Raw genomic sequence first — 122,284 nt, 5'->3', positions numbered from 1 at the left:
CAACCTCTCCCTGTCCAAGTCTGTGGACAACATGTTTCAAGCAGACCACCATAGTCCCTGTGCCCAAGAACACAAAGCCAACCTGCCTAAATGCCTACCGACCCGTAGCACTCACATCTGTAGCCATGAAGTGCTTTGAAAGGCATGGCTCACATCAACACCATTATTCCAGGCACCCTAGGCCCACTCCAATTTGCATACCACCCCGACAGATCCACAGATGATACAGTCTCTATTGCACTCCACACGGCCCTTTCCCACCTGGACAAAAGGAGCACCTACGTGAGAATGCTATTCATTGACTACAGCTCAGCATTCAACACCATAGTGCCCTCAAAGCTCATCACTAAGCTAAGGACCCTGGGACTAAACACTTCCCTCTGCAACTGGATCCTGGATTTCCTGACTGGCCGTCCCCAGGTGGTGAGGGTAGGTAACAACACATCTGCCATGCTGATCCTCAATACGGGGGCCCCTCAGGGTGCGTGCTTGGTCCCCTCCTGTACTCCCTGTTCACTCATGACTGCATGGCCAGGCACAACTCCAACACCATCATTAAGTTTGCCATTGACACAACAGTTGTAGGCCTGATCACCGACAATGACGAGACAGCCTATAGGGAGGAGGTCACAGACCTGGCCGTGTGGTGCCAGGACAACAACCTTTCCCTCAACGTGATCAAGACAAAGGAGATGATTGTGGTCTACAGGAAAAGGAGGACCGAGCACGCCCCCATTCTCATCGACGGGCTGTAGTGCAGCAGGTTGAGAGCTTCAAGTTCCTAGGTGTCCACATCACCAACAAACTAACATGGTCCAAACACACCAAGACTGTCGTGAAGAGGGCACGACAAAACCTATTCCCCCTGTCATGGGAATTATGTTCTCAAGGTTCATAACCCAACTGAATTATACTACTCAGTCTGCAACCTAGAATTTGTAAGATACTGGTTGAATGAAACAGACTAAATAGCTAAAATAGTCCAAAAGGTTTATTCACGAGGGCGCTGGTCTGTTGTACAAAACCATTCATTTTATACTGGCTTCTTACGCACACACTTCCACACACAAACATTAGGTATCCTACGCACACACTGTCCTGCTACCCAGCCGACAAAGATTAGAGGAGTCCATGAGAATCACTCCCCTCAAGATAGGGAGACCCTGGGAAGTACTCTCAGTGGCCACCAGTGTCACGAGTGCCTGCCTGTTCGGGCGGCACTCGGCGGTCGTCGTCACCGGTCTACTAGATCCCCTTTTCTGTTTGTTTGGTCTTATTGGTTGCACCTGTCTCTTATTTTGGTTTTTGATTCATGTCTATTTAAGTATGTTAGGCCCGCCTATTTTTATGCGTGATTGTTTTTCTGTTAGTCAGGTTGTGCGTACTGTGTTCCTGTCAGGTTGTGCCCTGTATTCCTGTCAGGTTGTGCCCTGTGTTCCTGTCCGGTTGTGCCCTGTGTTCCTGTCCGGTTGTGCGTGCTGTGTCCCTGTCCGGTTGTGCGTGCTGTGTTCCTGTCCGGTTGTGCCCTGTGTTCCTGTCAGGTTGTGCGTGCTGTGTTCCTGTCCGGTTGTGCCCTCTGTTGGGTTGGACTATTTTCTGTCGATTTTCGCCCGTTGTTTTGGGTGTTGGTTTTGGGAATCCTAATAAAGTCGGTTTCCTCTGCTCTCTGCATCTGATTCTGCTCCCACCACTCCAGGCGTTTGTGACAGAATCCTCTGAACCCCTCAATGGAGTCAGCAGGAGCAGCTGCACCTTCTCTCCCATCCATGGAGGAGCGAGTCCTCCATCATATGGCCATTCTCCACCGTATCGGGTCGGCAATGGACCAGATGATGGAGAGGATGGACCGATGGGAGAGGAGTGGCCTCCCTACCTCACCCCCAGCTCCTCTTCCGCCAGCACCACCTACCCCTCCTACGGCGTCCGGATCCGGTGCTCTGCGTCTGGCGCTCCCCAGGGAGTACGATGGAACAGCGGCTGGGTGCCAGGGGTTCTTACTACCGCTGGAGCTGTACCTGGCTACCGTTCATCCAACTCCCTCGGGGGAGGAGAGCGTCCTCGTCTCCTGTCTGACGGGTCGAGCCCTGGAGTGGGCCAACGCAGTGTGGAATGGCCCAGACTCTGCAAGGGATCAATACCCCGAGATGAACGGCTGTTTCACCTGCGACAGGAGACGAGGAGCGCGCAGGACTTTGCGCTGGAGTTCCGGACCTTAGCCGCTGGGGCGGGGTGGAACAACAGGGCCATGATGGACCACTATCGCTGTAGCCTCCGGGAGTACGGACACTGGGGCGGGGTGGAACAACAGGGCCCTGATGGACCACTATCGCTGTAGCCTCCGGGAGTACGGACACTGGGGCGGGGTGGAACAACAGGGCCCTGATGGACCACTATCGCTGTAGCCTCCGGGAGTACGGACACTGGGGCGGGGTGGAACAACAGGGCCCTGATGGACCACTATCGCTGTAGCCTCCGGGAGTACGGACACTGGGGCGGGGTGGAACAACAGGGCCCTGATGGACCACTATCGCTGTAGCCTCCGGGAGTACGGACACTGGGGCGGGGTGGAACAACAGGGCCCTGATGGACCACTATCGCTGTAGCCTCCGGGAGTACGGACACTGGGGCGGGGTGGAACAACAGGGCCCTGATGGACCACTATCGCTGTAGCCTCCGGGAGTACGGACACTGGGGCGGGGTGGAACAACAGGGCCCTGATGGACCACTATCGCTGTAGCCTCCGGGAGTACGGACACTGGGGCGGGGTGGAACAACAGGGCCCTGATGGACCACTATCGCTGTAGCCTCCGGGAGTACGGACACTGGGGCGGGGTGGAACAACAGGGCCCTGATGGACCACTATCGCTGTAGCCTCCGGGAGTACGGCCGCTGGGGCGGGGTGGAACAACAGGGCCCTGATGGACCACTATCGCTGTAGCCTCCGGGAGTACGGCCGCTGGGGCGGGGTGGAACAACAGGGCCCTGATGGACCACTATCGCTGTAGCCTCCGGGAGTACGGACGCTGGGGCGGGGTGGAACAACAGGGCCCTGATGGACCACTATCGCTGTAGCCTCCGGGAGTACGGACGCTGGGGCGGGTGGAACAACAGGGCCCTGATGGACCACTATCGCTGTAGCCTCCGGGAGTACGGACGCTGGGGCGGGGTGGAACAACAGGGCCCTGATGGACCACTATCGCTGTAGCCTCCGGGAGTACGGACGCTGGGGCGGGGTGGAACAACAGGGCCCTGATGGACCACTATCGCTGTAGCCTCCGGGAGTACGGACGCTGGGGCGGGGTGGAACAACAGGGCCCTGATGGACCACTATCGCTGTAGCCTCCGGGAGTACGGACACTGGGGCGGGGTGGAACAACAGGGCCCTGATGGACCACTATCGCTGTAGCCTCCGGGAGTACGGCCGCTGGGGCGGGGTGGAACAACAGGGCCCTGATGGACCACTATCGCTGTAGCCTCCGGGAGTACGGCCGCTGGGGCGGGGTGGAACAACAGGGCCCTGATGGACCACTATCGCTGTAGCCTCCGGGAGTACGGACACTGGGGCGGGGTGGAACAACAGGGCCCTGATGGACCACTATCGCTGTAGCCTCCGGGAGTACGGACACTGGGGCGGGGTGGAACAACAGGGCCCTGATGGACCACTATCGCTGTAGCCTCCGGGAGTACGGACGCTGGGGCGGGGTGGAACAACAGGGCCCTGATGGACCACTATCGCTGTAGCCTCCGGGAGTACGGACGCTGGGGCGGGGTGGAACAACAGGGCCCTGATGGACCACTATCGCTGTAGCCTCCGGGAGTACGGACGCTGGGGCGGGGTGGAACAACAGGGCCCTGATGGACCACTATCGCTGTAGCCTCCGGGAGTACGGACGCTGTCAGGACGCCACCCTCTCCCTCGACGAACTCATTGACATGTCCATCTGACTAGACAACCTGCTGGCTGCCCGCGGGCGTCCAGAATGGGCCCTGTTGGTTCCACCTCAAGGCCCTCCCGCTCCAATCCCCAAGGAGTTAGGGGGAGATGCATCGAGGGGGACCGGGGGAGGAGGCTCCTCCTGCACCTGGTGTGGTCGGAGAGGACACACTGCCGATCGGTGCTGGAGGAGCTCGTCTGGGAGTCAGGATGGCAGGCAGAGCACTCCTCGTTCACCCCACCAGACTCACCCAGAGCTCCTTGTTGGTCATATGTTCTTACTAATTTCTTTCTCTGAGTTTTTCTCCCTCTCTACAGCATAAGGCGCTAGTCGATTCAGGCTCAGCTGGGAACTTTATGGATAGTGGACTCGCGTTAAGGTTTGGATTAGTTACCCACTACCCACTACCTCTCATCGCCACGGCGGTGGAATCATTTCACGGGGCGAGTTTTTTTCACAAAACTGGACCTTAGGAGTGCGTATAATTTGGTGCGTATCCGGGAGGGAGATGAGTGGAAGTACCACATCTGGCCATTATGAGTACCTCGTCTTGCCGTATGGGTTGAAAAGTGCTACAGACATTTTCCAATCTTTCGTAGACAAGATTCTCAGAGGCCTGCACGGGCAGGGTGTGGTAGTGTATATGGATGATATACTGATCTATTCTACCACACGCATGTGTCTCTGGTGCTTAAGGTACTTGGGCGACTGCTGGAGCATGACCTGTACATCAAGGCTGAGAAATGTGTGTTCTCCAAACCAGCCGTTTCCTTCCTGGGTTATCGCATTTCCACCTCTGGGTGGGTGATGGAGTGTGACCGCGTTACAGCCGTGCTTAATTGGCCGACTCCGACCACGGTAAAGGAGGTGCAGTGGGTTTTAGGGTTTGCCAATTACTACCGGAGGTTTATCCGGGGTTTTGGTCAGGTGGCGGCTTCCATTACCTCACTACTGAGGTGGCTGCTCCCTGTTGTACTTTAGAAGGCAGGCTAGAGGTGGCTGCTCCCTGTTGTACTTTAGAAGGCAGGGTAGAGGTGGCTGCTCCCTGTTGTACTTTAGAAGGCAGGGTAGAGGTGGCTGCTCCCTGTTGTACTTTAGAAGGCAGGGTAGAGGTGGCTGCTCCCTGTTGTACTTTAGAAGGCAGGGTAGAGGTGGCTGCTCCCTGTTGTACTTTAGAAGGCAGGGTAGAGGTGGCTGCTCCCTGTTGTACTTTTGAAGGCAGGGTAGAGGTGGCTGCTCCCTGTTGTACTTTAGAAGGCAGGCTAGAGGTGGCTGCTCCCTGTTGTACTTTAGAAGACAGACTAGAGGTGGCTGCTCCCTGTTGTACTTTAGAAGGCAGGGTAGAGGTGGCTGCTCCCTGTTGTACTTTAGAAGGCAGGGTAGAGGTGGCTGCTCCCTGTTGTACTTTAGAAGGCAGGGTAGAGGTGGCTGCTCCCTGTTGTACTTTAGAAGGCAGGGTAGAGGTGGCTGCTCCCTGTTGTACTTTAGAAGGTCTTGTTTTGTTCTGCAAATCATAAAGAGGATAGATGCATGATGATCAGATCACAGTAATTGTATAATCAATCCTATTGTTGTCTATTGGAAGCCAACGTATATGGTTAATCCAATCTGTGAGATGATGATGTACTGCGTGGTTTTGGTGGCTGTCAGTCTTGCAGGAGACCTGCTTTGCATTTGCCAGGGTGTGTGATTTTGACAGCTTCTTTTCCAGGAGCTGTATTCTCTTTAAAAAAAATGAAACATCTGTATGAGATTATCTTTGTGATATTTTTGTTTCAGTGGAATCAGTGTGTTATTATTATACTACAAACCTCCTTCTATTGGATGATGGACTCCTGAATGACACCTACGCTGCTTCCTTTGACACTTGTGCTTCCTGTATGCTCATGAGGACGCCTCCTCCTGTCACCTGTGAAGGAGCCTCCTATCCTGTCACCTCATGCTAGTTGTGTTAAACCCAGCTATAGTTTTGTTTCATTACTGGTAGCTAGCTTTTTGTGTCTTTCAGTGATCCTTGCTTTGGTGATTGATTCGATGGGTAGTCATGGATTTTTTGTATTTGTTTTATTTTACCTTTATTTAACCAGGCAAGTCAGTTAAGAACAAATTCTTATTTTCAATGAAGGCCTAGGAACAGTCTGTTCAGGGGCAGAACGACAGATTTGTACCTTGTCAGCTCGGGGATTTGAACTTGCAACCTTCCGGTTACTAGTCCAACGCTTTAACCACTAGGCTACCCTGCCGCCCCAACACACAGCACCCTTCTGATTAAACAGCCAATAACGTGTGTCTCACCATGCAATAATTACTCCAAATGCATCTTCTCATTATTTATTACATACCTTTCAACGTCTGTTGGAAACTGGAACAATGATTTTCCTCCTCTGGACAGTATTGCAGTAATCACAGTAGTTATCCGTGTCTTTGACAACAAACACATCGTCATGTGTTTGTTGTCAAAGACACGGATAACTACTGTGATAACTACAGCTCAACAATTTCATAATCAAGCGGGAAATTAATTAAGAATTGTTTTTTTATTGTTTATATTGCTTCCCCTCAGCCTAAACAAAATCACAGAGAACATTTTACATTTTACAGAAAAACAAGGTATTTATTGATGACATATGTTTCTTATCGTGAAAAAAAGTTGATTCACAGAAGGAGTAGTGGCAAAACTTACAAAGACATCGATTAATAGCTATTTAAGACAAGTACGCTTTTTCTGTGCGAGTTGTGAATTAGCTAGCTAGCTAGATATCTACTTGGGACCAGCTAGCCAGCTATAAATCTACTTGGGACCAGCTAGCCAGCTAGATATCTACTTGGGACCAGCTAGCCAGCTAGATATCTACATGGGACCAGCTAGCCAGCTAGATATCTACATGGGACCAGCTAGCCAGCTAGATATCTACATGGGACCAGCTAGCCAGCTAGATATCTACTTGGGACCAGCTAGAAATCTACTTGGGACCAGCTAGCCAGCTAGATATCTACTTGGGATCAGCTAGCCAGCTACCGCCAAGAAGAGGATGAAGACGATTTGTGCCTTACTGAATATGCATGAAGTTCATTAGGAAAACGCCCACTTTCCAGTGCACTCGTCCTAAACAAATGAATCTTTATAAACACTTAGGTAAGTCAAGTCTACCAAACGTAGTGCACTATGAAACAGAAGACTGTATGGAGATCAAATGTTTCATTGAGGAGAAAATGTGCATAATTTTAGCCAAAATCGGTGTAGCTTCATCTTCTCCCACTGCCGGCCACTGGGCTTCCTCTCTGCACCATATTTGGTAGTGAGAGGAAACGCCAACCGGATGCTTCACATGTATACATCGGTGAAATATCTGGCTCATTGCTCCATCTGTGGCCATATGCTGCATTTGCTATGGGCCTATTGTTTACCTTTTGGTTGGTGACACTTTGATATCTTGATAATATACAGCTGTTTTAAAGGGCAAATCCACAGATGAAACAATAACAAAATGGTCGCCTGACCTCTGTTTTGGTAAAAAGCTGAGGGATGGGCCTGGAGAAATGTAACCACTCTCAGATTAATAGACAGAGTTATGGATGCAAGGACTAACCATCCATGATATCAACATTATAGTTATAACCATGTTATGAAGCTATACAGGACTGACCATCCATGATATCAACATTATAGTTATAACCATGTAATGAGGCTATACAGGACTGACCATCCATGAAATCAACATTATAGTTATAACCATGTTATGAGGCTATACAGATCTGACCATCCATGATATCAACATTATAGTTATAACCATGTTATAACTAGGGCTGGGGCTGAGACTGAAGTTGGGACAGACTGGGGCTGAGACTGGAGTTGAGACTGAGACTGGAGTTGAGACTGGGGCTGAGACTTGGGTTGAGACTGGGGCTGAGACTGGGGCTGAGACTGGGGCTGAGACTGAGACTGGGGCTGAGACTGGGTTGAGTTGAGACTGAGACTGGGGCTGAGACTGGGGCTGAGCCTGGGGCTGAGACTGGGGCTGAGACTGGAACTGAGACTAGGGCTGGGACTGAGACTGGGGCTGAGACTGGGACTGAGACTGGGACTGAGACTGGGGATGAGCCTGAGACTGGGGCTGAGCCTGAGACTGGGACTGAGACTGGGGCTGAGACTGGGGCTGAGACTGGAACTGAGACTAGGGCTGGGACTGAGACTGGGGCTGAGACTGGGACTGAGACTGGGGATGAGCCTGAGACTGGGGCTGAGCCTGAGACTGGGGCTGAGACTGGGGCTGAGACTGGAGTTGAGACTGAGACTGGGGCTGAGACTGGGGCTGAGCCTGGGGCTGAGACTGGGGCTGAGACTGGAACTGAGACTAGGGCTGGGACTGAGACTGGGGCTGAGACTGGGGATGAGCCTGAGACTGGGGCTGAGCCTGAGACTGGGACTGAGACTGGGGCTGAGACTGGGGCTGAGACTGGAACTGAGACTAGGGCTGGGACTGAGACTGGAACTGAGACTAGGGCTGGGACTGAGACTGGGACTGAGACTGGGGATGAGCCTGAGACTGGGGCTGAGCCTGAGACTGGGGCTGAGACTGGAGTTGAGACTGGGGCTGAAACTGAGACTGAGACTGGGACTGAGACTGGGACTGAGACTGGGACTGAGACTGGGGATGAGCCTGAGACTGGGGCTGAGCCTGAGACTGGGGCTGGGGCTGAGGCTGGGACTGAGACTGGGGCTGAGCCTGAGGCTGAGACTGGGGCTGAGACTGGGGCTGAGGCTGAGACTGGGACTGTGGCTGAGACTGGGGCTGAGACTGGGGCTGAGACTGAGACTGGGGCTGAGACTGGGACTGAGACTGAAGCTGAGACTGGGACTGAGACTGAGACTAGGACTGAGACTGAGACTGGGACTGAGACTGGGGCTGAGACTTAGACTGGGACTGAGGCTGAGACTGGGGCTGAGACTGGGACTGAGACTGGGGCTGGGACTGGGACTGAGACTGAGACTGGGACTGAGACTGGGACTGAGACTGGGGCTGGGGCTGAGACTGAGACTGGGACTGAGTCTGAGACTGGGACTGAGACTGAGACTGGGACTGAGGCTGAGACTGGGACTGAGGCTGAGACTGGGGCTGAGACTGAGACTGGGGCTGAGACTGGGACTGGGACTGCACAGTGTACCTGGGTACCTGTCCCTGCTCTTGCTCTGTCCAATGCCCTCTCCCTTGGCTATTAATGATCATTCATTTGTGGAGCCTGGGAATATGCCTCTCTCTCAATTACATTCAAAGGGCTTTATTGGCATGGGAAACATGTGTTAACATTGACAAAGAAAGTGAAATAGATAATAAATTAAATGGAAATAAACAATAAAAAGGAACAGTAAACATCACACTCACAAAAGTTCCAAAAGAATAAAGACATTACAAATGTCAAATTATGTCTATATACAGTGTTGTAACGATGTGCAAATCATTAATGTATAAAAGGGAAAATAAATAAACGTTAACATGGGTGTATTTACTATGGTCTCTTTCTCTCTCCTTCCTTCTCTCCAGCTTGACGTGTCTGTTGCCCATGCCTCGTGGCAGAGCCAAGATGTTTGGTGGGAAAAGTTCCTTTTGTCCAGCCTTCTCAATAACAGAGATTAATCCCATGGATATGAGGTTATGAGCTAATGCTGAATTCTCAAGTAGTTTGATAGAGGAAAAAGAGACTAGGGGAGGAACTGGAAAATGGGCCCTGCAGCTGAGAAAGAGGCTGAGATCCTGAGATCTGGAATGTTCCATAGGGCTCTGGTCTAAAGTAGTGCACTATATAGGGCTCTGGTCTAAAGTAGTGCACTATATAGGGCTCTGGTCTAAAGTAGTGCACTATAAAGGGCTCTGGTCTAAAGTAGTGCACTACATAGGGCTCTGGTCTAAAGTAGTGCACTATATAGGGCTCTGGTCTAAAGTAGTGCACTACATAGGGCTCTGGTCTAAAGTAGTGCACTACATAGGGTTCTGGTCTAAAGTAGTGCACTATATAGGGCTCTGGTCTAAAGTAGTGCACTATATAGGGCTCTGGTCTAAAGTAGTGCACTACATAGGGCTCTGGTCTAAAGTAGTGCACGATACAGGGCTCTGGTCTAGTGTACTATATAGGGCTCTGGTATAAAGTAGTGCACTACATAGGGAACAGGGTACCATAGGGGAAGCAGCCCTGGTTGGTGTTTATGTTGGCAGGAGACATCGCCCTGTCTGACACGTTCACTGGGTGCTAGACACATACACACACATACGCACACGAACACATGCGCACGTGCACACACACAGGCGGGTCTGGGGAAAGTTTGAAGCTGTTGATCGCTCATTTGACGTGCCAACAGCTGAGGGTGTTATGTTGTTCCTACCCCAGCTAGCAAGTGGAAGGCTCTGTGATTCCACACTGGCAACCCTGCTGGTGCTTGCCTGCCTACAAACTACCCTTGATAGCCTATAGCGGCAGCACCAGGCCCAGACTGAGACAGACTTCTCCCCCATATAACCACGCTCAATCCCACCACTCTACTATTCCCAGACACTATGTTACCACTCTACCATTCCTGGCCCATACACTATGCTACCACTCTACTATTCCTGGCCCAGACACTATGCTACCACTCTACTATTCCTGGCCCAGTAATAGTGTAGTACTAGTGTAGTACCGGTAGTAATAGTATAGTAAGAGTGTAGTACCAGTAGTAAGAGTGTAGTACTAGTGTAATAACAGTTGTAATAGTGTAGTAGAAGTGCTACCAGTAGTACTAACATAGTACCAATAGTGTTAGTGTAGTACTGTTGTAGTACCAGTAGTAATAGTGTAGTACCAGTTTAGTACCCGTAGTAGAGTGTAGTACTAGTGTAATACCAGTAGTAATAGTGTAATGTAGTAGTTAGTGGTGGTGGGTAGTGGTAGTGGTAGGGGGTAGTGTGTGTGTGTGTGTGTGTGTGTGTATATATATATATGCATACATCTGGCAGGTCTAGCAGGATGCCACAGTCAATAGCTTCTTGTCTATTTGATTATCTTTTCATCTGGGAAAGATCATGTTGACTGTAATTACAGTATTAAGTTTCTTGGCAACAAGGTGTTTGGAGTTTCACACCTGAAGGGTTTAACATACCTTGGCTTCTCCCTCCCCATTTTCATCCATTAGAGGTTTAACGTTTTGATTAAAAAGGAGTTGAATAGAATTTGTTTTGCAAGCAAGTGTGTGCAAGTAGTACTAGTAGTACCAGTAGTTATAGTGTAGTACTAGTTGTACCAGTAGTTATAGTGTAGTACTAGTAGTTATAGTGTAGTACTAGTAGTTATAGTGTGGTACTAGTAGTACCAGTAGTTATAGGGTAGTACCAGTAGTTATAGTGTAGTACTAGTAGTACTAGTAGTTATAGTGTAATACTAGTAGTACCAGTAGTTATAGTGTAGTACCAGTAGTTACAGTGTAGTAATAGTGTAGTACCAGTAGCTGTAGTGTAGTACTAGTGTAGTACCTATAGTTATAGTGTAGTACCAGTAGTCATAGTGTAGTACTAGTGTAGTACCAGTAGTTATAGTGTAGTACTAGTAATACCAGTAGTTATTGTGTAGTACCAGTGTAGGTCTAGTAGTACTGGTAGTACCAGTAGTTAAAGTGTAGTACCAGTGTAGTTCTAGTAGTACCAGTAGTTATAGTGTAGTGCCAGTGTAGTACTAATAGTACCAGTAGTTATTGTGTAGTACCAGTGTAGGTCTAGTAGTACTGGTAGTACCAGTAGTTAAAGTGTAGTACCAGTAGTTACAGTGTAGTACTAGTAGTACCAGTAGTTATTGTGTAGTACTAGTGTAGGTCTAGTAGTACTGGTAGTACCAGTAGTTAAAGTGTAGTACCAGTGTAGTTCTAGTAGTACCAGTAGTTGTAGTGTAGCGCCAGTGTAGGTCTAATAGTACCAGTAGTTATATTGTAGTACTAGTAGTACCAGTAGTTATAGTGTAGTGCCAGTGTAGTACTAATAGTACCAGTAGTTATAGTGTAGTACCAGTGTAGTTATAGTAGTACCAGTAGTACAAGTGTAGTACTAGTAGTACCAGTAGTTATAGTGTAGGTCTAGTAGTACCAGTAGTTATAGTGCAGTACTAGTGTAGTACCAGTAGTACACGTGTAATACTAGTGTAGTACCAGTAGTTATAGTGTAGTACTAGTAGAACCAGTAGCTATAGTGTAGTACTGGTAGTACCAGTAATTATAGTGTAGTACTAGTAGTACCAGTAGTTATAGTGTAGTACTAGTAGTACCAGTAGTACTAGTGTAGTACCAGTAGTACTAGTGTAGTACCATTAGTACTAGTGTAGGAACAGTATAAAGTGTAGAACTATCATAGTACCAGCGTAGTACCAATAGTACGAGTGTAGTGCCAGTTTAGCACCAGTAGTACTAGTGTAGTACAAGTAGTAGGAGTGTAGTACTAGTGTAGTACCAGTAGTAATAGTGTAGTACCAGTAGTAAGATTGTAGTTCTAGTGTAGTACCAGTAGTAATAGTGTTGTACTAGTGTAGTACCAGTAGTAATAGTGTAGTACCAGTAGTAAGAGTGTAGTACTAGTGTAGTACCGGTAGTAATAGTATAGTAAGAGTGTAGTACCAGTAGTAATAGTGTTGTACTAGTGTAGTACCAGTGGTAAGAGTGTCGTACTTGTGTAATACCAGTAGTAATAGTTTATTACCAGTAGTACGAGTGTAGTACTAGTGTAGTACCAGTTGTAATAGTGTAGTAGAAGTGCTACCAGTAGTACTAACATAGTACCAATAGTATTAGTGTAGTACTGTTGTAGTACCATTAGTAATAGTGTAGTACCAGTGTAGTACCAGTAGTAGAGTGTAGTACTAGTGTAATACCAGTAGTAATAGTTTATTACCAGTGGTAAGATTGTAGTGTAGTAGTTAGTGGTGGTGGGTAGTGGTAGTGGTAGGGGGTAGTTGTAGTGGTAGGGGGTAGAGGTAGGGGTAGTGGTGGTGGTAGGGGGTAGTGGTAGGGGGTAGTTGTAGTGGTAGGGGGTAGAGGTAGGGGTAGTAGTGGTGGTAGGGGTAGTTGTAGTGGTAGGGGGTAGAGGTAGGGGTAGTGGTGGTGGTAGGGGGTAGTGGTAGTGGTAGGGGGTAGTTGTAGTGGTAGGGGGTAGTGGTGGTGGTAGGGGGTAGTGGTAGGGGGTAGTTGTAGTGGTAGGGAGTAGAGGTAGGGGGTAGTGGTAGGGAGTAGAGGTAGGGGGTAGTGGTAGGGGGTAGTGGTAGGGGGTAGTGGTGGTGGTAGTGGTAGGGGGTAGTGGTGGTGGTAGGGGGTAGTGGTAGGGGGTAGTGGTAGGGGGTAGTGGTAGGGGGTAGTGGTAGGGGGTAGTGGTAGTGGTAGGGGGTAGTGGTAGGGGGTAGTGGTAGTGATAGGGGGTAGTGGTAGTGATAGGGGCTAGTGGTAGGGGGTAGTGGTGGTGGTAGGGGGTAGTGGTAGGTGGTAGGGGTAGTGGTAGTGATAGGGGCTAGTGGTAGTGGTGGTGGTAGGGGGTAGTGGTAGGGGGTAGTGGTAGTGGTAGGTGGTAGGGGGTAGTGGTAGTGGTAGGGGGTAGTGGTAGTGGTAGTGGTAGGGGGTAGTGGTAGGGGCTAGTGGTAGGGGCTAGTGGTAGGGGGTAGTGGTGGTGGTAGGGGCTAGTGGTAGGGGGTAGTGGTAGGGGCTAGTGGTAGGGGGTAGTGGTGGTTGTAGTGGTAGGGAGTAGTGGTAGTAGTAGGGGCTAGTGGTAGTTGTAGTGGTAGGGAGTAGTGGTAGTAGTAGGGGGTAGTGGTAGGGGCTAGTGGTGGTGGTAGTGGTAGTAGTAGGGGGTAATGGGGAAGGGCTAGTGGTATGGGGTAGTGGTAGTAGCAGGGGGTAGTGGTAGGGGGTAGTGGTAGGGGCTAGTGGTATGGGGTAGTGGTAGTAGCAGGGGGTAGTGGTAGGGGGTAGTGGTAGGGGCTAGTGGTAGGGGCTAGTGGTATAGGGTAGTGGTAGTAGAATGGGGTAGTGGTAGGGGATAGTGGTAGGGGCTAGTGGTAGGGGGTAGTGGTAGGGGCTAGTGGTAGGGGGTAGTGGTAGGGGCTAGTGGTATGGGGTAGTGGTAGGGGGTAGTGGTATGGGGCTAGTGATAAGGGCTAGTGGTAGGGGCTAGTAGTAGGGGGTAGTGGTAGGGGGTAGTGGAGGTGGTAGTGGTAGGGGCTAGTGGTATTGGGTAGTGGTAGTAGCAGGGGGTAGTGGTAGGGGGTAGTGGTAGGGGCTAGTGGTATGGGGTAGTGGTAGTAGCAGGGGGTAGTGGAGGTGGTAGTGGTATGGGGTAGTGGTAGGGGCTAGTGGTATGGGGTAGTGGTATGGGGTAGTGGTAGGAGCTAGTGGTATGGGGTAGTGGTAGGGGCTAGTGGTATGGGGTAGTGGTATGGGGTAGTGGTATGGGGTAGTGGTATGGGGCTAGTGATAGGGGCTAGTGGTAGGGGCTAGTGGTAGGGGGTAGTGGTAGGGGGTAGTGGAGGTGGTAGGGGCTAGTGGTAGGGGGTAGTGGTATGGGGTAGTGGTATGGGGTAGTGGAGGTGGTTGGGGTAGTGATAGGGGGTAGTGGAGGTGGTAGTGGTAGGGGCTAGTGATAGGGGGTAGTGGTATGGGGTAGTGGAGGTGGTTGGGGTAGGAGCTAGTGGTAGGGGCTAGTGGTATGGGGTAGTGGTAGGGGGTAGTGGAGGTGGTAGTGGTAGGGGCTAGTGATAGGGGGTAGTGGTAGGGGGTAGTGGAGGTGGTAGTGGTAGGGGCTAGTGATAGGGGGTAGTGGAGGTGGTAGTGGTAGGAGCTAGTGGTAGGGGGTAGTAGAGGTGGTAGTGGTAGGGGCTAGTGATAGGGGGTAGTGGAGGTGGTAGTGGTAGGGGCTAGTGGTATGGGGTAGTGGTAGGGGGTAGTGGAGGTGGTAGGGGGTAGTGGAGGTGGTAGTGGTAGGGGCTAGTGGTATGGGGTAGTGGAGGTGGTAGTGGTAGGGGGTAGTGGAGGTGGTAGTGGTAGGGGGTAGTGGAGGTGGTAGTGGTAGGGGGTAGTGGAGGTGGTAGTGGTAGGGGGTAGTGGAGGTGGTAGTGATAGGGGGTAGTGGAGGTGGTAGTGATAGGGGGTAGTGGTAGGGGGTAGTGGAGGTGGTAGTGGTAGGAGCTAGTGGTAGGGGGTAGTGGTAGGGGGTAGTGGAGGTGGTAGTGGTAGGGGGTAGTGGAGGTGGTAGTGGTAGGGGGTAGTGGAGGTGGTAGTGGTAGGGGGTAGTGGTAGGGGGTAGTGGTATGGGGTAGTGGAGGTGGTAGTGGTAGGGGGTAGTGGAGGTGGTAGTGGTATGGGGTAGTGGAGGTGGTAGTGGTAGGGGGTAGTGGAGGTGGTAGTGGTATGGGGTAGTGGAGGTGGTAGTGGTAGGGGCTAGTGGTATGGGGTAGTGGAGGTGGTAGTGGAGGTGGTAGTGGTAGGGGGTAGTGGAGGTGGTAGTGGTAGGGGCTAGTGGTATGGGGTAGTGGAGGTGGTAGTGGTAGGGGCTAGTGGTATGGGGTAGTGGAGGTGGTAGTGGTAGGGGCTAGTGGTATGGGGTAGTGGAGGTGGTAGGGGTATGGGGTAGTGGAGGTGGTAGTGGTAGGGGCTAGTGGTATGGGGTAGTGGAGGTGGTAGTGGTAGGGGCTAGTGGTATGGGGTAGTGGAGGTGGTAGTGGTAGGGGGTAGTGGTAGGGGGTAGTGGAGGTGGTAGTGGTAGGGGGTAGTGGTAGGGGCTAGTGGTAGGGGGTAGTGGAGGTGGTAGTGGTAGGGGCTAGTGGTAGGGGGTAGTGGAGGTGGTAGTGGTAGGGGCTAGTGGTAGGGGGTAGTGGAGGTGGTAGTGGTAGGGGCTAGTGGTAGGGGGTTATCTGAACTGACGTTACTATTCCTTTACTTGAGTGTTCATTTCTGGCGAAGAAACACTTGTTTATTTTGACAATAAAAATAAGCTTTTTTATAAATTTAAATTGGACTATCCTTGTGACATTGTTACCTACCAGGATATACCATGACATGTGAAGTACTTAATTTAATGTAGGTCGTTTTATAACCGCGCGTTGAGCACTCCTCCAGTCTGACGTCAGCATGATGTTTTACCCAATCAAATATACAACATTCAAATAGCAATTAAAGACGCTCAGCTAACAAAGTTTACCGATCATTGACACCGATCAATACAAAACCTTTCTGTAACTGAACCAGTTCTATCATGGTGAAAATCAGACTTCTCTTTGACTGTTGCTTTTAGCACAACAACTAAGAGAAAAGCAGCATGTCCTGTGTTTACCTCAACCATGTGCTTTATTCTGATTGGTCGAGAGAGTCAATTGTTGTAAAATAATGTCAAATGCCCACAGTCGCTACTTTTCCCATAAAATCCCAGACTGGTGTTGGGTACTGTATAAAACCCTACAACTTCCTGACAGGTATGTGTTGTGCATGGGGTGAACTGAGGGGTACATTCTGTAAACAAAGACAGTGCATCAACAATCTACAGCAGGTTTGAGTAAATCCCACCAATCAGGTCTGAGTGAATCTGACCAATCATGTATTTCTATATTAATAATTTCATCCAGTCACTTTACTCAAACCATGAATCCAGAACAGGGACTGTTTTATTATCTCTTTTCATACAAAATATTTAATAAATATTGACCTTTTTCAAAATAACAAAACCCTTTAAAAACATTGCAACATCATCCACACAAATACAATCTAAAATCCATAACAAGAGAGGAACCACTAAATTAATGTTTCCATGATGTCATAAAGTACTAACATCTGAGAAATAAAAAAAACATATCTTCTTTCAAAGAGCCTTTCTATAGTTTAAAATAACAAGTAAAAACAGAAACAAAACAACAGTCTCCCACAGCGCTGAGCAGAGAGAGAAGGAAATACGTGTTTACGTGATCCTGTAGTGTTCCCATTGACACCCGTTTCCCCCGTCCTGGAGACTCCAAGAGGTGCACCTTTTGGCTTTGTTCTACACAGCTGATTCTAATAATCAAAGATGAGTTTTGAATCAAATGTGTAGAGCTAAGAGCAAAAACCATAAACATGCACCTCTTGGGGTCGACAGCACTACGTTTGGGAAACGCTGCCATAGCTCGAGTCCCAGATCTGTTTGTGTAGTCTTCCCAACATCTTCCCAAGCAGTCATAGCAATGGACATGACAAGACAGCGCCAACAGATCTGGGACTCAGGCTAGACTATTGACCCCCCCTACTGTTCCAGTAGACATTGTTGTGTGATTTGCCATAGGGGAGAGTAGGGTAAGTTGAGCCACCCTTCTTTCTAGGAAACCATACAGAAAACGTATCAGTTGACCAAATATGTATAATTTCACGGACTCAGTGAAGGAAGAAACCACATGGAGAAGTGGATGAACAAATCAGGTCCAATAAACATATTTTCCGCCAAGTCAAATTAATTTCACGATGCTTGTATCTAAACCAAAGTATATTTAAAGATTGTTCTATATATCAGCTGGGGTCTCTTTCATCTTCAGTATGAGGTCCTGAACCTAGCATGAAAGTGCATCCTTGTAGCTGCATGGGCAAATATAGTAGAAATGTCTGCCTTGGGTTATTTTCTTCCCAGGATAAATTGTGCCAAGAGACCACTGTTTATTTTTAACAAGCCATCTTTTCAATGGCCTGTAATTTCTACATGAATTCTGATTATTTCCAGGGATACACAACATCCTGAAATATATGTAGATATCTTTGTTAGAAAGAATACTATATTTCCTTGACGGAGTGATGATGAATGTAACAACAACAACAAAAAGGCTTGATTTACCCAACTCTCCCCTAAGTTGTCAGATATTGTTTTGTGAGAATGTGATACACTCTTTTTTTGTGCTTTGATCATCTGTGGATTATGGGATTATGAGTTAGATGCTGCTAAAGGCGGTTTGTGTTTTCATGACAAACAATATGTCTGGCAGCATCGTTTAGAATTTATAACAAAGCAACCAGTCTTGTTTTTTATTACATCACCCCCCTAACCTGCAAAGTCTTGGCAAAATGGATATTTGAAAACATCTGAAATCATTATTTAAAAAAAAAACAACAACCAATAAACAGGGAATTACTTTTTCTTAGAAAAGGCCTTATTTTCTTCTTCCTCTGACGTTTCATAAAATAAAAATGTAAATCAAAATGAAATGGAAACTTACAAAGCTACCGAAACCTTCAACATCTAGAGACAGAACGTATAAATAAAAAGGGAAATATATATCTTTAGGCTCTTGATTATTCTTAAGTTAATAAATCAAATATACACAATGATTAATAAATGTACATAGCTACACGTTCTAGATTGACATGGACATTCTTCATAGTGCCAGTAATACTGGCCTCGCCCCGCCCACCACAAACAAATTATAATCCATGTAAATCAAGATGGATTTGTTTGGTTGATGTAGTAGGAAGCTAAAAATACATTTTCACAAAGACAGAGCTAGTTGTAAACCAACAGATGGAAAACTCACAAATACAAAATATACTGTGCTGTCGCTAACTTAAATGTTTAATTCTTTAGACTATTTTGCAATGACTTTGCAGAAAACCACAAGAGGAAAGGGAGGCCTTCCAACAACATCCACTAACTGAACAGTGACTTTGCAGAAAACCAAACCTCCCTATGGGAGGAGCCCTGTGGGAGGGAGCCCTGTGGGAGGAGCCCTGTGGGAGAGAGCCCTGTGGGAGGGAGCCCTGTGGGAGGGAGCCCTGTGGGAGGGAGCCCTGTGGGAGGGAGCCCTGTGGGAGGAGCACTACTTGAGGGAGCACTACGCGAGGGAGCACTACGCGAGGGAGCCCTACGCGAGGGAGCCCTACGCGAGGGAGCCCTACGCGAGGGAGCCCTATGGGAGGGAGCCCTATGGGCGCTGGTCAAAAGTAGTGCACTTATTATTAGGTCATAATATTAGGTAATAATATTAGGTAATAAGTGTTGAAATATGAAAACACAGCACCTGGTTCTCCAGCCAACCACGTCAACATTTTCTGCCAGTGTAGCCAGCTTGTCCAAACTTAAATTAACAGTCATGGGAAATGTCCCAAATGGCACTCTAATACCTACATTGTGCATCAAACCCATAGGGCCCTGGTCAAAAGTAGTGCACTACACAGGGAATAGGGTACCACATCTGATGCAGCCATGGATTAATTCATCCAAACAACAAACCTTGTAGTCACAGGATAATGACGCAGCAGTTTAGGAACTACAAATCCCAGAACACTCCCCCTGGTCCTCTTCACTAAGGTCAATGGTTGCACGAAAACAGTGTCAACACAGCGTATCAGAAGAACCACCTTGCCGGGATGACCATAACGTCCAGGAAGGGGGAATTCTTTACACAGGGTTTACATGCTACTTCCTGCCTCCTGCTATATAATTTCCTGCTATACGATGTAGTCCATCCTGTTGATGCTGTGTGCCGTCTCCAGGGCTCTGTTGTAGTCCATCCTGTTGATGCTGTGTGCCGTCTCCAGGGCTCTGTTGTAGTCCATCTGGTTGATGCTGTGTGCCGTCTCCAGGGCTCTGTTGTAGTCCATCTGGTTGATACTGTGTGGCGTCTCCAGGGCTCTGTTGTCCTGTTTATTAATCCAGTTAGGGTGTTTGGAGCGGTGCTGCACCGCGGTCCCGACGTCCCCGTCGCTGGGCTGCACCGCGGTCCTGACGTCCCCGTCGCTGGGCCCGTTGGCCCCCAGGCCTCCATTGAGGCCCTGATCCTCCCGCTCCACCAGTGTGTAGGCAGGCTGTTTGGCTGTAACCACAAAGCGTCCTTTATTCCCTAGCTGTCTCTCTTCATCGTCGTCCTCCTCCCCCTCAGGGCGGTGGTGTGTTCGTACCTTGGCGACGATCAAGTTTTTATCCTCGTAGTCTTTGATGACCACCGACGTCGTAAGATGGCCGCTGCTGGCGTGTTTCACGTTGATGGGATTCTTGATCTGGTTGAGCTGCTCGCGGACGTTGTTGGTGGTGTTGTCATCTGTCGCCGCGGACGACGAGGCTCCGTTGCCATGTTTCCGCCGGCGACGCATGCAGTACAGGAAGACGGAGACCAGCACCAGGATCCACAAGACGATGAAGACTGAAGAGAGGAGGGGGACCATGTAGTCTAAAGAGGGAAGATACAAGACAGAAAGGGTCAGTTTGGCTGTACACACAATCCATCAACATTATATTAGGCCAGCTGACAGTATTAATTAACCATTACAATTGTGATGAAAGTCTATGAATGAGTCTGTCCTAAAAAGTTAACTTCTTCGGGCTAGGGGGCAGTATTTGGAAGTTTGGTTGCACAAAGTAAACTGCCTGTTACTCAGGCCCAGAAGCTAGGGATATGCATATAATAAGTATTGGATAGTATTGGATAGAAAACACTGTAAAGTTTCCAAAACAGTTAAAATAATGTCTGTGAGTATAACAGAACTGATATTGCAGGCAAAAACCAGAGGACAATCCATCCAGATTTTTATTTTGTTCAGCTCACCCTTGATTACTATGGCTGTCAATGGGAATATAAAAGGAAGTCCTCCCAGATTGCAGTTCCTAGGGCTTCCACTAGATGTCAACAGTCTTTAGAAAGAGTTTCAGGCTTGTTTTTTGAAAAATCATCTAGAATTTGTAGTTTTAGTAAGTGGCTCCCATTTTGGCTGTAGTGAGTGCACGTACTTCGTTATTTTTCTCCGGTAAGGGTCTCTGGTATTCTCCGTCTTAAATTGTATTGTTTATTTACATAAAAGGCTACCTAAGGATTGATTAGGAACATTGTTTGATATGTTTGGAAGAAGTTTATTGGTAACTTACGGGATGCATTTGTATGCATTTTGAACTAAGGAAACCGGTGGATTACCGAGTCTAGCGCGCCAATGAAACTGACAAACGGACCATTTGTTATGTAGCTGGGACCCTTGTGATTGCAACCAGATGAAGATCTTCAAAGGTAAGTGATCTGATTTTTCGCCATTTCTGACTTTCGTGACGCTTCTGTTTGGTTGGAAAAAGTATGTAATGCTTTTCTGTGCAGGGTGCTGTCCTCAGATAATCGCATGGTGTGCTTTCTCCGTAAAGCCTTTTTGAAATCTGGCGTGGCTGGATTAAAGTGGCTGGATTAATAAGACGTTAAGCTTTTAAATGATGTAAGAAACTTGTATTTTCATGAATGTTTAATATTACGATTTCTGTCATTTGAATTTCACGCTCTGCAATTTCACTGAATGTTGTCAAGGTGAGACGCTAGCGTCCCAATGATCGGTAAGTAGTTAAGCAAGTTAATATTGATGTTAGCAACACTCGAAGGCCCTAAAAGCTGTAACTTCACATCACTGGGGAGTACCAACATCTCTGCATTAGCCAGTAAACCAGGAGGAACACTGGGGAGTACCAACATCTCTGCATTAGCCAGTAAACCAGGAGGAACACTGGGGAGTACCAACATCTCTGCATTAGCCAGTAAACCAGGAGGAACACCGGTGTATTTCTTCCCAAAATGTTTTTCCAATGAATGATGCTGAACAATGATTCATTACATTTATGCTACTGCTATGCTCTCGAGCTTCCCAACAGCATGGCCTGAAGTCCTGGCTGTGAGGGAGAGGAGGAGGAGGGGAGGAGGAGGAAGATGACCAGAGCAACTTGGCCTGTGACAGGGGGAGGAGGAGAGAAGCCGGAGAACAGGAGGAGAAACTCCCATCTGGCAGCAACAGAGAAGGGTTGTCTGTCCGTTACAATGATACATGACCTAAACACAGGAGTCCTAGCACTAAGTTTGTCTGTCCGCATCCTCCCTCCACTCTCTGTCTGGACAGCACCCAGCCTCTCATTACGCCCTCCCTCAACATCTCCACTCCGAGCCAGCCCTCCTGCCACAGACTGAGCCAAGACTTTTCCAGGGTGGACCTGGTTATAGAGGCTGTTCTAGTCCAGGGTGGACCTGGTCATAGAGGCTGTTCTAGTCCAGGGTGGACCTGGTCATAGAGGCTGTTCTAGTCCAGGGTGGACCTGGTCATAGAGGCTGTTCTAGTACAGGGTGGACCTGGTCATAGAGGCTGTTCTAGTCCAGGGTGGATGGTGGACCAGGAAAACATTTGGTTTTGAGGCACAGTCACGGAAAATACTTGCGTTTACCTGCTGTATGGTAGCGGGGGGGGGGGGGGATCTTCTCGTGGTAGCAGGGTGGAGATAACCACTTGTGCGTTGGGGAACGTAGAAGAAGCTTTTTCAAATCACTCCCTTTAGTGCTGTGGCCACCCTTTCCTGCTGTGTTCTCAGGTCGTTTGTGCCTGTGTGTATTATTATGTGGCTGGGTGACCCTAGTTGGTCCTCAGACAGAAGATCTAGGGCACGCTGGGTTTCTGGACTACAGAATTTAGACATCGTGTGTTTGGGTCCATAAGGAGTATAATCGGTGTCTTTTGTGTATGTCCTCAGGGGCGGGGGGGGGGCTATCAGACTAGCTGACAAGGTGGTGCTCAGATTGTGTGGGATTCCCTGGGCTTGGGGTTCACAGATGCAGTGTCTTAGACCGCTGCACCACTAGGGAGCCCTCTAGCACTGAGAGGAGGTGTCTTAGACCTCTGCACCACTAGGGAGCCCGCTAGCACTGAGATGAGGTGCCTTAAACCTCTGCACCACTCAGGAGCCCTCTAGCACTGAGAGGAGGTGCCTTAGACCGCTGCACCACTCAGGAGCCCTCTAGGAGGAGGAGACGGACCTACTGGTTGCCCTCTAGGTTACAGAGAGCTGGTAGTCCCATCCACCAAACTACCAGGTGTGAAACAGGGAAGGGACTCAGGGGGTATGCTAATTTGGTATAGAGCACACCTAACTCACTCTATTAAATTAATCAAAACAGAAACATTTTACATCTGGCTAGAAATTCAAAAGGAAATTATCTTAACAGAGAAAAATGTCCTCCTGTGTGCTATGCATATCCCCCCACTAGAATCCCCATACTTTAATGAAGACAGCTTCTCCATCCTGGAGGGGGAAATCAATCATTTCCAGGCCCAGGGACATGTACTAGTCTGTGGCGATATAAATGCCAGAACTGGACCAGAACCTGACACCTTCAGCACACAGGGGGACAAACACCTACCTGGAGGTGACAGCATTCCCTCCCCCATATGCCCCACTAGACACAACTACGACAACATAACCAACAAAAACGGGTCACAACTCCTGCAGCTCTGTCACACGCTGGGGCTGTACATAGCCAATGGTAGGCTTCGAGGGGACTCCTATGGTAGGTACACCTATAGCTCATCTCTTGGCAGTAGTACTGTAGACTACTTTATCACTGACCTCAACCCAGAGTCTTTCAGAGCGTTCACAGTCAACCCACTGACACCCCTATCAGATCACAGCAAAATCGCAGTCTACTTGAACAGAGCAATCCTCATTCATGAGGCATTAAAGCCAAAGGAACTGAATAATATTAAGAAATGCTATAGATGGAAGGAAAGTAGTGTGGAAACCTAACAAAAAACAATTAGGCAACAACATTCAATCCCTTTTAGACAACTTCCTGGACAAAACGTTCCAAACCTTCCATAACAAAGCCATCACCTACAGAGAGATGAACCTGGAGAAGAGGCCCTTGATTCCCAAACCTTCCATAAAACCTTGTCTGGCTTTAGATCAGGGTACAGCACCACAACTGCGGCAGTGGCAAACGACATCATTAATGCACTTGATAAAAAGCAACATTGTGCTGCTCTGTAGATTTATCAAAGGCCTTTGATTCAGTTGACCATGAATTGTTGCTAGCTAGACTCGGAAACATTGGTCTCAGTGAAGGGGCAGTAAATTGGTTTAGGAACAATCTTTCTGACAGAACACAATGTGTATATACTGACAATCACAAGTCTAGCTGTCTAGAGATTAATAAAGGTGTGCCCCAGGGTTCCATTTTAGCTCCCGTGTTGTTCACAATGATTTGGGAAACGGGATGCAACCAGCAAAGTTCCATCTATATGCAGATGATACAGTCATATATTCATGTGCTCCTTCTCTGGTTCAGGCTGTTGAAGAGCTCCAGACTGCGTTTCAGTCGACTGCAGGCCTCCCTTTATGGTCTCAAACTGGTCTTGAATGTACAGAAAAATATATTCATGACCTTTACCAGAGCTAGAACTCTGCCAGAGAAGGTTAGCATTGTCACATCTGGTGGCTTATCCATTGAAAAAGTGTCATCCTACAAATACCTAGGTATATGGTTGGATGACAAGTTGTCCTTTAAAGTTCATATAGATAATCTGACAAAAGCTTCAATTAAAATGGGTTTTTATTTTCGTAATAAGGCTTCCCGCTTATGGCTAGAAAGAAGGTTGTTTAGGCCACATTTCTCTCTGTTATTGATTACGGTGACTTGTTGTGTATGCATGCAGTCTCCTCTGTCTGACAGAGACTGGACTCTGTTTATCATCAGCCTCCTCTGTCTTACAGAGACTGGACTCTGTTTATCATGCAGCCTCCTCTGTCTTACAGAGACTGGACTCTGTTTATCATGCAGCCTCCTCTGTTTATCATGCAGCCTCCTCTGTCTGACAGAGACTGGACTCTGTTTATCATGCAGCCTCTTCTGTCTTACAGAGACTGGACTCTGTTTATCATGCAGCCTCCTCTGTCTGACAGAGACTGGACTCTGTTTATCATGCAGCCTCCTCTGTTTATCATGCAGCCTCCTCTGTCTGACAGAGACTGGACTCTGGCCTCCAACTGCTCTTAAACGCTAGTAAAACCAAATGCATGCTTTTCAACCGTTCGCTGCCTGCACCCGCACGCCCGACTAGCATCACCACCCTGGATGGTTCCGACCTTGAATATGTGGACACCTATAAGTACCTAGGAGTCTGGCTAGACTGTAAACTCTCCTTCCAGACTCATATCAAACATCTCCAATCTAAAATCAAATCTAGAGTTGGCTTTCTATTCCGCAACAAAGCCTCCTTCACTCACGCCGCCAAACTTACCCTAGTAAAACTGACTATCCTACCGATCCTTGACTTCGGAGATGTCATCTACAAAATAGCTTCCAATACTCTACTCAGCAAACTGGATGCAGTTTATCACAGTGCCATCAGTTTTGTCACCAAAGCCCCATACACTACCCACCACTGCAACCTGTATGCTCTAGTCGGCTGGTCCTCGCTACATATTCGTCCCCAGACCCACTGGCTCCAGGTCATCTACAAGTCTATGCTAGGTAAAGCTCCGCCTTATCTCAGTTCACTGGTCACGATGGCAACACCCACCCGTAGCACCCGCTCCAGCAGGTGTATCTCACTGATCATCCCCAAAGCCAACACCTCATTTGGCCACCTTTCCTTCCATTTCTCTGCTGCCTGCGACTGGAACGAATTGCAAAAATCGCTGAAGCTGGAGACTTTTATCTCCCTCACCAACTTTAAACATCTGCTATCTGAGCAGCTAACCGATCGCTGCAGCTGTACACAGTCTATCGGTGAATAGCCCACCCAATTTACCTACCTCATCCCCATACTGTTTATATTTATTTACTTTTCGGCTCTTTTGCACACCAATATCTCTACCTGTACATGACCATCTGATAATTTATCACTCCAGTGTTAATCTGCTAAATTGTAATTATTCACCTACCTTCTCATGCCTTTTGCACACAATGTATATAGACTCTCTTTTTTTTCTACTGTGTTATTGACTTGTTAATTGTTTACTCCATGTGTAACTCTGTGTTGTCTGTTCACACTGCTATGCTTTATCTTGGCCAGGTCGCAGTTGTAAATGAGAACTTGTTCTCAACTAGCCACCTGGTTAAATAAAGGTGAAATAATAAATAAATAAATAAAATACCCAGACTGCTAGGTGGTTGCTATGTTACCATACCCGTTCTGCTAGGTGGTTGCTATGTTACCATACCCGGTCTGCTAGGTGGTTGCTATGTTACCATACCCAGTCTGCTAGGTGGTTGCTATGTTACCATACCCGGTCTGCTAGGTGGTTGCTATGTTACCATACCCGGTCTGCTAGGTGGTTGCTATGTTACCATACCCGTTCTGCTAGGTGGTTGCTATGTTACCATACCCAGTCTGCTAGGTGGTTGCTATGTTACCATACCCGGTCTGCTAGGTGGTTGCTATGTTACCATACCCAGTCTGCTAGGTGGTTGCTATGTTACCATACCCGGTCTGCTAGGTGGTTGCTATGTTACCATACCCAGTCTGCTAGGTGGTTGCTATGTTACCATACCCGGTCTGCTAGGTGGTTGCTATGTTACCATACCCGGTCTGCTAGGTGGTTGATATGTTACCATACCCGGTCTGCTAGGTGGTTGCTATGTTACCATACCCAGTCTGCTAGGTGGTTGCTATGTTACCATACCCGGTCTGCTAGGTGGTTGCTATGTTACCATACCCGGTCTGCTAGGTGGTTGCTATGTTACCATACCCGGTCTGCTAGGTGGTTGCTATGTTACCATACCCGGTCTGCTAGGTGGTTGCTACTTAAAGTCCCCAGGACATTCACAGTATTAAGCAAGACTGCCTTCCCGCCTTGTGCACCAGACTCATGGAATAGTCTAGAATCCCTGCTTCATCTAGATATGTTAGTGTTACTGAATGGAATAGTCTAGAATCCCTGCTTCATCTAGATGTGTTAGTGCTACTGAATGGAATAGTCTAGAATCCCTGCTTCATCTAGATGTGTTAGTGCTACTGAAAGGAATAGTCTAGAATCCCTGCTTCATCTAGATGTTGTTAGTGCTACTGAATGGAATAGTCTACAATCCATGCTTCATCTAGATGTGTTAGTGCTACTGAATGGAATAGTCTAGAATCCCTGCTTCATCTAGATGTGTTAGTGCTACTGAATGGAATAGTCTAGAATCCCTGCTTCATCTAGATGTGTTAGTGCTACTGAATGGAATAGTCTACAATTCCTGCTTCATCTAGATATGTTAGTGACCCTGAATGAATTTAAGATATTGATGGGAGACTGTTACAGAGGATTGTAAAATGCTTTTTTTTGTCTGGATCATGATGTATTGATTGTTGTATCGTTTAATTCTGTATTGTATTGATTGTTGCTGCCTTCTTGGTCAGGTCTCCCTTGAAAAAGAGAGACTCTGGGTCTCAATGGGCTTTTCCTGGTTAAATAAAATAAACATTACCTACAGAGAAATGAACCTGGAGAAGAGTCCCCTAAGCAAGCTGGTCCTGGGACTATGTTCCCAAATACACCCACAGAGCCCCAGGACAGCAATACAATTAGACATGACTCTCAAGAGAAGACAGGCTATGTGCTCACTGCCCACAAAATGAGGTGGAAACTGAGATGCACTTCCTAACCTCCTGCCCAATGTATGACCATATTAGAGACACATATTTCCCTCAGATTACACAGATCCACAGAGAATTCAAAAACAATCTCCCATATCTACTGTGTGCCATCACAGCAGCAAGATTTGTGACCTGTTGACACAAGAAAAGGTCAACCAGTGAAGAACAAACACCATTCATGCTTATTTATTTTCCCTTGTGTACTTTAACTATTTGCACATCATTACAACACTGAATATAGACATATGACATTTGTAATGTCTTTATTATTTTTGAAACTTCTGTATGTGTAATGTTTACTATTCATTTCTGTTTATTTCACTTTTGTTTATTATCTACTTCACTTCGCTTCGCGGCAAAGTTAACATATGTTTCCCCTGTCAATATATTGAAATTGATAGAGAAAAAACAGAGAGTATGAAAACATTGAGAGAGAAAACACAGAGACTGTGTGTGTGTGGTGTGTACTGGTTTGGCTGTGTGTGTGTGTGGTGTGTACCGGTTTGGCTGTGTGTGTGTGTGTGTGTGTGTGTGTGTGTGTGTGTGTGTGGTGTGTACCGGTTTGGCTGTGTGTGTGTGTGTGTGTGGTGTGTACCGGTTTGGCTGTGTGTGTGTGGTGTGTACCGGTTTGGCTGTGTGTGTGTGTGTGTGTGTGGTGTGTACCGGTTTGGCTGTGTGTGTGTGGTGTGTACCGGTTTGGCTGTGTGTGTGTGTGTGGTGTGTACCGGTTTGGCTGTGTGTGTGCATGGTGTGTACCTGTTTCGCTGTGTGTGTGTGTGTGTGTGTGGTGTGTACCGGTTTGGCTGTGTGTGTGTGTGGGAGGGCGGGCGAGTGAGCATATGTGTTGCAGGGGGTTCATACCGGTGTGGCTAGTGCTCGGCGTCCGCTGCACTCTGACCTTGGCAATGGCTGTGATGATGCTGTTGTTGCCATGGCGTTTAGACACCAGATCGATTATCCTCTCTGTTATCTCCTTTATAGGTGATCTGTCCATCCACTGGTCCACTGTGTACTGAAGAGAGAGAGAGAGAGGAGCGAGGAGAGAGAGAGAGAGAGAGAGAGGAGAGAGCGAGGAGAGAGAGAGAGAGAGGGAGAGTAGGAGACAGAGTGAGGAGAGAGAGAGAGGAGAGAGAGAGCGAGGAGAGAGAGAGAGGAGAGAGAGAGCGAGGAGAGAGAGAGAGAGAAGAGAGAAGAGCGAAGAGAGAGAAGAGAGAGAGAGGAGAGAGAAGAGCGAAGAGAGAGAGAGCGAGGAGAGAGAGAGAAGAGAGCGAGAGCGAAGAGAGAGAGAGAAGAGAGCGAGAGCAAAGAGAGAGAGAGAAGAGAGCGAGAGCAAAGAGAGAGAGAGAAGAGCGAAGAGAGCGAGAGAGAGAAGAAAGCGAGAGTGAGGAGAGAGAGAGAAGAGAGCGAGGAGAGAGAAGAGAGAAGAGAGAGAGAGAAGAGAGCGAGAGCGAAGAGAGAGAGAGAAGAGCGAAGAGAGCGAGAGAGAGAAGAAAGCGAGAGTGAGGAGAGAGAGAGAAGAGAGAGGAGAGAGAGCGAGGAGAGAGAGAGGAGAGCGAGGAGAGAGAGAGAGAGAGAGAGAGGAGAGAGAAGAGCGAAGAGAGAGAGAAGAGCGAAGAGAGAGAGAAGAGCGAAGAGAGAGAGAAGAGAGCGAGAGCGAAGAGAGAGAGAAGAGCGAAGAGAGCGAGAGAGAGGAGAGAGAGAGAGAGAGGTGTAAGTGTTGTGTATCTCATCTCCTTTATACAGTAGGTGATCTGTCTAGCCGCTGTTCCTGGAAAGAAGAATCAAATATGTAACAAAATGTGTCTTCTGCTTCATCAAAGCCTCGTTAGTCCTCATGTCGAGTCAACGTGATGACAATTGGAAGGATGGCTACATGTGACTAGGTTTATCCCAACCCCTATGAAAAACCGAGCACAGTTGTTGGGAGAGATGGAGCTGAGAAAACACAAGAGGGGTTAGGTATTGTATGTTGAAAACGTCTTGATACATAATGCCTTCGTCAGATTACTAGAGTAGTTTTGATGCTTTTTCCGTCCTTGGCTGCAGTCTAACAGAGCAATTTCTGAAACAAAATTCCTTGGTTTCTCAGAAATCCAGGTTGAAGGAATTCTGGAATCATTACAACATTTTTCAGACAGGAATTCTAGGGGAGGGACGATAGAACTTGGGGAAAGTTGGCAGCATTTGTAACCCGAGTTGGAGAAGTCTTGATACACAACATCTTCATCAGATATAGAACTAGTTTAGTGTTATAGTTGTTTATCTTTTCAGCTTTGAACACAATACTCCACAACATCATGTAGCTCAATATAGCTGAACAGAGCTCCACACAGCTGAACAGAGCTCCACACAGCAGAACAGAGCTCCACACAGCAGTACAGAGCTCCACACAGCTGAACAGAGCTCCACATAGCTGAACAGAGCTCCACACAGCTGAACAGAGCTCCATATAGCTGAACAGAGCTCCACATAGCTGAACAGAGCTCCACACAGCTGAACAGAGCTCCACATAGCTGAACAGAGCTCCACATAGCTGAACAGAGCTCCACATAGCTGAACAGAGCTCCACATCACTCCACACAGCTGAACAGAGCTCCACACAGCTGAACAGAGCTCCACACAGCTGAACAGAGCTCCACATCACTCCACAGAGCTCCACACAGCTGAACAGAGGTCCACATCACTCCACATCACTCCACAGAGCTCCACACAGCTGAACAGAGCTCCACATAGTTGAACAGAGCTCCACATCACTCCACATTACTCCACAGAGCTGAACAGAGCTCCACATCACTCCACATAGCTGAACATAGCTCCACAGAGCTGAACAGAGCTCCACAGAGCTGGACAGAGCTACACATGACTGCCCTAGATCAGCACAAAAACATCCTGTGATGTTCTGCACTAGCTTTGAATAACCCACGCGATATGCAACTTTTCAGGGAACTTTTCAATATACTCAGTCAGTTAGGAAAGCTAAGGCTAGCTTTTTCAAACAGAAATGTTCATCCTGCAGCACAAATTCCAAAAAGTTCTGGGACACTGAAAAGTCCAAGAGAACCTCCTCCCAGCTGCCCACTGCACTGAGGCTAGGAAACACTATCACCAGCGATAAATCTACGATAATCGAGAATTTCAATAGACATTTCTCTACGGCTGGAAACACTTTCCACCTGGCTACTCCTACCTCGGCCAACATCTCAGCACACCCTGCAGCAACTTGCCCAAGCCCAACCCCCCCCTTCTCCTTCACCAAAACCCAAACAGCTGATGTCCTGAAAGAGCTGCAGAATCTGGACCCGTATAAATCAGCGTGGCTAGACAAACTGGACCCTCTCTTCCTAAAATTATCCGCTGCCATTGTTGCAACCCCTATTACCAGTCTGTTCAACCTCTCTTTTGTATCGTCTGAGATTCCTAAAGATTGGAAAGCTGCCACGGTCATCCCCCTCTTCAAAGGGGGAGACACTCTATACCCATACTGCTACAGACCTATATCTATTCTACCCTGCCTTTCCAAGGTCTTCGAAAGCCAAACAGATCACCGACCATTTCGAATCCCACCGTACCTTCTCTGCTATGCAATCTGGTTTCAGAGCTGGTCATGGTTGCAATTTGGCCACGCTCAAGGTCCTAAACAATATCATAACCGCCATCGATAAGAGACATTACTGTGCAGCTGTATTCATCGACCTGGCCAAGGCTTTCGACTCTGTCAATCACCAACTACTTCTCTGATAGAGTTCAGTGTGTCAGATCGGAGGGCCTGTTGTCCAGACCTCTGGCAGTCTATGGGGGTGCCACAGGGTTCAATTCTCGGACCGACTCTCTACCTGGTTAAATAAAGGTGAACTGGTCTACCTGGTTAAATAAAGGTGATCTGGCCTACCTGGTTAAATAAAGGTGATCTGGTCTACCTGGTTAAATAAAGGTGATCTGGTCTACCTGGTTAAATAAAGGTGATCTGGCCTACCTGGTTAAATAAAGGTGATCTGGCCTACCTGGTTAAATAAAGGTGATCTGGCCTACCTGGTTAAATAAAGGTGATCTGGCCTACCTGGTTAAATAAAGGTGATCTGGCCTACCTGGTTAAATAAAGGTGATCTGGCCTACCTGGTTAAATAAAGGTGATCTGGTCTACCTGGTTAAATAAAGGTGATCTGGCCTACCTGGTTAAATAAAGGTGATCTGGCCTACCTGGTTAAATAAAGGTGATCTGGCCTACCTGGTTAAATAAAGGTGATCTGACCTACCTGGTTAAATAAAGGTGATCTGGCCTACCTGGTTAAATAAAGGTGATCTGGTCTACCTGGTTAAATAAAGGTGATCTGGCCTACCTGGTTAAATAAAGGTGATCTGGCCTACCTGGTTAAATAAAGGTGATCTGGTCTACCTGGTTAAATAAAGGTGATCTGGTCTACCTGGTTAAATAAAGGTGAAATAAAAATAAACAACAGAGCACCACTCCTGACCAAAAGTAAGTTCACCAAAACAGCTAATGTGTAACTATTACCCTATTATACATACATATATATACACTATTACGCATGTGACACATGAAAAACACACCACCTTGCCCATGCCTCAGAGAGAATATACAGGGAGTATAGACTGGGTTTTAGAGTCAGGAGCTCAGTACTGTAGACTAGATGTATTGAGGATAAGGGAGGGTTAAGCATGCCAGCTTTGCATACATTATTTTCCATTTTCCTTACAGTCCACTTGAATCCAAACTCCTGACAAACGTACACACACGTGACAGGACGTGACTTACGATGCTGAGATGGATCTCGTTGCTGGCGGAGGTTGAAGGGTCACAGGTTATGGAAACAGAATACTCAGAGGACACATTCTTGACCACGTACAGTTGTCTCAGCTGCTTACACACTGCCTCAATACTCAGACCCTGGATAGAGAGACAGCGAGAGAGGGAGAGAGAGAGTGAGACAGAGAGAGTTAGAGAAAAAGAGAGAGTGAGAGAGAGAACGAGAAACAGAGAGAGCGAGAGAGAAACAGAGAGAGAGAGGGAAACAGAGAGGTTAGAGAGAGAGAGAGAGAGAGAGAGAGAGGGTTATAGAAACAGAGAGACAGAGAGGGTTAGAGAGAGACAGAGAGGGTTAGAGAAACAGAGAGAGTGAGAGAGAGAACGAGAAACAGAGAGAGCGAGAGAGAAACAGAGAGAGAGAGGGAAACAGAGAGGTTAGAGAGAGACAGAGAGGGTTATAGAAACAGAGAGACAGAGAGGGTTAGAGAGAGACAGAGGGTTAGAGAAACAGAGAGAGTGAGAGAGAGAACGAGAAACAGAGAGAGCGAGAGAGAAACAGAGAGCGAGAGGGAAACAGAGAGGTTAGAGAGAGAGAGAGGGTTATAGAAACAGAGAGACAGAGAGGGTTAGAGAGAGAGGGAGGGAGACGGAGTGAGACTAACATCAGCACTCTGCTAAAACATCAGAACTCAAATACTTGAATCAGTAATAGAACCCATTGCCCTTTATGGTTGTGAGGTCCGCTCACCAACCAAGAATTCACAAATTGGACAAACACCAAATTAAGATTCTGCAAGCAGAATTCTGAAAAAAGATCCTCTTTGTACAATGTAAAACACCAAATAATGCATAAAGAGCAGAATTAGGCCGATACCCGCTAATTAACAAAATCCACAAAAAAATATATTAAATTCTACAACCACCTAAAAGGAAACGATGCTCACACATTCCACCACTGAGCCATAACCTACAGAGAAAAGACCTGGAGAAGAGTCCCTTAAGCAAGCTGGTTCTGGGGCTCTGTTCACAAACACAAACACACCCTACAGAGCCCCAGGACAGCAGCACAATTAGACCCAACCAAATCATGAGAAAACAAAAAGATAATTACTTGAAACGTTGGAAAGAATCAACAAAAAAACTGAGCAAACTAGAATGCTATTTGGCCCTAAACAGAGAGTCCACAGTGGCAGAATACCTGACCACTGTTAGTGGCCCTAAACAGAGAGTACACAGTGGCAGAATACCTGACCACTGTGACTGACCCAAACGTAAGGAAAGCTTTGACTATGTACAGACTCAGTGAGCATAACCTTGCTATTGAGAAAGGCCGTCATAGGCAGACATGGCTCTCAAGAGAAGACAGGCTATGTGCACACTGTCCACAAAATGAGGTGGAAACTGAGCTGCACTTCCTAACCTCCTGCCTAATGTATGACCATATTAGAGACACATATTTCCCTCAGATTACACAGATACACAAAGAATACGAAAACAAATCCAATCTTGATAATCTCCCATATCTACAGGGAGAAAAAACACAGTGTGCCATCACAGCAGCAAGATTTGTGACCTGTTGCCACAAGAAAAGGTCAACCAGTGAAGAACTATTCAAACCACATTGTAAATATCACCAATATTAATATTTATTTAACTTTGGATTGGAGTCAACCTGTGTTAAATTCATGGACATGATTTGGTAAGGCTCACAACTGTCTATATAAGGTCCAAAAGTTGACAGTGCATGTCAGAGCAAAAACCAAGCCATGAGGTTGAAGGAAATGTCCGTAGAGCTCAGAGGCAGGATTGTGTCGAGGCACAGATCTGGGGAAGGGTACCAAAACATTTCTGCAGCATTAAAGGTCCCCAAGAACACAGTGAACTCCATCATTCTTAAATGGAAGAAGTTTGGAACCACCAAGTCTCTTCCTAGAGCTGGCCTCCCAGCCAAACTGACCAATCAGGGGAGAAGGGCCTTGGTCAGGGAGGTGACCAAGAACCCGATTGTCACTGACGGAGCTCTAAAGTTCCTCTGTGGAGATGGGAGAACCTTCCAGAAGGACAACCATCTCTGCAGCACTCCATCAATCAGGCCTTTATGGTAGAGTGGCCAGACGGAAGCCACTCCTCAGTAAAAGGCACATGACAGCCTGTTTGGAGTTTGCCAAAAGGCACCTAAAGGACTCAGACCATGAGAAACAAGATTCAGACCCTGGAGAGGAGGGGGAGAGAGGGGGACCAGAGAGGATGAGGAGAGAGGGGGACCAGCGGATGAGGAGCGAGGGGGACCAGAGGATGAGGAGAGAGGGGGACCAGAGGATGAAGAGAGAAGGGGACCAGAGGAGAGGGAGAGAGGGGGACCAGAGGATGAGGAGAGAGGGGGACCAGAGGATGAGGAGAGAGGGGGACCAGAGAATGAGGAGAGAGGGGGACCAGAGAATGAGGAGAGAGGGGGACCTAACGGCTAAACTGAGAGCCGAACGGCTGGGCTGAGAGCCGAACGGCTGGGCTGAGAGCAGAAAGGTGGAGGAGGAAAGGGAAAGTGACCCAATAGCCCTTAACCCAATCTCTGGCTTCCTAGGCAAGAGATTGTCTGAGCTGCTGAGTAGAAGGGTAGCAGGGAAGAAAAGAGGGAAATTAATCTCTCTACTCTGACTCACCCTGGGCATGGTCTCTTTGGTGAACGTAAGTGTTACGTTAGCACAGCTGTTGTCGTGGTAACCGGAGCTGGGGTGGCATTTGTTGGGCGGTGGAGAGGAGGGGTGGCACTCCCCCTGACCCAGACACGGTCGGATGAAACACTGCTCCTCCCTGATTGGTACACAGCTCTGACCAGACAGACACCCGACCCCACCTCCTCTGCTACCGTGGCCTTTAACCCCCCCGCTGACTCGGCAGGACCTAAGACCACACCACATCTGAAATCAATCAATTAAAGAATCAATCAATACATCACGTCTGTAAAACCAAAATATCTAAATGTGAGATACAGGAAAGACACATTCAAGACACCAGGGTTAAAAAATTACAGTGACTTTCCCAACATTGCCAGGTTTTCTAGGATTCCCAATCCCAGGTCCCTCCCTGATAATTCCCCTCTGAATCCAGGAATCCCAATCCCAGCTCCCTCCCTGATAATTCCCCCTGAATCCAGGAATCCCAATCCCAGCTCCCTCCCTGATAATTCCCCCCTGAATCCAGGATTCCCAATCCCAGCTCCCTCCCTGATAATTCCTCCTGAATCCAGGAATCCCAATCCCAGCTCCCTCCCTGATAATTCCCCCCTGAATCCAGGAATCCCAATCCCAGCTCCCTCCCTGATAATTCCTCCTGAATCCAGGAATCCCAATCCCAGCTCCCTCCCTGAATCCAGGAATCCAAATGCCAGCTCCCTCCCTGATAATTCCCCCCTGAATCCAGGAATCCTCCAACTGGGAACTCTAATGAGGACTTCTGGAAAACCTGGAATTTTTTGGGGAAAGGTAGCAGAGTTTTGCAGCCCTCTAAGATACATCTACAGTTGAAGTCGGAAGTTTACATAACACCTTAGGCAAATACATTTAACCTGAGTTTTTCACAATTCCTGACATTTAATCCTAATAAGAAATCCCTGTTTTAGGTCAGTTAGGATCACCACCTTATATTAAGAATGTGAAATGTCAGAAGAATAGTAGAGAGCATGATTTATTTCAGCTTTTATTTCTTTCATCACATTCCCAGTGGGTCAGAAATTTACATACACTCAATTAGTATTGGGTAGCATTGCCTTAAATTGTTTAACTTGGGTCAAACGTTTCGGGTAAGTTCCCCACAATAAGTTGGGTGAATTTTGGCTCATTCCTCCTGACAGAGCTGGTGTAACTGAGTCAGGTTTGTAGGCCTTCTTGCTCACACACACTTTTTCAGGTCTGCCCACACATTTGCTATAGGATTGAGGTTAGGGCTTTGTGATGGCCACTCCAATACCTTGACATTGTTGTCCTTAAGCCATTTTGCCACAACTTTGGAAATATGCTTGGGGTCATTGTCCATTTGGAAGACCCATTTGTGACCAAGCTTTAACTTCCTGACTGATGTCTTGAGATGTTGCTTTAATATATCCACATCATTTTCCTCCCTCATGATGCCATCTATTTTGTGAAGTGCACCAGTCCCTCCTGCAGCAAAGCACCCCCACAACATGATGCTGCCACCCCCGTTCTTCACGGTTGGGATGGTGTTCTTCGGCTTGCAACCCTCCCCGCCGCCCCCTTTTTCCTCCAACTATAACGATGGTCATTATGGCCAAACAGTTCTGATTTTGTTTCATCAGACCAGAGGACATTTCTCCAAAAAGTACGATCTTTGTCCCCATGTGCAGTTGCAAACCGTAGTCTGGCTTTTTTATGGCGGTTTTGGAGCAAGGACTTCTTCCTTGCTGAGTGGCCTTTCAGGTTATGTCGATATAGGACTTGTTTTACTGTGGATATAGATACTTTTGTACCTGTTTCCTCCAGCATCTTCACAAGGTCCTTTGTTGTTGTTCTGGGATTGATTTGCACTTTTCACACCAAAGTACGTTCATCTCTAGAAGACAGAACGCGTCTCTTTCCTGAGCGGTATGACAGCTGCGTGGTCTCATGGTGTTTATACTTGCGTACTATTGTTTGTACAGATGAACATGGTACCTTCAGGCATTTGGAAATTGCTCCCAAGTATGAACCAGACTTGTGGAGGTCTACAATTTTATTTTGAGGTCTTGGCTGATTTCTTTTGATTTTCCCATGATGTCAAGCAAAGAGCCACTGATTTTGAAGGTAGGCCTTGAAATACATCCACAGGTACACCTCCAATTGACTCAAGTTATGTCAATTAGCCTATCAGAAGCTTCTAAAGCCATGACATAATTTTCTGGAATTTTCCAAGCTGTTTAAAGGCACAGTCAACTTAGTGTATGTAAACTTCTTACCCATTGGAATTGTGATAGAGTGAATCATAAGTGAAATAATCTGTCTGTACACAATTGTTGGAAAAATTACTTGTGTCATGCACGAAATAGATGCCCTAATCGAATTGCCAAAACTATAGTTTGTTAACAAGACATTTGTGGAGTGGTTGAAAAACACATTTTAATGACTCCAACCTGAGTGTATGTAAACTTCAACTTTAGGTAAAGGTAAGAGTTTATAGTTTGTTAACAAGGTAAAGGTAAGAGTTTAGATACGTACTCGAGTACAGACAACCTTCCCATTAAAGCACTGGCAGGTGTTGCAGTCCTCATCCCACTTGGCTAAATCAGGGGTGACACGACTGTTCCCTGAGCACGGTCTCCCTGTCACTGGAACACACATACACAAGACTTACATGTCATCTCTACTGACTGTGTGTGTGTGTGTGTGTGTGTGTGTGTGTGTGTGTGTGTGTGTGTGTGTGTGTGTGTGTGTGTGTGTGTGTGAGAGACACACCAAGTGGGAGAGAGTGAGTGTGAGAGCATGAGAGAGTGACTGAAAGAGAGAGAGAGACAGACTGAAAGAGAGAGAGGCAGAGAGAGACTGAAAGAGAGAGACAGAGAGAGAGAGACAGAGACGGACAGAGAGAGAGAGGCAGAGAGAGAGACTGAAAGAGGCAAAGAGAGAGACTGAAAGAGAGAGAGAGAGAGACTGAAAGAGAGAGAGACAGAGAGAGAGACTGAAAGAGAGATAGACAGACTGAAAGAGAGAGAGACTGAAAGAGAGAGAGACAGACTGAAAGAGAGAGAGACAGAGAGACAGAGAGAGAGACAGAGAGACAGAGAGAGAGACAGAGACAGACTGAAAGAGAGAGGCAGAGAGAAACTGAAAGAGAGAGAGACAGAGAGACAGCGAGAGACTGAAAGAGAGAGAGACAGAGACAGACTGAAAGAGAGACAGAGAGAGAGACTGAAAGAGAGAGAGACTGAAAGAGAGAGAGAGAGACAGAGACAGACTGAAAGAGAGAGAGGCAGAGAGAGAGAGACTGAAAGAGAGAGACTGAAAGAGAGAGACAGTGAGAGACTGAAAGAGAGAGACAGAGAGAGACTGAAAGAGAGAGACAGAGAGAGACTGAAAGAGAGAGAGACAGAGAGAGAGACTGAAAGAGAGAGAGACAGAGAGAGACTGAAAGAGAGAGAGACAGAGAGAGAGACTGAAAGAGAGAGAGACAGAGAGAGAAACTGAAAGAGAGAGAGACAGAGAGAGAAACTGAAAGAGAGAGAGACAGAGAGAGAGACTGAAAGAGACAGAGAGAGACTGAAAGAGAGAGACAGAGAGAGACTGAAAGAGAGACTGAAAGAGAGAGACAGAGAGAGACTGAAAGAGAGACAGAGACAGACTGAAAGAGAGAGAGACAGAGACAGACTGAAAGAGAGAGAGACAGAGAGAGAGACTGAAAGAGAGAGAGAAACAGAGAGAGACTGAAAGAGAGAGACAGAGAGAGACTGAAAGAGAGAGACAGAGACAGACTGAAAGAGAGAGAGGCAGAGAGAGAGACAAAGAGAGAGAGACTGAAAGAGAGAAAGAGAGAGAGACTGAAAGAGTAGGGATGGGCATATTTAATTGAATATCGGAACGGACGTTAGCAGAGAAACACTTGTGAGACAATATTCATTATTTGAGAACTTTTGTTGGGTCAATTTTAACAATGAAAACGCTTCGTCTAAATTAAATTGTCCATGATGTTACATTGTAACAGACAAGGATATAACTGACGAAATAATGGAAACACTTCCAGAATCTATGCCAAGATGCATTGAAGCTGTTCTGGCTCATGGTGGCCCAAAGCCATATTAAGACACCTTATGTTTCCTTTACTTTGACAGTTACCTGTACCATGACATTTGAAACCCTTAATTGAATAAAACACCAAACGTCAGAATATAGCGTTTCTGTAGCCTATGGTGCGATGACCTCCTGCTGCTGTTGTTGACCTCCTGCTGCTAAAGAGGTAGTTGACCTCCTGCTGCTAGTTTAGTTGCAATATTCTGCCCCTTTAGTTGGAATATTCTGCCCCTTTAGTTGGAATATTCTGCCCTTTAGTTGGAATATTCTGCCCCTTTAGTTGGAATATTCTGCCCCTTTAGTTGGAATATTCTGCCCTTTAGTTGGAATATTCTGCCCCTTTAGTTGGAATATTCTGCCCCTTTAGTTGGAATATTCTACCCCTTTAGTTGGAATATTCTACCCCTTTAGTTGGAATATTCTACCCCTTTAGTTGGAATATTCTGTACCTTTAGTTGGAATATTCTACCCCTTTAGTTGGAATATTCTGTCCCTTTAGTTGGAATATTCTGTCCCTTTAGTTGGAATATTCTGTCCCTTTAGTTGGAATATTCTGTCCCTTTAGTTGGAATATTCTGTCCCTTTAGTTGTAATATTCTGCCCCTTTAGTTGGAATATTCTACCCCTTTAGTTGGAATATTCTACCCCTTTAGTTGGAATATTCTACCCCTTTAGTTGGAATATTCTGTACCTTTAGTTGGAATATTCTACCCCTTTAGTTGGAATATTCTGTCCCTTTAGTTGGAATATTCTGTCCCTTTAGTTGGAATATTCTGTCCCTTTAGTTGGAATATTCTGTCCCTTTAGTTGGAATATTCTGCCACTTTAGTTGGAATATTCTACCCCTTTAGTTGGAATATTCTACCCCTTTAGTTGGAATATTCTGTCCCTTTAGTTGGAATATTCTGCCACTTTAGTTGGAATATTCTACCCCTTTAGTTGGAATATTCTGTCCCTTTAGTTGGAATATTCTGCCCCTTTAGTTGGAATATTCTGCCCCTTTAGTTGGAATATTCTGTCCCTTTAGTTGGAATATTCTGCCACTTTAGTTGGAATATTCTACCCCTTTAGTTGGAATATTCTGTCCCTTTAGTTGGAATATTCTGCCCCTTTAGTTGGAATATTCTGCCCCTTTAGTTGGAATATTCTGCCCCTTTAGTTGGAATATTCTACCCCTTTAGTTGGAATATTCTACCCCTTTAGTTGGAATATTCTGCCCCTTTAGTTGGAATATTCTGCCCCTTTAGTTGGAATATTCTGCCCCTTTAGTTGGAATATTCTGCCCCTTTCGTTGGAATATTCTGTCCCTTTAGTTGGAATATTCTGTACCTTGAGTTGGAATATTCTACCCCTTTAGTTGGAATATTCTGCCCCTTTAGTTGGAATATTCTACCCCTTTAGTTGGAATATCATGCCCCTTTAGTTGGAATATTCTACCCCTTTAGTTGGAATATTCTGTCCCTTTAGTTGGAATATTCTGCCCCTTTAGTTGGAATATTCTGTCCCTTTAGTTGGAATATTCTACCCCTTTAGTTGGAATATTCTGCCCCTTTAGTTGGAATATTCTGCCACTTTAGTTGGAATATTCTACCCCTTTAGTTGGAATATTCTGTCCCTTTAGTTGGAATATTCTGCCCCTTTAGTTGGAATATTCTGCCCCTTTAGTTGGAATATTCTGCCCCTTTAGTTGGAATATTCTACCCCTTTAGTTGGAATATTCTACCCCTTTAGTTGGAATATTCTGCCCCTTTAGTTGGAATATTCTGCCCCTTTAGTTGGAATATTCTGCCCCTTTAGTTGGAATATTCTGCCCCTTTCGTTGGAATATTCTGTCCCTTTAGTTGGAATATTCTGTACCTTGAGTTGGAATATTCTACCCCTTTAGTTGGAATATTCTGCCCCTTTAGTTGGAATATTCTACCCCTTTAGTTGGAATATCATGCCCCTTTAGTTGGAATATTCTACCCCTTTAGTTGGAATATTCTGTCCCTTTAGTTGGAATATTCTGCCCCTTTAGTTGGAATATTCTGTCCCTTTAGTTGGAATATTCTACCCCTTTAGTTGGAATATTCTGCCCCTTTAGTTGGAATATTCTGTCCCTTTAGTTGGAATATTCTGTCCCTTTAGTTGGAATATTCTGCCCCTTTAGTTGGAATATTCTACCCCTTTAGTTGGAATATTCTGTCCCTTTAGTTGGAATATTCTACCCCTTTAGTTGGAATATTCTGTCCCTTTAGTTGGAATATTCTACCCCTTTAGTTGGAATATTCTGTCCCTTTAGTTGGAATATTCTGCCCCTTTATTTTGAATATTCTGTCCCTTTAGTTGGAATATTCTACCCCTTTAGTTGGAATATTCTGCCCCTTTAGTTGGAATATTCTACCCCTTTAGTTGGAATATTCTGCCCCTTTAGTTGGAATATTCTGCCCCTTTAGTTGGAATATTCTACCCCTTTAGTTGGAATATTCTACCCCTTTAGTTGGAATATCATGCCCCTTTAGTTGGAATATTCTACCCCTTTAGTTGGAATATTCTGTCCCTTTAGTTGGAATATTCTGCCCCTTTAGTTGGAATATTCTGTCCCTTTAGTTGGAATATTCTACCCCTTTAGTTGGAATATTCTGCCCCTTTAGTTGGAATATTCTGTCCCTTTAGTTGGAATATTCTGTCCCTTTAGTTGGAATATTCTGCCCCTTTAGTTGGAATATTCTACCCCTTTAGTTGGAATATTCTGTCCCTTTAGTTGGAATATTCTACCCCTTTAGTTGGAATATTCTACCCCTTTAGTTGGAATATTCTTGTTCTTTAGTTGGAATATTCTACCCCTTTAGTTGGAATATTCTACCCCTTTAGTTGGAATATCATGCCCCTTTAGTTTGTATCCTTATTCTGCCCCCCCCCCCCCCCCCCCCCGTCATGCCCAACCAATTTGTTGTGTATGCTTCGTTCATGCAACTCCCTATACGTACGTCATACACATTTTACCAGTTGAAAAATGTGTATTTTGATTGGTCTCCACAGTAGAAGGGCTTTACTTTCAAAGTTACGTACCATGGGAAAAAATACGTTTCACAGAGCAGCTAAATGGTAACAGTTAAGTAGGTAGCTGATACCATGATGGATATTAGTAAGTGGTTTACATTTCACAGAGCAGCTAAATGGTAACAGTTAAGTAGGTAGCTGATACCATGATGGATATTAGTAAGTGGTTTCGCCAAAACACAACGACAGCATCGGATCAACGCAGGGAGGAGGGGGAGAAGCCTGCCACAGAGGCCAATGCCGCTATCATCGAGGCCTAGGACGCTGACCCGACGCTATCATCGAGGCCAATGCCGCTGAGCCTACGCTATCATCGAGGCCTAGGACGCTGACCCGACGCTATCATCGAGGCCAATGCCGCTGAGCCTACGTTATCTTCGAGGCCTAGGACGCTGAGCCGACGCTATCATCGAGGCCAATGCCGCTGAGCCGATGCCATCATCGAGGCCTAGGACGCTGACCCAACGCTATCATCGAGGCCAATGCCGCTGAGCCTACGCTATCATCGAGGCCTAGGACGCTGAGCCGACGCTATCATCGAGGCCAATGCCGCTGAGCCGATGCCATCATCGAGGCCTAGGACGCTGACCCAACGCTATCATCGAGGCCAATGCCGCTGAGCCTACGCTATCATCGAGGCCTAGGACGCTGACCCGACGCTATCATCGAGGCCAATGCCGCTGAGTCTACGCTATCTTCGAGGCCTAGGACGCTGAGCCGACGCTATCATCGAGGCCAATGCCGCTGAGCCAACGCCATCATCGAGGCCTAGGACACTGAGCCTACGCTATCATCGAGGCCAATGCCGCTGAGCCGACGCCATCATCGAGGCCTAGGACGCTGAGCCGACGCTATCATCGAGGCCAATGCCGCTGAGCCGATGCCATCATCGAGGCCTAGGACGCTGAGCCGACGCTATCATCGAGGCCAATGCCGCTGAGCCTACGCTATCATCGAGGCCAATGCCGCTGAGCCGACGCCATCATCGAGGCCTAGGACGCTGAGCCGACGCTATCATCGAGGCCAATGCCGCTGAGCCGACGCCATCATCGAGGCCTAGGACGCTGGGCCGACGCTATCATCGAGGCCAATGCCGCTGAGCCGACGCTATCATCGAGGCCAATGCCGCTGAGCCGACGCTATCATCGAGGCCAAGGCTGCTGAGCCGACGCCATCTTCGAGGCCTAGGACGCTGAGCCGACGCTATCATCGAGGCCAATGCCGCTGAGCCGACGCTATCAGAGGCCAATGCCGCTGAGCCGACGCTATCATCGAGGCCAATGCCGCTGAGCCGACGCTATCATCGAGGCCAAAGCCACTGAGCCCAGCAGCAAAGGCAACTGCGAAACCATCTTGCAGCCTGGTGACATTGGAGGTATCCGAGTGCCCACAATTGCGTGGAAAAACTGTGAGCTGACAGTGAGTTTGATGAGTTACGGGAGAAATACAAGCACACGGACACCCCCTCTCCAAGCAAACGGCAAAGAGTAGTGAGTAGTAATCTGAAAGAATATGTGGTGGAAACAATGGGCAAGCAAGAAGAGGATAATGAGAGGGAAGAGACGGCTTTTCAGCACTCTGGAAGCTGTACTGGGAGACATTTCAGCACGGCCTGGCTATGGGTTGTGTACCTCCTGGCTATGGGTTGTGTACCTCCTGTCACCAGGCCTGGCTATGGGTTGTGTTACTCCTGCCACCTGGCTATGGGTTGTGTACCTCCTTCCTCCAGGCCTGGCTATGGGTTGTGTACCTCCTTCCTCCAGGCCTGGCTATGGGTTGTGTACCACCTGGCTATGGGTTGTGTACCTCCTGCCACCTGGCTTTGGGTTGTCTACCTCCTTCCTCCATGCCTGGCTATGGGTTGTGTACCTCCTGCCACCTGGCTATGGGTTGTGTACCTCCTTCCTCCAGGCCTGGCTATGGGTTGTGTTTTACATGAAAAGGCATTTTACTATCATAGTGCATTTATCCCTCCGCTGAGCCCTGACAACACTATTTTCCAAACTTCAAATAGCCATTATAAAACAGGCACCAATGGAGAACAAGACCAGACACAGATCAATGCAAAACCCACAGTTTGGAAACAGAATCAGTTCTACAGAATAATGATGGCAAACATCAGACTTCTCTTTCACTGTCTGCTGTTAGCCTAGACTACGGTTAGCCAAAAGGTACCAGAATAGCACCCTGAAAACAACTGTGCCTAGCCTACGGTTAGCCAAAAGGTACCAGAATAGCACCCTGAAAACAACGGTACACCGTCTGCTGTTAGCCTAGCCTACGGTTAGCCAAAAGGTACCGGAATAGCACCCTGAAAACAACGGTACACCGTCTGCTGTTAGCCTACGGTTAGCCAAAAGGTACCAGAATAGCACCCTGAAAACAACTGTGCCTAGCCTACGGTTAGCCAAAAGGTACCAGAATAGCACCCTGAAAACAACAGTACACCCACCGTCTGCTGTTAGCCTAGCCTACGGTTAGCCAAAAGGTACCAGAATAGCACCCTGAAAACAACGGTACACCATCTGCTGTTAGCCTACGGTTAGCCAAAAGGTACCAGAATAGCACCCTGAAAACAACAGCTGTTAGCCTATCCTACGGTTAGCCAGATATCAGTCTGCTGTTGTGGCATTTTGGAGCATTCTGATTGGTCAAGAGAGTAGAGCAAAAGTGATTTTCTTTGTTGTTGTAGAGAAATAAAAAAATATTATAACAGTAAAATAATATCCTATGACAGAGAGATCGTGTTTTCAGAGATCATATGACAGAGAGATCGTGTTCTCAGAGATCCTATGACAGAGAGAGATCGTGTTCTCAGAGATCCTATGACAGAGAGAGATCGTGCTTTCAGAGATCCTATGACAGAGAGATCGTGAGCCTGTGTTCTCAGAGATCCTATGACAGAGAGAGATCGTGTTTTCAGAGATCCTATGACAGAGAGATCGTGAGCCTGTGTTCTCAGAGATCCTATGACAGAGAGAGATCGTGAGCCTGTGTTCTCAGAGATCCTATGACAGAGAGAGATCGTGAGCCTGTGTTTTCAGAGATCCTATGACAGAGAGAGATCGTGAGCCTGTGTTCTCAGAGATCCTATGACAGAGAGAGATCGTGAGCCTGTGTTCTCAGAGATCCTATGACAGAGAGAGATCGTGAGCCTGTGTTCTCAGAGATCCTATGACAGAGAGAGATCATGTTTTCAGAGATCATATGACAGAGAGATCGTGAGCTCGTGTTTTCAGAGATCCTGTGACATAGAGATCGTGAGCTCGTGTTTTCAGAGATCCTTACCGTCCTGACAACGTGGTCCTGATCGGTCTTGGGGACACAGGCAGTGGAAGCCATTGATTTCATCAACACAGGTAGCACCAAACACACACGGCGAGGACTGGCATTCGTTGATATCTGACACACACACACACACACACACACACACTATAGCAGTCAGGAACGATCCAATTACGTTTGACATTAAGCCTTTAACGATACTCTTTTGAATTTAGATTTTTTGGACTGATCATCAAATTCTCAACAGTCTCTGCAACACGTTTTTTTAACCTTTATTTAGCTAGGCATGTCAGTTAAGAACAAATTCTTATTTCACAACGACGGCCTACCCCGGCTAAACCTGGAAGACGCTGTGCCAATTGTGCGTCGCCCTATGGGATTCCCATTCACGGCAGGATGTGATACAGGTTGGATTCGAACCAGGGACTGTAGTGACGCCTCAGGCCGGTGCTGCAGAGCCTCAGAGCGCCCCAGAGCCTCAGAGCGCCCCAGAGCCTCAGAGCGCCCCAGAGCGCCCCAGAGCCTCAGAGCACCCCAGAGCCCCCCCAGAGCCTCAGAGCGCCCCCAGAGCCTCAGAGTGCCCCCAGAGCCTCAGAGTGCCCCCAGAGCCTCAGAGCGCCCCAGAGCCTCAGAGCGCCCCAGAGCCTCAGAGCGCCCCAGAGCCTCAGAGCGCCCCAGAGCCTCAGAGCACCCCAGAGCACCTCAGAGCATCAGAGCGCCCCAGATCCTCAGAGCGCCCCAGAGCCTCAGAGCGCCCCAGATCCTCAGAGCACCCCAGAGCCTCAGAGCGCCTCAGAGCGCCCCAGAACCTCAGAGCGCCCCAGATCCTCAGAGCGCCCCAGAGCCTCAGAGCGCCCCAGATCCTCAGAGCACCCCAGAGCCTCAGAGCGCCTCAGAGCGCCCCAGAACCTCAGAGCGCCCCAGATCCTCAGAGCGCCCCAGAGACTCAGAGCGCCTCAGAGCGCCCCAGAGCGCCAGAGTTTAATCACCGGCAGAGGGAGACCTGGCCGTTTAATCACCGGCAGAGGGAGACCTGGCCGTTTAATCACCGGCAGAGGGAGACCTGGCCATTTAATCACCGGCAGAGGGAGACCTGGCCGTTTAATCACCGGCAGAGAGAGATCTGGCCGTTTAATCACCGGCAGAGAGAGACCCGGCAGAGGGAGACCTGGCCGTGTAATCACCGGCAGAGAGAGACCCGGCAGAGGGAGACCTGGCCGTGTAATCACCGGCAGAGAGAGATCTGGCCGTTTAATCACCAGCAGTGTGGCTGTTTGTGACCCAGCGCCCAAAAGAGTGACTGTCCCTTCTCCTCGGCCCCAGCCCAGACCCAGTCACTAACTTACGGCTCAGCCAGAGTGGGTGGGTGAGGAGGGAGAGTCCATGTTAATACGTACTGATCCTGCAGTCTGGCCCAGCGAACCCTGGAGTGCACTCACATCGATACCAGTTATCACCATCCACACAGGTCCCACTGTTATAACTGGAGAGGAGGAGAGGAAGAGGAGAGGAGGGAGGAGAGAAGGGAGAAGAGAAGGGGGAGAGGAGAGGAGGGGTGAGAGGGGAGGAGGGAGGAGAGGAGGGGTGAGAGGGGAGGAGGGAGGAGAGGAGAGAAGGGGTGAGAGGGGAGGAGGGAGGAGAGGAGAGGAGGGGTGAGAGGGGAGGAGGGGTGAGAGGGGAGAGGAGAGAAGGGAGGAGAGGAGAGAAGGGAGGAGAGGAGAGAAGGGAGGAGAGGAGAGGAGGGGTGAGAGGAAAGGAGGGAGGAGAGAAGGGGTGAGAGGGGAGGAGGGAGGAGAGGAGAGGAGGGGTGAGAGGGGAGGAGTGGTGAGAGGGGAGGAGGGGTGAGAAAAGAGAAGTGAGATAGGAGGGGGAGAGGAGAGGAGGGAGAGAGGAGGGGTGAGAGGAGAGGAAGGGTTAGAGGAGAGAAGGGGTGAGTGGGGAGGAGAGGGGAGAAGGGAGGAGAGGAGAGAAGGGGTGGGAGGGGAGGAGGGGTGAGAAAAGAGAAGTGCGATAGGAGGGGGAGAGGAGAGGAGTGGTGAGGAGAGGAGGGGTGAGAGGGGAGGAGGGGGAGAGGAGAGGAGGGGGAGAGGAGACGAGGGGTGAGAAAGGAGAAAGGAGAAGTGAGATAGGAGGGGTGAGAGGAGAGGAGGGAGAGAGACGGAGAGAGAGAAGTTCAGTCTCAGAACAACATCAAAACATCTTGGTCAAACTGAAGTCTCTCAGACTACGTCCCAAATGACACCCTTATCCTCTACATAGAGCCCTATGGGCCCTGGTCTAAAGAATTGTACTATGTAGGGAATAGGTTGCAATTTGGGACATAGATCAAACTAGGAAGGGCAGGGGGATATCTATATCCAACATGACTAGTACTACCATAACCAGTACTATCATAACAAGTACTACAATAACTAGTACTACCATAACCAGTACTACAATAACTAGTACTACCATAACTAGTAATACCATAACCAGTACTACCATAACCAGTACTACCATAACCAGTAATACCATAACCAGTACTACCATAGCCAGTACTACCATAACTAGTAATACCATAACCAGTAATACCATAATCAGTACTACCATAACCAGTACTACCATAACCAGTACTACCATAACCAGTAATACCATAACCAGTAATACCATAACCAGTAATACCATAACCAGTAATACCATAACCAGTACTACCATAGCCAGTACTACCATAACCAGTAATACCATAACCAGTACTACCATAGCCAGTACTACCATAACTAGTAATACCATAACCAGTACTACCATAACCAGTACTACCATAACCAGTAATACCATAACCAGTACTACCATAGCCAGTACTACCATAACTAGTAATACCATAACCAGTAATACCATAATCAGTACTACCATAACCAGTACTACCATAACCAGTACTACCATAACCAGTACTACCATAGCCAGTACTACCATAACCAGTACTACCATAACCAGTACTACCATAACTAGTAATACCATAGCCAGTACTACCATAACTAGTAATACCATAACCAGTAATACCATAACCAGTAATACCATAACCAGTACTACCATAACCAGTACTACCATAACCAGTACTACCATAGCCAGTACTACCATAGCCAGTACTACCATAACCAGTAATACCATAACCAGTAATACCATAACTAGTACTACCATAACCAGTAATACCATAACCAGTACTACCATAGCCAGTACTACCATAACTAGTAATACCATAACCAGTAATACCATAACCAGTACTACCGTAACTAGTAATACCATAGCCAGTACTACCATAACTAGTAATACCATAACCAGTAATACCATAACCAGTAATACCATAACCAGTACTACCATAACCAGTACTACCATAACCAGTACTACCATAGCCAGTACTACCATAACCAGTACTACCATAACCAGTACTACCATAACCAGTACTACCATAGCCAGTACTACCATAGCCAGTACTACCATAATCAGTACTACCATAACCAGTACTACCATAACTAGTAATACAGTAACCAGTACTACCATAGCCAGTACTACCATAACTAGTAATACAGTAACCAGTACTACCATAGCCAGTACTACCATAACTAGTAATACCATAACCAGTACTACCATAACCAGTAATACCATAAACAGTAATACCATAACGAGTACTACCATAACCAGTAATACCATAACCAGTAATACCATAGCCAGTACTACCATAACCAGTACTACCATAGCCAGTACTACCATAGCCAGTACTACCATAACCAGTAATACCATAACCAGTACTACCATAACTAGTAATACCATAACCAGCACTACCATAACCAGTAATACCATAACCAGTAATACCATAACCAGTACTACCATAACCAGTAATACCATAACCAGTACTACCATAACCAGTACTACCATAACCAGTATACCATAACTAGTAATACCATAACCAGTACTACCATAACCAGTAATACCATAACAAGTACTACAATAACTAGTACTACCATAACCAGTACTACCATAACTAGTACTACAATAACTAGTACTACAATAACTAGTACTACAATAACTAGTACTACCATAACCAGTAATACCATAACCAGTACGACAATAACGAGTACTACCATAACTAGTACTAGAATAACCAGTACTACCATAACCAGTAATACCATAACCAGTACTACCATAGCCAGTACTACCATAACCAGTAATACCATAACCAGTACTACCATAGCCAGTACTACCATAACTAGTAATACCATAACCAGTACTACCATAACCAGTACTACCATAACCAGTAATACCATAACCAGTACTACCATAGCCAGTACTACCATAACTAGTAATACCATAACCAGTAATACCATAATCAGTACTACCATAACCAGTACTACCATAACCAGTACTACCATAACCAGTAATACCATAACCAGTAATACCATAACCAGTAATACCATAAAGAGTACTACCATAACCAGTAATACCATAACCAGTAATACCATAGCCAGTAGTACCATAACTAGTACTACCATAACCAGTAATACCATAACCAGTACTACCATAGCCAGTACTACCATAACTAGTAATACCATAACCAGTAATACCATAACCAGTACTACCATAACTAGTAATACCATAGCCAGTACTACCATAACTAGTAATACCATAACCAGTAATACCATAACCAGTACTACCATAACCAGTACTACCATAACCAGTACTACCATAACCAGTACTACCATAGCCAGTACTACCATAACTAGTAATACCATAACCAGTACTACCATAACCAGTACTACCATAACCAGTACTACCATAGCCAGTACTACCATAGCCAGTACTACCATAGCCAGTACTACCATAATCAGTACTACCATAACCAGTACTACCATAACTAGTAATACAGTAACCAGTACTACCATAGCCAGTACTACCATAACTAGTAATACCATAACCAGTACTACCATAACCAGTACTACCATAACCAGTACTACCATAACCAGTACTACCATAACCAGTAATACCATAACCAGTAATACCATAGCCAGTACTACCATAACTAGTACTACCATAACCAGTAATACCATAACCAGTACTACCATAGCCAGTACTACCATAACTAGTAATACCATAACCAGTACTACCATAACTAGTAATACCATAGCCAGTACTACCATAACTAGTAATACCATAACCAGCACTACCATAACCAGTAATACCATAACCAGTAATACCATAACCAGTACTACCATAACCAGTAATACCATAACCAGTACTACCATAACCAGTAATACCATAACCAGTACTACCATAACCAGTACTACCATAACCAGTACTACCATAACCAGTACTACCATAACCAGTACTACCATAACTAGTAATACAATTTTTGACATGATGAATCATTTCGTGGAAATCCCCTTCCATCAAACAACATACAATAACCATTATAGTCTGTGTCCTTCCTAACCATTATAGTCTGTGTCCTTCCTAACCATTATAGTCTGTGTCCTTCCTAACCATTATAGTATGTGTCCTCCTTCCTAACCATTATAGTCTGTGTCCTTCCTAACCATTATAGTCTGTGTCCTCCTTCCTAACCATTATAGTATGTGTCCTCCTTCCTAACCATTATAGTCTGTGTCCTTCCTAACGAGGATTGTCTGTGTCCTTCCTAACCACTAGTCTGTGTCCACCTTCCTAACCCCTATAGTCTGTGTCCTCCTTCCTAACCACTATAGTCTGTGTCCTCCTTCCTAACCACTATAGTCTGTGTCCTTCCTAACCACTATAGTCTGTGTCCTCCTTCCTAACCACTATAGTCTGTGTCCTCCTTCCTAACCATTATAGTCTGTGTCCTTCCTAACCATTATAGTCTGTGTCCTTCCTAACCACTATAGTATGTGTCCTTCCTAACCATTGTAGTCTGTGTCCTTCCTAACCACTATAGTCTGTGTCCTTCCTAACCATTATAGTCTGTGTCCTCCCTCCTAACCACTATAGTCTGTGTCCTTCCTAACCCTTATAGTCTGTGTCCTTCATAACCATCATAGTCTGTGTCCTTCCTAACCATTATAGTCTGTGTCCTCCTTCCTAACCACTATAGTCTGTGTCCTTCCTAACCACTATAGTCTGTGTCCTCCTTCCTAACCATTATAGTCTGTGTCCTTCCTAACCATTAGAGTCTGTGTCCTTCCTAACCATTTTAGTCTGTGTCCTCCTTCCTAAACATTATAGTCTGTGTCCTTCCTAACGAGGATTGTCTGTGTCCTTCCTAACCACTATAGTCTGTGTCCTCCTTCCTAACCATTATAGTCTGTGTCCTCCTTCCTAACCATTATAGTCTGTCCTCCTTCCTAACCATTATAGTCTCTCCTCCCTAACCATTATAGTCTGTGTCCTCCTTCCTAACCATTATAGTCCGTGTCCTCCTTCCTAACCATTATAGTCTGTGTCCTTCCTAACCATTATAGTCTGTCCTTCCTAACCATTATAGTCTGTGTCCTCCTTCCTAACCATTATAGTCTGTCCTTCCTAACCATTATAGTCTGTGTCCTCCTTCCTAACTATTATAGTCTGTGTCCTTCCTAACCATTATAGTATGTGTCCTCCTTCCTAACCATTATAGTCTGTGTCCTTCCTAACCATTATAGTCTGTCCTTCCTAACCATTATAGTCTGCGTCCTTCCTAACCATTATAGTCCGTGTCCTCCTTCCTAACCATTATAGTCTGTGTCCTTCCTAACCATTATAGTCTGTCCTTCCTAACCATTATAGTCTGCATCCTTCCTAACCATTATAGTCTGTGTCCTCCTTCCTAACCATTATAGTCTGTGTCCTTCCTAACCATTATAGTATGTGTCCTCCTTCCTAACCATTATAGTATGTGTCCTCCTTCCTAACCATTATAGTATGTGTCCTCCTTCCTAACCATTATAGTCTGTGTCCTCCTTCCTAACCATTATAGTCTGTGTTCTCCTTCCTAACCATTATAGTATGTGTCCTTCCTAACCATTATAGTCTGTGTCCTCCTTCCTAACCATTATAGTCTGTGTCCTTCCTAACCATTATAGTCTGTGTCCTCCTTCCTAACCATTATAGTCTGTGTCCTCCTTCCTAACCAATATAGTCTGCGTCCTTCCTAACCATTATAGCCTGTGTCCTTCCTAACCATTATAGTCTGTGTCCTTCCTAACCATTATAGTCTGTTCTCCTTCCTAACCATTATAGTCTGTGTCCTCCTTCCTAACCATTATAGTCTGTGTCCTCCTTCCTAACCATTATAGTCGGTGTCCTCCTTCCTAACCATTAGAGTCTGTGTCCTCCTTTCTAACCATTATAGTCTGTATCCTTCCTAACCATTATAGTCTGTGTCCTCCGTCCTAACCATTATAGTCTGTGTCCTCCTTCCTAACCATTATAGTCTGTGTCCTCCTTCCTAACCATTATAGTCTGTGTCCTCCTTCCTAACCATTATAGTCTGTGTCCTCCTTCCTAACCATTATAGTCTGTGTCCTCCTTCCTAACCATTATAGTCTGTGTCCTCCTTCCTAACCATTATAGTCTGTGTCCTCCTTCCTAACCATTATAGTCTGTGTCCTCCTTCCTAACCATTATAGTCTGTGTCCTCCTTCCTAACCATTATAGTCTGTGTCCTCCTTCCTAACCATTAGTCTGTGTCCTCCTTCCTAACCATTATAGTCTGTGTCCTCCATCCTAACCATTATAGTCTGTGTCCTCCTTCCTAACCATTATAGTCTGTGTCCTCCTTCCTAACCATTATAGTCTGTGTCCTCCATCCTAACCATTATAGTCTGTGTCCTCCTTCCTAACCATTATAGTCTGTGTCCTCCTTCCTAACCATTATAGTCTGTGTCCTCCTTCCTAACCATTATAGTCTGTGTCCTCCTTCCTAACCATTATAGTCTGTGTCCTCCTTCCTAACCATTATAGTCTGTGTCCTCCTTCCTAACCATTATAGTCTGTGTCCTCCTTCCTAACCATTATAGTCTGTGTCCTCCTTCCTAACCATTATAGTCTGTGTCCTCCTTCCTAACCATTATAGTCTGTGTCCTCCTTCCTAACCATTATAGTCTGTGTCCTCCTTCCTAACCATTATAGTCGGTGTCCTCCTTCCTAACCATTATAGTCTGTGTCCTCCTTCCTAACCACTAGTCTGTGTCCTCCTTCCTAACCATTATAGTCTGTGTCCTCCTTCCTAACCATTCTAGTCTGTAAAGGGAATAGGGTGCCATCTTGGATGCAGAACTCAAATGTTCTGGTCAGACAGAGAGAGAGACAGACGCAGAGAGAGAGACAGACAGAGAGAGAACCTGCATGTGAGAAACTTCAGTACAGAATGCAGAATAAACCTGGGTTCAAATACTATTCGGCATCATTTGAAATAATATATCTGGGCCAGAACCCACCCATCTGGCAGGTTATAGAAAATGTTTAAATATTTGGTACGGTGCAAAGTAGAGGAACACCTTGTTCTGATCTGTCTTGTCTGACTCAATAGGAAATGTGTTCCACTTACCATGGGTGGGGATTACAGTCGTTGGTATCTGGAAAAAAGAGAGAGGAGTTATTTTCACACGCATGTGGAGAGGGGGAGAGAGAGAGAGAGAGACAGAGAGACAGAGAGAGAGAGAGAGGGAGACAGACAGACAGAGAGAGACATGAGTGTCCAGAGGTTGTGTTAGCGTGCTGTCTTGTCGTGTTTAGCGCCACACGGCCTGGGTTATTAACTCTACCGTGTAAACACCGTGGCCTCTTGCCCTGCTAACAAGGAGCAGGGCCCACACCCCCCGCTTATACCCCCACACCCCTGCTCACACCCCATACACCCACGCCCCTATCCACCCCTACCCCCATACACCCCCGCCCCTACCCCCATACACCCCCGCCCCAATCCCCATACACCCCCCCCCATCCCCATACACCCACGCCCCTATCCCCATACACCCACGCCCCTATCCCCATACACCTACGCCCCTATCCCCATACACCCCTGCCCCCTACCCCCATACACCCCCGCCACTACCCCCATACACCCACGCCCCTATCCTCCCCTATCCAGAACCCTACTCCTCCCCCTACTCCTCCCCCATCCAGAACCCTGCTCCTCCCCCATCCAGAACCCTGCCCCTCCCCCATCCAGAACCCTGCTCCTCCCCCATCCAGAACCCTGCCCCTCCCCATCCAGAACCCTGCTCCTCCCCCATCCAGAACCCTGCTCCTCCCCCATCCAGAACCCTGCTCCTCCCCCATCCAGAACCCTGCTCCTCCCCCATCCAGAACCCTGCTCCTCCCCCATCCAGAACCCTGCTCCTCCCCCATCCAGAATCCTGCCTCCCCCATTCAGAACCCTGCTCCTCCCCCATCCAGGACCCTGCTCTTCCCCCATCCAGAACCCTGCTCCTCCCCCATCCAGAACCCTGCTCCTCCCCCATCCAGAACCTTGCTCCTCCCCCATCCAGAACCCTGCTCCTCCCCCATCCAGAACCCTGCTCCTATATGGTGGTTGGCAACCAACTTTAAGGTGCATTACAACCACCAACTGGACTGGAGTGTGGACAGTTCATCTTTCAATCACCCATGTGGGTATATGCTCCTAAAAACCAATGAGGAGATGAGAGAGACGGGACTTGCAGCGCGATCAAGTGTAATAAATAGAACCAAGTTGTATTTGAGCGACGTGGCCACGCAGACGACGATTACGCCCGTTGATGACCAACAGTTTGGATTAAATTATAGAATAACGTGTACATTTATTTCAAAATGCGAGAGTTAAGGCCCCCCCTCCCTCATCCACAACAATAAGGCCCCCCACCCTCATCCACAACAATAAGGCCCCCCCTCCCTCATCCACAACAATAAGGCCCCCCCCCCCTCATCCACAACAATAAGGCCCCCCACCCTCCCCCATCCACAACCATAAGGCCCCCCCTCCCTCATCCACAACAATAAGGCCCCCCCTCCCTCATCCACAACAATAAGGCCCCCCCTCCCTCATCCACAACAATAAGGCCCCCCACCCTCCCCCATCCACAACCATAAGGCGCCCCCCCCCCCCCCCCCCCCATAAGGCCCCGTCCTCCCCCCTCCCCAACCATAAGGCCCCCCACCCTCCCCCATCCACAACCATCCGTCCTCCCCCATCCCCAACCATAAGCACCACCCCTCCCCCATTCTCAAGGCCATCTTCCTCTAAGCAGGGAACACAGGGAGTGATAGAACAGGTAGGACAGAAGACCTGTGTTGTATACCCACTCTGTTCACAGGTGTCTCCCTCCCAGCCCTCCTTGCAGACGCAGGTGAAGGAGTCCCCGCTGGTCACACAGGTTCCCCCGTACTGACAGGGGTTAGGAAGACAGCTGCTGTTCTTAGCTAGAGGAGGATGAGAGGTGGGTCAGTAGCATTAGTTCATCTGGGTCAAATTCAGCTAAACATTTAAAAACATTGTGCAACAAAGAAGCGAAAGCAAGTGTGTCCTATTAGATGAGTTGAAATAAAATCTAACAGCCTGGTTAGTGCCTATTGGTCTAGAGCCAGGGGAGGGAGGAGGGGACAGCTATATTACAGGTAGCCCCTCCCTCCCAGACTAACTCACCTATATTACATGTAGCCACCTCCCTCCCACCCAGACTAACTCACCTATAATACAGGTAGCCCCTCCCACCCAGACTAACTCACCTATATTACAGGAAGCCCCTCCCTCCCTCCCACCCAGACTAACTCACCTATATTACAGGTAGCCCCCTCCCTCCCACCCAGACTAACTCACCTATATTACAGGTAGCCCCCTCCCTCCCACCCAGACTAACTCACCTATATTACAGGTAGCCCCTCCCACCCAGACTAACTCACCTATATTACAGGTAGCCCCCTCCCTCCCATCCAGACTAACTCACCTATAATACTGGTAGCTCCTCCCACCCAGACTAACTCACCTATATTACAGGAAGCCCCTCCCTCCCTCCCACCCAGACTAACTCACCTATATTACAGGTAGCCCCCTCCCACCCAGACTAACTCACATATATTACAGGTAGCCCCCTCCCTCCCACCCAGACTAACTCACCTATATTACAGGTAGCCCCCTCCCTCCCATCCAGACTAACTCACCTATATTACAGGTAGCCCCCTCCCTCCCACCCATACTAACTCACCTATATTACAGGTAGCCCCCTCCCTCCCATCCAGACTAACTCACCTATATTACAGGTAGCCCCCTCCCTCCCACCCAGACTAACTCACCTATATTACAGGTAGCCCCTCCCATCCAGACTAACTCACCTATATTACAGGTAGCCCCCTCCCATCCAGGGGAACACTTGCACTGGAAGGTGTCTCCCTCATCATGACATGTCCCTCCATTGTTACAGGTAACCTCGTCACACTGGCTCTCACCTGGAGACACACATGATTAAAACCAAGCTTTCATAACACACACACACACCTGGGTGAATACCTCCACCCATCAGCACGTTTTGTGTTTCTGCTCTTCTGCACCCCAGTATCTCTACTTACACATCATCATCTATCACTCCCGTGTTAATTTGCTATATTGTAATTACTTCACAACTATTGGCCTATTTAATGCCTTACCTCCTTACTCCATTTGCACACACTGTATATTGATTTTTTCTATTGTGTTATTGACTGTACGTTTGTTTATGTGTAACTCTGTGTTGTTGTGTTATTGTGTTATTGACTGTACGTTTGTTTATGTGTAACTCTGTGTTGTTGTGTTATTGACTGTATGTTTGTTTATGTGTAACTCTGTGTTGTTGTGTTATTGACTGTATGTTTGTTTGTGTAACTCTGTGTTGTTGTGTTGTTGTGTTATTGACTGTATGTTTGGTTATGTGTAACTCTGTTTTTGTGTTATTGACTGTATGTTTGGTTATGTGTAACTCTGTGTTGTTGTGTTATTGTGTTATTGACTGTATGTTTGGTTATGTGTAACTCTGTGTTTTTGTTTGTGTCTCACTGCTATGCTTTATCTTGGCCAAGTCACAGTTGTAAATGAGAACTTGTTCTCAACTGGCCTCCCTGGTTAAATAAAGGTGAAATAAAAAATAGACATGGGTGATTGTAGAACAGAAAGAATGGGAGGAGAGAGACTGTGTTCTTACGGGAGTGGCAGGTCTTCCCCTTCCAGCCGTTCATACACTCACAGAAGAAATCAGTCACCAGGTCTTGACATGTTCCTCCGTTATGACATGGACTAGTGCTGCAGTCATCTATATCTGGAGGAGAGGAGGAGAGGAGGGGGAGAGGGGGGAGGAGGAGAGGGAGAGGAGGGGGGAGGAGAGGGAGAGGAGGGGGGAGGAGGGGGAGAGGAGGAGAGGAGGGGGAGAGGGAGAGGAGGAGGAGGGAGAGGGGGGAGGAGGAGAGGGGGAGGAGGAGAGGGAGAGGAGGGGGGAGGAGAGGGGGAGGAGGAGAGGGAGAGGAGGGGGGAGGAGGAGGGGGGAGGAGGAGAGGGAGAGGAGGGGGGAGGAGGGGGGAGGAGGAGAGGGAGAGAAGGGAGGGGGAGGAGGGAGAGGGGGAGGAGGAGGAGAGGGAGAAGAGGGGGAGGAGGAGAGGGAGAGGAGGGTGGAGGATGAGATGGAAAGGAGGAGAGGGGGAGATGAGGGAAGAGGAGAAGGAGAGGAGGGAGGAGGAGACGGAGAGGAGGAGATGGAGAGGGGGGAGGAGGAGAGGGAGAGGGAGAGGGAGAGAAGGAGATGGAGAGGGGGAGGAGGAGAGGGAGAGGATGGGGGAGGAGGAGAGGGAGAGGATGGGGAGGAGGAGAGGGAGAGGATGGGGGGGAGGAGACGGAGAGGGAGAAGAGGGGGGAGGAGGATAGGGAGAGGAGAGGGAGAGGAGGGGGGAGGAGAGGGAGAGGGGGGAGGGGGGAGGAGAGGGAAAAGAGGAGAAGGAGAGAGGGGAGGGAGGAGGAGAGGGAAAGGAGGAGAAGGAGAAGGAGAGGGAGAGGGGGAGGAAGAGAGGGGCAGGAGGAGAGAGGAGGGGGGGAGAGGGGCAGGAGGGGGGAGGAGGAGAGCGAGAGAGAGGACAGGCAGAGTCAAACCAGCTCCACATCAGGGATCATTAACTAGATTCAGCCACAGGCCAATATTATCTGGAGCTGATGGGGGAGGAGGGAGCCAGAACATCATTTTAAATAAATACTAGACTGCAAATTGACTGCAAGAATCCCAAACAGATATAATATTTGACTAAAACATAACATTTCAAACCTGGCTTAAATGTGTATACGATCTCTCTATTATGGCGGGAACAGATTAACAATGTATCACTTGCAGCTAATTTACTGCTGTTTTAACCTTTTGCGTGTAGGGGACAGTATTTTCGTATTTGGCTAAAAAACGTACCCATTTGAAACTGCCTATTTCTCAGCCCCAGAAACTAGAATATGCATATAATCAGATTAGGATAGAAAACACTCTAAAGTTTCCAAAACTGTAAAAATATTGTCTGTGAGTATAACAGAACTGATATTACAGGCAAAAGCCTGAGGAAAATCCAATCAGGTATTGCCTCTTATTTTGAAACCTCTCTGTTCCTATGCATGCCTATCTTCCATTTAAAGGGATATCAACCAAATTCCTTTTTCTATGGCTTCCCTAAGGTGTCAACAGTCTTTAGACATAGTTTTAGGCTTTTATTTTGAAAAATGAGCGTGAAAGATCACATTGTGTAAGTGGATAGGTGGGGGCGCTCAGGGTGAGTTTTGCGCTATAGAGTAAAGCGGCCATTGTTCCTCCCGGTACTATTGAAAAAGCTACACACTCGGTTGATATATTATCGAATATATATTTTAAAAACTACCTGAGGAATGATTATAAAAAACGTTTGACATATTTCTGTGGACATTAAGGATATTATTTGGAATATACGTCTGCGTTGTCATGACCGCTCTTTCCTGTGGATTTCTGAACATAACGCGACAAACAAACGGAGGTATTTTGGGTATAAAATAATCTTTATGGAACAAAAGGAACATTTGTTGTGTCAGTCTCGTGAGTGAAAACATGCGAAGATCATCAAAGGTAAACGATTAATTTGATTGCTTTTCTGATTTTCGTGACCTAGCTACTTAATGCTTAGTGTACATAATGTTATGCTGTGCTATCGATAAACTTACACAAATGCTTGGATTGCTTTCGCTGTAAAGCATAATTTCAAAATCTGAGACGACAGGTGGATTAACAAAAGGCTAAGCTGTGTTTTGCAATATTGCACTTGTGATTTCATGAATATGAATATTTTGTAGTAATATTATTTGACCGCTATGCTATTTAGCGATTGCTGACGAAAATGATCCCATTTACGGGAAGGGTAGCGTCAAGAAGTTAACGTCTTTCATGTCCAACAACAGAAGGAAAATCACCCGGCCGCCAGCTGGGAAACCCTGTTCTACGTATGCACAGTGGGCCTCCAGCTGGGAAACCCTGCTCTACGTATGCACCGTGGGCCTCCAGTTGGGAAACCCTGCTCTACGTATGCACCGTGGGCCTCCAGTTGTGAAACCCTGCTCTACGTATGCACCGTGGGCCTCCAGTTGTGAAACCCTGCTCTACGTATGCACCGTGGGCCTCCAGTTGGGAAACCCTGCTCTATGTATGCACCGTGGGCCTCCAGCTGGGAAACCCTGCTCTACGTATGCACCGTGGGCCTCCAGTTGGGAAACCCTGCTCTACGTATGCACCGTGGGCCTCCAGCTGGGAAACCCTGCTCTACGTATGCACCGTGGGCCTCCAGTTGGGAAACCCTGCTCTACGTATGCACCGTGGGCCTCCAGCTGCGAAACCCTGCTCTATGTATGCACCGTGGGCCTTCAGTTTGGAAACCCTGCTCTACGTATGCACCGTGGGCCTCCAGTTGGGAAACCCTGCTCTATGTATGCACCGTGGGCCTCCAGCTGGGAAACCCTGCTCTACGTATGCACCGTGGGCCTCCAGTTGGGAAACCCTGCTCTACGTATGCACCGTGGGCCTCCAGTTGTGAAACCCTGCTCTACGTATGCACCGTGGGCCTCCAGTTGGGAAACCCTGCTCTACGTATGCACCGTGGGCCTCCAGCTGCGAAACCCTGCTCTATGTATGCACCGTGGGCCTTCAGTTTGGAAACCCTGCTCTACGTATGCACCGTGGGCCTCCAGTTGTGAAACCCTGCTCTACGTATGCACCGTGGGCCTCCAGTTGGGAAACCCTGCTCTACGTATGCACCGTGGGCCTCCAGCTGCGAAACCCTGCTCTATGTATGCACCGTGGGCCTTCAGTTTGGAAACCCTGCTCTACGTATGCACCGTGGGCCTCCAGTTGTCGAACCCTGCTCTACGAATGAGGCTCAGTAGTGTGTGTGGCCTCCACATGCCTGATTGACCTCCCTACAATGCCTGGGCATGCTCCTGATGAGGTGGCGGATGGTCTCCTGAGGGATCTCCTCCCAGACCTGGACTAAAGCATCCGCCAACTCCTGGACAGTCTGTGGTGCAACGTGGCGTTGGTGGATGATGTCCCAGATGTGCTCAATTGGATTCAGGTCTGGGGAACGGGCGGGCCAGTCCATAGCATCAATGCCTTCCTCTTGCAGGAACTGCTGACACACTCCAGCCACATGAGGTCTAGCATTGTCTTGCATTAGGAGGAACCCAGGGCCAACCACACCAGCATATGGTCTCACAAGGGGTCTGAGGATCTCATCTCGGTACCTAATGGCAGTCAGGCTACCTCTGGCGAGCACATGGAGGGCTGTGCGGGCCCCCAAAGAAATGCCAACCCACACCATGACTGACCCACCGCCAAACCAGTCATGCTGGAGGATGTTGCAGGCAGCAGAACGTTCTCCACGGCGTCTCCAGACTGGCACGTCTGTCTCAGTGTGAACCTACTTTCATCTGTGAAGAGCACAGGGCGCCAGTGGCGAATTTGCCAATCTTGGTGTTCTCTAGCAAATGCCAAACGTCCTGCACGGTGTTGGGCTGTAAAGCACAACCCCCACCTGTGGACGTCGGGCCCTCATACCACTCTCATGGAGTCTGTTTCTGACCGTTTGAGCAGACACATGCACATTTGTGGCCTGCTGGAGGTAATTTTGCAGGGCTCTGGCAGTGCTCCTCCTGCTCCACCTTGCACAAAGGCGGAGGTAGCGGTCCTGCTGCTGGGTTGTTGCCCTCCTACGGCCTCCTCCACGTCTCCTGATGTACTGGCCTGTCTCCTGGTAGCGCCTCCAAGCTCTGGACACTACGCTGACAGACACAGCAAACCTTCTGTGCTGCCTGTCAGGGGGCTGGTCTAGTGGTAGTGCTGCCTGCCAGGGGGCTGGTCTAGTGGTAGTGCTGCCTGCCTGCCAGGGGGCTGGTCTAGTGGTAGTGCTGCCTGCCTGTCAGGGCGCTGGTCTAGTGGTAGTGCTGCTTGCCAGGGGGCTGGTCTAGTGGTAGGGCTGCCTGCCAGGGGGATGATCTAGTGGTAGTGATGCCTGCCAGGGGGCTGGTCTAGTGGTAGTGCTGCCTGCCTGCCAGGGGGCTGGTCTAGTGGTAGTGCTGCCTGCCTGCCAGGGGGCTGGTCTAGTGGTAGTGCTGCCTGCCAGGGGGCTGGTCTAGTGGTAGTGCTGCCTGCCTGCCAAGGGGCTGGTCTAGTGGTAGTGCTGCCTGCCAGGGGCTGGTCTAGTGGTAGTGTTGCCTGCCAGGGGCTGGTCTAGTGGTAATGCTGCCTGCCAGGAGGTTGGTCTAGTGGTAGTGTTGCCTGCCAGGGGCTGGTCTAGTGATAGTGCTGCCTGCCAGGGGGCTGGTCTAGTGGTAATGCTGCCTGCCAGGAGGTTGGTCTAGTGGTAGTGCTGCCTGCCTGCCAGGGGGCTGGTCTAGTGGTAGTGCTGCCTGCCTGCCAGGGGGCTGGTCTTGTGGTAATGCTGCCTGCCAGGGGGCTGGTCTAGTGGTAATGCTGCCTGCCTGCCAGGGGGCTGGTCTAGTGGTAGTGCTGCCTGCCTGCCAGGGGGCTGGTCTAGTGGTAGTGCTGCCTGCCTGCCAGGGGGCTGGTCTAGTGGTAGTGCTGCCTGCCAGGGGGCTGGTCTAGTGGTAGTGCTGCCTGCCTGCCAGGAGGTTGGTCTAGTGGTAGTGCTGCCTGCCTGCCAGGGGGCTGGTCTAGTGGTAGTGCTGCCTGCCTGCCAGGGGGCTGGTCTAGTGGTAGTGCTGCCTGCCTGCCATGGGGCTGGTCTAGTGGTAGTGCTGCCTGCCTGCCAGGGGGCTGGTCTAGTGGTAGTGCTGCCTGCCTGCCAGGGGGCTGGTCTAGTGGTAGTGCTGCCTGCCTGCCAAGGGGCTGGTCTAGTGGTAGTGCTGCCTGCCTGCCAGGGGGCTGGTCTAGTGGTAGTGCTGCCTGCCTGCCAGGGGGCTGGTCTAGTGGTAGTGCTGCCTGCCTGCCAGGGGGCTGGTCTAGTGGTAGTGCTGCCTGCCTGCCAAGGGGCTGGTCTAGTGGTAGTGCTGCCTGCCTGCCAGGGGGCTGGTCTAGTGGTAGTGCTGCCTGCCTGCCAGGGGGCTGGTCTAGTGGTAGTGCTGCCTGCCTGCCAGGGGGCTGGTCTAGTGGTAGTGCTGCCTGCCTGCCAGGTGGCTGGTCTACATTTTTCTAAACATAAAAAACAGTGCACTTACTGATCTCACAGTGGTCCCCCTCCCAGCCGTCTCCACAGATACACTGGTACACACTGACTTTATCTATACAGGTTCCTCCAGTACCACACGGGCTGCTCTCACAATCATTAATATCTGAGGGGAAAGGGAGAGAGGGGGAAAGAGGGAGAAAGGTGGAGAGAGGGGGAAAGGGAGAGAAGAGGGAGAGAGAGAGAGGGAGAGAGGGGGAGAGAGGGGGGGAGAGAAGGAGAGCGGGGGGGAGAGAGGGGGGAGAGGGGGAGAGGGAGTGAGGGGGGAGAGAGGGAGGGAGAGGGGGAGAGAGGGAGGGAGAGGGGGGGAGAGGGAGGGAGAGATAGGTGGAGAGAGGGGGAAAGGGAGAGAGAGGGGGAGAAAGGAAGAGAGGGGGGAGGGGGGGAAAGGGTGAGAGAGGTGGAGAGAGGGGGAAAGGGAGAGAAGAGGGAGAGAGGGAGAGGGAGAGAGGGGGAGAGAGGGGGGGAGAGAAGGAGAGAGGGGGGAGAGAGGGAGAGAGGGGGGAGAGAGGGAGAGAGGGGGAGAGAAGGAGAGGGGGGGGGGGGAGAGGGGGGAGAGGGAGAGAGGGGGAGAGAGGGGAAAGGGATAGGAAGAGTGTGTTGTGACAAGGTAGAGGTGGTATACAGAACATTGCCCTATTTGGTAAAAGACCAAGTCCATATTATGGAACGAACAGCTCAAATTAGAAAAGAGAAACGACAGTCCATCATTACTTTAAGACATGAAGGTTAGTCAATACAGAAAATGTCAAGCACATTATGTAGGTCAATGTAATGTCTATGCAGGTCAATGTAATGTCTATGTAGGTCTATGCAGGTCTATGTAGGCCTATGAACCCTCTATGAATGCTCTTTGTCATGTCTTACTCTCGTGACAGTATGTGCCTCTGAAGCCCTCCTGACAGTCACAGCTGAACTGTCCTCCAGCCTGGCTCCGACAGCGTCCGTGAGGCCCACACACGTTGGAGGAGATGTACCGCTCCCCTCCAGGGGTACTGTTGGATCCCACGGCAACCGTGCAGCTGTCAATCACTGTGGGGGGGGGGGGGGGGGGGGGGGGGGGAGGGGGATGAAACAACCTCTGATTTGGTAAAAACCTGAGGGACGGGCCTGAACAGAGCTATGAATGCTGAGGGACGGGCCTGAACAGAGCTATGAATGCTGAGGGACGGGCCTGAACAGAGCTATGAATGCTGAGGGACGGGCCTGAACAGAGCTATGAATGCTGAGAGACGGGAATGAATGCAAGGACTGACCATCCATGATATCAACAATATAGTTATAACCATGTTATGAAGCTATACAGGACTGACCATCCATGATATCAACATTATAGTTATAACCATGTTATGAGGCTATACAGGACTGACCATCCATGATATCAACATTATGGTTATAACCATGTTATGAGGCTATACAGGACTGACCATCCATGATATCAACATTATAGTTATAACCATGTTATGAAGCTATACAGGACTGACCATCCATGATATCAACATTATAGTTATAACCATGTTATGAGGTTATACAGGACTGACCATCCATGATATCAACATTATAGTTATAACCATGTTATGAGGCTATACAGGACTGACCATCCATGATATCAACATTATAGTTATAACCATGTTATGAAGCTATACAGGACTGACCATCCATGATATCAACATTATAGTTATAACCATGTTATGAGGTTATACAGGACTGACCATTCATGATATCAACATTATAGTTATAACCATGTTATGAGGCTATACAGGACTGACCATCCATGATATCAACATTATAGTTATAACCATGTTATGAAGCTATACAGGACTGACCATCCATGATATCAACATTATAGTTATAACCATGTTATGAAGCTATACAGGACTGACCATCCATGATATCAACATTATAGTTATAACCATGTTATGAGGCTATACAGATCTGACCATCCATGATATCAACATTATAGTTATAACCATGTTATGAGGCTATACAGGACTGACCATCCATGATATCAATATTATAGTTATAACCATGTTATAACCAATGTTTACAAAACACACACACATACACACACACAGTCAGTAGAGATGACATGTAAGTCTTGTGTATGTGTGTTCCAGTGACAGGGAGAACGTGCTCAGGGAAGAGTCGTGTCACCCCTGATTTAGCCAAGTGGGATGAGGACTGCAACACCTGCCAGTGCTTTAATGGGAAGGTTGTCTGTACTCGAGTACGTATCTAAACTCTTACCTTTACCTAAAGTTGAAGTTTACATACACTCAGGTTGGAGTCATTAAAATGTGTTTTTCAACCACTCCACAAATTTCTTGTTAACAAACTATAGCTTTGGCTAGTCAGTTAGGACATCTACTTTGTGTATGACACAAGTCATTTTTTCACCAATAGTTTACAGACAGATTATTTCACTTATAATTCACTGTACCACAATTCCAGTGGGTCAGAAGTTTACATACACTAAGTTGACTGTGCCTTTAAACACCTTGGAAAATTCCAGAAAATGATGTCATGGCTTTAGAAGCTTCTGATAGGCTAATTGACATAACTTGAGTCAATTGGAGGTGTACCTGTGGATGTATTTCAAGGCCTACCTTCAAACTCAGTGCCTATTTGCTTGACATCATGGGAAAATCAAAAGAAATCAGCCAAGACCTCAGAATAAAATTGTAGACCTCCACAAGTCTGGTTCATCCTTGGGAGCAAACGCCAGAAGGTACCATGTTCATCTGTACAAACAATAGTACGCAAGTATAAACACCATGAGACCACGCAGCCGTCATACCGCTCAGGAAGGAGACGCGTTCTGTCTCCTAGAGATGAACGTACTTTGGTGTGAAAAGTGCAAATCAATCCCAGAACAACAGCAAAGGACCTTGTGAAGATGCTGGAGGAAACAGGTACAAAAGTATCTATATCCACAGTAAAACGAGTCCTATATCGACATTACCTGAAAGGCCGCTCAGCAAGGAAGAAGTCCCTGCTCCAAAACTGCCATAAAAAAGCCAGACTACGGTTTGCAACTGCACATGGGGACAAAGATCGTACTTTTTGGAGAAATGTCCTCTGGTCTGATGAAACAAAAATAGAACTGTTTGGCCATAATGACCATTGTTATGTTTGGAGGAAAAAGGTGGAGTCTTGCAAGCCGAAGAACACCATCCCAACCGTGAAGAACGGGGGTGGCAGCATCATGTTGTGGGGGTGCTTTGCTGCAGGAGGGACTGGTGCATTTCACAAAATAGATGTCATCATGAGGGAGGGAAAATTATGTGGATATATTGAAGCAACATCTCAAGACATCAGTCAGGAAGTTAAAGCTTGGTCGCAAAATGGGTCTTCCAAATGGACAATGACCCCAAGCATGCTTCCAAAGTTGTGGCAAAATGGCTTAAGGACAACAAAGTCAAGGTATTGGAGTGGCCATCACAAAGCCCTGACCTCAATCCCATAGATCATTTGTGGGCAGAACTGAAAAAGTGTGTGTGAGCAAGGAGGCCTACAAACCTGACTCATTTACACCAGCTCTGTCAGGAGGAATGGGACAAAATTCACCCAACTTATTGTGGGAAGCTTGTGGAAGGCCACCCGAAAAGTTTGACCCAAGTTAAACAATATAAAGGCAATGCTACCAAATACTAATTGAGTGTCTGTAAACGTCTGACCCACTGGGAATGTGATGAAAGAAATAAAAGCTGAAATAAATCATTCTCTCTACTATTATTCTGACATTTCACATTCTTCAAATAAAATGGTGATCATAACTGACCTAAGACAGGGATTTTTTACTAGGATTAAATGTCAGGAATTGTGAAAAACTGAGTTTAAATGTATTTGGCTAAGGTGTATGTAAACTTCCGACTTCAACTGTATCTGCACTCTGGCCTGTGGTGAGACAACTTCAACAGGAGATGGAGCAGGAGAGGAACAGAGCACTAGAAGAGAGGATCAGACTGCTGAAGGAGAGGTTGAGGGGGGTGGCGTGTGACAGAGAACAACCCCACTAGAGAGGTGGCCACCCCCGCAGAGAAGCCAGCATTACAGCCCACCTCAGCTCCCGACAAAAGTCTATATCTATATATATCTATATATCTACCTATCTATCTATATATCTACCTACCTATCTATCTATATATCTATCTATATCTATCTCTATCTCTATCAATTCAATTCAAGGGGCTTTATTGGCATGGGAAACATGTGTTAACATTGCCAAAGCAAGTGAGATAGATAATATACAAAAGTGAAATAAACAATAACAATTTACAGTAAACATTACACTCACAGAAGTTACAAAACAATAAAGACATTACAAATGTCATATTACGTATATATACAGTTTTGCAACGATGTACAAATGGTTAAGGGTACACAAGGGAAAATAAATAAGCATAAATATATCTATATATCTATATATATCTATCCATCTATCTGGTCAGAAGTAGTGTACTACAAAACATCAGGCACACCTTCCTAATATTGAGTTGCAATTCCTTGGGGTATTGACCCGACCAACCAGTGCTCCAGCACATTGGCTAACCGGGCTATCTGCATTGTGTCCCACCACCCGCCAACCCCTCTTTTTACACTACTGCTACTCTCTGTTCATCATATATGCATAGTCACTTTAACCATACCTACATGTACATACTACCTCAATCAGCCTGACTAACCGGTGTCTGTATGTAGCCTCGCTAATTTTATAGCCTCGTATATTTTTTTTTAATTACCTAACTATTGTTCACCTAATACATTTTTTGCACTATTGCCTGTCAGTAAGCGCATGAATAAACTTTGATTTGAAAGCCTTCACTATATCATCCTGGAATATCCAAGGCCTGAGGTCATCTGCCTTTGGGCCAAAGAGCAGGAACCTGGACTTCATCAAAGAAATTAGAAATGAGAAATACAGACATTGTCATCCAAGAAGAAACATGGTATAAGGTAGACAGACCCACTGGTTGTCCTCTAGGTTACAGAGAGCTGGTAGTCCCATCCACCAAACTACCAGGTGGGTGGTATAGAGGAGACAGACCCACTGGTTGTCCTCTAGGTTACAGAGAGCTGGTAGTCCCATCCACCACACTACCAGGTGGGTGGTATAGAGGAGACAGACCCACTGGTTGTCCTCTAGGTTACAGAGAGCTGGTAGTCCCATCCACCAAACTACCAGGTATGAAACAGGGAAGGGACTCAGGGGGTATACTAATTTGGTATAGAGCACATCTAACTCACTCTATTAAATTAATCAAAACAGGAACCTTTTACATCTGGCTAGAAATTCAAAAGGAAATGATCTCAACAGAGAAAACAGAGACAGAGGAGGGAGAGAAGAGGAAGAGGAGGAAGAGGTAGAGAAGTGGGAAGAGGGAGACAAGGGAAGGGAGAGGGAGAAGAGGGGAAGAGAAGGGAGAGGGAGAAGGGGGAGGGAAGGGAAGGGAGAGGGAGAAGAGGGGAGGGAAGGGAGAGGGAGAAGGGGGGAGGGAAGGGAGAGGGAGGAGGGAAGGGAGAGAGAGAAGAGAGGAAGAGAAGGGAGAGAGAGAAGAGGGGAGGGAAGGGAGAGGGACAAGAGGGGAAGAGAAGGGAGAGGGAGAAGGGGGAGGGAAGGGAGAGGGAGAGGGAGAGGGGGGAGGGAAGGGAGAGGGGGGAGGGAAGGGAGAGGGGGGAGGGAAGGGAGAGGGAGAAGAGGGGAAGAGAAGGGAGAGGGAGAAGAGGGGAAGAGAAGGGAGAGGGAGAAGAGGGGAGGGAAGGGAGAGGGAGAAGGGGGGAAAGGAGAGGGAAAAGAGGGGAAGAGAAGGGAGAGGGAGAAGGGGGGAGGGAAGGGAGAGGGAGAAGGAGGGAAGAGAAGGGAGAGGGAAAAGAGGGGACGAGAAGGGAGAGGGAGAAGGGAAGGGAGAGGGAGAAGAGGGGAAGAGAAGGGAGAAGAGGGGAAGAGAAGGGAGAGGGAGAAGAGGGGAAGAGAAGGGAGAGGGAGAAGAGGGGAAGAGAAGGGAGAGGGAGAAGAGCGGAAGAGAAGGGAGAGGGAGAAGAGGGGAAGAGAAGGGAGAGGGAGAAGGGGGGAGGGAGAGGGAGAAGGGGGGAGGGAAGGGAGAGGGAGAAGAGAAGAGAGAGGGAGAAGGGGGGAGGGAAGGGAGAGGGAGAAGAGAAGGGAGAGGGAGAAGGGGGAGGGAAGGGAGAGGGAGAAGGGGGGAAGAGAAGGGAGAGGGAGAAGAGGGGAAGAGAAGGGAGAGGGAGAAGAGAGGAAGAGAAGGGAGAGGGAGAAGAGAGGAAGAGAAGGGAGAGGGAGAAGAGGGGAAGAGAAGGGAGAGGGAGAAGAGGGGAAGAGAAGGGAGAGGGAGAAGGTGGAGGGAAGGGAGAGGGAGAAGGGGGAGGGAGAGGGAGAAGGGGGAGGGAAGGGAGAGGGAGAAGAGAAGAGAGAGGGAGAAGGGGGGAGGGAAGGGAGAGGGAGAAGAGAAGGGAGAGGGAGAAGGGGGAGGGAAGGGAGAGGGAGAAGAGAAGGGAGAGGGAGAAGGGGGGAGGGAAGGGAGAGGGAGAAGGTGGAGGGAAGGGAGAGGGAGAAGAGGGGAAGAGAAGGGAGAGGGAAGGGAGAGGGAGAAGTGGGAAGGGGAGGGAGAGAAGAGGAAGAGGAGGAGGAGGAAGAGGTAGAGAAGGGGGAAGAGGGAGACAAGAGGAAGTGGGAGAGAAGGGGGTACCTTTGCACGTGGTGGTGTGACAGTGGTCTTTGAGGTGAGAGCAGTTTTTTCCCTCGTAGTCTTCTGAACAGCCACAGTAGTAGTCTTTAGCCACGTTGAAGCATAGAGCCCCGTTCTGACAAGGGTTGGCGAAGCAGTAGTCTATATCCAACTTGATACAGAGAGAGACAGAGAGAGAGAGACAGAGAGAGACAGAGACAGAGAGAGATGGAGAGAGAGACCGAGAGAGAGAGACAGAGAGAGAGAGACCGAGAGAGAGACAGAGAGAGAGATATAGAGACAGAGAGACAGAGACAGAGAGACAGTAGAGAGAGACAGTAGAGAGAGAGAGAGAGAGAGAGAGAGAGAGAGAGAGAGAGAGAGAGAGAGAGAGAGAGACAGAGACAGAGACAGAGACAGAGACAGAGACAGAGACAGAGAGACAGTAGAGAGAGAGAGACAGAGAGACAGAGAGACAGTAGGAGAGAGAGAGAGAGAGAGAGAGACAGAGACAGAGACAGAGAGACAGTAGAGAGAGACAGAGACAGAGAGACAGTAGAGAGAGAGAGAGAGAGAGAGAGAGAGAGAGAGAGAGAGAGAGAGAGAGAGAGAGAGAGAGAGACAAAGAGACAGAGAGAGTGAGACCTAATATCTAACATATCATCCCAGCCAACAGCATCCTCCGATAGGAGCCAGCCAATAACCACCCACACAGAGAGAGAAGGAAGGAGGGGAAAGAAGTCGGAGACATAATTGACTTTGAAACTTTGAGGAATGTCTCCAACACAGAGAAGCAGCCTGGAGATCAGCTTTACAAAGCCTTGACATAAAACATCAGTGAACAACAGTCATGGTGGTTGGAGGGCAGAAGGGGGAGACCGGCCAATCAAACCAGAACTAAAGCAATCTAGAGTTGTGTTCATCAGGGCATGCAATAGAAAAGGTTTTAAAACATTTTGCAACGGAAAATTTTTTCAAGTGTTTCTTTTTGGAAAATTCCAGGTAGTCCCTCCCTATTTTAGTACGTGTTCTTCTGTTTGATGCCTTAGTTAGTAAGCAGTATGTAGGAATGGGAATGGGGAAGGGTTTGAGCGTTGCACAATGCTCACTTGGCAGAAATGTCCAGAGAACCCGGCCAGACAGAGGCAGGTGAATCCGTTGACCTGGTCTTGGCATCGCCCGCCGTTCAGACAGGGAGCGCCGGCACACTCATCCACATCTCTCTCACAGTGGTCTCCAGAGTAACCCGCAGGACACACACAGCGGTACCCGTTCACCAAGTCCTGTTAGACAACCATAAAGGGTTCATTAGAGAACCATAAAGGGTTCATTAGAGAACCATAAAGGGTTGGTTAGACACAACCATAAAGGGTTTATTAGAGAACCATAAAGGGCTATTTAGAGAACCATAAAGGGTTCATTAGAGAACCATAAAGGGTTTATTAGAGAACCATAAAGGGTTTATTAGAGAACCATACAGGATTCATTAGAGAGAACCATAAAGGGTTCATTAGACAACCATAAAGGGTTCATTAGAGAACCATAAAGGGTTCATTGGAGACAACCATAAAGGGTTCATTAGAGAACCATTTGGGTTCAACTAAAGCAGTATAGGATGAACAATTCCTTTAAACTTGAGGTTTAGGGGGACCCCTTTAGGCTCAATAACCGCCCCAGAGGATCCTATAGGTCATGTTACATAAGGACTTCATTAAGAGAGACAAGAGAATGGATGGTAACTACTACTCACACAGGGTGGGTCCAGCATGACTACTGTTAGACACAGGAGATACCCATAAGACAATAGAGAAGACGGGACAATAACAAGACAATAGAGAAGACGGGACAATAACAAGACAATAGAGAAGACGGGACAATAACAAGACAATAGAGAAGACGGGACAATAACAAGACAATAGAGAAGACGGGACAATAACAAGACAATAGAGAAGACGGGACAATAACAAGACAATAGAGAAGACGGGACAATAACAAGACAATAGAGAAGACGGGACAATAACAAGACAATAGAGAAGACGGGACAATAACAAGACAATAGAGAAGACGGGACAATAACAAGACAATAGAGAAGACGGGACAATAACAAGACAATAGAGAAGACGGGACAATAACAAGACAATAGAGAAGACGGGACAATAACAAGAGAATAGAGAAGACGGGACTCCCTCGATGTCTATACCCTTCTACCTCTTATTCCCTCTCCCCTTTCCTTAGTTACCAAGCCCACTGAACCCAATGACTCCCTCTCCCTCTCTTCGCCCTGCGTGCCTCTCCCTCCCTCCCCTCTCCAACCCTCTTCCTCCCTCCCCTCTCCAACCCTCTCCCTCCCTCCCCTCTCCCTCCCTCCCCTCTCCAACCCTCTCCCTCTCCAACCCTCTCCCTCCCTCCCCTCTCCAACCCTCTCCCTCCATTCCTCCACTCCGTTTCATTTTATTGAGGAATTCCAGACCAACTTTACAACCCAACAGGGTGTTCAGCTTCCTCTCCATCCCTCCCCTCTCCAACCCTCTCCCTCCCTCCCTCCCCTCCCCCTCCCTCCCCTCTCCAACCCTCTCCCTCCCTCCCTCCCCTCTCCAACCCTCTCCCTCCCTCCCTCCCCTCTCCAACCCTCCCTCCCTCCCCTCTCCAACCCTCTCCCTCCCTCCCCTCTCCAACCCTCTCCCTCCCTCCCCTCTCCAACCCTCTCCCTCCCTCCCCTCTCCAACCCTCTCCCTCCCTCCCTCCCCTCTCCAACCCTCCCCTACCTCCCTCCCCTCTCCAACCCTCCCCTCCCTCTCCCTCCCTCCCCTCTCCAACCCTCGCCATCAACTACAGAGAGATGAACCTGGAGAAGAGTCCCCTAAGCAAGCTGGTTCTGGGGCTCTGTTCACAAACACATACACACCCACAGAGCCCCAGGACAGCAGCACAATTAGACCCAACCAAATCATGAGAAAACAAAAAGATAATTACTTGACACATTGGAAAGAATTAACAAAAAAACTGAGCAAACTAGAATGCTATTGGGCCTAAACAGAGAGGACACAGCGGCAGAATACCTGACCACTGTGACTGACCCAAACTTAAGGAAAGCTGTGACTATATACAGACTCAGTGAGCATAGCCTTGCTATTGAGAAAGGCCGCCGTAGGCAGACATGGCTCTCAAGAGAAGACAGGCTATGCGCTCACTGCCCACAAAATGAGGTGGAAACTGAGCTGCACTTCCTAACCTCCTGCCAAATGTATGACCATATTAGAGACACATATTTCCCTCAGATTACACAGACCCACAAAGAATACGAAAACAAACCCAGTTTTGATAAACTCCCATATCTACTGGGTGAAATACCAGTGTGCCATCACAGCAGCAAGATTTGTGACCTGTTGCCACGAGAAAAGGTCAACCAGTGAAGAACAAACACCATTGTAAATACAACCCATATTTACGTTGATTTATTTTGTAATGTTTAATGTTCATTTTTATTGTTTATTTCACTTTTGTATACTATCTACTTCACTTGCTTTGGCAATGTTAACATATGTTTCCCATGACAATAAAGCCGCTTGAATTGAAATGAATTGTAGAGAGAGCTAGAGATGCAGAGAGGGAGAGACAACGTACCATGCAGGTTCCTCCGTGGTGGCACTGGTCTTTACAGTCGTTGAGATCTACACAGGAAAACAAAGATGATGTATCAGCTGTTATCTACTAGCACGTATTAAACAAGATAATCAAGACACACAGGAAACCAAAGATGACGTATCAGCTGTTATCGACTAGCACGTATTAAACAAGATAATCAAGACACACAGGAAACCAAAGATGACGTATCAGCTGTTATCTACTACCACGTATTAAACAAGATAATCAAGATACACAGGAAACCAAAGATGATGTATCAGCTGTTATCTACGAGCACGTATTAAACAAGATAATCAACTTTGTCTGTGATAATGTAGTAATGAATTGTTCACCCTCCGTGAAATTAAGTGCCTCCCCCCTTAAAGGAATCATCCCATTCCTTATGTAGTGTCCTACCACCCTGTGAATCCTAGTCCTTATGTATTGTCCTACCACCCTGTGAATCATAGTCCTTATGTAGTGTCCTACTACCCTGTGAATCCTAGTCCTTATGTAGAGTCCTACCACCCTGTGAATCCTAGTCCTTATGTAGTGTCCTACTACCCTGTGAATCCTAGTACTTATGTAGTACCCTACTACCCTATGAATCCTAGTCCTTATGTAGTGCCCTACTACCCTGTGAATCCTAGTCCTTATGTAGTGCCCAACCACCCTGTGAATGCTAGTCCTTATGTAGTGTCCTACTACCCTGTGAATCCTAGTCCTTATGTAGTGCCCTACTACCCTGTGAATCCTAGTCTTTATGTAGTGCCCTACCACCCTGTGAATCCTAGTCCTTATGTAGTGCCCTACTACCCTGTGAATCCTAGTCCTTATGTAGTGCCCTACCACCCTGTGAATCCTAGGCCTTATGTAGTGTCCTACCACCCTGTGAATCCTAGTCCTTATGTAGTGCCCTACTACCCTGTGAATCCTAGTCCTCGTGTAGTGCCCTACTACCCTGTGAATCCTAGTCCTTATGTAGTGCCCTACCACCCTGTGAATGCTAGTCCTTATGTAGTGCCCTACCACCCTGTGAATCCTAGTCCTTATGTAGTGTCCTACCACCCTGTGAATCCTAGTCCTTATGTAGTGCCCTACCACCCTGTGAATCCTAGTCCTTATGTAGTGCCCTACCACCCTGTGAATCCTAGTCCTCGTGTAGTGCCCTACTACCCTGTGAATCCTAGTCCTTATGTAGTGCCCTACCACCCTGTGGATCCTAGTCCTTATGTAGTGCCCTACCACCCTGTGAATCCTAGTCCTTATGTAGTGTCCTATCACCCTGTGAATCCTAGTCCTTATGTAGTGTCCTACCACCCTGTGAATCCTAATGTAGTGCCCTACTACCCTGTGAATCCTAGTCCTTATGTAGCGCCCTACTACCCTGTGAATCCTAGTCCTTCTGTAGTGCCCTACTACCCTGTGAATGCTAGTCCTTATGTAGTGCCCTACTACAGGTGTTATAGAGCCCCAGAGACAGGTGTTCTAGAGCTACAAAGACAGGTGTTCTAGAGCTACAGAGACAGGTGTCCTTGAGCCCCAGAGACAGGTGTTCTAGAGCTACAGAGACAGGTGTCCTTGAGCTACAGAGGCAGGTGTTCTAGAGCTACAGAGGCAGGTGTTCTGGAGATACAGAGACAGGTGTTCTAGACCTACAGAGACAGTTGTTCTAGAGCTACAGAGACAGCTGTTCTAGAGATACAGAGACAGCTGTTCTAGAGCTACAGAGACATGTGTTCTAGAGCTACAGCGACAGGTGTTCTAGAGCTACAGAGACAGGTGTTCTAGAGCTACAGAGACAGGTGTTCTAGAGCTACAGAGACAGGTGTTCTAGAGCTACAGCGACAGGTGTTCTAGAGCTACAGAGACAGGTGTTCTAGAGCTACAGAGACAGGTGTTCTACAGCTACAGAGACAGGTGTTCTAGAGCTACAGAGACAGGTGTTCTAGAGCTACAGAGCTGCAGCTAAACAGAACAGTCTCAGTTCTACTCACTGATGTCACAGTTCAGCCCTGTCCAACCAGCGTCACACTCGCAGAAGTATCCACCAATCAGGTTGCGGCAGGAGTTGGCGTTGACACAGGGCTTGCTGTCGCATTCGTTGGCATCTGGAGAGGAGGCGGATTAATAACACAGCATGGTTAGAGTGAAGACAGATAATCATTATGAGTCCACTTCCTACACTCAATGTTCATAAAGTACTATGTTAAAGTCAAAGACACAGTGAATGAAGGCAATAGAGATATCCAACTGAGAAAACGAGGTTGTAGAGGAGTAGAAAGAAGAGAAGAGAGAGAGGAGAGAGAGACAGAGGGAGACAGAGGGAGAGAGGCAGAGGGAGAGAGAGAGAGGGAGACAGAGAGAGACAGAGGGAGAGAGAGACAGAGGGAGAGAGAGAGAGGGAGACAGAGAGAGACAGAGGGAGAGAGAGACAGAGGGAGAGAGAGACAGAGGGAGAGAGAGAGAGAGAGAGAGAGAGAGACAGAGGGAGACAGAAGGAGAGAGAGACAGAGGAAGACAGATGGAGAGAGAGACAGAGGGAGAGAGAGAGAGAGAGGGAGAGAGAGGGAGACAGAAGGAGAGAGAGAGGGAGACAGAGGGAGAGAGAGACAGAGGGAGAGAGAGAGAGAGAGAGAGAGAGAGAGGGGGGGGAGAGGGAGAGAGAGGGAGACAGAGGGAGAGGGAGAGAGAGACAGAAGGAGAGAGAGAGAGAGAGAGAGAGAGAGAGAGAGAGAGAGAGAGAGAGAGAGAGAGAGAGAGAGAGAGACAGAGAATGTGTGTATCTCACCTATGCGACAGGTCTTGCCGGTCCACTGAGGAGGACAGTGACACTTATAACCATGAACCAGATCCTGACAGGTCCCACCGTGGTTACAGGGGTTAGGAGAGCACTCATCAACATCTAGCAGACAGGGAAGATACATTAATGGACTGCCGTGTGTGTGTGTGTGTGTCTGTGTGTGTGTGTGTATATATACAGACTTACTGATACTACAGGAGGGTCCGCTCCAACCCGCTCCACATTCACACCCATAACCCTGACTGGTCTCGACACAGCTCCCTCCATTAGAGCAGGGGTTGGACAGACACGCATGCTCTGCTGTGGAGGGAAGACACACAGGGTTAAAGACACATGCTGGGAGAGACTGACTGGCCAATGAGAGCAGAGAAAACCTGGGAGAGGAGAGGACCTGGGAGCAGAGAGGACCTGGGAGCAGAGAGGACCTGGGAGCAGAGAGGACCTGGGAGCAGAGCTGACCTGGGAGAGGAGAGGACCTGGGAGCAGAGAGGACCTGGAAGCGGAGAGGACCTGGGAACAGAGAGGACCTGGGAACAGAGAGGACCTGGGAACAGAGAGGACCTGGGAGCAGATAGGACCTAGGAGCAGAGAGGACCTGGGAGCATAGAGGACCTGGGAGAGGAGAGGACCTGGGAGGAGAGAGGACCTGGGAGAGGAGAGGACCTGGGAGCATAGAAGACCTGGGAGCAGAGAGGACCTGGGAACAGAGAGGACCTGGGAGCAGAGAGGACCTGGGAGCAGAGAGGACCTGGGAACAGAGAGGACCTGGGAGCAGAGAGGACCTGGGAGCAGAGAGGACCTGGGAGCAGAGAGGACCTGGGAGCAGAGAGGACCTGGGAGCAGAGAGGACCTGGGAGCAGAGAGGACCTGGGAACAGAGAGGACCTGGGAGCAGAGAGGACCTGGGAGCAGATAGGACCTAGGAGCAGAGAGGACCTGGGAGCAGAGAGGATCTGGGAGAGGAGAGGACCTGGGAGCAGAGAGGACCTGGGAGCAGAGAGGACCTGGGAGCAGAGAGGACCCTTGTATACCCCCCCACACCTACTGAATCCACTCAGCCAATAAATACACCCCCCTACGCCCCCAGAATCCACTCAGCCAATCAGTACACCCCCCCACGCGCCCTGAATCCATTCAGCCAACCAGTACACCCCCCCTACGCTCCCTGAATCCATTCAGCCAATCAGTACACCCCCCTACGCTCCCTGAATCCATTCAGCCAATCAGTACACCCCCCTACACCCCCTGAATCAATTCAGCCAATCAGTACACCCCCCTACGCCCCCAGAATCCAATCAGCCAATCAGTACACCCCCCTACGCTCCCTGAATCCATTCAGCCAATCAGTACACCCCCATACGCCCCCTGAATCCATTCAGCCAATCAGTACACCCCCATACGCCCCCTGAATCCATTCAGCCAATCAGTACTCCCCACTACCATTGTGTCATCATAATGCTTTAGCAAATGTACATTACACCAGGAGCATTGGTAGACAATGTAAGTAACTTAATGTATGGCCCTCTAACTGTCTCAACGCCTCTGCTGATACTACAGCTGTTGTACATAGCAATCATGTGTCTATGAACCATATTTATACTGTTAGCACTGAGGTGGTGTGTCCTATAGGAAGACCACTGTTAACACTGAGGTGGTGTGTCCTATAGGAAGACCACTGTTAACACTGAGGTGGTGTGTCCTAGTAGGAAGACCACTGTTAACACTGAGGTGGTGTGTCCTAGTAGGAAGACCACTGTTAACACTAAGGAGGTGTGTCCTATAGGAAGACCACTGTTAACACTGAGGTGGTGTGTCCTAGTAGGAAGACCACTGTTAACACTAAGGAGGTGTGTCCTATAGGAAGACCACTGTTAACACTGAGGTGGTGTGTCCTATAGGAAGACCACTGTTAACACTGAGGTGGTGTGTCCTAGTAGGAAGACCACTGTTAACACTGAGGTGGTGTGTCCTAGTAGGAAGACCACTGTTAACACTGAGGTGGTGTGTCCTATAGGAAGACCACTGTTAACACTGAGGTGGTGTGTCCTATTGGAAGACCACTGTTAACACTGAGGTGGTGTGTCCTATAGGAAGACCACTGTTAACACTGAGGTGGTGTGTCCTAGTAGGAAGACCACTGTTAACACTGAGGAGGTGTGTCCTATAGGAAGACCACTGTTAGCACTGAGGTGGTGTGTCCTAGTAGTAAGACCACTGTTAGCACTGAGGTGGTGTGTCCTAGTAGGAAGACCACTGTTAACACTGAGGAGGTGTGTCCTATAGGAAGACCAATGTTAACACTGAGGTGGTGTGTCCTAGTAGGAAGACCACTGTTAACACTGAGGAGGGGTGTCCTATAGGAAGACCACTGTTAGCACTGAGGTTGTGTGTCCTATAGGAAGACCACTGTTAACACTGAGGTGGTGTGGTGTGCTTTAGTAGGAAGACCACTGTTAACACTGAGGAGGTGTGTCCTATAGGAAGACCACTGTTAACACTGAGGTGGTGTGTCCTATAGGAAGACCACTGTTAACACTGAGGTGGTGTGTCCTAGTAGGAAGACCACTGTTAGCACTGAGGTTGTGTGTCCTATAGGAAGACCACTGTTAGCACTGAGGTTGTGTGTCCTATAGGAAGACCACTGTTAACACTGAGGTGGTGTGTCCTATAGGAAGACCACTGTTAACACTGAGGTGGTGTGTCCTAGTAGGAAGACCACTGTTAGCACTGAGGTGGTGTGTCCTATAGGAAGACCACTGTTAACACTGAGGTGGTGTGTCCTAGTAGGAAGGCCACTGTTAACACTGAGGTGGTGTGTCCTATAGGAATACCACTGTTAACACTGAGGAGGTGTGTCCTAGTAGGAAGACCACTGTTAACACTGAGGTGGTGTGTCCCAGTAGGGAGACCACTGTTAACACTGAGGTGGTGTGTCCTAGTAGAAAGACCACTGTTAGCACTGAGGTGGTGTGTCCTATAGGAAGACCACTGTTAACACTGAGGTGGTGTGTCCTATAGGAAGACCACTGTTAACACTGAGGTGGTGTGTCCTATAGGAAGACCACTGTTAACACTGAGGAGGTGTGTCCTATAGGAAGACCACTGTTAACACTGAGGAGGTGTGTCCTATAGGAAGACCACTGTTAGCACTGAGGTGGTGTGTCCTATAGGAAGACCACTGTTAGCACTGAGGTTGTGTGTCCTATAGGAAGACCACTGTTAACACTGAGGTGGTGTGTCCTAGTAGGAAGACCACTGTTAGCACTGAGGTGGTGTGTCCTATAGGAAGACCACTGTTAACACTGAGGAGGTGTGTCCTAGAAGGAAGACCACTGTTAACACTGAGGAGGTGTGTCCTATAGGAAGACCACTGTTAGCACTGAGGTGGTGTGTCCTATAGGAAGACCACTGTTAGCACTGAGGTTGTGTGTCCTATAGGAAGACCACTGTTAACACTGAGGTGGTGTGTCCTAGTAGGAAGACCACTGTTAGCACTGAGGTGGTGTGTCCTATAGGAAGACCACTGTTAACACTGAGGTGGTGTGTCCTATAGGAAGACCACTGTTAACACTGAGGAGGTGTGTCCTATAGGAAGACCACTGTTAGCACTGAGGTTGTGTGTCCTATAGGAAGACCACTGTTAACACTGAGGTGGTGTGTCCCAGTAGGAAGACCACTGAGGTGGTGTGTCCTATAGGAAGACCACTGTTAACACTGAGGTTGTGTGTCCTATAGGAAGACCACTGTTAACACTGAGGTGGTGTGTCCTAGTAGGAAGACCACTGTTAACACTGAGGAGGTGTGTCCTATAGGAAGACCACTGTTAGCACTGAGGTGGTGTGTCCTAGCAGGAAGACCACTGTTAACACTGAGGAGGTGTGTCCTATAGGAAGACCACGGTTAGCACTGAGGAGGTGTGTCCTAGCAGGAAGACCACTGTTAACACTGAGGAGGTGTGTCCCAGTAGGAAGACCACTGTTAGCACTGAGGTGGTGTGTCCTAGCAGGAAGACCACTGTTAACACTGAGGAGGTGTGTCCCAGTAGGAAGACCACTGTTAACACTGAGGTGGTGTGTCCTATAGGAAGACCACTGTTAGCACTGAGGTTGTGTGTCCCAGTAGGAAGACCACTGTTAGCACTGAGGTGGTGTGTCCTAGTAGGAAGACCACTGTTAACACTGAGGTGGTGTGTCCTATAGGAAGACCACTGTTAACACTGAGGAGGTGTGTCCTAGTAGGAAGACCACTGTTGACACTGAGGTGGTGTGTCCTAGTAGGAAGACCACTGTTAACACTGAGGTGGTGTGTCCCAGTAGGAAGACCACTGTTAGCACTGAGGTGGTGTGTTCTAGTAGGAAGACCACTGTTAACACTGAGGTGGTGTGTCCTATAGGAAGACCACTGTTAACACTGAGGTGGTGTGTCCTAGTAGGAAGACCACTGTTAACACTGAGGTGGTGTGTCCTAGAAGGAAGACCACTGTTAACACTGAGGTGGTGTGTCCTAGAAGGAAGACCACTGTTAGCACTGAGGTGGTGTGTCCTAGTAGGAAGACCACTGTTAGCACTGAGGTTGTGTGTCCTATAGGAAGACCACTGTTAACACTGAGGAGGTGTGTCCTAGAAGGAAGACCACTGTTAGCACTGAGGTGGTGTGTCCTAGAAGGAAGACCACTGTTAGCACTGAGGTTGTGTGTCCTATAGGAAGACCACTGTTAACACTGAGGTGGTGTGTCCTAGTAGGAAGACCACTGTTAACACTAAGGAGGTGTGTCCTATAGGAAGACCACTGTTAACACTGAGGTGGTGTGTCCTAGTAGGAAGACCACTGTTAACACTAAGGAGGTGTGTCCTATAGGAAGACCACTGTTAACACTGAGGTGGTGTGTCCTATAGGAAGACCACTGTTAACACTGAGGTGGTGTGTCCTATAGGAAGACCACTGTTAGCACTGAGGTTGTGTGTCCCAGTAGGAAGACCACTGTTAGCACTGAGGTGGTGTGTCCTAGTAGGAAGACCACTGTTAACACTGAGGTGGTGTGTCCTATAGGAAGACCACTGTTAACACTGAGGAGGTGTGTCCTAGTAGGAAGACCACTGTTGACACTGAGGTGGTGTGTCCTAGTAGGAAGACCACTGTTAACACTGAGGTGGTGTGTCCCAGTAGGAAGACCACTGTTAGCACTGAGGTGGTGTGTTCTAGTAGGAAGACCACTGTTAACACTGAGGTGGTGTGTCCTATAGGAAGACCACTGTTAACACTGAGGTGGTGTGTCCTAGTAGGAAGACCACTGTTAACACTGAGGTGGTGTGTCCTAGAAGGAAGACCACTGTTAACACTGAGGTGGTGTGTCCTAGAAGGAAGACCACTGTTAGCACTGAGGTGGTGTGTCCTAGTAGGAAGACCACTGTTAGCACTGAGGTTGTGTGTCCTATAGGAAGACCACTGTTAACACTGAGGAGGTGTGTCCTAGAAGGAAGACCACTGTTAGCACTGAGGTGGTGTGTCCTAGAAGGAAGACCACTGTTAGCACTGAGGTTGTGTGTCCTATAGGAAGACCACTGTTAACACTGAGGTGGTGTGTCCTAGTAGGAAGACCACTGTTAACACTAAGGAGGTGTGTCCTATAGGAAGACCACTGTTAACACTGAGGTGGTGTGTCCTAGTAGGAAGACCACTGTTAACACTAAGGAGGTGTGTCCTATAGGAAGACCACTGTTAACACTGAGGTGGTGTGTCCTATAGGAAGACCACTGTTAACACTGAGGTGGTGTGTCCTAGTAGGAAGACCACTGTTAACACTGAGGTGGTGTGTCCTAGTAGGAAGACCACTGTTAACACTGAGGTGGTGTGTCCTATAGGAAGACCACTGTTAACACTGAGGTGGTGTGTCCTATTGGAAGACCACTGTTAACACTGAGGTGGTGTGTCCTATAGGAAGACCACTGTTAACACTGAGGTGGTGTGTCCTAGTAGGAAGACCACTGTTAACACTGAGGAGGTGTGTCCTATAGGAAGACCACTGTTAGCACTGAGGTGGTGTGTCCTAGTAGGAAGACCACTGTTAGCACTGAGGTGGTGTGTCCTAGTAGGAAGACCACTGTTAACACTGAGGAGGTGTGTCCTATAGGAAGACCAATGTTAACACTGAGGTGGTGTGTCCTAGTAGGAAGACCACTGTTAACACTGAGGAGGTGTGTCCTATAGGAAGACCACTGTTAGCACTGAGGTTGTGTGTCCTATAGGAAGACCACTGTTAACACTGAGGTGGTGTGGTGTGCTTTAGTAGGAAGACCACTGTTAACACTGAGGAGGTGTGTCCTATAGGAAGACCACTGTTAACACTGAGGTGGTGTGTCCTATAGGAAGACCACTGTTAACACTGAGGTGGTGTGTCCTAGTAGGAAGACCACTGTTAGCACTGAGGTTGTGTGTCCTATAGGAAGACCACTGTTAGCACTGAGGTTGTGTGTCCTATAGGAAGACCACTGTTAACACTGAGGTGGTGTGTCCTATAGGAAGACCACTGTTAACACTGAGGTGGTGTGTCCTAGTAGGAAGACCACTGTTAGCACTGAGGTGGTGTGTCCTATAGGAAGACCACTGTTAACACTGAGGTGGTGTGTCCTAGTAGGAAGGCCACTGTTAACACTGAGGTGGTGTGTCCTATAGGAATACCACTGTTAACACTGAGGAGGTGTGTCCTAGTAGGAAGACCACTGTTAACACTGAGGTGGTGTGTCCCAGTAGGGAGACCACTGTTAACACTGAGGTGGTGTGTCCTAGTAGAAAGACCACTGTTAGCACTGAGGTGGTGTGTCCTATAGGAAGACCACTGTTAACACTGAGGTGGTGTGTCCTATAGGAAGACCACTGTTAACACTGAGGTGGTGTGTCCTATAGGAAGACCACTGTTAACACTGAGGAGGTGTGTCCTATAGGAAGACCACTGTTAACACTGAGGAGGTGTGTCCTATAGGAAGACCACTGTTAGCACTGAGGTGGTGTGTCCTATAGGAAGACCACTGTTAGCACTGAGGTTGTGTGTCCTATAGGAAGACCACTGTTAACACTGAGGTGGTGTGTCCTAGTAGGAAGACCACTGTTAGCACTGAGGTGGTGTGTCCTATAGGAAGACCACTGTTAACACTGAGGAGGTGTGTCCTATAGGAAGACCACTGTTAGCACTGAGGTGGTGTGTCCTAGCAGGAAGACCACTGTTAACACTGAGGAGGTGTGTCCTATAGGAAGACCACGGTTAGCACTGAGGAGGTGTGTCCTAGCAGGAAGACCACTGTTAACACTGAGGAGGTGTGTCCCAGTAGGAAGACCACTGTTAGCACTGAGGTGGTGTGTCCTAGCAGGAAGACCACTGTTAACACTGAGGAGGTGTGTCCCAGTAGGAAGACCACTGTTAACACTGAGGTGGTGTGTCCTATAGGAAGACCACTGTTAGCACTGAGGTTGTGTGTCCCAGTAGGAAGACCACTGTTAGCACTGAGGTGGTGTGTCCTAGTAGGAAGACCACTGTTAACACTGAGGTGGTGTGTCCTATAGGAAGACCACTGTTAACACTGAGGAGGTGTGTCCTAGTAGGAAGACCACTGTTGACACTGAGGTGGTGTGTCCTAGTAGGAAGACCACTGTTAACACTGAGGTGGTGTGTCCCAGTAGGAAGACCACTGTTAGCACTGAGGTGGTGTGTTCTAGTAGGAAGACCACTGTTAACACTGAGGTGGTGTGTCCTATAGGAAGACCACTGTTAACACTGAGGTGGTGTGTCCTAGTAGGAAGACCACTGTTAACACTGAGGTGGTGTGTCCTAGAAGGAAGACCACTGTTAACACTGAGGTGGTGTGTCCTAGAAGGAAGACCACTGTTAGCACTGAGGTGGTGTGTCCTAGTAGGAAGACCACTGTTAGCACTGAGGTTGTGTGTCCTATAGGAAGACCACTGTTAACACTGAGGAGGTGTGTCCTAGAAGGAAGACCACTGTTAGCACTGAGGTGGTGTGTCCTAGAAGGAAGACCACTGTTAGCACTGAGGTTGTGTGTCCTATAGGAAGACCACTGTTAACACTGAGGTGGTGTGTCCTAGTAGGAAGACCACTGTTAACACTAAGGAGGTGTGTCCTATAGGAAGACCACTGTTAACACTGAGGTGGTGTGTCCTAGTAGGAAGACCACTGTTAACACTAAGGAGGTGTGTCCTATAGGAAGACCACTGTTAACACTGAGGTGGTGTGTCCTATAGGAAGACCACTGTTAACACTGAGGTGGTGTGTCCTAGTAGGAAGACCACTGTTAACACTGAGGTGGTGTGTCCTAGTAGGAAGACCACTGTTAACACTGAGGTGGTGTGTCCTATAGGAAGACCACTGTTAACACTGAGGTGGTGTGTCCTATTGGAAGACCACTGTTAACACTGAGGTGGTGTGTCCTATAGGAAGACCACTGTTAACACTGAGGTGGTGTGTCCTAGTAGGAAGACCACTGTTAACACTGAGGAGGTGTGTCCTATAGGAAGACCACTGTTAGCACTGAGGTGGTGTGTCCTAGTAGGAAGACCACTGTTAGCACTGAGGTGGTGTGTCCTAGTAGGAAGACCACTGTTAACACTGAGGAGGTGTGTCCTATAGGAAGACCAATGTTAACACTGAGGTGGTGTGTCCTAGTAGGAAGACCACTGTTAACACTGAGGAGGTGTGTCCTATAGGAAGACCACTGTTAGCACTGAGGTTGTGTGTCCTATAGGAAGACCACTGTTAACACTGAGGTGGTGTGGTGTGCTTTAGTAGGAAGACCACTGTTAACACTGAGGAGGTGTGTCCTATAGGAAGACCACTGTTAACACTGAGGTGGTGTGTCCTATAGGAAGACCACTGTTAACACTGAGGTGGTGTGTCCTAGTAGGAAGACCACTGTTAGCACTGAGGTTGTGTGTCCTATAGGAAGACCACTGTTAGCACTGAGGTTGTGTGTCCTATAGGAAGACCACTGTTAACACTGAGGTGGTGTGTCCTATAGGAAGACCACTGTTAACACTGAGGTGGTGTGTCCTAGTAGGAAGACCACTGTTAGCACTGAGGTGGTGTGTCCTAGTAGGAAGACCACTGTTAACACTGAGGAGGTGTGTCCTATAGGAAGACCACTGTTAACACTGAGGAGGTGTGTCCTAGAAGGAAGACCACTGTTAGCACTGAGGTGGTGTGTCCTAGAAGGAAGACCACTGTTAGCACTGAGGTTGTGTGTCCTATAGGAAGACCACTGTTAACACTGAGGTGGTGTGTCCTAGTAGGAAGACCACTGTTAACACTAAGGAGGTGTGTCCTATAGGAAGACCACTGTTAACACTGAGGTGGTGTGTCCTAGTAGGAAGACCACTGTTAACACTAAGGAGGTGTGTCCTATAGGAAGACCACTGTTAACACTGAGGTGGTGTGTCCTATAGGAAGACCACTGTTAACACTGAGGTGGTGTGTCCTAGTAGGAAGACCACTGTTAACACTGAGGTGGTGTGTCCTAGTAGGAAGACCACTGTTAACACTGAGGTGGTGTGTCCTATAGGAAGACCACTGTTAACACTGAGGTGGTGTGTCCTATTGGAAGACCACTGTTAACACTGAGGTGGTGTGTCCTATAGGAAGACCACTGTTAACACTGAGGTGGTGTGTCCTAGTAGGAAGACCACTGTTAACACTGAGGAGGTGTGTCCTATAGGAAGACCACTGTTAGCACTGAGGTGGTGTGTCCTAGTAGGAAGACCACTGTTAGCACTGAGGTGGTGTGTCCTAGTAGGAAGACCACTGTTAACACTGAGGTGGTGTGTCCTAGTAGGAAGACCACTGTTAACACTGAGGTGGTGTGTCCTAGAAGGAAGACCACTGTTAACACTGAGGTGGTGTGTCCTAGAAGGAAGACCACTGTTAGCACTGAGGTGGTGTGTCCTAGTAGGAAGACCACTGTTAGCACTGAGGTGGTGTGTCCTAGTAGGAAGACCACTGTTAACACTGAGGTGGTGTGTCCTATAGGAAGACCACTGTTAGCACTGAGGTGGTGTGTTCTAGTAGGAAGACCACTGTTAACACTGAGGTGGTGTGTCCTATAGGAAGACCACTGTTAACACTGAGGTGGTGTGTCCTAGTAGGAAGACCACTGTTAACACTGAGGTGGTGTGTCCTAGAAGGAAGACCACTGTTAACACTGAGGTGGTGTGTCCTAGAAGGAAGACCACTGTTAGCACTGAGGTGGTGTGTCCTAGTAGGAAGACCACTGTTAGCACTGAGGTTGTGTGTCCTATAGGAAGACCACTGTTAACACTGAGGAGGTGTGTCCTAGAAGGAAGACCACTGTTAGCACTGAGGTGGTGTGTCCTAGAAGGAAGACCACTGTTAGCACTGAGGTTGTGTGTCCTATAGGAAGACCACTGTTAACACTGAGGTGGTGTGTCCTAGTAGGAAGACCACTGTTAACACTAAGGAGGTGTGTCCTATAGGAAGACCACTGTTAACACTGAGGTGGTGTGTCCTAGTAGGAAGACCACTGTTAACACTAAGGAGGTGTGTCCTATAGGAAGACCACTGTTAACACTGAGGTGGTGTGTCCTATAGGAAGACCACTGTTAACACTGAGGTGGTGTGTCCTAGTAGGAAGACCACTGTTAACACTGAGGTGGTGTGTCCTAGTAGGAAGACCACTGTTAACACTGAGGTGGTGTGTCCTATAGGAAGACCACTGTTAACACTGAGGTGGTGTGTCCTATTGGAAGACCACTGTTAACACTGAGGTGGTGTGTCCTATAGGAAGACCACTGTTAACACTGAGGTGGTGTGTCCTAGTAGGAAGACCACTGTTAACACTGAGGAGGTGTGTCCTATAGGAAGACCACTGTTAGCACTGAGGTGGTGTGTCCTAGTAGGAAGACCACTGTTAGCACTGAGGTGGTGTGTCCTAGTAGGAAGACCACTGTTAACACTGAGGAGGTGTGTCCTATAGGAAGACCAATGTTAACACTGAGGTGGTGTGTCCTAGTAGGAAGACCACTGTTAACACTGAGGAGGTGTGTCCTATAGGAAGACCACTGTTAGCACTGAGGTTGTGTGTCCTATAGGAAGACCACTGTTAACACTGAGGTGGTGTGGTGTGCTTTAGTAGGAAGACCACTGTTAACACTGAGGAGGTGTGTCCTATAGGAAGACCACTGTTAACACTGAGGTGGTGTGTCCTATAGGAAGACCACTGTTAACACTGAGGTGGTGTGTCCTAGTAGGAAGACCACTGTTAGCACTGAGGTTGTGTGTCCTATAGGAAGACCACTGTTAGCACTGAGGTTGTGTGTCCTATAGGAAGACCACTGTTAACACTGAGGTGGTGTGTCCTATAGGAAGACCACTGTTAACACTGAGGTGGTGTGTCCTAGTAGGAAGACCACTGTTAGCACTGAGGTGGTGTGTCCTATAGGAAGACCACTGTTAACACTGAGGTGGTGTGTCCTAGTAGGAAGGCCACTGTTAACACTGAGGTGGTGTGTCCTATAGGAATACCACTGTTAACACTGAGGAGGTGTGTCCTAGTAGGAAGACCACTGTTAACACTGAGGTGGTGTGTCCCAGTAGGGAGACCACTGTTAACACTGAGGTGGTGTGTCCTAGTAGAAAGACCACTGTTAGCACTGAGGTGGTGTGTCCTATAGGAAGACCACTGTTAACACTGAGGTGGTGTGTCCTATAGGAAGACCACTGTTAACACTGAGGTGGTGTGTCCTATAGGAAGACCACTGTTAACACTGAGGAGGTGTGTCCTATAGGAAGACCACTGTTAACACTGAGGAGGTGTGTCCTATAGGAAGACCACTGTTAGCACTGAGGTGGTGTGTCCTATAGGAAGACCACTGTTAGCACTGAGGTTGTGTGTCCTATAGGAAGACCACTGTTAACACTGAGGTGGTGTGTCCTAGTAGGAAGACCACTGTTAGCACTGAGGTGGTGTGTCCTATAGGAAGACCACTGTTAACACTGAGGAGGTGTGTCCTATAGGAAGACCACTGTTAGCACTGAGGTGGTGTGTCCTAGCAGGAAGACCACTGTTAACACTGAGGAGGTGTGTCCTATAGGAAGACCACGGTTAGCACTGAGGAGGTGTGTCCTAGCAGGAAGACCACTGTTAACACTGAGGAGGTGTGTCCCAGTAGGAAGACCACTGTTAGCACTGAGGTGGTGTGTCCTAGCAGGAAGACCACTGTTAACACTGAGGAGGTGTGTCCCAGTAGGAAGACCACTGTTAACACTGAGGTGGTGTGTCCTATAGGAAGACCACTGTTAGCACTGAGGTTGTGTGTCCCAGTAGGAAGACCACTGTTAGCACTGAGGTGGTGTGTCCTAGTAGGAAGACCACTGTTAACACTGAGGTGGTGTGTCCTATAGGAAGACCACTGTTAACACTGAGGAGGTGTGTCCTAGTAGGAAGACCACTGTTGACACTGAGGTGGTGTGTCCTAGTAGGAAGACCACTGTTAACACTGAGGTGGTGTGTCCCAGTAGGAAGACCACTGTTAGCACTGAGGTGGTGTGTTCTAGTAGGAAGACCACTGTTAACACTGAGGTGGTGTGTCCTATAGGAAGACCACTGTTAACACTGAGGTGGTGTGTCCTAGTAGGAAGACCACTGTTAACACTGAGGTGGTGTGTCCTAGAAGGAAGACCACTGTTAACACTGAGGTGGTGTGTCCTAGAAGGAAGACCACTGTTAGCACTGAGGTGGTGTGTCCTAGTAGGAAGACCACTGTTAGCACTGAGGTTGTGTGTCCTATAGGAAGACCACTGTTAACACTGAGGAGGTGTGTCCTAGAAGGAAGACCACTGTTAGCACTGAGGTGGTGTGTCCTAGAAGGAAGACCACTGTTAGCACTGAGGTTGTGTGTCCTATAGGAAGACCACTGTTAACACTGAGGTGGTGTGTCCTAGTAGGAAGACCACTGTTAACACTAAGGAGGTGTGTCCTATAGGAAGACCACTGTTAACACTGAGGTGGTGTGTCCTAGTAGGAAGACCACTGTTAACACTAAGGAGGTGTGTCCTATAGGAAGACCACTGTTAACACTGAGGTGGTGTGTCCTATAGGAAGACCACTGTTAACACTGAGGTGGTGTGTCCTAGTAGGAAGACCACTGTTAACACTGAGGTGGTGTGTCCTAGTAGGAAGACCACTGTTAACACTGAGGTGGTGTGTCCTATAGGAAGACCACTGTTAACACTGAGGTGGTGTGTCCTATTGGAAGACCACTGTTAACACTGAGGTGGTGTGTCCTATAGGAAGACCACTGTTAACACTGAGGTGGTGTGTCCTAGTAGGAAGACCACTGTTAACACTGAGGAGGTGTGTCCTATAGGAAGACCACTGTTAGCACTGAGGTGGTGTGTCCTAGTAGGAAGACCACTGTTAGCACTGAGGTGGTGTGTCCTAGTAGGAAGACCACTGTTAACACTGAGGAGGTGTGTCCTATAGGAAGACCAATGTTAACACTGAGGTGGTGTGTCCTAGTAGGAAGACCACTGTTAACACTGAGGAGGTGTGTCCTATAGGAAGACCACTGTTAGCACTGAGGTTGTGTGTCCTATAGGAAGACCACTGTTAACACTGAGGTGGTGTGGTGTGCTTTAGTAGGAAGACCACTGTTAACACTGAGGAGGTGTGTCCTATAGGAAGACCACTGTTAACACTGAGGTGGTGTGTCCTATAGGAAGACCACTGTTAACACTGAGGTGGTGTGTCCTAGTAGGAAGACCACTGTTAGCACTGAGGTTGTGTGTCCTATAGGAAGACCACTGTTAGCACTGAGGTTGTGTGTCCTATAGGAAGACCACTGTTAACACTGAGGTGGTGTGTCCTATAGGAAGACCACTGTTAACACTGAGGTGGTGTGTCCTAGTAGGAAGACCACTGTTAGCACTGAGGTGGTGTGTCCTATAGGAAGACCACTGTTAACACTGAGGTGGTGTGTCCTAGTAGGAAGGCCACTGTTAACACTGAGGTGGTGTGTCCTATAGGAATACCACTGTTAACACTGAGGAGGTGTGTCCTAGTAGGAAGACCACTGTTAACACTGAGGTGGTGTGTCCCAGTAGGGAGACCACTGTTAACACTGAGGTGGTGTGTCCTAGTAGAAAGACCACTGTTAGCACTGAGGTGGTGTGTCCTATAGGAAGACCACTGTTAACACTGAGGTGGTGTGTCCTATAGGAAGACCACTGTTAACACTGAGGTGGTGTGTCCTATAGGAAGACCACTGTTAACACTGAGGAGGTGTGTCCTATAGGAAGACCACTGTTAACACTGAGGAGGTGTGTCCTATAGGAAGACCACTGTTAGCACTGAGGTGGTGTGTCCTATAGGAAGACCACTGTTAGCACTGAGGTTGTGTGTCCTATAGGAAGACCACTGTTAACACTGAGGTGGTGTGTCCTAGTAGGAAGACCACTGTTAGCACTGAGGTGGTGTGTCCTATAGGAAGACCACTGTTAACACTGAGGAGGTGTGTCCTAGAAGGAAGACCACTGTTAACACTGAGGAGGTGTGTCCTATAGGAAGACCACTGTTAGCACTGAGGTGGTGTGTCCTATAGGAAGACCACTGTTAGCACTGAGGTTGTGTGTCCTATAGGAAGACCACTGTTAACACTGAGGTGGTGTGTCCTAGTAGGAAGACCACTGTTAGCACTGAGGTGGTGTGTCCTATAGGAAGACCACTGTTAACACTGAGGTGGTGTGTCCTATAGGAAGACCACTGTTAACACTGAGGAGGTGTGTCCTATAGGAAGACCACTGTTAGCACTGAGGTTGTGTGTCCTATAGGAAGACCACTGTTAACACTGAGGTGGTGTGTCCCAGTAGGAAGACCACTGAGGTGGTGTGTCCTATAGGAAGACCACTGTTAACACTGAGGTTGTGTGTCCTATAGGAAGACCACTGTTAACACTGAGGTGGTGTGTCCTAGTAGGAAGACCACTGTTAACACTGAGGAGGTGTGTCCTATAGGAAGACCACTGTTAGCACTGAGGTGGTGTGTCCTAGCAGGAAGACCACTGTTAACACTGAGGAGGTGTGTCCTATAGGAAGACCACGGTTAGCACTGAGGAGGTGTGTCCTAGCAGGAAGACCACTGTTAACACTGAGGAGGTGTGTCCCAGTAGGAAGACCACTGTTAGCACTGAGGTGGTGTGTCCTAGCAGGAAGACCACTGTTAACACTGAGGAGGTGTGTCCCAGTAGGAAGACCACTGTTAACACTGAGGTGGTGTGTCCTATAGGAAGACCACTGTTAGCACTGAGGTTGTGTGTCCCAGTAGGAAGACCACTGTTAGCACTGAGGTGGTGTGTCCTAGTAGGAAGACCACTGTTAACACTGAGGTGGTGTGTCCTATAGGAAGACCACTGTTAACACTGAGGAGGTGTGTCCTAGTAGGAAGACCACTGTTGACACTGAGGTGGTGTGTCCTAGTAGGAAGACCACTGTTAACACTGAGGTGGTGTGTCCCAGTAGGAAGACCACTGTTAGCACTGAGGTGGTGTGTTCTAGTAGGAAGACCACTGTTAACACTGAGGTGGTGTGTCCTATAGGAAGACCACTGTTAACACTGAGGTGGTGTGTCCTAGTAGGAAGACCACTGTTAACACTGAGGTGGTGTGTCCTAGAAGGAAGACCACTGTTAACACTGAGGTGGTGTGTCCTAGAAGGAAGACCACTGTTAGCACTGAGGTGGTGTGTCCTAGTAGGAAGACCACTGTTAGCACTGAGGTTGTGTGTCCTATAGGAAGACCACTGTTAACACTGAGGAGGTGTGTCCTAGAAGGAAGACCACTGTTAGCACTGAGGTGGTGTGTCCTAGAAGGAAGACCACTGTTAGCACTGAGGTTGTGTGTCCTATAGGAAGACCACTGTTAACACTGAGGAGGTGTGTCCTAGTAGGAAGACCACTGTTAACACTGAGGTGGTGTGTCCTAGAAGGAAGACCACTGTTAACACTGAGGTGGTGTGTCCTATTGGAAGACCACTGTTAACACTGAGGTGGTGTGTCCTATAGGAAGACCACTGTTAACACTGAGGAGGTGTGTCCTAGAAGGAAGACCACTGTTAGCACTGAGGTGGTGTGTCCTAGAAGGAAGACCACTGTTAACACTGAGGTGGTGTGTCCTATAGGAAGACCACTGTTAACACTGAGGAGGTGTGTCCTAGTAGGAAGACCACTGTTAACACTGAGGTGGTGTGTCCTAGAAGGAAGACCACTGTTAACACTGAGGTGGTGTGTCCTATTGGAAGACCACTGTTAACACTGAGGTGGTGTGTCCTATAGGAAGACCACTGTTAACACTGAGGTGGTGTGTCCTAGTAGGAAGACCACTGTTAACACTGAGGAGGTGTGTCCTATAGGAAGACCACTGTTAGCACTGAGGTGGTGTGTCCTAGTAGGAAGACCAATGTTAACACTGAGGTGGTGTGTCCTATAGGACGACCCCCTCTCACAGTAACTACCTACCCCTCTCACAGTTGACTCCAGAGTAGCCCTCAACACAGGAACACTGGTATTTGTCAGGTCCCGTGTTGCTGCAGGTTCCCCCGTTCAGACAGGGCTGTTTGGTCCCACAGAAGTTCAGATCTGAGAGAGGGGGAGGAGAGAGTGGGGGAGGAGAGAGAGAGAGGGGAGGAGAGAGTGGGGGAGGAGAGAGTGGGGGAGGAGAGAGGGGAGGAGAGAGAGAGGGGAGGAAAGAGTGTGGGAGGAGAGAGAGAGAGAAAAGGGGAGGAGGGAGTGGGGGAGGAGAGAGTGGGGGAGGAGAGAGAGAGGGGAGGAGAGAGTGGGGGGAGGAGAGAGAGAGGGAGGAGAGAGTGGGGGGAGGAGAGAGAGAGGGAGGAGAGAGTGGGGGGAGGAGAGAGAGAGAGAGGGGAGGAGAGAGTGGGGGAGGAGAGAGAGAGGGGAGGAGAGAGTGGGGGAGGAGAGAGAGAGGGGAGGAGAGAGTGGGGGGAGGAGAGAGAGAGGGGAGGACAGAGTGGGGGAGGAGAGAGAGAGGGAGGAGAGAGTGGGGGGAGCACAGAGTGGGGGAGGAGAGAGAGAGGGTGGAGAGAGTGGGGGGAGGAGAGAGTGGGGGGAGGATAGAGTGGGGGGAGGACAGAGTGGGGGGAGGACAGAGTGGGGGGAGGACAGAGTGGGGGATGAGAGAGTGGGGGGAGGAGAGTGTGGGGGAGGAGAGAGTGGGGGGAGGAGAGAGTGGGGGATGAGAGAGTGGGGGGAGGAGAGAGTGGGGGAGGAGAGAGTGGGGGGAGGACAGAGTGGGGGGAGGACAGAGTGGGGGAGGACAGAGAGAGGGATGGATGGAGAAAGACAGAGGAAAAGAGAAGGACTTAGAGATAGCACTGGTGGAAAAAGCAGCACACTTATCTTCAGTTGAAACCATGGTGGCACTATGGGTAATGGTGGCACTATGAGTAATGGTTGCACTATGAGTAATGATGGCACTATGAGTAATGATGGCACTATGAGTAATGGTTGCACTATGAGTAATGGTGGCACAATGAGTAATAGTGCCATTATGAGTAATGGTGGCACTATGAGTAATGGTGCCATTATGAGTAATGGTGGCATTATGTAATGGTGACACTATGAGTAATGGTGGCATTATGAGTAATGGTTGCACTATGAGTAATGGTTGCACTGTGAGTAATGGTGGCACTATGAGTAATGGTGACACTATGAGTAATGGTGACACTATGAGTAATGGTGGCACTATGAGTAATGGTGACACTATGCGTAATGGTGGCATTATGAGTAATGGTGGCATTATGAGCAATGGTGGCACTATGAGTAATGGTGACACTGAGTAACTATGAGTAATGGGGGAACTATGAGTAATGGTGGCACTATGATTAATGGTGTCACTATGAGTAATGGCGGCACTATGAGTAATGGTGCCATTATGAGTAATGGTGGCACTATGAGCAATGGTGCCATTATGAGTAACGGTGGCACTATGAGTAAAGGTGGCACTATGAGTAACGGTGGCACTATGAGTAAAGGTGGCACTATGAGTAACGGTGGCACTATGAGTAAAGGTGGCACTATGAGTAAAGGTGGCACTATGAGTAAAGGTGGCACTATGAGTAAAGGTGGCACTATGAGTAAAGGTGGCACTATGAGTAAAGGTGGCACTATGAGTAAAGGTGGCACTATGAGTAAAGGTGGCACTATGAGTAATGGTTGCACTATGAGTAAAGGTGGCACTACGAGTAACGGTGACAAGTGAAGTATTTAAGAGAATAGTTTCATTCCAACTGTACTGTAGAGAGAAAAGTGTTACTCAGTAAAACAACATTTGACAAAAGAAACATGGGAGAAAACATTGGAGGGACACTATAAAACAGGCCGGCTATGTCTGAGGAAGGGAGGTGTATGAACAAGAGACAGCAGAGAAATAAAGTGTACCTTTGTCACAGAGATGTCCTCCCCAGTTGGTATCACACAGACACTGCCATGGTTCAACACAGGTCCCATAGATACAGCCAGGGTGAGGATTACACTGGTCACAGTACTGCCCCTGCCAGCCATACAGACACCTGGAAAACACACACACACACACCAATGGTGTCACTAGGCCTTGGGGATTGAGCCCTAAACCTTTAGATCAGGTGTCCAACTCATTCCACAGAGGGCTGGGAGTGGGGCTTTTCGCACCACCCTTATACTTGATTGATTATTTAAAAGGTCACTAATTAGTAAAGAACCTCCCTCACCTGGTTGTCTAGGTCTTAATTAAAGGAAAAACCAAAAACCTGCAGACGCTAGGCCCTCCGTGGAATGATTTTGACACCTCTTCTTTAGATGGTTTTCAGTCTCACAGGAGTTTCCATCATCATCATTATTCTGGACTGTGGACCTAGATTCATCTTTCAAACACCCATGTGGGTTAGTATTCTCCTAAAAACCAATGAGTAGACGGGAGAGGCAGGACTTGGCCAATCTAAAATAAAACCAAGTTCGTTTTACACATGAGAGCAGTTTGGAATTAAATGATTTAATAACGTGTGTGGGACATAAAAAGAGAAAGAGCGAGGGAGTGAAGGAGAAAACGAGGGTCAAAGTGCACACGAAAGAGCGCTTCGGTACTGTGGGGTTCTTTAATCAGTTTGTCTCAGACAGGTCGGAGCCTGTTGAGTTGTATGTAGGTTTTTGGCAATACACTGTAGATGTACAGTATGTGCTCTAGAGTCCAGATAGATAGATCTCTCAACGTTCTAATCTCTCAACGTTCTGATCTCTCAACGTTCTAATCTCTCAACGTTCTAATCTCTCAACGTTCTAATCTCTCAACGTTCTAATCTCTCAACGTTCTGATCTCTCAACGTTCTAATCTCTCAACGTTCTAATCTCTCAACGTTCTAATCTCTCAACGTTCTAATCTCTCAACGTCCTGATCTCTCAACGTTCTGATCTCTCAACGTTCTAATCTCTCAACGTTCTAATCTCTCAACGTTCTGATCTCTCAACGTTCTAATCTCTCATCGTTCTGATCTCTCAACGTCCTGATCTCTCAACGTTCTGATCTCTCAACGTTCTAATCTCTCAACGTTCTAATCTCTCAACGTTCTGATCTCTCAACGTTCTAATCTCTCATCGTTCTGATCTCTCAACGTTCTGATCTCTCAATGTTCTGATCTCTCAATGTTCATCTCAAAGTGCACCAAATTATTTATTTATTTTCCCCCAGGGGAAGGAAAGCCTACAGGCTTTGGGCTAAGCCCCCAATATCTTCAAATCTTAGAATCTCTGGTCTGATGAAACCAAGATTCAACTCTTTGGCCTGAATGCCAAGTGTCACGTCTGGATGAAACCTGGCACCAAACCTACGGTGAAGCATGGTGGTGGCAGCATCATGCTGTGGGGATGTTTTTTAGTGGCAGGGACTGGGAGACTAGTCAGGATCGAGGCAAAAATGAACGGAGCAAAGTACAGAGAGATCCTTGATGAAAACCTGCCCCAGAGTTCTCAGGACCTCAGACTGCGGGTTCACCGTCCAACAGGACAATGACCCTAAGCACACAGGGCAGCAGTTATCCTAGTGGTTAGAGCGTTGGACTTGTAACCGAAAGGTTGCGAGATCAAATTCCCGAGCTGACAAGTGGCTTCAGGATATCATTGAGTGGCCCAGACTCATGAAGCTGGTTGATAGAATGCCAAGAATGTGCCATGCTGTCATCAAGGCAAAGGGTGGCTACTTTGAAGAATCTCAAATACAAAATATATTTAGATTTGTTTAACACTTTTTTTGATTACTACATGATTCCATAAGTGTTATTTCATAGTAATGGTGTCTTCATTATTTCTAATGGTTTGTAAATGAGATTTTTCTGTTTTATTTTTAATAAATTAAAAACCTGTTTTTGCTTTGTCATCATTGGGTTTTGTGTGTAAATTGATGAGAATTTGTTTGAGAATAAGGCTGTAATGTAACAAAATGTGAAAAAAGTCTAGGGGTCTGAATACTTTCCCAAGGCACTCTACACACACACATTTAGCAATGATGTTTGTGTCAGAGAATTTTCAACAATGCGTGGGAAACACACAGAAGTATTTAGTGTGAACCAACACAAAACCAAAATTACAGCTGGTTCCCAAGGGGACCGTTAGCAAGGCTAAAATTAGCATTATGTGGACAGACTGTCTCTCCGTCTGTCCTCACGACACAGACATGGTTTGGCAGTAGTAAGACTACCCTTCTGTGGTAGGACCATCACTCTGCCTGCTCATCCTGTACACTACGCCGATGTCGTTGTTCTTAGCAATAGATAGTACATCATAGAGCAGGGCTCGTCAACCCTGTTCCTGGAGAGATACCCTCCTGGAGGTTTTAACTCCAACCCTGTTCCTGGAGAGATACCCTCCTGGAGGTTTTAACTCCAACCCTATTCCTGGAGAGATACCCTCCTGTAGGTTTTAACTCCAACCCTGTTCCTGGAGAGAAACCCTCCTGTAGGTTTTAACTCCAACCCCGTTCCTGGAGAGATACCCTCCTGTAGGTTTTAACTCCAACCCTGTTCCTGGAGAGATACCTCCTGTAGGTTTTAACTCCAACCCTGTTCCTGGAGAGAGACGCTCCTGGAGGTTTTAACTCCAACCCTGTTCCTGGAGAGATACCCTCCTGTAGGTTTTAACTCCAACCCTGTTCCTGGAGAGATACCCTCCTGTAGGTTTTAACTCCAACCCTGTTCCTGGAGAGATACCCTCCTGTAGGTTTTAACTCCAACCCTGTTCCTGGAGAGATACCCTCCTGTCGGTTTTAACTCCAACCCTGTTCCAGGAGAGAAACCCTCCTGTAGGTTTTAACTCCAACCATGTTCCTGGAGAGATACCCTCCTGGAGGTTTTCACTCCAACCCTAATCTAACACACCTGATTCTAATAATTACCTGGTTGATAAACTGGAGAGAAAACTCACAGGAGGGCAGTTCTCCAGGAAGAGGGTTGGAGAGCCCGATCATAGATGAATACCAGACATAAATGATATATAGACAGCACACAATGAACCAAAAAAGGGGCAAAGTGCCTTGATTTTCATCAGTAACAACAAACATAGGCACAGACACAAAAATACGCACATATGATAACATACGCACTACACACACACGGATTTTGTGTTGTAGATATGTGGTAATACAGTAGTGGCAATACAGTAGTGGCATGAGGGCACACAGTTAATCTGTTGTGAAGTCTGTTGTATTTAAAATTGTAGAACTGCCTTAATTTTGCCGGACCCCAGGAAGAGTAGCTGCTGGGATCCATAATAAATACAAATCACTGTTCATAATGGCAGTAGCTGTAATTTCCAATACATCACTGTTCATAATGGCAGTAGCTGTAATCTCCAATACATCACTGTTCGTAATGGCAGTAGCTGTAATCTCCAATACATCACTGTTCATAATGGCATTAGCTGTAATCTCCAATACATCACTGTTCATAATGGCAGTAGCTGTAATCTCCAATACATCACTGTTCATAATGGCAGTAGCTGTAATCTCCAATACATCACTGTTCAAAATGGCAGTAGCTGTAATCTCCAATACATCACTGTTCGTAATGGCAGTAGCTGTAATCTCCAATACATCACTGTTCATAATGGCAGTAGCTGTAATCTCAAATACATCACTGTTCATAATGGCAGTAGCTGTAATCTCCAATACATTACTATAATAAATCATAAATAATAAACCCCAGGAAGAGTAGCTGCTGGGATCCATAATAAATACAAATCAATGTTCATAATGACAGTAGCTGTAATCTCCAATACATCACTGTTCATAATGGCAGTAGCTGTAATCTCCAATACATCACTGTCCGTAATGGCAGTAGCTGTAATCTCCAAGACATCACTGTTCATAATGGCAGTAGCTGTAATCTCCAATACATCACTGTTCATAATGGCAGTAGCTGTAATCTCCAATACATCACTGTTCATAATGGCAGTAGCTGTAATCTCCAATACATCACTGTTCGTAATGGCAGTAGCTGTAATCTCCAATACATCACTGTTCGTAATGGCAGTAGCTGTAATCTCCAATACATCACTGTTCATAATGGCAGTAGCTGTAATCTCCAATACATCACTGTTCATAATGGCAGTAGCTGTAATCTCCAATACATCACTGTTCATAATGGCAGTAGCTGTAATCTCCAATACATCACTGTTCATAATGGCAGTAGATGTAATCTCCAATACATCACTGTTCGTAATGGCAGTAGCTGTAATCTCCAATAAATAATAAACCCCAGGAAGAGTAGCTGCTGCCTTGGCAGGAACTAATGGGGATCCATAATAAACCCCAGGAAGAGTAGCTGCTGCCTTGGCAGGAACTAATGGGGATCAATAATAAACCCCAGGAAGAGTTGCTGCTGCCTTGACAGGAACTAATGGGGGTCCATATTAAACCACAGGAATAGTAGCTGCTGCCTTGACAAGAACTAATGGGGGTCCATAATAAACCCCAGGAAGAGTAGCTGCTGCCTTGGCAGGAACTAATGGGGATCCATAATAACCCCCAGGAAGAGTAGCTGCTGCCTTGGCAGGAACTAATGGGGATCCATAATAAACCCCAGGAAGAGTAGCTGCTGCCTTGGCAGGAACTAATGGGGATCCATAATAAACCCCAGGAAGAGTTGCTGCTGCCTTGACAGGAACTAATGGGGGTCCATATTAAACCACAGGAATAGTAGCTGCTGCCTTGACAAGAACTAATGGGGGTCCATAATAAACCCCAGGAAGAGTAGCTGCTGCCTTGGCAGGAACTAATGGGGATCCATAATAACCCCCAGGAAGAGTAGCTGCTGCCTTGGCAGGAACTAATGGGGATCCATAATAAACCCCAGGAAGAGTAGCTGCTGCCTTGGCAGGAACTAATGGGGATCCATAATAAACCCCAGGAAGAGTTGCTGCTGCCTTGACAGGAACTAATGGGGGTCCATATTAAACCACAGGAAGAGTAGCTGCTGCCTTGACAGGAACTAATGGGGGTCCATATTAAACCACAGGAAGAGTAGCTGCTGCCTTGACAGGAACTAATGGGGGTCCATAATAACCCCCAGGAAGAGTAGCTGCTGCCTTGGCAGGAACTAATGGGGATCCATAATAAACCCCAGGTAGAGTAGCTGCTGCCTTGGCAGGAACTAATGGGGATCCATAATAAACCCCAGGAAGAGTAGCTGCTGCCTTGTCAGGAACTAATGGGGATCCATAATAAACCCCAGGAAGAGTAGCTGCTGCCTTGTCAGGAACTAATGGGGATCCATAATAAACCCCAGGAAGAGTAGCTGCTGCCTTGTCAGGAACTAATGGGGATCCATAATAAACCCCAGGAAGAGTAGCTGCTGCCTTGTCAGGAACTAATGGGGATCCATAATAAACCCCAGGAAGAGTAGCTGCTGCCTTGGCAGGAACTAATGGGGATCCATAATAAACCCCAGGAAGAGTAGCTGCTGCCTTGGCAGGAACTAATGGGGATCCATAATAAACCCCAGGAAGAGTTGCTGCTGCCTTGACAGGAACTAATGGGGATCCATAATAAACCCCAGGAAGAGGAGCTGCTGCCTTGGCAGGAACTAATGGGGATCCATAATAAACCCAATACTATGAAGATTTGTTCTAATGTTATAGAAGGGAGGGCCAGAACAGTACAGAACATACTAACAGGCTCGGGTCGGATGCGGGCAACAGATTGTCACTATCACAGGAAGGCGGTTGTGGATGGTTATTGGTAATTGCGGGCGGGTGAACAAACATCTGACCCGAGCACCACTAACACACACAACCCACGAGGGACGAGCGAGTCGGGAGATGTGATTAGCGGAGAGAGAAACAGACTGTAAAAATAAAGATGGTGGTTAAGTCAACCTCTCTCTGTGATTAAAGAAGCTATTCACATCATGTATCTACTCTAGGACAACAAAAAGAGGATCCACAGTGGGACCACAGCCCTTCTGTTAAACAAGGCCCTCAGGCCTTCCAGCCAAATTGTTAACAAGGCCCTCAGTCCTTCCAGCCAAACTGTTAACAAGGCCCTCAGTCCTTCCAGCCAAACTGTTAACAAGGCCCTCAGTCCTTCCAGCCAAACTGTAGACAAGGCCCTCAGTCCTTCCAGCAAAACTGTTAACAAGGCCCTCAATTCCTTCCAGCAAAACTGTTAACAAGGCCCTCAGTCCTTCCAGCCAAACTGTTAACAAGGCCCTCAGTCCTTCCAGCCAAACTGTTAACAAGGCCCTCAGTCCTTCCAGCCAAACTGTTAACAAGGCCCTCAGTCCTTCCAGCCAAACTACTACACACGGCCCTCAGTCCTTCCAGCCAAACTGTTAACAAGGCCCTCAGTCCTTCCAGCCAAACTACTACACACGGCCGTCAGTCCTTCCAGCCAAACTACTACACACGGCCCTCAGTCCTTCCAGCCAAACTAATACACACGGCCCTCAGTCCTTCCAGCCAAACTACTACACACTGCCCTCAGTCCTTCCAGCCAAACTACTACACACGGCCCTCAGTCCTTCCAGCCAAACTACTACACACGGCCCTCAGTCCTTCCAGCCAAACTACTATACACGGCCCTCAGTCCTTCCAGCAAAACTGTTAACAAGGCCCTCAGTCCTTCCAGCCAAACTACTACACACGGCCCTCAGTCCTTCCAGCCAAACTACTACACACGGCCCTCAGTCCTTCCAGCCAAACTACTACACACGGCCCTCAGTCCTTCCAGCCAAACTACTACACACGGCCCTCAGTCCTTCCAGCCAAACTACTACACACGGCCCTCAGTCCTTCCAGCAAAACTGTTAACAAGGCCCTCAGTCCTTCCAGCCAAACTACTACACACGGCCCTCAGTCCTTCCAGCCAAACTACTACACACGGCTAATATTTTTGATTTGGACTCAGTTACACTTTCAGTACTGTCCCCGTCATTTCTCAGCAGTTTAACAATCAAATGTAACACTGGCCTCTGCTCTGCTCGCTGCCCATTTCTGTTGAAAAACATCCTCTCGCCAAACTGCAGAGGGACAGGACTGTGCTTCTGAAAGAGTCCATGTCCAATGCCAGAGGATACCAAGTCTGGTCTTTAGCCTAACCTAAATGATGAGTCTGGTTTTGGCTGTAGCTTACATTGTTTTCACTGTACAGTATCATTCATCCATAGAGCAGGGCACATCAATAGATCAGATAACGTTGATGAAAGTGTCACTCCTCAATATCACAACATTTGGCAAACAAAATTGAAGGGAAACAACATTGAGGATGACTCAATGAGAATTGTGAAATGTAAAGAAGGCCACAGCATGATTTCAACCCCAGGGGTTCCCAACAGATGCTGCTGGCCTGCCTGACAGCAGGGCTTGTAGCCAACAAAGGAAAGCACCTGCCTACAGCCATTCAGCTGGAAAGCACTAGACACTATGTTTGTGTCTGTGTTCCTGCCTGCTGTGTGCGGCAGTCATGCATTTCCCTATGGTGGGAAAGTAGCTCTTTGAGTAAATAAGAGCGCTTGCTGCAGTTTGCCTAGGCTAGTTATCTGGCTGGCAGAGTCCATCTAAACAACCTGGTGAGGTCACAACATAGACCTCTGTTAGAGGTCTGCACCCGTCTCCACTCTAAAGCCTTGGTTTGGACTGGCCGTGGTGGGCTGGATGGCCCTGGTGGGCAGGCCCTGGTGGGCTGTCTGGCCGGCCCTGGTGGGCTGTCTGGCCGGCCCTGGTGGGCTGTCTGGCCGGCCAGACATATATATACATATATATTTCACCCTCACCACGCTGTAACTAACATTACGCCATACTCTTGCCAATGTCAGTTAGCTTGTTATGCTAGCAAAGACTTGTCTATCTTAATTCCTACCTTGTTTGCCATGGCATATAGCTCTAGCTCGCTAGGTTAGCTTTCAATAATGTACCAATATGAATAGCAAAAACCTCTTGCTAGCTAACATTAGCATGCTAGCTGTCATTCAAGGGCTGACTGATCTCATAACAGTTTTCTTGCAAAAACAAAATGGTTTGATTGAGCTAAAGTGTCTGTCTACTGCAGTTCATGTGCTAGATAACTGCAACAAACCCAGATGAGCTAAACATGTCAGAATTCAGCCGTGGTCAGCTTGTGGTTGCATAGTAAGTGTCAGCAGATCAAATTCTAAACGGTCTAGAATCACTTGTAAAAACTAAGCTGGTCCGGGTTTCCTCTGTCCAAGCTCCAATTTGGTACACTTTCTACAGGGCCTTCAGAAAGCATTCACACCCTTTGACTTTTTCTACATTTTGTTGTTGTTACAGCTTCAATTTAAAATGGATTAAATTGAGATGTTGTGTCACTGGCCTACAAACAATACCCCATAATCTCAAAGTGGAATTAGGTTTTTAGGAAAACAATTTAAAATAAAAAAATGAAATGGCTGAAATGTTGAGTCAGTCTGCTTTCCAGCAGACACAGAGACAAATTCACCTTTCAGCAGGACAATAACCTAAAACACGGCCAAATATACACTGCCGTTGCTTACCAAGAAGACAGTGAATGTTCCTGAGTGGCCGAGTTACAGTTTGGACTTAAATCAGCTTGATAAATCTATGGCGAGACTTGAAAATGGCTATCTAGCTATGATCAACAACCACCTTGGCAGAGCATGAGGAATTAATAAAGAATAAAAATGGGCAGATATTATCCAGGTGTTCAAAGCCATTAGACTGAGCCAGAAAGACAGCTGTATTCACTGCCAACGGTGATTCTAACATGTATTGACTCAGGGGTGTGAATACTTATGTAAATGAGATATTTCTGTATTTTATTTTCAATACATTTACAAAAATGTCTAAAAACATATTTTCACTTTGTCGTTATGGGGTATTGTGTGTACATGGGTGAGAAAAAAATATATTGAACCAGTTTTGAATTCAGGCTGTTACCACAACATGTGGAATGAGTCAAGGTGAAGGAAGGCAGATTAAACCATGGTGGAAACCCCCCCCAAGGCAATGTTTACACCAATCCTCTGCTTTAAAAGCAATGATGGGGAGTGTACATGTGCATAAATATAGCCACACCTAGCTAGGCACAACAACAAAGGCCAAGACAGTTGGGCCTGGAGCTGTTACAAGGGAAAGCCACACCAAGGCCGTGTTCCAAATGACACCCTAATTCCCTAAACAGTGCACGACTTCTGAGCAGGGCTCATAGGGTGCAATTTGGGACTCCCTAATGGTAAAATGACATGAACACTAGCGTGCTTCTGTGGTGCAGGGAATCTCAGCCCCCCAGAGTTGACTTATATATAACTCCAGCATCCAACAGCAGCCATACCTTCTCCATCCAACAGCAGCCATACCTTCTCCATCCAACAGCAGCCATACCTTCTCCATCCAACAGCAGCCATACCTTCTCCATCCAACAGCAGCCATACATTCTCCATCAGCTGGAGGCTTTTGTACATTGTCTGAACTTTCGGTTTTTCATGCAAAAGCTCGGCTGACTAAGATCCTGTTTTTTTTTTACATATGGCACATAAAGTTGAGATGTGCTTCTCCTGTATCTCACAGCTTTGTTTGTGTCTCTGGGTCTCAGACTGGCTTAGTTTGGTTTACTGTTCTGTTTTGGCCACATGTCAAAGTCAAGCGTTCCTGGGAAGATCACGTTTGATCTTCTATTCAGTCGCCTTGTTTTTTTCACGCTCTGACGTTACTAGTTTTCCTCTGCATGTTTTGGTGTGCATCCCAAAGGGCACACTGTTCTCTACATAGTGCACTACTTTAGCCAGATCCCAATAGGTCCTAGACTAAAGTAGTGCACTATATAGGGAATGGGGTTCCATTTGAGAGGCATCCTGTCATCTCTAATGGCTAAGTGGGACTGAGGTACACAACGCCCTTCTGATAACCATCTCAGCTTGGCTCTAACCCTTCTCCTTGCCTCATCAAACCAAATGTTAATGGTCACATACACGTGTTTAGCAGATGTTATTGGTCACATATTTATCAGATGTTATTGGTCACATACACGTGTTTATCAGATGTTATTGGTCACATATTTATCAGATGTTATTGGTCACATACACGTGTTTATCAGATGTTATTGGTCACATATTTATCAGATGTTATTGGTCACATATTTATCAGATGTTATTGGTCACATATTTATCAGATGTTATTGGTCACATACACGTGTTTAGCAGATGTTATTGGTCACATACACATATTTATCAGATGTTATTGGTCACATACACGTGTTTAGCAGATGGTATTGCAGGTGTAGCAAAATGCTTGTGTTTCTAGCTCCGACAGTGGAGTAATATCTAACAATTTCACTTCATACACCCAATACACATCTAAGTAAAGGAATGCAATTAAGAATATATAAATATGTGGACGAGCAATGTCAGAGCGGCATAGACTAAGATACAGTAGAATATAATACGGTATGTACATATGGGATGAGTAATGTCAGAGCGGTATAGACTAAGATACAGTAGAATATAATACAGTATGTACATATGGGATGAGTAATGTCAGAGCGGTATAGACTAAGATACAGTAGAATATAATACGGTATGTACATATGGGATGAGTAATGTCAGAGCGGTATAGACTAAGATACAGTAGAATATAATACGGTATGTACATATGGGATGAGTAATGTCAGAGCGGTATAGACTAAGATACAGTAGAATATAATACAGTATGTACATATGGGATGAGTAATGTCAGAGCGGTATAGACTAAGATACAGTAGAATATAATACGGTATGTACATATGGGATGAGTAATGTCAGAGCGGTATAGACTAAGATACAGTAGAATATAATACGGTATGTACATATGGGATGAGTAATGTCAGAGCGGTATAGACTAAGATACAGTAGAATATAATACGGTATGTACATATGGGATGAGTAATGTCAGAGCGGTATAGACTAAGATACAGTAGAATATAATACGGTATGTACATATGGGATGAGTAATGTCAGAGCGGTATAGACTAAGATACAGTAGAATATAATACGGTATGTACATATGGGATGAGTAATGTCAGAGCGGTATAGACTAAGATACAGTAGAATATAATACGGTATGTACATATGGGATGAGTAATGTCAGAGCGGTATAGACTAAGATACAGTAGAATATAATACGGTATGTACATATGGGATGAGTAATGTCAGAGCGGTATAGACTAAGATACAGTAGAATAGAATACAGTATGTACATATGGGATGAGTAATGCAAGATACGTAAACACTATTAGTGAGTGGTCCATTTATTAAAGTGGACAGTGATTTCAAGTCTATCTATATAGGGCAGCAGCCTCTAAAGTGCAGGGTTGAGAAACCAGGTGGTAGCTGGCTAGTGGGGGCTGTTTAACAGTCTGATGGTCTTGAGATAAACAGCTTCTATCAGTCTCTCGGTCCCAGCTTTGATGCACCAGTACTGACCTCGCCTTCTGGATGATAGCGGGGTGAACAGGCAGTGGCTCGGGTGGATAATGTCCTTGATGATGTTTTTGGAATTCCTGTGACATCAGGTGCTGCAGGTGTCCTGGAGGGCAGGTAGTTTGCCCCCAGTGATGCGTTGGGCAGACTGCACCACCTTCTGGAGAGCCCTGGGGTTGCGGGCGGAGCAGTTGCCGTACCAAGCGGTGATACAGCCCGACAGGATGCTCTTGATGGTGCATCTGTAAAAGTGTGTGAGGGTTATAGGTGACAAGCCAAATCTCTTCAGCCTCCTGAGGTTGAAGAGAAGCTGTTGCGCCTTCTTCACCACACTGTCTGTGTGAGTTAACCATTTCAGTTTGTCAGTAACATGTACGCCGAGGAACTTGAAGCTTTCCACCTTCTCCACTGCGGTCCCATCGATGTGGATGGGGGGGTGCTCCCTCGGCTGTTTCCTGAAGTCCACGATCATCTTTGTTTTGTTGATGTTGAGTGAGAGGTTATTTTCCTGACACCACACTCCCAGAGCCCTTAGCTCCTCCCTGTAGGCTTGTCATTGTTGGTAATCAAGTCTACTACTGTTGTGTCATCTGCAAACTTGATGATTGAGTTGGAGGCGTGCTTGGCCACATTCACACATTAATGAACAGGGTGTACAGGAGGGGGCTGAGTACGCACCCTTGTGGGGCCATAGTGTTGAGGATCAGCGAAGTGGAGGTGTTTCATACCTTCACCATCTGGGGGCGGCCCATCAGGAAGTACAGCACCCAGTCGCACAGGGCAGGGTTCAGTCCCGGGGCCTCGAGCTAAATGATGAGCTTGGAGGGTACTATGGTGTTGAATGTTGAGCTATAGTCAATCAACAGCACTCTTACATATGTATTCCTCTTGTCCACATGGGATATGGCAGTGTGATCGTGATTGCATCGTCTGTGGACATATTGGGGCGGTAAACAAATTGAAGTGGGTCTAGGTGGTGACAGGTAAGGTGGAGGTGGTATGATCCTTGACTAGGGCCTTTATAGGCATCCCGGAAGTTGGTTGAGTATTTTGGTAGTGCGAGTACTACAGTCAATATATTCATAGAACTTCGGCATTCTTTTTCTCAAATTCTTCACGGAGAGATACTTAATTCCTGTCTGCGCGATGACCTGAGAATCCAGCTGGCTGGATGGATTTGGAGCGTATATCTCGAGAGATGCATGTTTCCGTGAAGCAGAGTAGGTTACAATCCCTAATATCTCTCTGGAAAGAGATCCACACTCTCGTCAACTATCCAGAGACTGAACATTAACAAGTAATATTCTCGGAAGCGGTGGGTGGTGTGCACACCTCCTAAATCGGACTAGAAGACCACTCCAAGTACCTCTCCTTCGCCGCCATTGTTTTGGGCCGGCTGCTGGAATCAGTTCAATTGCCCCGGGGGAACAAAGGATCTGCTTCGGGAAAGTCGTATTCCTGGTCGTACTGCTGGTGAGTTAAGGCCGCTCTGATATCCAATAGTTCTTCCTGGCTGTATGCAATAACACAAAAATGTTTCTGGCCGAACAATCTTAGAAATGAGACATAAAAAAACAAAATACTGCCAAGTTTCCTAAGAACAAGAAGCGAGGCAGCCCTCTCTGTCAACGCCATTGTCTGAAGTTATAAACAACAACATGAAACCCCTAACCCTCTCCCTCAGGCTGTATCATAAACAACAACATGAAACCACTACCCCTCTCCCTCAGGCTGTATCATAAACAACAACATGAAACCACTACCCCTCTCCCTCAGGCTGTATCATAAACAACATGAAACCACTACCCCTCTCCCTCAGGCTGTATCATAAACAACAACATGAAACCACTACCCCTATCCCTCAGGCTGTATCATAAACAACAACATGAAACCACTACCCCTCTCCCTCAGGCTGTATCATAAACAACAACATGAAACCACTACCCCTCTCCCTCAGGCTGTATCATAAACATGAAACCATTACCCCTCTCCCTCAGGCTGTATCATAAACAACAACATGAAACCACTACCCCTCTCCCTCAGGCAGTATCATAAACATGAAACCACTACCCCTCTCCCTCAGGCTGTATCATAAACAACAACATGAAACCACTGCCCCTCTCCCTCAGGCTGTATCATAAACAACATGAAACCACTACCCCTCTCCCTCAGGCTGTATCATAAACAACAACATGAAACCACTACCCCTATATCTCAGGCTGTATCATAAACAACATGAAACCACTACCTCTCTCCCTCAGGCTGTATCATAAACAACATGAAACCACTACCCCTATATCTCAGGCTGTATCATAAACAACAACATGAAACCACTACCCCTATATCTCAGGCTGTATCATAAACAACATGAAACCACTACCCCTATATCTCAGGCTGTATCATAAACAACATGAAACCACTACCCCTCTCCCTCAGGCTGTATCATAAACAACAACATGAAACCACTACCCCTCTCCCTCAGGCTGTATCATAAACAACAACATGAAACCACTAACCCCTCTCCCTCAGAATGTATCATAAACAACAACATGAAACCACTACCCCTCTCCCTCAGGCTGTATCATAAACAACAACATGAAACCACTAGCTAAACAAACACACCACTTTAACACACATCCAAGACTAAATAACATACATGATCCATCTGACTAATAAGGACTGTTCTATTACAGAACCTGCGACTAATTCCAACACAGCTTGCTGGTTGGCTGGTCAGCTGGCTGGCATTGATCCCAATAGACAACCTCATACAGACAAGCTCCAAGCCGAGGCTCCTTCAGACTCATTTTGGAATTGCTCAGAATTCCATCTCTGTTACATTCCGTACTGTAATGGTCTATTAGGCAAAAAGTGGAACTGCACACAATCCCTTGGCCGGCACACAGACAGAACCATGAACAGACAGAGGGACTAGGGTTGGGTTAAATTCAGACCACCCCCATCCGTCCCTCCCTCCCTCCCTCTCCTCCATCCCTCCATCAGAGGGACTAGGGTTGGGTTAAATTCAGACCACCCCCATCCGTCCCTCCCTCCCTCTCCTCCATCCCTCCATCAGAGGGACTAAGGTTGGGTTAAATTCAGACCACCCCCATCCGTCCCTCCCTCCCTCTCCTCCATCCCTCCATCAGAGGGACTAGGGTTGGGTTAAATTCAGACCACCCCCATCCGTCCCTCCCTCCCTCCCTCCCTCTCCTCCATCAGAGGGACTAGGGTTGGGTTAAATTCAGACCACCCCCATCCGTCCCTCCCTCCCTCTCCCCCATCCCTCCATCCGTCCCAATAATCCATCCATCCCTCCCTCTCCCTCCATCCGTCCCAATCATCCGCCCTTCCCTTCCTCCCTCCCTCTCCCCCATCCCTCCATCCGTCCTTCCCTCCCTCCCTCTCCCCCATCCCTCAATCCGTCCCAATCATCCGTCCTTCCTTCCCTCCCTCCCTCTCCCCCATCCCTCCATCCGTCCCAATCATCCGTCCCCCGATCCCTGAGCCCTTACTATCACCCCTACACCCATAACCCCTAGAAAGCTAGAACATAGCTCCACTTATAGCCAGCTAGAACCCAGCTCCACTTATAGCCAGCTAGAACACAGCTCCACTTATAGCCAGCTAGAACACAGCTCCACTTATAGCCAGCTAGAACACAGCTCCACTTATAGCCAGCTAGAACACAGCTCCACTTATAGCCAGCTAGAACACAGCTCCACGTATAGCCAGCTAGAACACAGCTCCACATATAGCCAGCTAGAACACGGCTCCACTTATAGCCAGCTAGAACACAGCTCCACTTATAGCTAGCTAAAACACAGCTCCACTTATAGCCAGCTAGAACACAGCTCCACTCCCTCAGACCCTATAGCCAGCTAGAACACAGCTCCACTCCCTCAGACACTATAGCCAGCTAGAACACAGCTCCACTCCCTCAGACCCTATAGCCAGCTACAACACAGCTCCACTCCCTCAGACCCTATAGCCAGCTAGAACACAGCTCCACTCCCTCAGACCCTATAGCCAGCTACAACACAGCTCCACTCCCTCAGACCATATAGCCAGCTACAACACAGCTCCACTCCCTCAGACCCTATAGTCAGATACAACACAGCTCCACTTATAGCCAGCTAGAACACAGCTCCACTCCCTCAGACCCTATAGCCAGCTAGAACACAGCTCCACTCACTCAGACCCTATAGCCAGCTAGAACACAGCTCCACTCCCTCAGACCCTATAGCCAGCTACAACACAGCTCTACTCCCTCAGACCCTATAGCCAGCTAGAACACAGCTCCACTCCCTCAGACCCTATAGCCAGCTACAACACAGCTCCACTCCCTCAGACCCTATAGTCAGATACAACACAGCTCCACTCCCTCAGACCCTATAGCCAGCTAGAACACAGCTCCACTCCCTCAGACCCTATAGCCAGCTACAACACAGCTCCACTCCCTCAGACACTATAGCCAGCTAGAACACAGCTCCACTCCCTCAGACCCTATAGCCAGCTAGAACACAGCTCCACTCCCTCAGACCTTATAGCCAGCTAGAGCACAGCTCCACTCCCTCAGACCCTATAGCCAGCTACAACACAGCTCCACTCCCTCAGACCATATAGCCAGCTAGAACACAGCTCCACTCCCTCAGACCCTCTAGCCAGCTAGAACACAGCTTCACTCCCTCAGACCCTATAGTCAGCTAGGACACAGCTCCACTCCCTCAGACCCTATAGCCAGCTAGAGCACAGCTCCACTCCCTCAGACCCTATAGTCAGATAGAACACAGCTCCATTCCCTCAGACCCTATAGCCAGCTAGAACACAGCTCCACTCCCTCAGACCCTATAGTCAGCTAGGACACAGCTCCACTCCCTCAGACCCTATAGCCAGCTAGAACACAGCTCCACTCCCTCAGACCCTATAGCCAGCTAGAACACAGCTCCACTCCCTCAGACCCTATAGTCAGATAGAACACAGCTCCACTCCCTCAGACCCTATAGCCAGCTAGAACACAGCTCCACTCCCTCAGACCCTATAGTCAGCTAGGACACAGCTCCACTCCCATACCAGGGACCTGGGGATTAAGCTGCATAGCACATGATAAAATGCTGTTTGTCAAGTAATGAATCATAAATATCATGGCAGACATTGAAAATGAGAAGCAGATTCCAGTTATTCCTGGAGAGAAAGGAGGGGAGGAAAGAGTCACTTACTTGCAGTCATCTGGCTCTTTGCAGTGTCCATGTTCTGTACTGCAGCCCTGCCGACAGATAGCTGGAGGAGAGAGAGGTAGGGAAGGAGGGGTGGAGGAGGAGGGAAGGAGGGGTGGAGGAGAGAGAGGGAGGGAAGGAGGGGTGGAGGAGGAAGGAGAGGGAGGGAAGGAGTGGTGGAGTGATGGAAGGAGGGGTGGAGGAGGAGGGAGAGGGAAGGAAGGAGGGGTGGAGGAGGAGGGAGAGGGAGAGGGGAAGGAGTGGTGGAGTGATAGAGGGAGGAGGAGGGAGAGGGAGGAGGAAGAGGAGGAGGAGGAGGGAGAGGGAGGGAGGGAAGGAGGGGTGGAGGACGAGGGAGAGGGAGGGAAGGAGTGGTGGAGTGATAGAGGGAGGAGGAGGGAGAGGGAGGAGGAGGAGGAGGGAGAGGGAGGGAGGGAAGGAGGGATAAAGGGATGAGGAGGGAGAGTTGGAGAAGGGAAGGAAGGTGTTGGAGGGGTGGAGGATGTGGCGTGGGGGTAAGGGACAGGAAGAAAGCCTAAATTAGCACAAACGTCAGTAAATACCTGTTGGCAGTATTAAGTGACGTTTGTTGACAGTTCGGCACCTAATGTCTATTGACATTTGACACACGCAAGTACAAAAGGGAGGAAGTTAATCAGCGACCTGAACATCCATCCATAGCCTTGTATTCCCCTTTCTCCAACATTGAAATAATCCGTACCATCATCATTCTATAGCCTCCAGGCACACAGACAAACTGTCCATGTTAATCTTCCTCTCTCCGTCTCTCTCCCAGCTTACATGTGTTTTATCCATTTAACCAGAAGAAGACCCTTTTAGGTTACAACTTTCCAGGAAGGGATCACAAGAAGGAAGCAGGAAGTAGTCCGTGTTTACATACGTGTGTTACATTCTAGTCCAGACCAGCCCTCCAGACAGGTCTTATTCCCGTTGTAGTCGCAGGTGTAGTGCCCGAAGAACTCGTCTCGGGGTCGGCAAAACTTGTTGCATCCGAAGCCATAGTAGTGCTCGTCACAGCTGACCCGGATCTGATAGTCAAACTGACCAATAGGACCGTTGTGGCTGAGCTTCTGCCACTGATGGCTGGGGTTGATCATCCCAGAGTGGGATGCCTTCTCAATCACCTGACCATCACCACCTAATGGGTCATAGATATACAATCAGTTAGAATATATAGTTAACAGGTTACTATCCTTACGAGAAAGACAGAATCACTGTTAAAAAGACTGTTAAATGCATGTCTGAGCATGTAGAGTACCCCAGTATGAGTCATAATACCCATAAAATAATACCCAGAAAATACCCCATTATACCTAGAAAATAATACCCATAAAATAATACCTATAATACCCATAATACCTAGAAAATAATACCCATTATACCTATAAAATAATACCCATAAAATAATACCCAGTATACCTATAAAATAATGCCCAGAAAATAATAACCATAATACCCATAATACCCATAAAATAATACCCATTATACCCATAATACCCATAAAATTTTACCCATTATACCTATAAAATAATACCCATAAAATAATACCCATAACATCCCCATAATACCTAGAAAATAATACCCATTATACCTATAAAATAATACCCATAAAATAATACCCATAATACCCATAAAATAATACCCATTATACCTATAAAATAATACCCATAAAATAATACCCATTATACCTATAAAATAATGCCCAGAAAAGAATACCCAGAATTACCAGATAAGAATACCCATAAAACACTCATAATACCTAGAAAATAAAACCCATAAAGATTACCCATAATACCCATAAAATAATACCCATTATACCTATAAAATAATAATACCCAGATAATCCCACCCACTCAACCTATGACCATAGACCACCCTCTCAGCCCATCCCACCTATCACTATAGACCACCCTCTCAGCCCATCCCACCTATCACTATAGACCACCCTCTCAGCCCATCCCACCTATCACCATAGACCACCCTCTCAGCCCATCCCACCTATGACCATAGACCACCCTCTCAGCCCATCCCACCTATCACCATAGACCACCCTCTCAGCCCATCCCACCTATGACCATAGACCACCCTCTCAGCCCATCCCACCTATGACCATAGACCACCCTCTCAGCCCATCCCACCTATGACCATAGACCACCCTCTCAGCCCATCCCACCTATGACCATAGACCACCCTCTCAGCCCATCCCACCTATGACCATAGACCACCCTCTCAGCCCATCCCACCTATGACCATAGACCACCCTCTCAGCCCATCCCACCTATCACCATAGACCACCCTCTCAGCCCATCCCACCTATCACCATAGACCACCCTCTCAGCCCATCCCACCTATCACCATAGACCACCCTCTCAGCCCATCCCACCTATGACCATAGACCACCCTCTCAGCCCATCCCACCTATCACCATAGACCACCCTCTCAGCCCATCCCACCTATCACCATAGACCACCCTCTCAGCCCATCCCACCTATGACCATAGACCACCCTCTCAGCCCATCCCACCTATGACCATAGACCACCCTCTCAGCCCATCCCACCTATGACCATAGACCACCCTCTCAGCCCATCCCACCTATGACCATAGACCACCCTCTCAGCCCATCCCACCTATCACCATAGACCACCCTCTCAGGCCATCCCACCTATGACCATAGACCACCCTCTCAGCCCATCCCACCTATGACCATAGACCACCCTCTCAGCCCATCCCACCTATCACCATAGACCACCCTCTCAGCCCATCCCACCTATCACCATAGACCACCCTCTCAGCCCATCCCACCTATCACCATAGACCACCCTCTCATTCCACCCCACCTATCACTATAGACTACCCTCTCAGCCCATCCCACCTATGACCATAGACCACCCTCTCAGGCCATCCCACCTATGACCATAGACCACCCTCTCAGCCCATCCCACCTATGACCATAGACCACCCTCTCAGCCCATCCCGCCTATCACCATAGACCACCCTCTCAGGCCATCCCACCTATCACCATAGACCACCCTCTCAGCCCATCCCACCTATCACCATAGACCACCCTCTCAGCCCATCCCACCTATGACCATAGACCACCCTCTCAGCCCATCCCACCTATCACCATAGACCACCCTCTCAGCCCATCCCACCTATCACCATAGACCACCCTCTCAGCCCATCCCACCTATCACCATAGACCACCCTCTCATTCCATCCCACCTATCACTATAGACCACCCTCTCAGCCTATCCCACCTATGACCATAGACCACCCTCTCAGCCCATCCCGCCTATCACCATAGACCACCCTCTCAGCCCATCCCACCTATCACCATAGACCACCCTCTCAGCCCATCCCACCTATGACCATAGACCACCCTCTCAGCCCATCCCACCTATCACCATAGACCACCCTCTCAGCCCATCCCACCTATCACCATAGACCACCCTCTCAGCCCATCCCACCTATGACCATAGACCACCCTCTCAGCCCATCCCACCTATCACCATAGACCACCCTCTCATTCCATCCCACCTATCACCATAGACCACCCTCTCAGCCCATCCCACCTATCACCATAGACCACCCTCTCAGCCCATCCCACCTATCACCATAGACCACCCTCTCAGACCATCCCACATCTTTGGATGGATGGATGGATCTCTCTCCCCCTGACTGGGGACCCTCCCACTGCCTGCCTCTCTCCCCCTGACTGGGGACCCTCCCACTGCCTGACTGGGGACCCTCCCACTGCCTGCCTCTCTCCCCCTGACTGGGGACCCTCCCACTGCCTGACTGGGGACCATCCCACTGCCTGCCTCTCTCCCCCTGACTGGGGACCCTCCCACTGCCTGCCTCGCTCTCCCTGACTGGGGACCCTCCCTATGCCTGACTGGGGACCCTCCCACTGCCTGCCTCTCTCCCCCTGACTGGGGACCCTCCCACTGCCTGCCTCTCTCACACTGACTGGGGACCCTCCCACTGCCTGACTGGGGACCCTCCCACTGCCTACTGGGGACCCTCCCACTGCCTGCCTCTCTCCCCCTGACTGGGGACCCTCCCACTGCCTGCCTCTCTCCCCCTGACTGGGGACCCTCCCACTGCCCTGACTGGGGACCCTCCCACTGCCTGCCTCTCTCCCCCTGACTGGGGACCCTCCCACTGCCTGCCTCGCTCTCCCTGACTGGGGACCCTCCCTATGTCTGACTGGGGACCCTCCCACTGCCTGACTGGGGACCCTCCCACTGCCTGCCTCTCTCCCCCTGACTGGGGACCCTCCCACTACCTGCCTCTCTCCCCCTGACTGGGGACCCTCCCACTACCTGCCTCTCTCCCCCTGACTGGGGACCCTCCCACTGCCTGCCTCTCTCCCCCTGACTGGGGACCCTGCCACTGCCTGCCTTTCTCCCCTTGACTGGGGACCCTCCCACTGCCTGACTGGGGACCCTCCCACTGCCTGCCTCTCTCCCCCTGACTGGGGACCCTCCCACTGCCTGACTGGGGACCATCCCACTGCCTGCCTCTCTCCCCCTGACTGGGGACCCTCCCACTGCCTGCCTCGCTCTCCCTGACTGGGGACCCTCCCTATGCCTGACTGGGGACCCTCCCACTGCCTGCCTGCCTCCCCCCTGACTGGGGACAAAGCCACACTCGCCACAGCCACCAGTAATTACAGAGTGAGACTGACACCAGAAACCACAGTCACATCCAGCCAGGACTCCTGCCAACCAACACTCAGCACTTTCTCCTACTTCACTCACTGTATTCTGTCCTTCTCATACACAGGCCACTCTCCCACACAGACACACTCGTTTGTACACACAGGCTACAAACAAGACAAGTCAAGAGTTAAGTCACACACACACAGAGAGAGAAACATGCATAAAGTCAAGTATTTAAACAAGTATCTACTGGGCAAATCCTTGGTAACGGAATTACACAGTCTCAGATTGTTCACTTTAAAATGTATACACAGACTGACCCAGAGAGAGACAGACATACACACACATGTATGGTGGTATTATACATGTTGTATTGTAGATATGTAGTGGTGTAATGTTGTATTGTAGTGGTGTAATGTTGTATTGTAGTGGTGTGATGTTGTATTCTAGTGGTGTGATGTTGTATTGTAGTGGTGTAATGTTGTATTATAGTGGTGTAATGTTGTATTGTAGTGGTGTAATGTTGTATTGTAGTGGTGTAATGTTGTATTGCAGTGGTGTAATGTTGTATTGTAGTGGTGTAATGTTGTATTGTAGTGGTGTAATGTTATATTGTAGATATGTAGTGGTGTAATGTTGTATTGTAGTGGTGTAATGTTGTATTATAGTGGTGTAATGTTGTATTGTAGTGGTGTAATGTTGTATTCTAGTGGTGTGATGTTGTATTGTAGATATGTAGTGGTGTAACGTTGTATTGTAGTGGTGTAATGTTGTATTATAGTGGTGTAATGTTGTATTGTAGTGGTGTAATGTTGTATTATAGTGGTGTAATGTTGTATTGTAGTGGTGTAATGTTGTATTGTAGTGGTGTAATGTTGTATTGTAGTGGTGTAATGTTGTATTGTAGTGGTGTAATGTTGTATTGTAGTGGTGTAATGTTGTATTATAGTGGTGTAATGTTGTATTGTAGATATGTGGTGGTGTGATGTTGTATTGTAGTGGTGTAATGTTGTATTATAGTGGTGTAATGTTGTATTGTAGTGGTGTAATGTTGTATTATAGATATGTGGTGGTGTGATGTTGTATTGTAGTGGTGTAATGTTGTATTGTAGTGGTGTAATGTTGTATTGTAGTGGTGTAATGTTGTATTGCAGTGGTGTAATGTTGTATTGTAGTGGTGTAATGTTGTATTGTAGTGGTGTAATGTTATATTGTAGATATGTAGTGGTGTAATGTTGTATTGTAGTGGTGTAATGTTGTATTATAGTGGTGTAATGTTGTATTGTAGTGGTGTAATGTTGTATTCTAGTGGTGTAATGTTGTATTGTAGTGGTGTAATGTTGTATTGTAGTGGTGTAATGTTGTATTGTAGTGGTGTAATGTTGTATTGTAGTGGTGTAATGTTGTATTATAGTGGTGTAATGTTGTATTCTAGTGGTGTAATGTTGTATTGTAGTGGTGTAACGTTGTATTGTAGTGGTGTAATGTTGTATTATAGTGGTGTAATGTTGTATTGTAGTGGTGTAATGTTGTATTATAGTGGTGTAATGTTGTATTCTAGTGGTGTAATGTTGTATTGTAGTGGTGTAATGTTGTATTGTAGTGGTGTAATGTTGTATTGTAGTGGTGTAATGTTGTATTGTAGTGGGGTAATGTTGTATTGTAGTGGTGTAATGTTGTATTGTAGTGGTGTAATGTTGTATTGTAGTGGTGTGATGTTGTATTGTAGTGGTGTCATGTTGTATTGTAGTGGTGTAATGTTGTATTGTAGTGGTGTAATGTTGTATTCTAGTGGTGTAATGTTGTATTGTAGTGGTGTAATGTTGTATTGTAGTGGTGTAATGTTGCATTGTAGTGGTGTAAAGTTGTAATGTTGTATTGTAGATATGTAGTGGTGTAATGTTGTATTGTAGTGGTGTAATGTTGTATTGTAGTGGTGTAATGTTGTATTGTAGTGGTGTAATGTTGTATTGTAGATATGTGGTGGTGTGATGTTGTATTGTAGTGGTGTAATGTTATATTATAGTGGTGTGATGTTGTATTGTAGTGGTGTGATGTTATATTATAGCGGTGTAATGTTGTATTGTAGTGGTGTAATGTTGTATTGTAGTGGTGTAATGTTGTATTGTAGTGGTGTGATGTTGTATTGTAGTGGTGTAATGTTGTATTGTAGTGGTGTAATGTTGTATTGTAGTGGTGTAATGTTGTATTGTAGTGGTGTAATGTTGTATTGTAGTGGTGTAATGTTGTATTGTAGTGGTGTAATGTTGTATTGTAGATATGTAGTGGTGTAATGTTGTATTGTAGTGGTGTAATGTTGTACTGTAGTGGTGTAATGTTGTATTGCAGTGGTGTAATGTTGTATTGTAGTGGTGTAATGTTGTATTGTAGATATGTAGTGGTGTAATGTTGTATTGTAGTGGTGTGATGTTGTATTGTAGATATGTAGTGGTGTAATGTTGTATTGTAGTGGTGTGATGTTGTATTGTAGTGGTGTAATGTTGTATTGTAGTGGTGTGATGTTGTATTGTAGTGGTGTAATGTTGTATTGTAGTGGTGTGATGTTGTATTGTAGTGGTGTAATGTTGTATTGTAGTGGTGTAATGTTGTATTGTAGTGGTGTGATGTTGTATTGTAGTGGTGTAATGTTGTATTGTAGTGGTGTAATGTTGTATTGTAGTGGTGTAATGTTGTATTGCAGTGGTGTAATGTTGTATTGTAGTGGTGTAATGTTGTATTGTAGTGGTGTAATGCTGTATTGTAGATATGTAGTGGTGTAATGTTGTATTGTAGTGGTGTAATGTTGTATTGTAGTGGTGTAATGTTGTATTGTAGTGGTGTAATGTTGTATTGTAGATATGTAGTGGTGTAATGTTGTATTGTAGTGGTGTAATGTTGTATTGTAGTGGTGTAATGTTGTATTGTAGTGGTGTAATGTTGTATTGTAGTGGTGTAATGTTATATTGTAGATATGTAGTGGTGTAATGTTGTATTGTAGTGGTGTGATGTTGTATTCTAGTGGTGTAATGTTGTATTGTAGTGGTGTAATGTTGTATTGTAGTGGTGTGATGTTGTATTGTAGATATGTGGTGGTGTAATGTTGTATTCTAGTGGTGTAATGTTGTATTGTAGTGGTGTAATGTTGTATTGTAGTGGTGTAATGTTGTATTCTAGTGGTGTAATGTTGTATTGTAGTGGTGTAATGTTGTATTGTAGTGGTGTAATGTTGTATTGTAGTGGTGTAATGTTGTATTATAGTGGTGTAATGTTGTATTGTAGTGGTGTAATGTTGTATTGTAGTGGTGTAATGTTGTATTGTAGTGGTGTGATGTTGTATTGTAGTGGTGTAATGTTGTATTGTAGTGGTGTAATGTTGCATTGTAGTGGTGTGATGTTGTATTGTAGTGGTGTGATGTTGTATTGTAGTGGTGTAATGTTGTATTGTAGTTGTGTAATGTTATATTATAGTGGTGTAATGTTGTATTGTAGTGGTGTAATGTTATATTGTAGTGGTGTAATGTTGTATTGTAGTGGTGTAATGTTGTATTGTAGTGGTGTAATGTTGTATTGTAGTGGTGTGATGTTGTATTGTAGTGGTGTGATGTTGTATTGTAGATATGTGGTGGTGTAATGTTGTATTGTAGTGGTGTAATGTTGTATTGTAGTGGTGTAATGTTGTATTCTAGTGGTGTAATGTTGTATTCTAGTGGTGTAATGCTGTATTGTAGTGGTGTAATGTTGTATTCTAGTGGTGTAATGTTGTATTCTAGTGGTGTAATGTTGTATTGTAGTGGTGTAATGTTGTATTGTAGTGGTGTGATGTTGTATTGTAGTGGTGTAATGTTATATTATAGTGGTGTAATGTTGTATTGTAGTGGTGTAATGTTGTATTGTAGTGGTGTGATGTTGTATTGTAGTGGTGTAATGTTGTATTGTAGTGGTGTGATGTTGTATTGTAGTGGTGTAATGTTATATTATAGTGGTGTAATGTTGTATTGTAGTGGTGTAATGTTGTATTGTAGTGGTGTGATGTTGTATTGTAGTGGTGTAATGTTGTATTGTAGTGGTGTGATGTTGTATTGTAGTGGTGTAATGTTGTATTGTAGTGGTGAAGTGGTGTAATGTTGTATTGTAGTGGTGTGATGTTGTATTGTAGTGGTGTAATGTTGTATTGTAGTGGTGAAGTGGTGTAATGTTGTATTGTAGTGGTGTGATGTTGTATTGTAGTGGTGTGATGTTGTATTGTAGTGGTGTAATGTTGTATTGTAGTGGTGTGATGTTGTATTGTAGATATGTGGTGGTGTAATGTTGTATTCTAGTGGTGTAATGTTGTATTCTAGTGGTGTAATGTTGTATTGTAGTGGTGTAATGTTGTATTATAGTGGTGTGATGTTGTATTGTAGTGGTGTAATGTTGTATTGTAGTGGTGTGATGTTGTATTATAGTGGTGTAATGTTGTATTGTAGTGGTGTAATGTTGTATTCTAGTGGTGTAATGTTGTATTGTAGTGGTGTAATGTTGTATTGTAGTGGTGTAATGCTGTATTGTAGTGGTGTAATGTTGTATTGTAGTGGTGTAATGTTGTATTCTAGTGGTGTAATGTTGTATTGTAGTGGTGTCATGTTGTATTGTAGTGGTGTCATGTTGTATTGTAGTGGTGTGATGTTTTATTGTAGTGGTGTAATGTTGTATTGTAGTGGTGTAATGTTGTATTCTAGTGGTGTAATGTTGTATTCTAGTGGTGTAATGTTGTATTGTAGTGGTGTCATGTTGTATTGTAGTGGTGTCATGTTGTATTGTAGTGGTGTGATGTTTTATTGTAGTGGTGTAATGTTGTATTGTAGTGGTGTAATGTTGTATTCTAGTGGTGTCATGTTGTATTGTAGTGGTGTGATGTTGTATTCTAGTGGTGTAATGTTGTATTGTAGTGGTGTGATGTTGTATTGTAGTGGTGTGATGTTGTATTGTAGTGGTGTAATGTTGTATTGTAGTGGTGTAATGTTGTATTGTAGTGGTGTAATGTTGTATTGTAGTGGTGTACTCTTGTATTGTAGTGGTGTGATGACGTATTGTAGTGGTGTGATGACGTATTGTAGTGGTGTAATGTTGTATTGTAGTGGTGTGATGTTGTATTGTAGTGGTGTAATGTTGTATTGTAGTGGTGTGATGACGTATTGTAGTGGTGTAATGTTGTATTGTAGTGGTGTAATGCTGTATTGTAGTGGTGTGATGTTGTATTGTAGTGGTGTGATGTTGTATTGTAGTGGTGTGATGTTGTATTGTAGTGGTGTAATGTTGTATTGTAGTGGTGTGATGTAGATATGTAGTGGTGTAATGTTGTATTGTAGTGGTGTACTCTTGTATTGTAGTGGTGTAATGTTGTATTGTAGTGGTGTGATGTTGTATTGTAGTGGTGTAATGTTATATTGTAGATATGTAGTGGTGTAATGTTGTATTGTAGTGGTGTAATGTTGTATTGTAGTGGTGTAATGTTGTATTGTAGTGGTGTGATGTTGTATTGTAGTGGTGTAATGTTGTATTGTGGTGGTGTAATGTTGTATTGTAGTGGTGTAATGTTGTATTGTAGTGGTGTGATGTTGTATTCTAGTGGTGTAATGTTGTATTGTAGTGGTGTAATGTTGTATTGTGGTGGTGTAATGTTGTATTGTAGTGGTGTAATGTTGTATTGTGGTGGTGTAATGTTGTATTGTAGTGGTGTAATGTTGTATTGTAGTGGTGTAATGTTGTATTGTAGTGGTGTAATGTTGTATTGTAGTGGTGTCATGTTGTATTGTAGTGGTGTGATGTTGTATTGTAGTGGTGTGATGTTGTATTGTAGTGGTGTAATGTTGTATTGTAGTGGTGAAGTGGTGTAATGTTGTATTGTAGTGGTGTAATGTTGTATTGTAGTGGTGTAATGTTGTATTGTAGTGGTGTAATGTTGTATTGTAGTGGTGTAATGTTGTATTGTAGTGGTGTAATGTTGTATTGTAGATATGTGGTGGTGTAATGTTGTATTGTAGTGGTGTAATGTTGTATTGTAGTGGTGTGATGTTGTATTGTAGTGGTGTAATGTTGTATTGTAGTGGTGTAATGTTGTATTGTAGTGGTGTAATGTTGTATTGTAGTGGTGTAATGTTGTATTGTAGTGGTGTAATGTTGTATTGTAGTGGTGTAATGTTGTATTGTAGTGGTGTAATGTTGTATTGTAGTGGTGTAATGTTGTATTGTAGATATGTGGTGGTGTAATGTTGTATTGTAGTGGTGTAATGTTGTATTGTAGTGGTGTGATGTTGTATTGTAGTGGTGTAATGTTGTATTGTAGTGGTGTAATGTTGTATTGTAGTGGTGTAATGTTGTATTGTAGTGGTGTAATGTTGTATTGTAGTGGTGTGATGTTGTATTGTAGATATGTGGTGGTGTAATGTTGTATTGTAGTGGTGTAATGTTGTATTGTAGTGGTGTAA

General features: G+C 47.3%; 1 protein-coding gene across 1 annotated transcript; it reads right to left on the bottom strand.

Annotated features, from left to right (window-relative positions):
* Window positions 1-18,908: 18,908 nt before the first annotated feature.
* On the bottom strand, window positions 18,909-112,290 carry LOC139403954 (protein jagged-1b-like; the record flags this gene model as incomplete). Its single annotated transcript, XM_071147166.1, has 23 exons — window positions 18,909-20,105; window positions 28,168-28,318; window positions 32,081-32,212; window positions 34,732-34,989; window positions 37,279-37,388; window positions 45,175-45,288; window positions 46,569-46,654; window positions 53,702-53,729; window positions 55,438-55,554; window positions 56,464-56,577; window positions 57,306-57,419; window positions 62,819-62,932; window positions 63,694-63,858; window positions 69,531-69,681; window positions 70,619-70,792; window positions 73,134-73,180; window positions 75,131-75,244; window positions 75,925-76,038; window positions 76,123-76,236; window positions 92,465-92,584; window positions 94,403-94,533; window positions 111,135-111,195; window positions 112,033-112,290. Coding segments are annotated over 23 exons (3,506 nt in total), but the record flags the coding sequence as incomplete, so codon positions are not given.
* Between the last annotated feature and the right edge of the window lie 9,994 nt (window positions 112,291-122,284).

The sequence above is a fragment of the Oncorhynchus clarkii genome, unplaced genomic scaffold, assembly GCF_045791955.1.
Source record: "Oncorhynchus clarkii lewisi isolate Uvic-CL-2024 unplaced genomic scaffold, UVic_Ocla_1.0 unplaced_contig_1850_pilon_pilon, whole genome shotgun sequence".
NCBI lineage: Eukaryota > Metazoa > Chordata > Actinopteri > Salmoniformes > Salmonidae > Oncorhynchus > Oncorhynchus clarkii.
Note: the sequence above shows the minus strand (reverse complement) of the source record. Positions and strands in the feature narration are given on the sequence as shown.